Genomic DNA, 122,226 nt, shown 5'->3' with positions numbered 1-122,226 from the left:
CCCTGACAACCACAGGTTTGTTTTCTTTATCTGTGAGTCTGTTTCTGTTTTGTAAATACGTTCGTCTCATTTTTTAGTTTCCAACATAAGTGTTATCACATGGAGTTTCTCTTTCTGACTTACACTTCACTTAGTGTGATAATCCCCAGGCCCATCTATTTTGTTGCAAATGGCATTATTTTATTCTTCCTTGTGGCTGAGAGGTAGTCCATGGTTTTTATATACCACAATGTCTCTATCCACTTATATCTCAGTGGAATTTTAGGTTGCTTCCATGTTCTGACTAATGTAAATAGTAAGGGTGCCTTTTGTTGGGTTTTATTGGGTGACCACTGACCCCTGTCTCAAAGAGCCAAGCGAGACTGGCCTGTGACTGCAGAGCATTTGTACGACCACCAGAGGGGCGCTCCGAAACCACAGACGCGAACGAAGCCAGCCTTGTACCAGGAGGGAATGAAGTTGATCTGTGTTGCCCCACAATCTTTTTTTTTTTTTAATTGAAGAATAGTTGCTTTACAATATTATTAGTTTTGAATGTACAGCAAAGTGACTCGATTATACATATATATGTATATATCTGTATTCTTTAAAAATATTTTTTCCCATGATAAGTTATTACAAGTTACTGAACATCGTTCCGTGTGTTTTACGGTAGAACCTCTGTCTCAAAAGGGGGCTAGGAATGACCCGTGACTGCAGAGGATTCGTATGACCACCAGAGGGCGCGCCGACACCACAGGAGCAAAGGAACCCAGCCTTACAGCAGGAGGGAGAGAAACTAATCAGTGTTGCCCGTAATTGTTTTTTGATTGAAGTATAATTGATTTACAATATTGTGTTAGTTTTAAGTGTACAGCAATGCGATTTTATTATACATGTATATGTATGTATATATCTGTATGCTTTAGTTTTAGACTCTGTCCATTATATGTTATTACAAGTTATTGAATATATTTCCATGTGCTATGCAGTAGGACCTTGTCGTTTATCTATTTAATATATAGTAGTTAGTTCCTGCTAATCTCAGACTCCCAATTTATCCCTTTCCACTCCCTTTCCCCCCTGATAACCACAAGCTTGTTTTCTATGTCTGAGTCCGTTTCTGTTTTATAAATAAGCTCACATGTTTCATTTTTATTAGATTCCACATGTAAGTGATATCATATGATGTTTTTCTTTCTTTGTCTGACTTGCTTCAGTTACAGTGACGATTTCCAGGTCCAACCATGTTGCTGTGAACGGCATTACTTTATTCTTTTTTTAATGGCTGAGAAGTATTGCATTATATACGTAAACCATACCTTCTTTATCTATTCATCTGTCGATGGACATTTAGGTTGCTTTCATCTCTTGGCTAATGCAAGTAGTAAGGGTACCCCTTTTTGAGTTTTATCGGGTAACCACTGACCTCTGTCTCAAAGAGCGGAGCCAGGAGTGTCCCATGACTACAGAGGATTTGAACGACCACCAGAGGGCGCTCCGATACCACAGGAGCAAACAAAGTCAGTCTTGCAACAGGAAGGAGTGAACCTGATCAGGGTTGCCATATAATCTTTTTTCTAATTGACGTATAGTTGACTTACAATGTTCTGTTAGTTTCAGATGCACATCAATATTATCAGATATAGATAGATAGATAGATAGATAGATAGATAGATAGATAGATAGATAGATAGATCTGTATTCTTTATTTTTAGATTCTTTACATTATAGATTATTACAAGATAGTGAATATATTGAATATAGTTCCCTGTGGTACAGTAGGACCTTGTTTATCTATTTTATAGGTAATAACTTGTATCTGCTAATCCAAACTCCTAATTTAACTCTCCCCCCACCATCCCCTTTGGTAACCATAAGTTTTGTGTCTGTGATTCTATTTTGTTTTTATATATAGATTCATTTGTACTATTTTTTAGATTCTACATATAAGTGATATCATATAATATGTGTCTTTCTCTGACTTGCTTTTTTTACGATCATCTCTAGGTCCATCCATGTTGCTACAAATGGCTATATTTCATCATTTTTATGACTGACTAATATTCCATTGTGTATATATGTCACATTTCCTTTTATAAATTTTATTTATTTTTAATTTTCATTTTATATGGGGGAAGTAATTAGGTTTATCTATTTATTTGGTTTTTCAGTAGAGGTACTGGGGATTGAACCCAGGACTTTGTGCATGCCAAGCTTGCACTCTACCACTTGAGCTATACCCTCCTCCCTATTTTTTATTTTATCCTGAAGTATATTCAGTTTACATGTTGTGCTAATTTCTAGTGTACAGAAATGAGATCAATTTTACATATATATATATTCCTTTTCATTTTACATATATATATTTCTTTTCCATTATTACAAGCTATTGAATAAAGTTTCCTGTGCTTTACGGTAGGAACTTGCTGTTTATCTATTTTAATATAGTAATTAGTACCTGCAAATCCTGAACTCCTAGTTTATGCCTCCCATCCCCCCTTTCACTTCCTGTTTCACAAGTTTGTTTTCTATGTCTGTGAGTCTGTTTCTGTTTTGTAAATAGTTCATTTTTATCATTTTGTTAGATTCCACATATAAGTGATGTCATACAGTGTTTTTCGTTCTCTTCCTGGGTTACTTAATTTAGTATGATGATCTCCAAGTCCATTCATGTTGCTGCAAATGGCATTATTTCATTCTTTTTTATGGCTAAGTAGTATGGCTGATATGTAGTGTGTTCTTGATTCGGTCTTCAAATACAAAGTACTGTCTTTTTTTCTTCTTCTTTTTTTCTCAAAGGGGAGTTAGGCTTCCTATAGAATAGCTCTCCCATCCAGCTAGGTTTAGGAACAATTCTGCCGTCACACTGAGTATTTAAGAGTATTGGAACCAGTGACACCTGTCCTTCACAAACACACTGGGGGAATCTAGGAGTCAGCTTTTACATATTAACAACTTGGGCCTTAAGTTACATGTTAACAGTACCTGAAAATCATAAATCATTTTATCTTAATTGCCCAGCAGTCATTAGGGCAGAGAAATTTTTTTTTTTAATCTTGTAGTTTCCAAGGATGGTCGTAATCAAGTTGTGAATAATTTTCCCAGGGGACAATCAAGCGTGCCCATGTTTGAGTTTTCTAGGCTGATCCCTGACCTCTGTCTCAGAGAGCCAAGCCAGGACCGGCCCGTGGCCGCATTGTATTCATTTTACCACCAGAGGGCGCTCCGACACCGCAGGCGCGGACGAAGCCCGCCTTGCAGCCGGAGGGAGTGAAATAATCAGCGTTGCTGGTGATCTTTTAAATGACTCACCCCTGAGTAAAGCCGAGGACCTGAGTACAAACAGAAACAGTCTCAATGCACTATGGTATTAGTTACCAGTTAGCAAAGTAGTAACGTTTGGCAATCTTAGCCAAACAATAAGAAATGCAAGTTAAAGGATCCTTTTGTTCTCTTGGGTTGGGGGGTGGGGGGCACACCCTCTTGATTGCGAAAACCCAGTGATTACCAGCAGAGGGTAAAGCCATTTCAGAAGTTCAAGTGGCAGCTTTGGAAATTAAGGAAACAATCGCCCACTTGCTGAATAGGTGCTGAATCCTTGCTCAGGGTTTTAACGCGTGACTGCACGTTTGTGCAGGTGATTCTGGTAAATGATTCAAGTCTAACTACGGGAACAGAGGTTTTCAATGTTACCGGATAAAATGTGTATTTAAAGACACAGCTAGCAATTAACTTCCTAGTTTACAAGGAAGGAAGGGAGGGAGAGGAAGAAAACACCAGCTGTCCACTAGTTCGTGGCTGCATTGTTCCACCAGGAGTCTGACTACCCAGGAGTGAGTCAGGGGTGGAGAAAGGGCTAGGTTTACTGTCCCCGCATAGTTTTCCTCAGACAATCCCGTTTGGAGTCAGTTATAAAGAAAGTTGCAGCTGTCGATCCTGGTGGAAGAACACTTTAGGGAAACAACATGGACTGTCATCCTGACCGCAGGATCCTCTTCTAGTCCAGCTCACTGTAATACCATCATACCTAAGAGAGTGTCTGAGACCCGTAGACATGCAAAGGATGCTTGGCAAATAAACGTGCTGAGTCAGTTAAAGCAGAATTCCTTTCACCTGTCGGCGCTATGATCCTTGGAAACAATCTCATGAGAGGTGAGTTGGAGCTCAGTAGATTTTCTCGGACGGTGATTGTCGAATATAGACAGCCTCCCTCCATCACGCAGTGGAAAACGCGTTCTCCGTGCTAAGTAGCAGTGAAAAGAGTGGGCATTCTGGTCCTTGACTTAAATTTAGATGCTGGTGTTATTTTTATTAGATCCTCTACTGTTGAGAGATCCTGAATTTCAGGCTATCTATCAATATTTGAAAGAACTATCATTTCCTATTTAATTGTGTGTTAACATAGATACAAATCTTGTCATGTCCCTTTAGTGTCTGGGGATGATCCGTGATGTTTTCTTCTTCTTCGCTCTGTTAAGATGATAAATTTCATTAATGATTTTCTAATTTATCCATTCTTGCATCCCTAGAGTAAACCCCACTTGGCCAAGGTGTTTGTTTGTTTGTTTGTTTGTTTGTTTGTTTTTTAATGAGCTGCTGAGTGTTGTTCACTTGTTGAACCACCCTCTCCTGGACCGCAGTGCTGTGGGCAAATTATTTGATGCTAATCTGACTTTTTTTCCTTCTAAGCTAACTCGATTTATTGCTTAGATGTGTAAATAGTAATTTTCCTAGAATGTGTCTTACTGACGACTTCTCAGCTGATTTCCTAGACACATGCTTGGCCCTTCCCTTTGAAGACCCAAACCTTTTCTTTCAGGAACGTGTATTAGATCACGATTTTTATTACTCGCTTTGTTCCATTGCTTTGGTTTTCTCCTTCAGCTGTTTCTGTTCCGGTATTTTGGATCTTTGTCTCTCCTTGATTTCTTTCACTTTCCATTGAATAGTTTTTCTTTTAAATAGTTTTAATCCCCTCATTCATCTCCGATTATTTCCTTCTTTCCATCATCAATATCACTTACAATATTTTCTGTGGGTCTGTCCATTCCTTACAGCTTAGTCAATGTCTTGTAAATGATGTTTTGTAACTGTCTTTTTTTTTTTTTTAAGTATCTAGTCCTTTTCTGACCCTTGTCAGTGCCTTTTGACGCCATCTTTCCCCCCACCCATCTCTTTTCTGAGGTGTCCTAATTTTTGCACAGTTGCCCTTTCATAGCTGCCTTTGTTTCCTTACTGTGATGTAGAATAAGAGATACCTGTTTCTCGGCTGAGCCCATGTGCTCATGCTCCAGAATTCACCAGAGTTCACTGAGTTTTACTGACAATGTCGTCTGTAGGTAATTTTCTTTGCTGAGTTTGCTGTTCTTTGGGAGAGTTTTTTTTAATGAAGGAATTGGGGAGATTCAAACACAAGTCATTCTTACCTCTCCTAGATGCATCCATTATTCCTTGAAAACGTGTTCGTGATTTCCATTCACTCACTCAGCGATTTACGCGCTGCGTACCTACCTGTGCACACGTGGTTCGGCCGTGCAGGTGTGGGACGCTTGCGGGCCCGAGGCAGCAGCCAGGGGCATACAGCAGGTGCCGGCTGCGCGTCGCAGAGCAAAACCACCACTCGTGTTTTCTCATCAAATCAAAGGCTCAGGAAGAGGAATGTAAACAGTCGGCTTGCAGCACCCCCACCCCGCTCCACCCTTTCTAGAGCTCTCTCCCTGTGCATTTCGAACATCTGGGTGTTGAGTCAGCCAGTCCTGTCAGGCCGTGGCTGTCTCCCAGTCCGTCCAACGTGTGTCGCCCCCGTGGCCCACTGCAAGTTCTGGATCACAGGAGGCGTGGAGAAAAGTCTCCTGAATTAGGAGGCAATTTAATTAAGCGACTGTGGGAAAATAAGGCTTTGCCTTTTGCTCGGAACCAGGGTTTCTCAGTCTCGGGGCGCAGTTGACATTTGGGAGTGGCCCGTTCTCGGTGGGGGAGCAGCGGAGGGGCGGGGGAGCTGCTCTGGGCGTTGCCGGACCCCCGGGTCCGCGCGCCAGCAGCGCCCCACCCCCAACCGCACCAACCACGAATGTCTCCAGACATTGAGACTCTCCTGGGCAGGAGGCTGTACTAAACCTCTCCTTTTATTCTGTGGGGTTTTAAAAATGTTTTATTTTATTTATTTGCGGGGGTTTTTTTGTTTGTTTGTTTTGGGAGGACGTTATTAGGTTTATTTATTCACCTTTTAATAAATGGAGGTACTGGACATTGAACCCAGGACCTCGTGCGTGCTAAGTACACAAGTACATGTCTACCCTGAGCTACGCCCTCCCTTCCCCCACAGCAAACAACTTGCTTTTGAGCGTGTCTTTTATTTGCAAACCATCTGATCCAGAGCCTGCACCCTCACCAGCCCCCCTCGTTGGGCTGTGACACGCTGAGCCGCGCTCTCTGCCCTGCTCACCCCATGGCCGGGTACCAGACGCCCAGGAGCTGTCCCCATGCCCCAGAATCTGAAACTATTCAAACTAAACAAGCCTGAGTCTCCTTACACGGCCCCCACCTGCCCCTCCCCAGAAGGAAACCGCAGTACGGCTCTTGCCATGGTCCCCTCCCCAACCCCGGCCCTGCCCCGTGGCCTGCTGTGCCCTCTCCTCCTGGGACCTGTGAATGTAATTGTGCTGTTTTACCGCTGCCATTTCTGACACCAAGTGTGGGGTCTCCTCCTGCCCATGCTAACAACCAGTTCTCCAACTCTTCAGGCCCCAAATGCGCGTTCAGTTCAGCTCCGACACTGTGTACCCACCCAGAGTCAGCGGCAGAACCCGTGGTCTCCGGGTTCGGCCCCACAGACCACTTCCACGTCAGATGCCAGTTGCAAGTCCCAGGTCGCCCCCTGGACTTCTGACCAGCTGGCTGTAAACAAGGGCTTCTGGCGACCCTTCCTCAGGCTCAGCAGTTTGACAGAACGGCTCACAGAACTCAGGACAGGGCTTTACTGATTACTGGTTTATTATAAAGAGTACAATTCAGGTGCAGTCGCTATGGAGAGCAGTACAGAGGGTCCTTACAAAGCCAAAATTAGTTACGCTATGATCCAGCAATCCCACTCCTGGGCATGTATCTGGAGAAAATTCTAGTTTGAAAAGACACATGCACCCCAGTGCTCATAGCAGCACTGTTTACGATAGCCAAGACATGGAAACAACCTAAATGCCAGTCAACAGATGTGTGGATAAAGAGGTGGTGTATATACATATAAAATATAAAATGGAACATTATGCAGCCATAAAAAAGAATGAAATAATGCCATTTGCAGCAACATGGGTGGACCTAGAGATGATCATACTAAGTAAAGTAAGTCAGACAGAGAAAGAAAAATATCATGTGATATCACTCATATGTGGAATCTAAAAAAAAGGTGATACAAAAGTACTTATTTACAAAACAGAAATAGACTCACAGACATAGGAAACTAACTTAGAGGTCACCACAGCAGTAAAGGGGGTGCAGGGCTGAATTAGGAGTTTGGGATTAACAGATACACACTACCATATATAAAACAGAGAAACAACAAGGTCCTACCGTACAGCACAGGGAACTATATTCAATCTCTTATAATAACCTATAATGGAAAAGAATTTGAAAAACACATGTATGTCACTATGCTGTACACCAGAAACTAACACAACATTATAAATCAACTATACTTCAATTTTTAAAAATCAATTACATCGTCAGGGTTATGTATCTCTACCAGCCAGTGGTTCATTGTCACAAGTTTGTTCAGCAAACTCACCTTCGTTTCACAAACGTGCGTCACAGCTTTCAACCACCAGAATTTTTCTCAACAGACGTTCTAACACAGCTGTCTGTTACTAACAGTCATGGTTGCCAGTTTTCAAGCTTATAATCCTTGGGACTACTTTGAAAAAAATCTATAGATGTTGTAAAGTGTATTATCGTTTACGATGGCCAGTTATGGAATAAATGTGTTTGGGGCGCTAATCTAAATGTACTGGGTGTGTAATTATTTGTTAGCTTTTTTTCTTCCCTATCTACACAGAGACGAATGACTAACCCAGGGCTTATGTGTTAAAGATTGTCCAGTGGGGGAGGGTGTAGCTCAGTGGTAGAGCACATACTTAGCATGCACAAGGTTCAGTCCCCAGCACCTCCTCCAAAAATACAGAGACCTGACTACCTCCCCCTTGCTGCCACAATAAAATAATTAAATAATATAATAATAAATTGAACTTTAAAAAAAAAAAAAAAAAGATTGCCGGAAGGTTTTTTCAGCAACTGCACTCTGAAACCTTCCACCTCTGCTTTCAGACCACTGATTTTGATCAAGGCTAGGGTTCCTTATTCTCCTTTCTTACTTCCGCAGAATGAATATGCCCAGAGGTGATGGCAGGAGACATGCATCTGATAGAGACCAGCCCTGCCTGGTGTGTTTCATATTCTTCGAGCTTGAATAACCACAGCAGGTCACATTACTGAGCAACTGACCATATGACCTAAGTCCTTTAGGTGCGTTAAGTCCTTCATCGTCAGTAGATCTGTGAGTTTGTGGTATCCCCAAGAGCTGACGTGATCAGCCCCAGGTTGCTCCCTGTCCCCTGTCGCTCTGTAACAGATGTCTCAGAATCTGAAAAGCTTAATTTAAAACAATGATGAATTCTTACGTCCTGAGGGCCAGCTGGGTGGCTCTCTGGCTCTGTGCCCTGGGACAGCACTATGTCCCAGTCATGCATGTAGATACATGCATTTGTTTTCATATTCTTTTTTGTTAAAGGTTACTACAAGATATTGAATGTAGTTCCCTGTGCTGTACCGAAGAAATCTGCTTTTTCAATCTACTTTTATATATAGCGGTTAACATTTGCAAATCTCAATGTAAATCTTCTTAAAAGGTGAGGAGGTCAGTGTCACTTCCACCATATTCTATTGGCCCCAACAAGTCATTCAAGGGGAGGCAAATAAACACTTTTTTTTTTTTTAAATTGAAGTATAGTTGATTTACAGTATTGTGTTTTGTTTTGTTACAATATTGTGTTAGTTTCAGGTGTGCAGCAAAGTGATTCAGTTATATGTTTTTTAAGATCATTTTCCATTATAGGTTATTACAAGAAAATATTGAATATAGTTCCCTGTACTACACAGTAAATCCTTATTGTTTTCCTATTTTGTGTGTGGCACAAACTCCACTTCTTCTTGGAAGAAGCAGCAAGATGACAGATCTGGGAGGAACTGTCTGCAGCTGTCTTTGCAGAAAATATGCAACAGGCGTTTCACCTTTAAATGGTGGAGACGGCGTTTGAACCGAGGCCATCTCCGTAAGAGCCGTTGCTCCTAACCATGATACTGTTCAGCCTCTCCCTGCACACTTCCAAAGATAGGTCTCAAGGGGCGTCCAGGAGCAGAGGTCCCTCCTCTGAAGCTCAGATTCAAGGCTGAGTGTGATGGGTAATCCAATGTGTCTGCTTGGCTGGACCCCAAGGTGCCCAGACATTTGGTCACACATTATTCTGGCTGCGTCTGTGAGGGTGTTTCTGGAGGAGAGTAGTATTTGAATCTCTAGACTGAATAAAGCAAATTGCCCTTCATAGCAGGGGTGGGCCTCATCTAATCAGTTGATGGCCTGGCTAGAACAACACTGAATAAGAAAAAATTCCTTCTACCTGTCTGCTCTTGAGCTGGGATGTTGGTTTTGTTTTTATTACCCACTGCCTTTGGACTCAGAGTAAAATATTGGCTCTTCCTAGGTCTTGTGCCTGCAGTACTTTGAACTAGAACAACACCATCTGCTCCCCTGGGCCTCCAGCTTAGAGAAGGCAGAACTTGGGGCTCATCAGTCTCCAAGTTGCACAAGCCAATTCCTTATAATAAAATCAAGCTCTCTCTCTAGATATAGATATAAACACATATAATCATGCTCACCATCATCCTGTTAGCTGTCTCTTGGGTGAGCAACTCTTCAAGTGTGGGAGGACAAGCTCCCAAATGTATTCATCTGCTTCCCAGAATACATTAGCCCACGTCCCCTAGAAGTGTCCATTTGCCTCCCAGGATATCCCCAGATGAGCCCTTCATCCTTTCAAAGTGTGTAGCTGCATACCTCACACAACAGCAATGTAATAATTCTAAGAAGAACAGTGCCTTTCTGTTGACCTTTTTATCATGTCCCAGGCATTCTTCCAAATCTTTCAGAGACCAGGCTCTGAACTCTGAATGGGAACCATGACGCTATCACTCCCAGTCTGGAATTTAGAGTGTCTGAGCCCACATCCCCTGCTGAAACTCTCAGTGATCTTAGACTGATGAGCAATTCATTTTCAAGGGCATATCAAGGGTACGCAGTGTAAAATCCTGGAACCCTTGAGATGCCCCGTGCAGACAGGGACTTTGTTTTCTTCATGGCTTTATCTGCAGTGCCTGTAACAGGGCACGATGAACTCTATAAATATTTTCTGAAATCAAAACTACAGTTAGGTACCACCTCTCAAAGTCAGAATGGCTATCGTTGAAAAGTCTACAAATGATAAATGCTGGAGAGGCTGTGGAGAAAAGGGAACCCTCCTACACTGTTGGTAAGAATGTAGTTTGTATGGAAAACAGTATGAAAATTCCTTTAAAAACTGAAAATAGAGTTATCATATGATCCAGCGGTCCCACTCCAGGGCATATATCAAAAGGAAACTCTAATTCAAAAAGATACATGCACCCCAGTGCTCACAGCAGCACTGTTTACAATAGCCAAGACATGGAGGCAACCTCCGTGTCCATCAACAGATGACTGGGTAAAGAAGATGCGTATATATTCAATGGAATACTACTCAACCATAAAAAAGAATGAAATAATGCCATTTGCAGCAACATGGATGGACCTGGAGATTGTCATACTAAGTGAAGTAAGTCAGACTGAGAAAGGCAAATGCCATATGATATCATTTATATTTGGAATCTAAAATATGACACAAAGGAGATTATTTTACAAAGAAGAAATAGACTCACAGACATAGAAAACAAACTTATGGTTACCAAAGGGGAAAGGGGATGGGGGGTCGGGATAAATTGAGAGTTTGGGATTAGCAGATAAAACCTACTATATATAAAGTAGGTAAATAACAAGGTCCTACTTATAGCACAGGGAACTATATTCCATATCCTATAATAAACCATAATGGAAGAGAATATGAAAAAAGTATACATATATATGTATGTACAACTGAATCACTTTGCTGTACACCAGAAACACAATATTGTGCATCAACTATACTTCAATTTAAGAAATAGATAAATAAATGTTTGCTGAGTGTAAGGCTCTCCCCAGTTACCTCTCTGTCCCCTGAAACTACCCGCCGCCGACCACCGACCTCTTTCCCAAAGACCCCTGTCTGCTCTGCCCTCCTCGCCTGGCCTCCTGGTTTCATTCTCACCACCTTGCAGTCTTTTCTCCACCCAGCAAGACTCCTTGAAGCGCAGAAATCAAATGATATCATTTCCAGTTTGAAAAGCATCTCATTGCTTCCCTTCCTACTCTGAACAAAAGCCAGAGAATTTATCGTGTCCTTAAAACTCCTTCCGCGACCTGGCTCCAGCCAGCCGGGGCTGCATCACTTCCTGCCTCCGGGCCATTGTCTCTCACCGGGTCCACTCCACTAGCCTTGGGGCTGCTTTCCATACACGTGTGTTGCATCCCTTTTACGTAGGGTCCTTTTGCTAATTCCTGCCTGTGTTTGGATGTCCAGACTCCCTTAGGATCTTTAGGGATTGCTCCTCCTCATCCTTCAGTTCTCAGCTCAGATTTACCATCTCTGACGTGGCCAGTGCCTGCCAGGTCAGTCTAAAGCAGGACCCCCCTTCCTCCTAGGACCCTCATGCATCCTGACTTTATTGCACTTTTCACATTTGATAGCCTTTTACTCTGTCTGTCTCGTTAGAATGTGGCCCTTGATGGATTATGTCTGTCTTTTTTTTCCCCCACTTTTTTGGGGGGAGGGGTATTTAAGTTTGTTTGCTTGTTTGTTTAAATGGAGGTACTGGGGACTGAACCCAGGACCTCATGCATTCTAAGCACATGATCTACCACTGAGCTATACCCTCCCTACTATGTCTGTCTTTAAAATTTTTTTCTTCCATTTTTATTGAGATGTAATTAACACACAGCCATGTATAAGTTCAAGGTGTACAGTCTAATGATTTGATTTACATGCATTGTGAATTGATTATCACAATGAGTTTGGTAAACATCCATCATCTCCTATAGATACAAACTTAAGGAAATAGAAAAAAATTTTATTCCTTGTGATGAGAACTCTTAAGATTTATTCTCTTCACAACTTTCATGAGAACGGAGGCAGCGTTACTTGTATCTGTCATGGCTGACATGACACCCCTAGTGCTCACTTGTCTTATAATGGAAGTTTGTACCTTTTCACCACCTTCATCCAATTCCCGCTCCCCTCAGCTCCTGCCTCTGGAAACCACAAATCTGATCTCTTTTTCTATGAGTTTGTTTATTTGCTTGTTTTGGGTATATAACTGACCTATTATATGATGTTCGTTCCTGTTACACCACATAGGGATTTGATATTTCTCTACATTTCAAACTGATCAGCAGGACAGGGCTAGCTACAATATATGGCACCGTACAAAGATCTTACATAGTTATTGACTATATTCCCCACGCCGTACATTTCATACCTATGACTCATTTATTTTGCAACTGGAAATGTGCACCTCTTAATCTCTCCCATCCATTTCTTTCCTACCCTAGCCCCTCTCCTCGGGCAACCAACCACCTGTTGATTCTCTGTGTCTATAGCTCTGTTTCTGTTTTATGTTTGTTCATTTGGTTTTGGGGTTTTTTTTATTCCACATATAAGTGAAATCATACAGCATTTGTCTTTGTCTGACTTATTTCATTTAGCGTGAAACCTTCTAGGTCCATCCATGTTGTCACAAATGACAAGATTGCATTCTTTTTTATGGCCGAGTAGTATCCCATTGCATACAGGACCATGTCTGTCTTGTCCCCTGCCTTATCCTATGTGGTTGTGACCATGGTACACAGTTAACACATAACTACTGACGGAAAGAATTATTATCATCTTTATCCATGTCTGGGACAAACGCATTTTTCCATCACAGCCCTCTGGAGGGAGATCTCAGCATGCAAGAGAGAGCCCTCATGGGGCCCAGGTTTGCATATAAAAGTTTGCCTGGTTTCTTTCCTGACACAGCCTGCCCTAGACTCCTGCCCAGAAGTACACAGAGAGCCATCAGAAAAAGGGTGGGGGCCCCCGGGCCAATCCCATCTCTCCCTCTCCAGACCTAAGTTCATCTGAGCAATGACACAGAGTTCTGGAAACCTCTTAGGATCCTCATTCCAGAGAGGAACTGGGTGTGGTGCCAGCCCTGGAGCAGCTCCCAGTCTGCTGGGGTAGACACAGTCTGACTCATAGAAACCAAAGCCCAGGGATAGGTGCTGGGATGGAGCCCATGGCTGGAGATCAAATGTGGGTTCAAATTCTAGCCTTCCTGCCAGCTGCCTGTTTGGGGACATGTCAACCATCTCTCTTTGTGTATCACTATCTCAGTCTTTGCAATGAGGCTTGTTTTCTCCCCAGGGGCAAGTGCTTTTAAGTGTCCTTCTAGACTCTGGGTGATAAAGAAGCATCTTCCCTCGTGCAAGATCATAAGGCTACCTGCTGGCCAGATGAAATTATGTTGCCAGCTTCTGACTCAGTAATAATTTACATTGTACATTACAAAGGATACAACGGTGGTCCTATAAGACAAAAGGTTACAAACTGGTACAAACTTGCAGTTATAAAATAAGAAAGTCCTAGGGGTATGAAACAGATGGTGATGGTGGTTAACAAGTCCACATCCTGTGTTTGAAAGTTGCTAAGAGAGTACATCTTAAAAGTTCTCATGGCAAGAAAGAAAAAAAGAAAATTGTAACCGTATGGGGGATGGATGATAACTAGACTTATTGTAGTGATCATTTGCAATATGAACAAATATTGAGTCATTACACTGTACACCTGAAACTAACATAATGCAATTGGTCAATTCTACTTCAGTTTTTTAAAAAGAAAAGAAAATGAAAAGGATTGTGACAAGGATGGGCCTTGGGGGCGTTATGCAAAGTGAGTGAAGTCAGAGAAAAAAATACTGTATGACATCACTCTTATGTGGAATCTTAGCACTGCTGAGTGGTGGTTACCAGGGCAGAGGGGTGGGGGAATTGGGGGAGATGGTGTTGAAGGGTACAAACTGGGAGCTAGTAGATAAGTAAGTCCTGAGGATCTAACCCACAGCATAGTGACGATAGCCAATACTATATTATAAACTTCAGAGTTGCTAAGAGACTGAGTCTTAATTGTTCCGACCGCAAAAAAGAAATGGCAATTATGTGATGCGATAGAGGTGTTCGCTAACACTGAGGTGCAATCGTTTTGTGATACAGAAATGTATCAAATCTATACTATACCCTATGGTAGCAATTATATTGCCGTGTATCAATGTGTCAAATCAACACTGTTGTACACTTTAAACTTAAACAATGTTACACGTCAATTATATATAAAAAAATTCTTTTTTTGGTCAAATAGGTCCCCCACACATCCCAGTTTTCCAGTTTTCTCCCCACGTCCCTCTGTCTTTTTTCCAGAAATTCACTGCATATACAAGAAAGAATTTAGTGGTTAACAGGCAACAGGATGTCACATCTTTGAGGCACTGTTCTATTTATACATAAGGATATAGATAGATATAGATTCCTTTTCCTATTCTTTTTCATTATAGGCTATTGCAAGATATTGAATATAGTTCCCTGTGCTCTACAGTAGAACCTTGTTGTTCATCTATTTTATATATAGTAGTTATTATTTGCAAATCCCGAACTCCCAATTTATCCCTTCCCACCACCCCACCCCACCCCCAGTAAATATAAGTTTGTTTTCTATGTCTGTGAGTCAGTCTCCATTTTATAAATAAGTTCATTTGTGTGTGTGTGTGTGTGTGTGTGTGTGTGTGTGTTTAGATTCCAGATATGAATGACATGGTATTTTTCTTTTCTCTTTCTGACTTACTTCACTTAGAATGACATTCTCCAGGTCCATCCATGTTACTGCAAATGGCATTACTTAATTCTTTTTTATGGCTGGGTTATATTCTGTTGTATAAATATACCACAATTCTTTATCCAGTCATCTGTCAATGGACATTTGGGTTGTTTCCATGTCTTGACTATTGTGAATAGTACTGCTATGAACATTGGGGTGCATGTATCTTTTCGAATTAGAGTTCCCTCCAGATATATGCCCAGGAGTGGGATTGCTGGATTGTATGGTAAGTCTATTTTTAGTCTTTTAAGGAATCTCCATACTGTTTTACACAGTGGCTGCACCAAACTGTATTCCCACCAGCAGTGTAGGAGGGTTCCCCTTTCTCCACAGCCTCTCCAGCATTTATCATTTGTGGACTTTTTAATGATGGTCATTCTGACTGGTGTGAGGTGATACCTCATTGTAGTTTTGATTTGTGTTTCTCTGATAATTAGCAATACTGAGCATTTTTTCGTGCGTCTATAGGCCATGTGTATGTCTTCATTGGGGAATTGCTTGTTTAGATCTGCCCATTTTTGGATTGAGTTGTTTGTTTTTTGTAATTAAGTTGTATGAGCTGTTTGTATGTTCTGAAAATTAAGCCCTTGTCAGTCACATCATTTGCAAATATCTTCTCCCATTCTGTAGGTTGTTTTTTTGTTTTGCTTATGGTTTCCTTTGCTGTGCAAAAGCTTATAAGTTAAATTAGATCCCATTTGTTTATTTTTGCTTTTATTTCTATTGCCTGGGTAGACTTGGGGTCTCTCTTATAAGAGTACTCATCTTATTCATGGGACTCCCACTTTATGAGCTAATCACCTCCAAAGGCCCAGACCCAGATACCAGCACATTGGGGCTAAGGATTTCAACATATGAATTTAGGGGTGGGAGGGAAGACACAAACATTCAGTCTATAGCAACAGAAGTTCTCCATTTTAAGATTGCCCAGTTTATTGTGGAGTTTGTATTTTGCATACTCAAGGTGAGAATTTAGTTTTAAATAAACCTTTAATATTAAAAAATTGTCCAATTTACCACTTTTAATTTGGATGCGATGCTTCTGCATCCTGTTTAAGAAACTGTTGCCAATCCCAACATCACAATGATGTCTTATTTTTGAATATGTATTGTTTTCTCTTTCACAGACCCAAGAACCATCTGGAAATCTATTCGGGGATATGGTCTGGGGTAGGGGATCACTGGGAAAGAGAGGAGGGGAGGGAGGGAGGGATGAAGGAAGGAAGGAAGGAAGGAAGGAAGGAAGGAAGGAAGGGAAGAAAGAAGGAAGGAAGGAAGGGTTCTTCCTTGCCCCACTGCAATGCTGTGTGTTTGTTCATAAACCGAGTGGCTCTCTGCTTGTGTATTCGTCTCTGAAATCTGTGTTTCGTTTCATCCATCTGTGCATCTGTCTTTGTGGCAATACTGCATTATCTGCCTCATTTCACACCGCAGTCTCTCTGTCACTCTGGATGCATCTGAATTGGTCTTCCCGCTCTTCCCTGAGCACACGGGAGGAGTCCCCCTCCCTCAAGGCATGTGTCTGGAATGTTCCGCCTTCCTTGGACTCTGGTTTCTCTGCATCCTTAAGCTCTCAGGCCAAATGTCATGCCTTCAAAAGTCCCTTCCACTCAGCCTAAATCAGACCCCCCCATCTCCTCCAAATCCTTTTAGTTCTTTAGCCAGAGTGTAGGGCTAGTGTAGGTGGTTGCTTACTCACTGTCTCTCCTTGGATATGTGCTCGCAGAGCAGCGAGCGTCTTGGACTGTTCACTTGCCCTAAGACACTGCGTGGACCGGAAGACAGTCTCCTGTTCCATTTCCAGGTTGAGTGTGCACTACCCGCACTGTCCGCTAGAGGGAGACCTAACACGGACGCGACCCGACCCCACAGAGCCAGCCAGCTCCGCTTTGAGTTGTTTTTGTGCGTTTTCGACTGGCCAACGCCTTTTAACTGCAGATTTATTTTTTTTATACTTTTTGGGGGGGTTGGGGGGGGAGGTAATTCGGTTTATTTGTTTATTTTCAATGGAGGTACTGGAGATGAACCCAGGACCTCGTGCACGCTAAGCACACACTCTACCACTGAGCTATCCTCTCCCCGCGTTAACTGCGGGTTTAGAAAGTGAGACCGCAAGTGGTGAGCGCCTAGGTTCAGCCTTGGCTGGCCTGAAACGAGGTGTTTGTACGGAAGCCTCTTGTGCTCCCGGCCTGACGCGAGGCCCCAGAGGGCGTGCAGAGGTTACCTGGGCCGGGTGGGCGACCCAGAAGGTGACGCGCTCTCCTGGCCGCAGCCTGGCTCAGGATCTCTAACAGCAGGTATGCAAGACCTACCCTGGGCACACAGACGCTGGGTTAAATCAATCTGGGCCTTCAAGCCTTCATTTAAGGCGGGGGCGGGGGGAGTGGTGATAATTAGGTTTGTTTATTTTAGTGGAGGTCCTGGGGATTGAACCTAGGCCCTCGCGCGTGCTAAACAAGCACTCTACCACTGAGCTACACCCTCTCTCTGCACCCACTGCGTGTCTGTGTGTCTTTGACTCGCACCACACACACTCTTTTTATCTGTGACTGGGAGCCACCACACTTGTGATGCCTGCCTCTGGTCTCCTCCTAGAAGCTCAGTAGAGAAAGGCATCTGTATTCACTTGTCATTATCAGGCTCCTTGCCTGGCAGATTATAAATAGCTGGTTAAAACGCACTCGTCCTTATGTGGTTTGACTTGGCAATATATTTACCATGGTAGAGGATTCAGAAAATACACAAAAATGGGTGGATAGCGAAAGATAAATCTCTCACCCATACCAGGGTTCCAGCAGTCCAGTCCTCCTTTCCCTCCCGTCTGAACTAATTTCTTATATCTTTCTAGAATTTTCCATGGCATGTTTCATATAATATTGATATAGATTATATACTGTGTAATAATTAGCATGTCCTGACATGGAACCATTGTTCTAAGGACTTTCCACGCCTTGAGCCATAGAAGCCCTACACAGTTACAATTTTAAATAAGTAATATGTTAATGTGTTTACAGCTTTAGGTTTATACACATCCCTGAAGCAGTTTCCTTTCTACACTGTACCTTACATCTCTTTATTTTTGCCCTCCTTTGGAAGTCACCAGTTTTCTGAGTCTCTTGTGGGCCCTTCCAAGTGTTTAAGCAAACAAAGGAATACCTATTCTTATTTTTATGTTTCCTCACACGGAAGGTTAAATTCTCATACGTGTTTCTGCATCTTGTCTTTCTCATTTGACTATATCCTGGAAGATTTTCTAATTAGGTAACTAGAGCTTCCAGATTCTATTTTTTTCATTTTGGGGGTTAATTAGATTAATTAATTAATTTTTAATGGAGGTCCTGGGGATTGAACCCTGGACCTCATGCATGCTAGGCAGGTGCTCTACCGCTAAGCTACACCATCCCCCTCCCCAATTCTATTTTTTCAGGCATGCAAAATGTTGCATTATCTGAAGGAACCCTAGTTTATTTGTCTGGTGCCTTAAGACGGAGACTAATTTCCATCTGATAAGTACATTTCGCAGGGGAGTTTTCCAAATCAGATCGATTTCCTTCCTTCCTCATCCCCACCCCTGCCATGCAGCCTACGTCTTCAGAACAGAAGACTTCAGTCTATTTTGCTTAAGCACGACTAAAGTCACCATCTGTTAATCCAATCTGCGTCCTGAGGAGAAGCAAAATCGTCTCAGGGGCGTGAAACCTCCATTGGGCTGCCAGGATTGGGGGATTCCTGAGGGTCTGCTGCGGTGTGGAGGGGAAAGCCTCTACCTATGTGGGCCTGGCTTGCAAATGATAGGCATTGCTTCTCAATCTAAGAAGCAGAGGAGGAATTTAACGGAAGGCCCCTGCATTGAGTAAATCACAGAGTGCATGGGAAAGGCTGGAGAATAGGAATTTGGCAGGAAGCCAAGATTAGACAGCAGAGAGAATGTTCAGTCACATGCAGCCACCCCGGGCTGGGGAGAGGTACCGCCACCAGCTCCAGCGGTCACTCCCTCTTCTCAACACTAAGCCAATGACATCTTGGCCCTTGCAACTGTGCTTTTAATTTCCCTGTGTCCTTGCCTCTTTCCTGCCTCATTCAAAGTCCCAGGAGGAAGCATTCAATTGCCTGCTCCCCACTTTCTGGGACGGCGGAGTAGGAGGCAGGTCTAGCTGCCTTAGTCTTCCCAATAAATCAGACACCAGCTCCCACTAGTGTGTCTGCAATGAGGAGTTACCCACCCTCCCACCCCCCAAAAATAAGTTGAGGGTTTAAATGCTGGGAAGTCCCCCAAATACCAGACCTGCTCTGTAGTATTAATGCTGACACCAAAGACCAGAGAAACCCGTTCACGGAGCGGGAACCCTGGAGAACCACAGATGTCTGACAGCTTTAGGAACGGTAACTTCCTATTTATTCAGAGTGGGTTTTTTAAAATTAAATTTTGTCAAATATTCTGTTAGCACATATGGGATGATCACACAATTTTTCTTCCTACTTGGCCCTGTTCGTGTGATAAATCTCATTAATGGTTTCTGAATATTTAGCCATTCTTCCATTCCTAGAATAAACCCCACTTAGTGAGGAAGGGTAGAGCTCAGTGGTAGAGCGCGTGCTTCCATACCCGAGGTCCTGGGTTCGGTCCCCAGTACCTCAGTTAAAATAAATAAATAAATAGGCCTAATTACCTACCCCTCCCCCCAAAAAAGTTAAAAAAAAAATCCTGGACTTGCATCACTGCTGTAACTTTCCTGCCTTTAAAAAAATGTTACACTTTGTCACAAAGTATTATTTTTAAAAATACTGCTGGAATCTGTATGCTAGGACAGGCTTGCACAGGCTAATAAACAGAGTGTTGTTGAACTCAGGTCCGGCTGCTCACTGCGCTCGAAAGCCAACGGTTGGAGAGGCAAGTGTCGGTAGAGAGGAAAGGTGCCCACAGTCTGGGGAGATGGTGGACTCAGTGTCCAAGAAAACCAACTCAGAAGATTCTGCTCAGCCATGGAAGTTTTAAAGGGAAACGTGAAAGTGATCTTAATTCTTGAGGCAGGGGGTCAGAGCCCTCGCCGTCCCTCCACTGGGTGCAGGCTTGTCCACTTCCACTCTTCTCTTTAAATGCTGTCTTGTCCACACAGCCTGTTCACGAGATGAGTGAAGGGAAAGCTGGGGAGAGAGCTGGTCATCTATTCATTACTTACTCTTCATTCTCATACTTTTGATCTATGGAGAAAACCAACCGGTGAGGCAAGGTACTGTGTGATCAGAAGATTTGAAAAGTGCTTGGGTGGGGGGCAATGAGTAGGGTAGGGAGGCGCCTGATTTAAAAGCGAGTTACAATGTAGCTCTGCTAAACTGAAAGGCAAAAGGAGTGTCAGCTGAAGGCAGTTTCCTGCGAAGAGCTTCTTACAAGCGGTCCTTTCCTAACACATTTTAAGGCTGTGCTATCCCATGTGACGTCTCCGCTGAGTGCTTGAAATGTGCGTGGTGGGGCTGCAGAACTGAATTTTAAATTTTATTTATGCATAATTTAAATCTAAAGGTGGATACTTGGTTCAGCTAGCAGATATCTTTCAAGAATGTTTGGACAACTTGAACATGTGACTTTGCCTTTTCAACTGTCCATTTTATGAATTCTACCTGCAGGTGCCACATTTCCCTTGAAACCTTAGCCTCCAAACTGAGATGGGCTCTAAGTGCAAATAGCCACTGGATTTTAAGGAGAATACAGGCCACCACCATCACCATGGCCAACAAGAAAGTCTTACTGAGTTTTTTTTTCCAGAAAAAAAATATAAAACATATTGACCAATTAGGTTAATTATAATATGCTACTAAAGTTCACTTCATCTGTTTCTCTTTTTGCTTTTTAAAAATGTGACTATTAGAATAAAAAAGAATAAAATAATGCCATTTGCAGCAACATGGATGGACCTGGAGATCATCATTCTAAGTGACGTAAGACAGAAAGAGAAAGGAAAATGCCATATGATGTCACTTATATGTGGAATCTAAAAAAAAGGGACTCAAATGAACTTATCTACAAAACAGACAGATTCACAGACATAGAGAACAAACTTATGTTTACCAGGGGTTAAGGGGGATGGGAAGGGATAAACTGGGAATTTGAAAATTGCACCCCTTGGGGAGGGAGGGAAATGTTAGCTCTCTTGATTGTGGTGGTGATTTCATGGGTGTAGACATCTATCAAAAGCCACCAAATTGAAAACAGAAGAAACAAATCTGGCTACTAGAAATGTTTAAACTACATTGGTGGCTCATGTTGCATTTCTATTGGACAGCGCTGCTCAAAGGGAGGCAGAAATGCATTTATCCATGTGGTGCTGGGTGGTGTAAGAACCAGAGGAGCCCAGTCAGAGGGGGAGGGTTGCTTAGATACTGAAGATTCTAGGGGTGTGCTTCTGAGGGTGGGCTTGTGAGGCAAAGAGAGCACAAGGAACTGAGTCACTCTGAGGATTCCTCTAGTTCCATCCAGCAAGTGTGGATCTGGCCCAAGTCCATGTCAGTGATGCTTGGATAATTCCACTCTCCATACCCAAACATTCTTTGAAAAAAAAAAAAAAAAAAAGAAGGTTCAGGGTATTAACGAGCTTCCGTTTCCCTCTCCCTCTCCATTCTGAACTCTCCAGTACTTTCCATGGTTCAATTTGTCTGGTTTTGCGCCAGTACCACCTCACGCAGTCACTCGGCTTCCTAAAGAAGTCTTGACACCTGGTAACATACATCCTTCAGCTTTGTTTTTCTTTTTCGAGACTGGCCAGGCTATTCTTTCTTTTTATTTTTTTTAACTACCGTAGTAAAATATATATAACCTAAAATGTGCCCCTTTACCCAAGTCTGAGCGAACAGTTTAGTGGGTTAAGTGCATTCACATGGGTGTGCGATCGTCCCCGCTACCCACCTCCAGAACTTTTTCATCATGGCAAACTAAAACTCTGGATCCCTTAAATACTGACTCTCACCCCCCTTGCCCCCAGCCCTGGGTAAATGCTATTCTACTTTCTGTCTCTATGAATTTGACTGCGCTAAGTAGCTCATGTAAGTGGAATCATACAGTATTTGTCCTTTTGTGTCTGGGTTATTTCACAGCATCAAGTCTTCAAGGTTCCTCCATGCTGTAGCATGTGTCAGAATTTTATTCCTTTGGGGAAATGTACTGCCCAGCAACATGGGACTAATACAGAGATGTATTTCTGTAAGTTGATGAATCTGAGAGAGAGTATAGGAGGTGACAGGACTTGGTGTTTGATTGGATGTGGGAGGATATGGGAAATGAATATCAGTGACAAGTCTTAGGAGTCTGGCTTGAGGGGGAGGGGAGAGCTCAGTGGTAGAGCGCATGCCTAGCTTGCATGAGGTCCTGGGTTCAATCCCCAGTACCTCCTTCAGAAAAATTAATTAAACGAGTAAATCTAATTACGTCCCCCCCCCATAAAAACCCCGAACAAATAATAATAAAATAAAAAAGAATGCTAGCTTATGCAGCAAGATGACAGGTTGTGACATTTATGATGATATGGTGATCTGTGCACAGGAGGGAAGCTCTGTTAATTTTGGTTGAATCTTTTTTTTTTTTTAATGGAGGTATTGAATCCAGACCTCATGCATGCTAAGTGTGCGCTCTACCACTGAGTAGACCCACCCCCTCGGCTGTTAATTTTGGATGCATTGAGTTTGGACCTTTGTGACACCCAGTGGAGGCTCAGTGAGCACCCACTACACGTGTCTGGAGTTCAGACCGTCTGGGCTGTGTATATTCCTGTGGGTCACAGCAGAGGTCACCAGTATTTCCCCCCAGTTTCTTTCCTCTATATTAGAAGATTTATCTGGGTGTATGTTTGCCCAGCTGAAGACTATACTCTCCAGTCTTATACGTGGCCATGTCACTGAGTTCTGGGGTACCCCAGAATGAAGTGGGACATCCAAGGACTGTGTGTAACTTGAGGATCACAGACTTAAAGCGAAAGAAGCATGCTGCCCCTCCCCCTCTCCACTTCCTGCTGGCTGCAGCAACAACACCTGGTGTGATCTGGCTCACATGCGAGGTCCCAAATGGAAGCCCTTTGTTGAAGATGACAGCCCAACAAAGGAGAGTGACTCCTTGAGGCTGAAACAGGAAAATGGGGCACGAGGGGATGGCCACGTCCCAGGTCTCAGCTGAGTCCCTGGGATGCGCCCCGCCAAGAGAAGGTCCTTGGCTTCATGCAGGAAAGAATTCAAGAGCGAGCCATAGTTGAGTAAAAGTTGATTTATTCAGCGATGCACACTGCATAGACAGAGTGGAGGCTGTCTCAGAAGGCCAGAGAGGCCACGAGGCGTGCGGGATTGTTTAGTTTAAAGTAAAAACAGATACACACTCCATAGACAGAGAGCAGGCTGTCCCTAAAGGCAAGAGAGAGCAAGAGGCCGCGGGGCGCAGGGTTGTTAGCTTTTATAGGCTCAGTAACTTCATATGCTAACAAGGAGGGAGTCATGGGAACCCCGATTAATACCTAAGTTGGTAGGAAATGTGGGAGGCCTGGGACTTGGGACTGGTGTTTGAAGTGGGGGTGGTCTTGTGGAATGAAGCCCTTAATCTGCAAGGCCTGAGGACAGGTCCAAGTGGTTAGTGTACCCTGATTCAGAACTGAAGTGAATCACTGGACATGCAGGTGGTGTCCGGAGTTATGGACTGGTTGTTAACAAGGAAGGAAGGAAGGAAGGAAGGAAGGAAGGAAGGAAGGAAGGAAAAGGAAAGGAGAGGAAAGGAAGGGAGGGGAGGGAGGGAGAAAAAACCCACACATTTGGTGTCAGAAGTGAAAAACGGTTCATAATCTGTACCCGGGTGAGCTCCCCCCAAAAAGCCTCTCTTACACAGACTGCCACTAACCACTAAGGAGATCAGGTGCCCACGCTCAGTCAGCTTCTTTCCCCAGTCTCCCCAGCACAGGCTTAATGGGCTTATGAGCAAAGTGACCATGGCGGGCTATACATGGTCTTGCCTCATCAAAGCTTAGAGAGCGTTGTCACTGATGGGCTGATGGGGAGGCCACCTTACTGGGCAGCAGCAGGGCTGGGCCTTCAGTGTGGTATGGTTTCCTAGGGAGACCAGCCAGATACGCGGTCACCTGAGGACCACATTGGACCCCTTCCATCGTGGATTGGGCAACGACTTTCCTGCCTGAAATAATTAACTCCGGGTTATATTTGCTTTCCTTGCCCTCCACATTCCTGCCAACGGCGGCATCTGCACACACGCTGAATGGCCCTATTCACCGTCGTGTTAACCCACACAGTATTGCTTCTGATCAAGGAACTCGGTTTGTTAGTAAGTCAGTGGGCGGGTCCACGTACCCCAATCACCCAGAGGCAGCTAGACTCACAGAACAGAGGCACGGCCTGTTTGAGACGGGATTTCAGTGCCGGGATGGAGACCGCATCTCTGGGGTCCACGTGCTGCTCCGCAGGCGGGGTAAACACTACACGCAGCCAGATTACACAGACCCGGGAACCCTGCGGGTCACCTCTCGGGATCACACCTGATGACTCAGTCTGTAAATGTTTGTTTCCTGTTCCTGCCACCCTAAACTCTGCTGTTTTGAGGGTTTTCGTGCCTGGAGGGGAAACACTTCCACCAGCGAGCACAACTGTAGTCAACTGCGTGCGTAGAGACGGCCTCTGAACTATCTGGGGTATCTTAGGAGCTGGGCAGGAAGTGAGTAAGAGCGGCTTCTACGCTGGAGGCCACGGAGGTGTGTGAGTAGAATCTGGGGTCGTCTCTGGAGAACCTCCGGCGAAGACCAGTCCTGACTCCTTGTACGTCCTGACGCGGGGCTCGTGGAGACCCCTTCTCCTGGGCAGGGCACAGGATGACAGACGGTCTGCGTCTACCGCCTTTGCGGGGCGCAAAAGTGGGCACGCAGGCTGCACACCCTTCCCCCCCCCCGCCCCCCGCTTCTGCCGCGCACACAGCGTCCAGGTGTCCCCCGGCCCCTCCCGCTCCGTAGGGCACGCAGCCGGGGACACAGAGCTCCCGCGTCCCTTCCTACCCCTCCCTCCGCGCCGCGCGCCGGCTTCCACCCAGGGGCTCGGCCTCAAAGCCTCCTCAGTAGGCGGCCTGGAAGGCACCCAGCAGCAGCCTCGCGGACAGCGCCCCGTTAGCTCAGCGCCGCCCAGCATCCGCCGCCGCCGCCACCAGGCCCCGCCCAGCGACAGCCGCGAGCGAGGCCGCGCCTAGGAAGACTGCGGATCGCGGTGAGTGAGCCCGGCCAGCAGGCAGGGACCCGGGCGCCCCGGTCCCCTCCCGCCCCAGCCCCGGGCCATGCGTCGCGACCTTCAGCTCCCGCTGTCTTCTTGGCTCTGTCAATCCGTTTCAGGGCCCCAGAGCCGCCCCTTAGAAAAGACCCCGGGGCCCCCCTCCTGCACTGGGGCCTTCCCTCTTGCAGGAACCAGGAATCTGGAGCCCTCAGCACCCCCAGCCTCGTCCTCGTTAAGCTTCTGAGCCCCTCCCTCTTTGTAGGAGCCAAGAATGCAGGCCAAAAATATCTCTCCCTTCCAGACCCAAGAGGCTCGGCTTACAACCACATCTGGGCCCGCAGCCTTGGCGTCATGTGGAACCTGGGAGTCCATGCCCCCAATTCATATCTCCCCGATTCCAGAAATTTTGCTACCAATAAACCCCCTCCCCTGCCCTTACCGACAGTCACATAGGGGACCCAGGGGTCGGGCCCGTAAGTCCCTCACACCGCGAATCCCAGTGTAAATGAGGATTAGGGGACCCAGTTTGTTCCTCCCTTAAGAACCTTAAACACAGAAATCCAACCACAGTTCTTTTGGGGACCCAGGAGACGGGACCTCAGCCCAGAAACCCCCTAAAGCCTAGGGATCAGCACACCCCTCACTCTTTCCTACTTCAGGGACCCAAGAGGCAGAAACCCTAGCCCATAGACCCCATTAAACTGAGAGACCCGGCCCTCCAACCCGCGGCCACCCAGATGTCCAAGATTTCATCCATCCTGGACGAGCGGGGCTGGAGCAGACGAGGAAGGAGTGGGCAGAAAGGGAGAGGGAGAACTGAGTGAGGTGAGCCTGGGGTGGGGACCTGGGCTGGGGGGCTTTGTCCTAAACAAAGTCTAAACAGAGGGGTTGCCATGGCAACGGCCTTCCAAGGCCTGCCCTGGAGACTTCTCTAGAGCTGTGTCGAGGAGGGCAGCCCCCTAGAGCCTCCACTCCGCCAGCTGTTGTGTCTTCCTGTTTTGTCACCACGGAAACAGTGACCTCAGCCCTCAACCCCCACCGCTGGCGGGGCGGAGGATCCGCCGTGTATTTATCCCTGGAGGGCTGTGGTCTTTGCCTTGGCCCCGCCCTCGGGGCGGGGCTGGGATAGCCCTGGCTGGGGGAGTCCCTTACTCGCCTAGAGCCCGGATCTCTGGCCCCGCCTCCGGCCCCGCCCACACACTCTGTCCTGCCAGCCAACCCCACCCAGCCCGCAGACCCTTCTGGTCCGCAGCTGTCGCCTCTGCTTCAGCCGCAGCCGCCACAGGCCTGTAAGGTGAGGCTGCGGGAATCCTTGAGGGTGGGAGCAACGTCCAGGATTCTTGGGTGCAGAGGGATTCCAAATGTCTGAGTCCCTAGAAAGACGGGCTGGTTCAGGACTCGGGTTCCTGGGAGAGCGCTGGAGACCTGAACTCACACAGGTCATGCATCTGAAAAAGGAGGATGCCTGGAGCCTAGACTGTGGGGTCTGATGGAGGAGAGGCTGGGGGCCTATACTCCTGGGTCTGATGGAGGAGGGGCTGGGGGCCTGGCTTGGGTCTGAGGGTGCAGAGGGATGGGGACTTCTTGGTGCCCAGGTTGAAGGGGACTGGAATCTGGTACAAGGAGGTCCTGGGGGGCTGGGGAGGAGCTTGGAGTTGGAAGCCCTGGATTTGAGAGAGTGGCTGACCTTCCCATCCAGGGGACCGAGTCTGAACTTTAGACTAGAATGGCCAGTGGGAGGGGGCTGGGGGCGTGCTGAGATTCAACACCCCTCTCCCAAAGTGTGGACAGAGCTGGGCCCCGGGGTGTTGAAAGCAGAAGCTGGGGTTCAGGGCGCGATTCTGAGTTAGTGGAGTGATGGGGTGTGGTGCTTGGCGTGGAGGTGGGGAGAGGACTGGGGCGTGGCCGTGAGAGGCCCTGAGCTACGTCGGGAAGCCGCAAGGGTGTTACTTCTCCCTCCTCCGGTCTCTGGCAGTGCATTCCTGAGCTCTGACCTCAAGCGGCGGCTGGGGGCGCTGAGAGTGGAGATGGACCCCTTCCGTCCGGGTGGTCCGTGCGCTAACCAACTTTCCAGAGGATACTTACTGATTGTGACCTGCCCTCTTATCTCTGGGAGCGTCCCAACTTCCTCCTAACGGACCGGGTGGGGGCGGAGCAGGAGGCGGCGGGCTCCCGCGCAGCACCTCCCAGGTGGCCCGGGAGGCCCAGCTCTAGCCGAGAAACCTGCCTTCCGGAAGGTGGCGGGAGGTGTGGTTACTATCTAGGGACTGGATTCCAATACTGTGCAGTTTCCTGACCCATGGCGGGGGGGGGGGTGGTCCTCTGGGCGAACCCAGGGGTCCGGATTCCCAACTATTCCTCTCTTTGAGACCTTCCTGGGGGTCCAGGCTCCCAGCCCACCATATCAGGACCCAGAACTCACATTTTGAAGGACTCAGAAATTCGAACTTGCAGGATTCTCCTCCTGGAACCTGGAGTCCGGGCTTCCCGCCCCACTCCCCCCACCCCCCGCCCCGGAATCCACGAGCAGGGCGGGGGTCCCAGCACCGCCTCCGGGTCCCCGCCACATTCCGAATGACTGGGCTGACTTGAAGCCCTTATAAGGCACGGAGACGCGGCGCCGGCTGGGCCGCCCGCCCCCGCAGCCACCGCCCAGGTCCCTCCCGCCGCCGGCCCCGCGGTTTTCCCGGCCGGAGCAGGGTTAGGATGACACACGCCCACGCCGGCCCGCAGGACTTACACTTTCGCCGGGCTCCCTGCTTTCCCGCCGGCGCAGTAAGGGACGAGGGGAGGAAGGAAGGGGCGGGGCTTCCCTGGGGTCACCCACCCGGACCTCCTTGGGGATCGGGGCCAAGTCCCTGCCCTGGCCGGGAGGCGCGCCCAGGGTCTGCAGAGCCTCACCTCGTGTTCCCGGCGAAACCCGGGCGGGCGGCGGGCCAGCTGGTCGCCTGGGTCCCGGGAGGGCGGAGCCGGGTCCCAGCTGGAGGCTGACGTTCTCTTTCCCTCCTGCCCTCCGACTGGCCTTTTCCAGGTGTCTGACTTAGTCGGCCTCCAGAGCCGAATCTTCCTCTGGTGGGGTCCTCAGCGAAGGCCGCTGGTGAGTGCGCTGGGGTCTCTGGGGTCTGGACTCCTGGGTCTGAGGGAGGAGGGGCTGGGGGGCTGTATTCCTGGGCCTGAAGGAGGAGGACTTGGAGGCCTGGACTCCCGTGTCAGAGGCAGGAGCCAGCTGAGCGTCCTGAATATTGGAGTCTGAGGCCAGAGTTTTGGGTGGTGGGTGCTGCTGGGTCTGAAGGAGGGGCTGGGGACATGGACTCCCAGATCCTGAGATCTTTGGGTTCCAAAGAGAGGGGCCCAGACGCCTGTGTATCTGAGGAAGCAGCATGTTTAGGGGCTGGCCTCTTGTGTCTTCAGGGAGTTGTTGTGTAGGAACCAGCTGGGACACTGCCTGACCCCGGAAGGAGGAAGGTTTATTTCCCTGTGGCTGAGAGAGGCCTTCTGAGCTTTTTAGGGGTGGGAGCCAAGTGATTAGATATTTTAGGGCCTGAGGGAGGACCTGGACCCCTGGTCAGAAATTGAGGCTAGGCCTTTGGGACAAGGATGTTAAACAATAGATTCTGAAGGGACAGAAGACAGCGGATTTCCCAGAGGCTGGTGTGCTTGGTGCTGCGGGCCCAGAGCCTCAGGGTGGGAAGCTGTATTACTGAATGAGAGAGGCCTTGAGTTCTCAGTGGCACTGGACTGGCTGAGAATCTGGGTAGCTGCATTTTCCAGAAGTTGGGGAACTAGCTGGTTGGTTCCTGAGCGGGGCTGGACCCCATGGAGATAGGCAGGGGGAAGCCCAGCTTCCTCTGCAAAGAAGTACTCCAGACTAAAGCAGACTCCTGAGATGGAACATTAGTTCCAAGAGGGAGGGAGAGCCCTTAGTCTTCTAGGAGCTGGGACCAGATGCCTGCTCAGGGAGAGGCGACAGGCAGGGAGGTTGGGCCCTCTGATCAGACATGGGTTCTCTGAGAATGTTCCCACTTGGAAGCTGGACTCGTGACCATTTGGAGGCTGGAAATATTTAAGTCCGTTAGGTGAAAGAAGGAAGTTGGGCACAGGCGCTGGGGTGCAGAGCTCTGGGTCCTCCAAAGGGAGGAAGTGTGGAGATGGGGTTTTTAAGAGGTCACAGAAGGCAGGGCCTCTTCTTCTGACAGGGGTTATGGGAAGGGCAGGGGAGGAGTGTGCTTTAGAACAGACTCTTGGGTGGCTGGGTGGCTGGGTGGCTGAGTCCCAGGAGGAAGTAGGGCAGGTTTACGGGTCTGGAGTGGGAAGGGAGGCATGTGGTTTTACAGGAGGGGGATTTCGGGGCAAGGAAAGGAGGATCTTGGGAAGAAGAGAAAGAGGAGCCTACAGTCCTGAGCTCTGACGTGGGAGGCGGGAAACCTGAGGGCGGAGCGAAGAGGGGGCTAGCACCTGGGTGACACCTCATCCCAGTAGGCCTGGGACTAGCCTACTTTGAAAACTGGAAGGCCCGCATCCTGGGTACCCCCCCCGCTGGAGACCAGATTACTCTGTCCACACTCCCTGCCCCACCAGGGAGGCAAGGGCTGGGAGCCTGGATTCTCCAGTTTGCAACTTTCTTGGGACACTTTCTTTCCCCTCCCGCAGCCATGCCGGTGACGGTGACCCGCACCACCATCACGACCACCACATCGTCGTCCTCAGGCCTGAGCTACCCGACCATCGTGGGGTCCCCTCGGGCGCTGACCCAGCCCCTGGGCCTCCTCCGCCTGCTGCAGCTGCTCTCCACCTGTGTGGCCTTCTCTCTGGTGGCCAGTGTGGGCGCCTGGACGGGGGCCATGGGTAACTGGTCCATGTTCACCTGGTGCTTCTGCTTCGCCGTGACCCTCATCATCCTCATCGTCGAGTTAGGAGGGCTCCAGGCCCGCTTCCCCCTGTCCTGGCGCAACTTCCCCATCACCTACGCCTGCTACGCTGCCCTCTTCTGCCTCTCGGCTTCCATCATCTACCCCACCACCTACGTCCAGTTCATGTCTCACGGCCGCTCCCGGGACCATGCCATCGCCGCCACCACCTTCTCCTGCATCGCCTGTGTGGCTTACGCCACCGAAGTGGCCTGGACCCGGGCCCGGCCTGGTGAGATCACTGGCTACATGGCCACCGTGCCGGGCCTGCTCAAGGTGCTGGAGACCTTCGTGGCCTGTGTCATCTTCGCCTTCATCAGCAGCCCCTACCTGTACCAGCACCAGCCGGCCCTGGAGTGGTGCGTGGCCGTCTATTCCATCTGCTTCATCCTGGCAGCCGTGGCCATCCTGCTGAACCTGGGTGACTGCACCAACATGCTGCCCTTCCCCTTCCCCAGCTTCCTCTCTGGGCTGGCCCTGCTCTCTGTCCTCCTCTACGCCACCGCTCTGGTCCTCTGGCCCCTCTACCAGTTCGACGAGAAGTATGGCGGCCAGCCCCGGCGGTACAGGGATGTGAGCTGCGGCAGTCAGCACACCTACTACGTGTGTTCCTGGGACCGCCGCCTGGCCGTGGCCATCTTGACAGCCATCAACCTGCTGGCTTACGTGGCCGATCTGGTGTACTCGGCCCGCCTGGTTTTTGTCAGGGTCTGAGGCTCTGCCCAGTGGCTCCTGACTCCCTCTTCTCACTGGAGGTTCTCTGCCAAGTTCTGACGTCCTCTGATGTCCTCTTCCTGGTCCCCTCTTTCCTAGGCTTCCCACATCCTTCCCAACTCATCCAGCTCTCTTTCCTCTTTCCTTCACTTCTGCTCTTTTTCCCCTCCTGTTTTGCCCCTTTCTCTTCCCTCTCTCTTCTCCATTTTCTCCTGTTTCTGGCTCTTTTCTGGTCATCCTGCCTCTTTCTTCATCTTCCTATTTCCTGACCACCTCTTCCTTTTTCCCTTCTGATCCCTCGGGAGCCCTGAGATTTCTTCCTCCTCTGCCCCACCGCCCCCTCCCACCTCCAAAGGTGCTGAGCTCCACATCACACACCCCTTTTGCAGCTGTTCATACCCTGGGCCTCCGGAGGGGCCTCATTGCCAAAGCATGCCTGCCCGCCCTGCTTGTGCCTTAGTCGGTGTGTGTGTGTATGTGTGTGTGTTTGGGGGTGTGGTGGGGTGGGTAACTAGGGATTGGGCCTCCTTTCTCCCAGCAGAGCGGGGTGTCCAGTGCACCTCCGCTTTAAGTTAAAAAACAAAACTCTAGAGGTCAATAATTTCCAATGGGCAGAAGCCTTAAAGCATAGACCCTGGGTCCCTAGGCCCCACCTGGTGCTCAGCCTCACCTGAGATTGGCTCCAGAATTTTTGCCAGGCTTACTAGAACCCCACTGCCTCGACGCCATCTTAAAGGAAGCGAGGGGTGGATACCTTCCATCCCAACTACTCTGGGGTATCAGAAAAGAGCTGGCAAAGAACTGCACGGTCTTGAAGAAAACTGAAGTATTTGTGATGGGCAGCGATGTGGCCCTCCAGTCTCAGTGTTAAAGACAGCATCTCCGTCCTCTGCAGGGAGGAAGGAAAATGGCCACTGCCAGCCTTAAAGGTGATGCTAGCCTGGGTTTTTTCCTTTACTTTTTTCTGGTCACAAGGGCCAACAATTACTGGATGGCTCTGTTCTTAAAAGGGAAGTTTCTTTTCAAAAAAAATTTGGGGGGCGTGGGCTGGGGGGCTGGGAACTGCTACTGTGCCACAGTCAAAGGAACTGCATTGCTTGAGTGTGTGGTGCACACACACGTGTGTTTCTGTGTGCTAGTTGCTTTCTGCTGCTGCTTCCTGCTTCTCTGGGACTCACATGCATAACATGATCTATATAAATGTATAAATATATATTTTATTTTTTTTTAATTCCTCGGAGCTTCTGGTTCCCATCAGCCCCTGCTGTCAATCACAGAGAGAAGCTTTGTCCCTTCTCCCACATCCGTAATGTTCATTTTTAAAAAAACCTCAACATAAAGATAAAAGAAAGACTTGTGCTTGCTTTATTGTTATCCAGGAGAAAGGGCAGGGCCTCGATTCCTGGGTTTGGTAGGAGAAAGAGGCTGGGGTCAAGATGACATTGGCTTTGTAAGAAAAAAACTAGCTAAGTCTGGATCTTCCAAACTACTCCCTCACATCAGGAGAGTTAGACTAGAAATGAACAAGATTTCGCCCTCCTTGGAGTCCCACGAGCACATCAGAAATACAATGTCCCTTTCTGAGTGTGGCATCTTTCCTCCAAAATCAACTCCTCAGGTGTCCCACATCAGGAACAGCCTCTCAGGGCTGAGAACGCAGGTACTTCTTACCATTCTCTCCTCTCAGTCAGTTGGTGGCTCATCAAACACTATTCTTCCTCCTAAATCCTGTTGATATCTGTCCCCTTGTCCCAGACCCAGCTCAGGTTTCAATTGGCTTCACCTGAGCTACTGTCCCAGCCTCGTCCTTAAGCCTACCTGCAGCCTACCCTGGCCCCAGAGGGATGCTCTGCCTTCAACATCCAGATCTGATCCTGCCCTCCCCTGCTTAAATCCTTCTATCCCACTCAACATGGCCTATAGGTAATACCAAAGTCCCTCAGTCAAAGCCTTCAGGATCTGACCCTGCCTATATTCTCACCCTCAGCTCCATTTTACTGTCAGTTCTAAGCTGCCTGACACACCTGGTCCATAGAACACCTTGCTGAAGATCAAATTAATTACTCCTGCAGTGACTCTCTGACCCACAGTCCGTTTCTCCAGCTTGAGGACGATCACAAATACATCAATATGTGAATCTGGAAAAAAACTCCAGGATCATGCAACCTATCTTCTTCATCTATACCCGCAAAAGCTATTGGGCAGAGATCCTGCAAGGGAGGGAAGGGTCCCGCTGGAGGAGGGGGAGGGGCTAACTAGAACAGGCGTACGTCTTTTTGGTGAGGAAAAGGCTCCTTTTGATCTCTGCAGTGACCACCCCAGAATTCTGACTCACACCAGTCCCCACCTTCCCAAAGGGCGTCTTGCCCCCCACCCCGCTTCCCCATCCCGTGCTTGAACCCTTTCTGGAAGGCACCAGGCAGAACCCCTTAAGAACCTGGGGGTGAATGCTGGTAAGTAGAGAAAGAACCCAAGCAGAACTAGAATAGGGCGCGGTGGGATTGCTAGGTCAGTTTTAGGGGCCACCCCGCCCCCCATCCTCTGTCCTGGGGCACGGCAGAGGCCTGGAGGTGGCTGGAAAGTCAGTGGATCCTATGTTTGGGGGGCTAGGAGAAACCTCGGATACTCTTATCTCCCCTTCGGCTTCCGGGAGCTGGACCTGACTCCCAAAATTCCCAGAGAAGCTGTGATGGGCGTCCGGCGTACCCAGGAGCTGCGGCAGCGCCCCGCCCCGCTTCGCGAAGCATGCCGGGAGAGGAAGTTCTTGGCCGCGTTTGGAGAACGGCCAGTCCGCGGACCTAGACTACAAGTCCCAGAATGCACGGCACCCTGCAGCCCCGGGTGGGCCGTGGTTGCCCTTGGCAACAAAGCGGTTCTCCTCGGAGCCCGGACTAGGAAGCTCTCGGGAGCTGGGGGAGGGACGAAGCGCGACCAGAGAGGGAAGGGACGCTGGTGGAGGCACAGAGGGGGGAGACGGGAGGAGACCGACGGGGCCAACAATCAGACAGACCCTCCCAACCCCCTGACGGAGACGCAGAGTAGTACAGAGACAGCAGGAGACTGGGACTGAATCACAGAGGGACGTGGAGGGAGGGAGAGGCCCCCAGAGATGAGAGAGATTCATAGAGCCAGGGAGACAAATAAAGTGGGTGAGAAAGGGACAAGGATAGAGTTGAGGCGGGGGGAGGGGGTGGAGGAGAGGGAGAGAGACCCCCAGCGACAGAGAGAGAGAGACTGACAGAACCAGAGAGTGGGCTAGAGAGAGGGACAGGCACAGAGACATACCGAAGGAGGAAGAGGCAAGCACGAACAGAGATTCGTAGAGACAGAGACAAAAGCATCTACAAAGACATGGACACGGAGGGAAAGGGATGGGGAGAGAGAAATAGAGGGAAATAGAAGAGGACAGACAGAGAAAGAGAGATTGACTCTCAAAGAGAAAGACATGGGGTGTTGGTGGCGGAGAGACAGATCCACAGAGCCAGAGAGACAGGGAGAGGAAGAGATTCAGGGAGACAGAAGTGCAAGAATTTATGGACAGGAAGAGACAGAGGGAGACTGATTCACAGTGAGACAGATACAAAGACCCAGAGAGGGTCACAGGATGAGTGACAGACATAAATGGAGACACACAGTGAAGAAAACAGAGAAATAAAAACAGAAATTTTCAGAGACAAGGAAAGGAACCCTGATCTACCCAGAGAAACAGGGAATGAATGCGCCAGAAATACAAGGAGAGGAACAGAGACCAAGGGAAAGAGACACTTCCGGAGGGAGGCATAGACGTACAAATTCACGGAAGTCCAGAGAGAGAAACTAAGACTCGGGTGGCATCAGAAAAAGTGAGACACCAGACCTTCCCACTGGATCTCAGCTCTAATACAAAGTTTGTGTAACGAAACACAGTGACAGACACAGAGCTCCGAGTGGAGTTGCAGTGGGCTAACAGACCCACCGAGGCACCCTAGTGAGGAGGAAGATGGGCCACGCGACAGATTGGGGAGGGGGCAGGGCACGGCTCAGAGGATGCCCCCTCCCTTCAGCCAGCCCCCAGAGTGGGTGTGCGCACGTGTGTGTGTTGGAGAGGGGAGGGCATTTGTCCCGAGTCTCAAGGAGGGGGGGACGCCTTTAAGCCGAAACCCCGCCCCTCGGTCGTCATAGCAACGCCTCCCCCCACCCGGGGCTCCAACATTTCAGCAGGTGCCTGAGCTGGAGCTCCCACCGCCGCCGCCGCCCGTGCCTCCGGCTCCTCCGCGCCCTTGCCCTCGGCTCCCAGCCTCACTCGCCCGCTCCCCCTGGCGGAGCCGGCGCGACCCGGGGTGCCGCTGCCTGCCCCTCGCGCTCAGCTCCTGGAGGTGCCTCGCCCCTCTCCTTGCCACCTCGGAATCTCCCGCTGGCTCTTTTGCTCTTCCAAGTCTCCGGCTCTTTGCCCTTCCACCTGTTTCCCCAGAAAGACAGGATCCTGGTCCCTGCTACGTTCCTGGGGCCATGGCAGGCCTGGGCCCCGGCGGAGGCGATTCAGAGGGGGGACCCCGGCCCCTGTTTTGCAGAAAGGGGGCTTTGAGGCAGAAGGTGGTCCACGAAGTCAAGAGTCACAAGTTTACCGCTCGCTTCTTCAAGCAGCCAACCTTCTGCAGCCACTGCACTGACTTCATATGGTGAGGGAAGGGGGCTGGGGACGAGGGGACTAGGGCTAAAGACCCCTGGCACCATATCCCTGAATGATGAGGAAAGAGGGGGCTTTGGCCCTAGGGTCAGAGGGGGCTGGGGGCCTGAACTCTTGGGTCAGAGGGAGGAGGGGCTGCTGTCCTGGACTTCTGGGTTTGAAAGAAGGGGCTGGGGGCCTGGAGTCCTGGGTCTGAGAGAAGAGGCTCTGGGAGCTAGAATTTCTGGGTTCTGTGAAAAAGAGGCACCTGGGGCTCAGACTCCTGGGTCTTGCAGGAGGAGGATGGGAGGATGCAGGCCTCCTGTGATGGGCAAAGGTGAGGGGGCCAGGTACCCTTTTCTGCACTGACCTCAGATCCTTGACTCTTACAGGGGGATTGGAAAACAGGGCCTACAATGTCAAGGTAAGAGCTGGGGACCTGGACTCCTGGGACCCTCAGGAGGGTGGAGGCTGGAGCCCCACAGCCTAGGCTGCTGAACACACGTGTTCTCTGGTCCCCAGAGAGGCGCGGGGGAGCCCGGGGCGGGGGGTGTGGCAGAGACACAGCCTGCAGTGGGGAGGGAGCTCTGACGGCGGGGCCACAGCGGAGGTGGTGCTGGGGGCCCCTCCCTCGGCCAGCTCCAGGTGGGGACAGATATTTGGAGAATCTGTTACCATGGAAACAGGGAGATTTGGAAAAGGGGAGCTGAAGGGAGGGGGGCCGGAGATGCAAAGTCAGAGCCCCCCCCAGACTGCCGTTTCCATGACAACACCAATCGTCCTAGGCAGGGGCAGGGCGGGTGGGGTCACCAATGGGCGAGTGGGGACCGGGTGGGGCCGGCAGTTATGGGGGCCGGGAGAGGGGGACGAGTCCTAAAACACCAGCTGCTACTGCTGACAACAGTGAGTCAGGAAGCGGGGCGGGCCGGCAGCAGCGCCCCCAGACTCACTTCTGCCCAAGTTGATGCTCTCTGTTCTGCCGAAGGACATCTCTCTGTGTTTTCTCTCTTCTAGTCTGCCTGCCTGTCTCCTTGCTTTCTTATCTCTGTCTGTGGGTCTGTGTCTGTCTCTGTCTGTCTCTGTCTCTCTCCCTGTCTCCCTTTGGCTGGGTGTATGCACTGGGCTCTCTATGCTCTGTTTCTGTGATTCTCTGCATCTCTGTTTCTTTCTTTGGGTCCACCTTTTGAATTTCTGTCTCCAGTGCCTCTGCCTCTGTCTCTTTCTCTGTCTGTCTCTCTCTCTCTCTGCATGTCCAGGTCTCTCCTTTGATTTTTCCCTGTATTGAACCCTCTCTGTCTATCAGGATTTCTCTCTCTCTCTCTGGTTTTCTTTCTGTTGGGGTCTCTCCTTCTGTCTCTTTTTGATTTTCTGTCCATTGGATCCTCTCTCTGCCTCTGTGTCTCTATGACTCTCACCTTCAGTCTGCAGCTTTGTGGTTCATCGACGATGCCACGAATTTGTGACCTTCGAGTGTCCAGGCGCTGGGAAAGGCCCCCAGACAGACGTGAGTGCCCGGACACCTGGTTCTTCCTCCTCAGGCCGCACCCCCGCCCTCACCCCCTCGGCGTCCGTCCCAATTTCTCCTGCTATTTTTAAGGCTGGGAGGGGAGGGGGGCTGGAGAGATATGGAGAGCTAGTCTGGCCCAGATTCCCTGCCCTTGGCCTGGAAAGGGGGAATGAGAGGGGACTGAGACAGGCTGGGGACCCAAGTAGGGGACCAAGGAGGCAGGGGTAAGGGGACTTTGGCACTGGAGGAGGTGGGCTCTGATCCAGGAGTCAAGAGATTTTAAAAAATAGAGCTGAGGGAGAGAGAGAGAAATTGATGCAGGTACCAAGATCCTGAGATAAGACAGAGAGAGAATCTCAGGGATGCAGAAAAAGATAGACATCCAGACGGAGAGACTGAGGCAGAGTGACAGGAATGGAACAGAGACAGTGACACAGGAGGAAGGAAAAGAGGCCCCAGAGAGACTGAGAGAGTCAGAGGTGCAGATACCTGGAAAGAGAAACTGGAATAGAAAATGGAAGATACTCAGAACTGCTTAGGACGTGCTGAGGCGTTAGCGTGAGAGATCCTATAGTACATATGCACACACATGTGCCTATACAGACCCCTCCTGTGCACACACACATATACGCATATATGGACAACCCTGTGTGCACACACACATGATGTACAGATTCCCCGTGTGCACACACATGTGCATACACAATTCCCCCATGTGCATATGCATATGCAGACCACCCCGTGTGCACACACAAGTTCATGTGCAGATCACCTGCATGCACACACATATATGCATATACAAATCCCCTATGTGCACACACGTGTGTACAGATTCCTGTGTGCACATACATGTGCATATACAATTCCATGTGCACACACACATGTGCATGTACAGTTCCCCCATGTGCACACATACAGATACACACAACCTCTCTCTCCTTCCTCCCCCCACAACATCAGGGCCTACAAGAACTGTCAACTCTCCTTGCCCATCCCTGATCCCTCCTTCACTTTCTGTCTGGCCATGGGGCTCCTCTCCCTAAACTTCAGTTTCCCCATCTATAAAATGGGGCTGACCATCTAGTGTTGACCAATAGAACTTTCCACAATGATGGAAGCATTCTGTATCTTCGCTGTCCAGCTACCAGCCTCCATAGCTAGCTGCCGAGGGATGGAAATCCAAATTCGATTTAATGTGAATTGATTTCAGTTTAAATTGCCACCTATGGTCAGGGCTACCGTATGGGGTGACATCAATCTAGATGCCTCCAGGCTTGTTTTGACAGTTCAGTGAAGTCAGGCAGGTTAAGAGTCTAGCCCAGGGTGTGACACAGGGTTGAAGATGGTTTTAATGATTAGCAGATGGAGAAGGAAGCAGAATGACAAAGAGGGAGGGAGGGAGATGGCCACAGAAGTCCGTGAGGCCTTTTGCCAGCTTGTCAGATCAAGAAAACTGAAGTTTACATAGAGGATGTGACTTCAGAGAACGTATATTGAGCACCACTGTCTACCAGCACCTGTATCTGTTACGACTGGCTCTCTTGCTGCCCGCCTCCAGCACCAGCACTACATCTGACTTTTCCAATGCTCCTTGCATGCACTCATCAGGTATCTTGTATCCAGTATAGAACTGAATCCACGCAACAGCTTATGTTAGGTTTCGTTCCCGTCTTCACCTGAGAGAGGTCCTGAGCCAGGGCACCTGGGCTTGACTCCCACCTCCACCATGTGCGGGCTCTGTGACCTTTTGGAAGGTCATAGTTTACCTCTCTGCACCTCTGGAGTTCCTCATCTGTAAAATGACAATGATGGCCATCCCCTCACCTTTAGGGACTAAATGAGTCAAATACGTGGGACAGCACTTGGTACACAGCAAAAGACGAAAGATTGATGATTTCCATTGCAAAATTGTTCCTATTCCCGACGAGGAAACTGAGGGAAATAGTGAGGATGAGGACTTTCCTGATACCACTCTGGGTTTCTCTTTCTTCGTGAAGCCTTGAGCTTTCCATCTTGTTGTGGGCAGCGCAGATCAAGGGCTGAAGAGGTGCTCGGTGCGTGATGAGCATGACGTCGCTTAGTCTCCACCAGTGCCCTTTCCAGGAGGGCTCTGGCTCCGTTTAACAGGGAGGAAGCCTGAGCCTCTAAAGAGGGTGGTGTGGGGGGGCGGGCCTAGCTCAGTGGTAGAGCGCATGCCTCGCATGCACAAGCCCTGGGTTTAATCCCCAGTACTTCCATTAAAAAAACAAACAAACCTAATTACCTCCCCCACCCCACAAAAAAACTTTAAATAAAATGAAAATAAAAAGGGCAGTTTGGAGGGAGGCCACACAGCTGGGTAGTGAGCAGAGTCAAAATCTAGCCTCTGGTCTTTCCCAGTACCGTGTCCTTTTTAGTAGCTCCTTTCACCTCCTATGTCAGGTGTCCTGCTGGGAATTTTCACCCACAGTATCTCATTTTGTGCAGTAGGAACCCTTTGGACTAGGGTCAGCTGAAGATCTTTAGAGATCCAGAGCATTAAAAGTGATCACGGCCACTGCCAGCACCCTCTTTCCACCAAGTAGGATTCAAAATATCATCCCCACTAAACCGTAAAATAAATGGAAGTCCCAGAATGCCCTGAATTTCCACCCTAGGATAACTCTTGCAATGCATTCCTAGAAAAAGGCAAATATCAAATTATCTAACACTCCGACATTGCTGAGGGTGGAAGGAGGGATGTTTTACTGGTATCCTAAGTGCATGCTTAATTAGACTCGACATTTAGCAGTGCTTCAAGATATAGATTGTTTACTTCCACCTGGCAGAGGAGGATGCTGGGGCTGAAAAGTGGGCATGTACTTGCCTGAAATCACGCAGCTGGGAAGTGGCCTGCCTCTTAATTAAACCCAGGGCTACATGAGGACTGCAATAAAATCACTAATAATAACCATAGCAGTGGGAACAGCAGTAAAAGTAACAGTACCGAGCACATTTAACAGGCCAGGCCCTGCTAAGGGGTTTACACCTAATCTTTCATTTAGGATGCCTGAGGCCTTAAAACTGAGAGGTCATAGTCTCCACTCCACAAGGGGCTCAGAGAAGGCAGATTATCAGGGGGCAGACATTGAGGGAGGCTGACAGTGAATAAACTGGGGTTCATGGTGGCCCACAAGTCCTCAAAGAACAGTTTGTGGAAGGCTGAGGTGGGTAGGGACTATGGGACGTTGGAAACCTCCCCTCGCTTCAGGTTCATCCCAAGTGCCACCGTGTTTTGAAATCTTCTCTGATCAGCCTGTTTCAAAATTCAGTTCCCCCCACCCCAGCAACCCACTTGCCTGCTCCATTTTTGTCCAGAGCACCTGTTAGCATCCATCGTACTGTATATTTTATTTATCACGTTCATTTTCTGTCTCCCAGCACTAGAAAGTAAACTCCACATAGACAGGAGTTTTTATTTGCTTCGTTTTGTTTTGTTTTGTTTTGCTTTTTCATGGCTAGGTCCCAGCTCCAAGAACAGTAGGAGCTTAATAAATATTGTAGAGTGAGTGAGTGAGGTGAAGCAGCAGGAAGACTGGGAGAGCAAGGAGGAAGGAGGAAGGGTATAAAGGGATGCTCTTTTAGGACACCCTCCCGACCCCTTCTGATCGACTCCTCCCTGCCCCCAGGATCCCCGGAACAAGCACAAGTTCCGTCTGCACAGCTACAGCAGCCCCACCTTCTGCGACCACTGCGGCTCCCTCCTCTACGGGCTGGTGCACCAGGGCATGAAATGCTCCTGTGAGTCTACGCTTTCCGCGCCTGCCAGAACTTGGCGCTTCCCGGGCCCTTGCCAAAGGGCAGGGTCGGGGTTTCGGGGAATGCTGGGGAATGGAGTCTGGCGTTGGGGCTGGGGCCTGAAGTGCCCGTCCGGGTTTCGTCCCCACAGGCTGCGAGATGAACGTGCACCGGCGCTGTGTGCGCAGCGTCCCCTCTCTGTGCGGTGTGGATCACACCGAGCGCCGCGGCCGCCTGCAGCTGGAGATCCGGGCTCCGACCTCGGATGAGATTCACGTCACGGGTGAGCCCCGCCCCCTCGCCTGGCCCCACCCCTTTAGCCAAGCGTGAGGGACCCGTGGAATTCACCTGAGCTGCCTACCTCCCAACCCGGGAAGCCCACTCCCCTCTCGCAGGTCACGCCCACACTCCTGACCCCACCTGCAAAGGCTGAGCCCCACCCTGCCACGCCCCTTCTAGCTGGACACCAGGCCTCCAGCCTCGCCTCTGGCGACTTTCTGTCCCTCTTAATGACTAGGCACCCAGGTCCTCGAGAGGCAGGGATGAGAAAGGACCCAATTCAGAGGAGGCTCAGGTTACTACTGGTGATACGGCCAGGGTCCTGGCTCCTGGGTCCTAGTGGAAAAGGGGCTTTGGGTCTGATCTCTGGGTCACTACCTGGGAAAGGGCTTCGTGCCCTGCCTCCCGAGTGCTGGAGAAGCAAGAGATCAAAGCCAGCTAGCCATGAGAAACGAGGCTGGAAGACCGGAATTCTTGATTGCTGACTAGGGGAGGGCTAGGGAGCCTCTTCCTCCATCTCTAAACCCGTCTACCCTCCTCCGCCTTCTCCCCCAGTTGGCGAGGCCCGTAACCTCATCCCAATGGACCCCAATGGTCTGTCTGATCCCTATGTGAAACTGAAGCTCATCCCAGACCCTCGGAATTTGACAAAACAAAAGACCCGGACGGTGAAAGCCACGCTAAACCCTGTGTGGAACGAGACCTTTGTCTTGTGAGCCTCGGGCGCAAGGGAGGCTGTGATGGCTGATCTGAGGGTCCTGGCGGCCTACAAGACCCCAGAGAACAGCTGGTGGGAGGTGTTTGGATAGAGGGAACCTCAAAAAGGGCAGAAAAAGGTGGTGGGAGAAGAAAATGGAGTGAATGAGGGAGAGGGATGGAGATAAAGAAGGTGAGAGACAGACAGACGTCTATGTGTTTAATCTCCATCAAATCCCACTGCTTCGGAGTGACACAGATCAGAGAAAGACAGACAGACACAGACTCAGAAGAAGAGAGACAAACCCAAAGAGAATCACAGATGGAATGGGAGGGGGGAGTGATGTGTGGGTGGCCGGGGGAGAAAGAGAAGCCAACTGACAGAAAGACAGAAGGACAGATCTGGAGGGAGGAGAGGGGCCCTGAGCGTAGGAGAGATCTGGATAGAGAGGCCAGGAGACAGGGATGGGGACAGGCCAGGGAGGGAGGGAGGGAGACTGAGACCCGAGTGGTCTAGGTTTACTTAGGGGCCAGGGAGGGAGAGAGACCCTCTTCCAGAGGACCAGGTGTAGGAAGACAATTTATGGAGCAGGAGAGGCCCCAGCTCACTGAGTTCGCCTCCTCCAGCACCAAGGATGGGGAGGTGGGGGAGCCACGAGCTGGGCCCCTCACTGCACCCCTCCCTTCCCGCAGCAACCTGAAGCCGGGGGACGTGGAGCGCCGGCTCAGCGTGGAGGTGTGGGACTGGGACCGGACTTCGCGCAACGACTTTATGGGTGCCATGTCCTTTGGCGTCTCGGAGCTGCTCAAAGCGCCAGTGGACGGCTGGTGAGAGCCTGGGCGGGGCCTCCGCCCCCGCATCTCCGTCTGTTTGTGGTCTCTCCCCTTCTAGGCCACTATCTTCTCTCTACCTCTCTGTCCTTCTTTTTCCCCTTTTCCCCCGTCCCTCTCTCCTTATCTCACTCTTTCTCTCTCCATCTCTGTCTCTCTGTCTCTTTCCCCCCTTCTGATGTCTCTGCCTTTCCTGTGGGTGCCCTCCCCCACCCCTCCCCAACCGTCTCCCCTATTCCTCCTGCCCTGCTCTGGTCTCTGTCTGTATGTCAGGTACAAGTTACTGAACCAGGAGGAGGGCGAATATTACAATGTGCCGGTGGCTGATGCTGACAACTGCAGCCTCCTCCAGAAGTTTGAGGTACCCAGACCCTGGCTTCCCCACGGAAAGCCCAGCCCAGCCTCCCATGGTTCAGTTGGCCTTTCCCAAACTACCTCTGTTTGCCTGCTGATCCTTGGCCTAAAACTCCCAGAAGATCCCGGAGTTCCTTCTTCTGCTTTTCCAGGGGCCCCCTGCCCTAGGGTCTGATGAGAACTCAAACTTCTATCCATCCCCATGGCTTGGAGGTCTGGGGGCCCCCACCCCCTGCTCTAGGGCAATCTCCTACCTCTCTGGGGGCTCTGACGTGGGGCTCTTTCTTCTCCCCCAGGCCTGTAACTACCCCCTGGAACTGTATGAGGTGAGTAGAGCTGAGGCCTGGAGTGGAAACTGCTTAATTCCTGTGGTCTGGATCCCACGCCCACCTCCCACCCCTCTGATGCCTGTCCTCATGTCCATGCACACGGGCGGGGCACATAGCTGGCAGTGGGTCTTGGCTTGCTGAGCAATCCTGGCTCTCCAGAGGTGAATCTGACCCTCAGGCAGCTCCCCAAGGTAGGGACACAGTGACAGATACTTAGATTCCAGGATGATGTGCTAAATTAGAGGTAGCCCAGGGAACTGAAGAAGCATAGAGGAGGCACTAACCCAGCCTGGGTTGGGGGTTGCGGGGGGAGGTGGTCAGGGAGGGCCTCCCTAAGGAGATGACAGCTGAATTGCTCCTTGAGTTTTTCTGTCTACTTATCACTGTGGCCTCTCTCTCCTCCATTGGTTTTTTCACTTACTGAACACCTCTTTCCTGAGGTTTCACATAAACCATGCCCTATTCTGGGAGTAGAATCAGGCCATTCCCTGGGGAGTTCCTCTTTCAAAGCAGGAGAAATCTACAGATAGAGAAGGAATGTATATGATAATGAAAATGGCCTTGGGCACTGGGGAGTCCTAAGAAGCACCTGGCAGGACCAGAGAGAGTCCCAGATAGCTTCCTAGAGAGGATGTGCTGGGTTCCCCAGGCAAAGAAGAGGGAGACCAGATTTTCAGGTCAAAGGAAGGATTGCTTTCTCCCTCATTTATTCTTTCAAAACACATTTTCTTGAGCACTCTGTGTCCAAGGAATGGTTTGAGTCACTGGGGACATAGCCAGAAACAAGAAGAGAGAGAAAAAATAAATCCCTGCCCTCATGGGGGCTTACACTCAGAGAAAGACATTAAACAAAATAAAGGAGCAAATGAGAATGTGTGAGAAGGTGATGAGTGATATGGAGAAAAATAAACATTAAGGAGGCTAGGGAGTGCAGCTGGGGAAAGTTTCTGTGATTTTAATGGCAGTGAGCAGAGAAGGCTTCACTGAGACAGTGACTGTTGGGCAAACCGAGAGAGTGAGCTATGAGGACAGTGGAGAGCTTTCCAGGCAGAGGGAAGATCACATGCAAAGGCCCTGAGGTGGGAGCAATGTCTTCACAGCAAGAAGGTGAGATGCTAGAGCCGAGGGAGGGGTGAGGGTGGGAAGAAGTAGGAGATGGAGTCAGAGAGGGAAGAGGTGGGGGACAGCTTGGTCATTTATTGGAAGGATTTGGGTTTTAAACCCAGTGAGATGGGAAGGGCATTGGAGGTGACCTGAGAGGATTTAAATTTGGACAAGATTTAAATTTGGACAGCCTCAGTGTAGAGAATAGGTGTAGAAAAGTGAAAGAAGACTATTGTGAAGACCCAGAGGGGAGTTGCTGGTAGCTTGGCTCAGGAGGACAATGGTAGGAAAGGTGTTCAGATTCTGCATATGCTCTGGAGGTTGAACAATAGAACATGCATCCAGTACCCATCTCCTGAGACCTTCATCTACTCAACATCTTCTTGCTAAAACCCCAGCCACACGCTGGGTGATGGTGAAGAAACAGAAAATAGGGAGACAGGCTCTGGCTTTAATGGATTTTGATTTCTGGCTCTGCTTTTTACCTGCTGTGTGACTTTGGGCAAGTTACTTAATGTATCTGTGTCAGTCTCCTCTTCTCTAAAATGGGGAGCAGTAGGGTGATAAGGATTTTCCAGAGGATTAATGGCATATACTAAGCTATCTAAGTGCTACTTGAATAATAAATAAACCCTCCAGGCCATGGGAAATTAGAGAAAGTTCTTAAGTCAAGGAGGAGGGTGGAGACAACATTTTTTCTCCATCTTCCCATCTGTCCATTTCCCCCCATCCCTTTTGTCCTTGGATTCTGTCTCTCTTCGGGATACCTCCTTATCCCCTTCTGGGGTCTGACTACCTCCGGATCTCTCCCCTTTCTCACAGAGGGTGCGGATGGGTCCCTCTTCCTCTCCCATCCCCTCCCCATCCCCCAGCCCCACCGACTCCAAGCGCTGTTTCTTCGGGGCGAGCCCTGGACGTCTGCACATCTCCGACTTCAGCTTCCTCATGGTTCTGGGAAAAGGCAGCTTTGGGAAGGTTGGATTTCTGGGGCTCTGGGGGAAGGGGAGGATGTCTGAGGAGGGGTCAGGGTTCTGGTTCTTAGAGATGAAGCGGTGGTGGAGGGACTGTAGGCTGTTGAGTCTCCAAAGAGGGTTTGATGGGGCCTCTTGTGTTGCTGGAGAGGAGATGTGTAAACATGTGGATAATTTTCCCTGAGAGAGTGGTTAGCAAAGTTGGGGCACCGGGTCTCCTGAGAGGGAGAGGGCGGACCTGGGATTCCTTTGCATTGTGTCCCTGAAATGGAGGGGCAGAGACCTGCCCCATTGGGTTCCCAAAACTGACTGGGCCTTTCTGGCCTCTGTCCCTAGGTGATGCTGGCAGAGCGCAGGGGCTCCGATGAGCTCTATGCCATCAAGATCCTGAAGAAAGACGTGATTGTCCAGGATGATGACGTGGACTGCACCCTGGTGGAGAAACGCGTGCTGGCCCTGGGGGGCCGAGGCCCCGGAGGCCGGCCTCACTTTCTCACCCAGCTTCACTCCACCTTCCAGACCCCGGTAAGAAAAGAGAGGGGAGAGGCTGTCTCAGGACCACCCCCCACTGGATGGATCAGGCATTTGCTTTGAGATTCTGAGTTTATGGCAGGGCCAAAGACCTCTATGAACTCTGATTGGACGTGGCCGGCTCTTCAGTGGGTGTGGCCAGAATTCAGGTGCCCTGAAGGGGCGTGGCCAGGAGACTAGGATTCCCCAAGTGGGCGTGCCCTGACCCAGCTAAGTCTTGAGTGGGTGTTTTTTGAGTAACAGCTTCTGGAGTAAAGGAGTTCGTGGAGAACACCTTCCGAGTGAGCTTGCCTACAGCTGGGCTCTGGGTAATGAGGTTGTCACTCTTGGATTCTGAGTTTAGGACTGGTCAAACACAGTATTTCCCCAAGACTGTGTCATGGGACAAGAAGTCCAGAACCATCAGAGGTTTGAGAGGGTGTGACTCTACTTCCAAGAGCTCTGAAGGGATGAGCCAGCTTCCTGGATTTTTTTTAATTAATATTAATTGCAAGTGAGGCCTGAACAACTTTGATTCCTAACAGGTGGTCAGGATTGCATATGCATGTGGGTGAATATGGAAAAAGGTTTCAGTATTCCTCGGGTTTCAAGCGAATGGTGGGCCTCAGTCTTCAATTCTGAGAAGCAGGGACCAGAACGCCTGTTCGGAGTAACAGGGGATGGGGTGGGTGAAGATTCTGAGGTGGCCGGTTCAGAATCTTCGGGGCCACCAGGTGGGCATAGACAATTGCTCTCTGGATATCTGACTGGGTGGATGCAGAGCCTTCCACGTTTGTCTTGAACGGGCAGGAATGGATGTTTCCTAACCCTGGTGGGCGTGTCCTTGCCTCTGAGTCCCTTTCGCTCCTCCCCAGGACCGCCTGTATTTTGTGATGGAGTATGTCACCGGGGGCGACTTGATGTACCACATTCAGCAGTTGGGCAAGTTTAAGGAGCCCCATGCAGCGTAAGTCTTGGCCAACGCGGGGGGTAGGGGGCGGGGGGCGGGTAGGTGGAAGGCAGTGGGGTCCAGCCTCTGACCTTCTGACTCCCCACCCCCTCCTCCAGGTTCTACGCAGCAGAAATCGCCATCGGCCTCTTCTTCCTTCACAATCAGGGCATCATCTACCGGTGAGCAGTCCCCGGCCTTTCAGTGGAGAGAATCCGATCCTTACAGGGGAAGGGAATTAAACTAAAGGTTCTAGCCTGTTGAACTCTGCCCTTCCTGCAATTCCTACCCACTCCACCCTACTCACCCCCAGGGACCTGAAACTGGACAACGTGATGCTGGATGCTGAAGGACACATCAAAATCACTGACTTTGGCATGTGTAAGGAGAACGTCTTCCCCGGGACCACAACTCGCACATTCTGTGGGACCCCAGACTACATAGCCCCCGAGGTAACCCTACCTCCCCTGCTCTTGGCTTTCTTCAAGTTCACTGAGTGGGTGTGGCAGACTGTCTAGTGTTCATAACAGGGGGGCCTGACCCTGGGATCTTTACGAGAGTCATGGGTGTTGCAACAGTGAGCAGCACAGAGGCTTACACATGGAGCATTGTAAGTGGGCGGAGCTGGGTCTCTAAATAGGCAAAGTGGGTGGGACCTGTGGGTGAATGTTCTAAAGAGCAGGACCAGCTCTTAAAGATTCTAAAAGAACAGGAAGACTCTCAGTTACTGGACTGTTCTAAGAGGGTGGAGATGATTTCCAGTGTACTCTGAGTGGGTGGGGCCCAGCCTCCATGAGCACTAGGCATGTGGAGGCTGTCTCCTGAATATTTCAAGTGGGCAGAGAATGCTCTGACTTTCGGGGGTGGGGGTGGTTAATGATCTGACTGTATATGAGTAGATTGAGCACATGTCCTGACTTTTCTCACTTGAAGGAGGAGGTGAGGTTGGTGGTGTGGTCCTTGATCCTTCTTGGCAATGTCTTCTTGACCTTTCTTCTATGCCAGTGCCCTAGTACTCAATGCCAATGGTTTCAAACCATAGCTGATGATCAGAATCACTTGGGAAGATTTAGAGACACACACACATCTTCCTGCTTCTAACTCTGGTTTATTGTGGTTAGAATTCTGCCGGGTTGGAAACATCTATTTTAAAGAGCCCCCTAGATGAATCTGGTATGTATCCAGATTTAAGACACCCTGGTATCTGAAATTCTGCCCTAAGTACCTGATATTGTAAGGAGAGAGTCCAGTTACCTAAACATCTAGATGGGTAGGACTTGTGACTGGCCCTTAGGTAGCTGGTTTTTTGTTTGTTTGTTTGTTTTTTTGGAGGTACTGGGGACTGAACCTAGGACCTCATGCATGCTAAGCACACACTCTACCACTGAGCTGTTACCTTTCCCCCAGATAGTCTTTTTATTTTGGACCAAAGGAATGTCCTAAGTAGGTAGAGTTTGTTTCCCAAATTCTCCAAAGGATGGAGATCTGGCCAAAGTGTTCTGAGTGGGAAGGGTTTGTACTGAAAACACTTAAAGTGGGTAGGGTTCTCAGGTGGTGAAGCCAGAGGGACTTTATGTTTTTTAAAGCACAAATCATAATTCCTTGCCTTCCTTGCTTCCCTGCCAGATCATTGCCTACCAGCCCTATGGGAAGTCTGTTGACTGGTGGTCCTTTGGGGTTCTGCTGTATGAGATGTTGGCAGGACAGGTAAAGGAAGCTGGGGAGAGGCTGGCTTTGCTAAAGGCAGCACAAAGTGGGTGCCGCCTGTTACATGGACACTATTTCAGGAAAAGCAGGTCAGGAAGAGATGCCTATAGGCTAACGTGGTGTGCTAAGCTGTGGGGAGGCCGTGCCACATGCGAGAGCGCTCTCCATGGTCCTGAAGCATTATCATCCCACAGGCTAGGGGTTCTTCAACTTTTTATGTGCCACAGACCCCCTACCAAGAATAATGTTTTTAAAAGCATGAAATAAAATAATAGCATTATAAAATAAGCCAATCATATTGAAATATGGTTATCAAAATGTTAAAAGTTTAATTGAGTCTCATTTAACCAACTAAGTAAATTTGACTTAAATGTGTGTGGTTGTCTAAATATATTAGAATATGGACATACACGTGGCTTCCTACTAATAAATTAAATGGTAATACTTCACAGAAATAAGAGGTAAATAGGAAGGTCTACCAGTAAGTCTGAGTAGAGATGACTGATATTTTGAGATATCTGCAACTCTTGTATGATAAGAAAATACCTGATATCCATTGGTGATGAAGTCACAACTACTACTGCTGTGGTTTGTCGCCTACATTCATACTTGAAGGGGCTGCTGAATTTCAGTTAGAGATTTTAAAAAATAAAGATGCATTTTTCTCCTGTCCAAGTTTACGAACCCCCTCATTTGTATAAACAGACCCCCTAGAACCCACATTACAAAGCCTCGCCTGGGCACTGCTTTTCCTAACCCCAGAAGACTGGAGGACACTCAACTAACTAGGAGATGGATTTTTACAGCTTTTCCTGCAGTTTTTCTCTCTTCTATTTAACTGACATATTGCCTAATTAGCACCCTGCTGATTTACATAGCAGATAAAGAGAGGGAGCAGCAAAGAGGTGCAGAGAGCTGAAGCATCTGAGATAGAAAATAAGAGAGTCTGAGACTGAGAAAGATACAATTTTGGTGGTTTGGTCAAATTTCCCCCTAGGAATTTAGCAGGGGTGGTGTGTGTTCATGGTGGGTGATGGCGGGAAGGTAGTTTGTCAAGTCTCTCACTCTTTGTCCTCTCTACTTCCTTAGCCCCCCTTTGATGGGGAGGACGAGGAGGAGTTGTTCCAGGCCATCATGGAACAAACTGTCACCTACCCCAAGTCACTTTCCCGGGAAGCTGTGGCCATCTGCAAGGGGGTGAGAGCCCCCTGACTCCCAGATTCTCTGGACCCACAGCTTATACACCCCACTGCTGCCAACTGGGGCTGCCACACAGGGCCTCTATTCACATTAGAAATCTCCCACTCCTCAAGTCCCTTTACTTCCATCTGCTGAAAAAGTTTATACAGAGATTTTGTTAGAACGATAGATAATGTCCTGCCCTGCTGCCACCTCCCATCCAAGGATGGCCTCTACCCCAACCTCCTCTGCTGTCCCCACTTCCCAGCTCACTCCAGAAAGTGCTAGATGGCCAGGGCCTTCCTCTCCAGCCCTGGGTGGGTCGGATGAACCTGACTTCTGCCATTTTTCTTCCTGCAAGCAAATCAGCCGAACTCTGGGAGCCCCAGTCTCCTCCTCTGGGGTTGGGGAGTTAAGGGAGGAGGAAAAGGCTAGCCAATGGCAGCCTTTTGACAGGTGTCAGTTAGCACACTTCTGCTTCTAGCTCCTGTCTCCATGTCCCTCTGACTGTCTCTCTCTGGGTTTCTGTCCCATCCCTCTGCCTCCATCGGCACTTGATGGGGCTTTCTGTGTCTCTATCTTTTCTGTGTCCTTTGGGATCTCTGTCCACCTTTTGCACCTTTGTCCTCCTCTCTCTGGGTCTCTCTCCTACCCTTTCTCTGAGTCCTTACCCTCAAATCGGGTCTTTATCCCTCTCCCTGGATGTTTGTCTCCTGGGTCTCCGTCCCCCTCTCTTTTTCCCCCACCTCTGCCCCTGCACCATCTCTACCTTCTCTGGGTCTCTGTCCTCCCCACTGAGTAACCCCTCTCTCTGGATCTCTATTCCCCATTTTCTCTGGGTCTTCAATCTCTCTCTCTCTCTCTCTCCCCTTCTCTCTCTCTCCCTCTCTCTCTCTCTCTCTCCCTCCCCCTCCCTCCCTCCCTCCCTCTCCTTCCCTCTTTCCCTCTTTCCCTCCATTCCCCCACCTTGGATTCTTCCACCCCTCTTTCCCCTCTTCTCTTTCTGGGTTTCTCTGCCCCACACACTCTCACACCTTGATTCTGCTTCTTTCTTTGTCTGTCCCTGGGTCTCTGGGTTTGGATTTCACCCACCCCATCTCATTCATCCCCCCTCCCTCTTTCTCCCTCTCTTCTTTCCCCTCCCTCCCCCTCCCTCCGCTTCCCTTGCTGTTCATTCTGGATCTCTGTGCTTGTGTCTCTCTGTTCCTCCTTCCTTGTCTTCCTCTCTCTCTGTCGGTCTCTGGGCCTCCCTGTCTGGGACTCTGTCTGTCCGTCTGTCTCTTTCTGTGTTTCCCACAGTTCCTAACCAAGCACCCAGCAAAGCGCCTGGGCTCAGGGCCAGACGGAGAACCCACCATCCGAGCTCATGGCTTTTTCCGCTGGATCGACTGGGACCGGCTGGAACGACTGGAGATCGCGCCTCCGTTCAGACCCCGCCCGGTCAGTCACCTTCTGGAAACAAAACCTTGGCCTCTGGGGATGGGATACCCCTGAGTTCCAATACCTATATGTGGAGATGGGGTGGGGTTCCCTGTGGAGACACCCTAAAGAGAGATGCAGAGGCCATGAAGGTTGTGCAGAGGAGACAGGAGATGGATATGGGGACATAGACACTCCAGGAGCGGGCAGAACTTCATGTTTCCCTCGCGTTGTTTCCCACAGTGTGGCCGCAGCGGCGAGAACTTCGACAAGTTCTTCACGCGAGCAGCGCCAGCGTTGACACCGCCAGACCGCCTAGTTCTGGCCAGCATCGACCAAGCCGATTTCCAAGGCTTCACCTATGTCAACCCGGATTTCGTGCACCCAGATGCCCGCAGCCCCATCAGCCCAGCGCCTGTGCCAGTCATGTAATCTCACCTGCTGCCACTAGGTGTCCCCATGGCTCCCTCTGCCACGCCTGCCTTACTTCCCCACCCCCTTTCCAATTCTAGATCTTGTTCCCCAGCATTCTGGCCTCTGCCTCCTGGGTTCTAGATGCCCCTCCCCAGCGTTCCTGGCATTCTAAACTCCATACAGTCTCTAGAGCCGGACCGTGTTCTAGATTCTGCCGCGTTGAGCCCTAGATTCTGACCTGCCTCAGTGTTCAGGACTCCGCTCCATCAAGTTCCAGAACCACCAACACCATCCCAACTCTACTGAGTTCTAGACTCCATCTTGCTAGAATCTATGCCTCGCCTTTCTCCTCCTCCCCTGGGAAATAGTCTCATGTGGTGGAACTATTCCAGACTCTGATTCCAGAATAATCCCCTCCTCCAAGGCCCCACCTACCTGCACTGCATTCTGGAGTAAGTGGGAGGCTGTGCCCCCATGCTCCAGCACCCCACTTCTATGCTCTGGAGACTCCTGGGATGTATGGAGGATTCTTTCCCCAACTGTTCCCAGTCAGCTTTTGTCCTAGACTCCCCCATTCTAAACCCATCACTGCATGGCTCCAGTCTTGCTCGGAACCCTACCCCCACCCCAATGCCTGCCACTCTTGGGGATTCTCCCCCTCTCTTCTTCTTTGCCTCTCCCACCTGGCCACAGCTGCTGGAGAATAAATTTGGGATGCTGATGCTGAAGTGTTTGGATGTTTTCTTCTAAGCTTGGAGAATGAAGGGGGTGTGGAGCTGGGACAATGACTGTATATAGAAATAAACAGAGAGAGAAAGAGACAGAGAGATAGAGACTGGGGAGGGGACAGCAGAGAGAGAGGGGGAAAGCAGAGACCCATAAAGTGAGAGAAAATACCCATGGCATAAGAACAAAGAATAGAGACTTGGAGAAAGCAGAGACTCAGAGAGAGAGAGGGAGAGAAAGAGCATCGCAGAAAGGACCAAAGTGGACGAGTGCAGAAAGAGGCAGAGATGAACACACAGACCACTGAACGTGTTAGGTAGAGACCCCAGGCACAGAGACTCAAGCACGCACATACTCACCCAGAACAATACACAAGCACGCGCGCACGCGCGCGCGCACACACACACACACACAAACCCAGAGGCTGGGAGGTCCTGAAAGGGAGGATGAGAGACCCCGAGATTGATCAGAGGGAGCGGCTCCGCGACAAGAACCCAAAACAACCAGAACTTGTGAGCCTAAGGACTAGCAACCGAGGCACACGGCAGGCGAACGCGCCCTCTGCGCCTCTTTCCCTTGACCCACTTGCGAGTGGGGGAGTGGCTAGGACAGCCCGAATAGACTACACTTTCCAGCAGACACCGCGGGAGGACCCTTCCCCCAGGTGCAGCCTCCGCCGCCAGGGCTGATGGGATGTGTAGTCCCTGGACTCGGACAGGCCAGAGGAATGGTGTGCCTCTCTCTGTGTGTTTGGAGGGGACTGAGCCCCAGAGCTTTGCAGGCTCCCTCGGGGAGACGCTGTGTCTCTTTGCTCCTGCAGGCTCTTGGGTTTCTGGGACCCAGACCAGTTGGATGCTGGCGCTCCCCCTGTCTCCCGCAGCACCGCCACGGTCGCCCCCATCCGGTGCCCGCAGCCCCCAACCCGTACTCCGACCCTCGGCGGGCGGCCTGCCCCTTTAAGAGTGGCCCCGCTGACATCACGGCGGGGTGGGGGGTGGGGGGTGCTGGCCCGGCTCCCGGCTCCGCGGCGGCTGCAGGACCCGGCTCCGCTCTGCGCCCGCCTGCTGCTCAGGGGACCCCGGCCCGGGACGCCTCCTCCCGCCTCCTAGACCCCAGACTTCGCCCCCGCAAAAGCCCCAGTCTTTTTCAGGGGACCCCCAGGATTGTCCCTGCTGTCTCTCCTTCTCAGGGTCTCTCTCTCTCTTTCTCTCTCGCTCTCGTACTCGCTCTCTCTCTACCTCAAGGTCTCTGGATCTCAGAGTCTCTTCGCGCAAGGCCTCTGACCGTCTACCTGTCTCTCTCTGTCTCTGTGACCTCGCCACTTCGAGGACCCCAGAGTCTCTGAGCCTGGGCGAAGAGAGGGGGTCCTAGACTCGATCTCTGCCTCTCTTTTTCTCTGTCTCTTTTAGGCCATCTCTGTATCTCCTCCAGTCTCCAGCCCTGCAAGACTTAGAATTTCTCAGCCTCGAGGTCTCGGTGTGACTCGGGACTCTCGGCTCTGTCTCTCTGTCTGTGTGCCCCTGCCCATCTCGGGCTCTCTGCCTCCGTTTCTATTCTCTCTCGCTCCCTGCCTCCCCCATTCTCAAGACCCATCTCCCTCCCTCCCTGCATCCTTTCCCCTCTCCTTCCCTGCCCCTCCCCTCCTCCGCAGTAGCCAATGAGCGGCCGCGGGTCCCAGCTCCCGGCGTCGTCCGCCGAGTGAGGCCGCGGGCGCGGGGGGTGGGGGGTGGGAGGCGGGAGGCCGGGAGGGGGCCGGGACGCCGGGCTCCGGGGCGGGGGCGGGGGGCGCGGGCACCAGCGACCCCGGCGGCGGCGGCGGCGGCGGCCGGGGGAAGCCGCGGGGCCGGTCATGCGGCTGCGGGGCCCGCGGCCCGGAGCGTCCGCCCAGCCCTGAGCGAGGTGAGCGCGAGGGAAGGGTCCTGGAAGGAGGTAAGGGGGCCCCTCTTGAGGTGGCTGGGAGCCGGGGTTTGGGGCTGAAAGAGACCCGAGTGGCTCTGGAGGGGCTGGGATTCTGGCAATCGGACACCCGAGTACAAGAGGCAATGGAGGATGGAGGGATATTTGGGCCTAAGAAATCCGGGAGGACGAGGTCCGAGGGTCCTAGAGTGGGACAACTATACTCTCCGTGTCCGAGTCTTAGAGTCCGTGGGCACGAGGGAGGGCGCAGGCCAGGTCCTCAAGGGAGGCGGTCCTGGATGAGGGGGTGGGCCTGAGCCTGGTAAAGGAGGATGTGAGTCTAAGAAGGGGTCCCCAGAAAGGGGGAGTACGTCTCCAGAGATTGAAGGGAGGTGGAGTTTGGACTTGGGGCTTGCAGCATGGGACCCCGGGGGTCCGGAAGCCTATATCCAGGAGAGCCTGGGATAAAGAAGGATAAGGAGGTTCCGGGCTGGGGTGGGGGTGGGGGGGTCCCAAAGGAGGAAGGGCTGGAGGCTGGAGGGGAATGAGGAGATCTGGGCGGGCCATTTAGAGTGAGGAGGAATCGGAGCGAGGAAGGAGGGGAGTTCCAGGGGGAAAGTGAGAAGGTGACAGTGGGCAAGGTCCCAGCTGTGAGTCCACGCAGCCAATGAGGGGAGCTGAGGTCAGCTACCTGGGACTAAGGCAGTCAGGGTGACAGGGTTTTTGATGCTTGTTTCTGAGATGAGCGGACTGGAAGAAGAGCAGGCAGCCGGCAGTGAAGCCATGGAGCCATGGGGCGGGGGATGGGAGGAAAAGCCGGTCGGAGCCAGCCAGTCTCCAATCCCTGAATCCACCAGGAGGCTGGGGGCAGGGCGGGGTGAAGTGAGGGTACTGGATGCTGGGATGGAGTGCGGGGGGGCATCAGAATGAAGACTATCTTAAACTCCAGGGTTCTTATTGGGGTTGTGTCGAGTTTCAAGGCTACAAGAATTCTGGTTAAGGAGGGTGAGGTCTCAAGTCATGGCTGCATTGCTGGTGGGGAGGGCATTAGTGGTCTTAACAGTCATAGTTAAAAAGGTGATGGAGATGGTGGCATTCAGTATGTTGAAGGCTCTGGCTGAGATAGAACGGGGATCCCAAACTGAATCCCCCAAATCATGGGTTTAGGGAAAAGTTCTTGGTGAGGGGTGACTAAGTGGGTAAGAATTTAGGAGCTCTCTAGTTGGAATCTCCAGATTCCTGATTGGAATTTGGGAGTCCACAGCTATGAACTGGGGATCTCTTGTTTTGAGAGTCCAGTGTTATGGGGATCTGGGTGCCAGGTTGGATGTTGAAGAGGGTCTGTAATTGGAGGTTCCTAGAATGAGAAGTTGGAGTCAAAAAATCCCTGCTAGGGAATTTGGGGATCTTGTTATGGGGATGGAGGAAATGGGGATCCTGAGCTTCTTGATTTGGGTTTTAGAATTCAGAGGACTGATTCCTAGTCTGAAGGAGGGTCACTTGTTTGACTGGAATGCTCTGGTTAGGGTGCTGAGTTGGGGGATTCCCAGATCATGGCTTTGACATCCCGGAGTCTCTAGCCAAAATCCTGAATCTAGGTCTCTGGGCCCCCATATTCTGGGATCCAGTAGCCTCGGATGGAGTTCCAGCGTCCCAGGTTCAGGGGCCTACAGGGACTTGGGATGGGGGAGAATTAAGGTTCTGGAATCTTGGATCTGGGACATGGTCCATGATCTCAGCTTGGGATACCAAATTGAGGTCAAGGCATCAGATCAGAGTTAAAAGATCACGAGTCAAGGTCTTGGAGTTAGAATTGAATGTTAAAGATCAAGATAAGAGTCCAAGTGTTTAAACTTAGATGGGAGGCCTGAGACCAAGGTATGGGTCCTTCCTTGGTTAGTGACCCACTTTGGGGATTTCTGGCTGCTATTCAGAGATAGAGTCCAAAGGAAAGAGGTCAGGGTGCTAGGTCTGGGCATGGAGTCAGGATTTGTGGCCTGGGTTAGGGTTTCTAGACAACTTACAATGCTCAGCATCCAGTGTTCTAGGTCCAATATTCAGGGTCCAGAGACCTAGACCCTGGCTCAGAGTTGAGGTGATATGCTCTTGTTGGAGTCTGGTATTCGAGATCAGGGGCTTGGATCAGGGCACAGAGTCAGGACTGGGGGTGTGCACTGGTCCTAGTGTTCAAGTGCCTGATCAATGTGATAGTTTCTGAGTCACGGGCCCAGGCTCAAGTTTAGGGATTCTGATGGGCTCTGGTGTCTAGATTTAAGGTCTCAGATCAGGGCATGTAGTTAGGGTTGGAAGGACTGGTTCTGAGGTTAAGCTGAGAATCTGGAAATTGAGTTTCTAGTCAGAGTCATGATATTTGGGACCCAGGTCCAGACACATGGTTGGAATCAAGGGTCAGTCTCTGGATCTGGGGTGAAGGTTATGGTTGGAAATATTGTCCAGAGGTTGGGGGTTCTAATACGACATCTCTGTTCAGGATCCGGAGGCAGAGCACGAGTATCCAGTTTGGGAAGGCCAGTCCTGGTGTTGAGGTTCAAGAGTTGGTATCACCGGTTCAAATCCAGGGATGGGGTCATGGGTCAGGACCCAGAGGTCAGATTTGAGAGGTTTCAGTTTGGAAACTGGTGAACCTGGCCCGGGGCCAGTGTCCCGCATGGCTGCCTGGGGTCTGGGGACTCTAGTGGTCGCATCAGGGCTTCAGCTTTCTGTCCCTCAGGCCCCGCAGGGCGCCCCCCGCCGCTGAGGATGAGTCACTGCAGCAGCCGCGCCCTGACCCTGCTGAGCAGCGTGTTTGGCGCGTGTGGCCTGCTGCTCGTGGGCATCGCGGTCAGCACGGACTACTGGCTGTACATGGAGGAGGGAACGGTGCTGCCGCAAAACCAAACCACGGAGGTCAAGATGGCGCTGCATGCCGGCCTATGGCGAGTCTGCTTCTTCGCAGGTACAGATCTCACCAGCCCTCCGGTCAACTCTCCCTGCCTTGCTTGAGACCCGAGGCTCCTCATCTGTAATCTCATCCCTTGGGTGCCAGAAAGCCCGAAATTGATCCAGTTTCTCTCCTGGAGAGTCCAATTTCTACCTGGAGATTCAATTTCTAGCCCTTTATTCCCTGGATCTATGAGCCCTAGTGCTCACACAATCCCCAGTTTCCTAATCCCCAGGAACCCCACCAGAGTCTCCTGACCCCTTAGAAGCAATAGTCTAGGTTTAGAACGTGTCTCCTGGACAGTTTCCGTGTAGAATGGGCAGGATTTAAAAAAAAAAAAAAATCCATTCTCCTTCTAGGAATCCAGTTGCACCTCACCCGCTAGACCTTGTCCTCGTCAGGGATTCAGGAGGCCTGGCCCACATCTCCTTCTCACTTGGGACTCGGGCTTCCAGCCTTGTCCTATTCCATCCAAGGGTCTCTAGGGCACCTTGGAGAAGGAGCACTGAGATTCCTGCCGATCCCCTTCTGCGACCCCCTAAGCGTAGTACAGACCATGAGCTTTGGATTGAGCCTCACATCTCCATCCCAGAGTCTGTGCTGTGCGTCCTGCTCCTGACTGCCTCTCCGGAACTTTAGGAGCCGCCCCTTCAGCCCTGCTTTCTTATCTTCCCCTCCAGGCAGGGAAAAGGGTCGCTGCGTGGCCTCAGAATATTTCCTTGAACCGGAGATCAACTTGGTGACGGAAAACACGGAGAATATTCTGAGTGAGGGGAAGCGAGGGTGGGCGGGGTTAAGCAACAAGGGGGCAGGGTCTCAGGGCGGGTCCTGGAAGAAAGGGCAGGACCAGGGAAGGGGTGGGGTGGAAGGGAAGGAGCGGAAGCTGGAAAGCGGACAAAGTGGTTGGGTAAGAAGGAGGGACCGGGCTGAAGGGGGCGGAGCCTGGGAAGTGGGTGGTCAATAGTAAAGGGGTGGGGTCAAGCCAAAGGCGGTGGGGTCTGGGTGAAGCGGTGGAGCAAGCAGGGAGGAGCCATGTAAAGGCGCAAAAGTAGTGGAGCCAGGAAGATGGGAGGATGGGGAGGTGTCCCCTCGGAGAGTCCCCCCTCACCCTTGTCTCTCTCCTTACCCTTCCCCCAGAGACAGTGCGCACAGCCACCCCCTTCCCCATGGTCAGTCTCTTCCTCGTGTTCACCGCGTTCGTCATCAGCAATATCGGCCACATCCGCCCACAGAGGACCATTCTGGCCTTCGTTTCCGGAATCTTCTTCATCCTGTCGGGTAAGTCCAAGGAAATGATTTACAGACTGGGGGAATATTTTGGGTTCCAGAAACCTGTGGTTCCTCTTCCAATGAGAAAGCCACTTCCTTGCTGTGCAATCCTGGAGGAGTTGCAGAACCTCTCTGAGCCCCACTTTCCCTCTCTGTGAAATGGAGAAAGCAGCTAAATCACAGCGAATGCTTTTTGGGTGCTAATTATGTGCCAAGCTCGGTTCTGATACTCACAACAACCCTGTGAGGTCAATGCTATTAATAGCCCCATTTTACAGATATGGAAATGAACACTCAGGGAGATGAAGTCATTTGCCTAGGGCCATACAACCAGTGAGAGGCAGAGATGGGACACAAACGCACGCATTTCGCCTCCAGAGACTGTATTTTTAACCACTCCTGATATTTTAGCAATTAGCAGATTACAAGGCTCTTTATGTTCTGTGCAACATTTTACTTGAAAATTTTTCAACCAGGAAAGTTGGAAGAACCCTGTATCCACACCTTAGAGTCCACATTTACCACGTTGCAAGATTTGCTTTATCCTGTATCTGTTCATCTGTCTATATTTCTACCCATACTTCAGTCTATCTTATTACCATTTTTAAATGCATTCAAAGTGATTGCAGGCATCAGTGCACTTCACCATAAATTCTTCACCATGCATGTCATTAGCTAGAGTTCAAGGTTTGTTTATAGTTCTTTTTCCTTTTGAGATACAAGGCTTTTTGCATGAGTGATCTCATAACTTTCTTTTAACATCTCTGTCTGGAAGTTATTATTAGCACTCATAATAAAATGGGGATACCGAGGCCCAGAAATTGCTCAAGATACCAGCATAAGCTAGTGCCTGGGGACTTGAGTGTCCTGAGCTCCAGAGTACTTTCTGAAGTATTATCCTCCTTCAGATTTCAGTTCAGTTCAGTTCAGTCCAATTCGGTCCAATTTAGCTCAGGTCAGCTCAGATCGCTTCAGCTCTCACGTACTTAATTCTATCCATCTGGCCTGACTAACCCCAGTCTCTTCTGACTCAGTTCTTCACTTCAATTCGAATTAATTCAACGTAATTTAACTAAATTCCATTTAGGTCCTTTTAATTCAGTTGGTATTTTATGAGCAAACCCCACTGTACGTCTCATTTCCATTCTGTCCCCTGGGGCCCGCAGTAGGCAACCTCTTTGGAGTCTCTGCAAATAGTTGAAGATGGATCTTCGAATGTCCCTTCCCCCCAGGCTCCTCCCCACTCCCCACCCAAATTTCTCTAGGCTAAACCTCCCCTGTGCCTCTAACCTAACCTGATGAGACCTTTTCCCAGGGAAACCGGGGTGCAACCTCCATGCAAACTTGAATCACAGCCTGTGGAGCCAGACACTGAGCTAAAATAAGACAGGCACAATATCACCATTCCAGAGTGTCAGGGCAGAAAAATAGTGGCCTAGAGAGACAGAAAGTGGGGCAAAGGTAGGGAGCATGGGGACTTTTATTCAACCCACCTGAAACATGAGAAGGAAAATCCCATTGTCTGTGGTTCACAGAAGTGGATACAGAGGAGGCAGCATAGCTGGTACATGGATGAGCTGGGATTAGAATCAAGGTTACTCTCATCCCCAAAGCCATGCTCATACCAGTGCATCAGGGCCAGGCTTCCCAAGGTCAAACTGAGGAACAATGTTGCCTTCAGGGCTGGGAGTCAGGCCTCTGATGTAATAATAGAGTAATCTGGGGAAGATTGAACCCTGCTTTCAGAACTTCATTTCATAGACTATGACCTACGGACCCCACCCCAAGCTATCCAGTTGTGTGCTTTGAAGTTTGTAGGGTGTAGTGCCTGAAGGCACACACTGCTGTGAACCTATAAAGAACTGGGTTAAAATTCTACCAATTACTCACTGTGTAAGCTTCAGCCTTCCTTTGCAGAGCTGTTGAGAGGACAAATCTTGATCAGGGGTCAGCAGACTTTATTTGCTTATGGCCAGAGAGTAAATATTTCAGGCTTTGTGAGCCATGTGGGCTGGAGTGCCAAAGCAACCAGAGGTTAAACAGTAGGCCTGGCTGTGTTCCAATAATACTATTCATGGACCCTGAAGTTTGAATTCGATGTAATTTTTATGGGTCATGAACTATTATAATTTAGTTTTATCCCCCATCATTAAAAAATGTAAAAACCTCACATAGCTTGCAAACCATACAAAAACAGGCAATGGGACAAATAGTAGTTTTCTGACCCTTGGTTAGATCATGGATGCGAAAGGCCAGCCCACTATATAAGTGCTCATCATGTAATAGTTTTAAATACACACACACACACACACACACACACACACACACACACACACAGATTTACAGTAGTAATAACTACAACAACCATAATAATGAACACTTTACTGAGTGCCATGGTTGGGGGAAGTTCTATGTGCTTTATACAAATTAAGTTATTTCTTTTTCATCACCTCATAAGGCAGATACCATTATTATTCTTGCCATTTTCCAGTTGAGGAAATAGATGTACTCAGAAGTTAAGTTGCTTCAAAGTGGAAGCAGGATTCCAACCCAGGCTTTCAGCCTGGCACTCTACTGCCCCACCCCCATTAAAAATCATAAAACAAAGGAGACTTAAAAGGGGAGGAAAGGATGGAAATAGTACTAGTATCTTAGATATTGAAATGGAATTATCTCATCCAATCACCTCATGTTCTCAATGAAGAAATCAAGACTTGGTGAGGACGGTATAGCTCAGTGGTAGAGTACATGTTTCACATGCATGAGGTCCTGGGTTCAATCTCCAGTACCTCCATTAAAAAAAAAAAAACTAATATTAAATAAGTAAATAGACCTAATGACCTCCTCTGCCCCCAAATAATAAATAAATAAGTTTACAAAAAAAGACAGAGAGAGACAGGAGTTGCCTGAGGTCTGGTAAATTGTGGAGTTGCCATTCAATTTTGAAGAATGTGGTGGCAGGGTTGGGGCAGAGGAGGGACAGGGTCACAGTTGGATATTTTACATCCCTCAGGGACCTGTGTTGGGGTGGACTCAAGGGAGAGATTGGAAATGGGGAAAGTAAGGAGGAGGCTTATGCAGTGGTCCAGTCAACAGAGGATAAGGTTTGAGCTGGGGTGGGGGATGGGAGGATAAAGGTGACTGGATGGCTTTGAGAGAAAGGGATATTGACAGAAGAATCAATAGAACCAGATGACTGACTTTATTTGGTTGGTGAGAGAAGAGGGAGGAGGCTGGAGTGCCATTGATTTTCTTTTTCCAGGTCATAAGAGGCAGGTTTCCCATGCATGGCTCATATTAACCCCTGATCCTCAAACATGTTCGATGCATCTGCTCATTCATTCATTCACTCATCAGACATTTACAGAGACATCTTACATGCCCCATGCTGTGCTGGGTACTGAAGATGTGCTGAATCAAAAATGGCATTCTACATGCCGTTAGCCACAGAACAGCTCCCAGCCACGTGTCCAGCAAAAGTTGTCACACAGCACTTAAATCTTTTCAATGCTTCAGTGGATTTCCTTTGCACTTAGTATACATTCCAACTCCTCATGTTGGCTGACCAGGTCTTCCATGATTTGGTTACTGCTCAGATCTTTGACCTCTTTTCCTGACTCACTAACACTCTCTCCATTGCTTATAACTTCAGATGCACTGACCTCAGTCTATTCCTTGAAAATGATCACCTCAGCCTCACTTTGATACTCATTAACTCTCCATGCTTAGAAGTCTCTTCCCCCTAATTCTCAAAGGGCTCCAACTTTCCCTCTTCAGTTTCTTCCTCTGACAGTGGTACCCAGTGTTGTTTTGCCCCCACTATACTATCCATCACATTCCCTATTTTATATTTGTTTCGTAGCACTTATTGCTACTGTCATCTTGTTCATTTTCTGTCTCCTACCAGAATGTAAATTCCAAAAGGCAGGGACATGCTCTTGCTTGTATCTTCAGAACCTAGATGAGTTGCTGATGCAAAGTACACGATGAAGTATTTGTAGAAGGGATACAAATAAGAGTAAGAGCAGCTCAGGACATTCTGAGAAAAGGAAAGATGCATTCAGCGGACACAGTGGAGTGGTGGAGAGGGTGGGAATGACCAGGATTCCAAAAGCAGGTGACATCTAAATTGATGCTGAAAAGGTGAGGGGGGGAGTTTTCAAGTGAAAAAAGTAAGTGCCTTGTACAGAGATGGAATTCACAGCATGTATTAAGACCCTAGAAAACGTCTAAGATAGAGGTGGACGCCTGTGTCGCTCTCCATGGTTCTGAAACCCATTGTTCCTAAGGCAGGTTTCTCCTATTCATTTTGGAATGTAGGTGATTCTTGCCTACTGTGCTCTAAGAATTCTGAAGCAGATGTAGTGGGGAGAGTGAGAGAGAGACAGAGAGTTGGATTACAGAGAAAGGAAGGGGGAAGGGAGAGAGAAAAAGAGGGAAGGGGAAAAAAAAGGAAAAGAAGGTTATTTTTAGAGAACCAGAGCCACTGTAAAATGAACAAGAAGGAGAAAGAATGACAAGAGTAACTTATCTTTTGCCTTTTTTTTTTGAGACTTACTTTATTTTTATTTTTATCTTTTTAATAGAGTTACAGTTGATTTACAATGCTGTGTTAGTTTCTGGTGTACAGCATAGTGATTCAGTTAAACATATATAAATATATTCTTTTTCATTACAGGTTATTACAAGCTATTGGATATAGTTCCCTGTGCTATATAGTGGGATCTTGTTGTTTATCTATTTTGTGTATAGTGGATTCTATCTGCTAATCCCAAACTCCTAATTTATCCCTCTCCACCTTCCCCTCATGACATTGTTTTTAAATAACTCTTAGCTACAAAAAAAAAAAAAAAAAAAAAAGGAAAAAAGGAAAAAACAACAACAAAAAACTCCTTCTCTTTGGAAATATCTATTTCCTTCTCATCAACCCTGCTTCTGCTTCTCTGTATGGAGAATATTTGTTATTTAGAACTACAATGTGAAATATGGGACTTGAGATGAGGAACGAGTGGTTAGCAGGAATCAGATCATCAAGAGCCTGGAATGTCAGGCTGAGGAGTGAAAACTTTCTCCTGTGGATACTAGGGAGCCAAGGAAACATTTTGACAAGAGAAGGTTAGAGTCGCGTGGAGAAAGGAGGGGAGGGTATAGCTCAGTGGTAGAGTGCATGCTTAGCATGAACAAGGTCCTAGGTTCAATCCCCAGAACCTCTGTTAAAAATAAATAAATAAAAATAAACAAATCTAATTATGTCTCCCCTTAAAATTTTTTAATTAAAAAAATAAATAAAACAGATACAGATTTGAGGGCAATGTTCCAGGCATAGAGAATGATCTTTAGCTGAGTCAGAGGGCTTGGGGATGCAAAAGGGAGTTTAGATTTATGAGCGATTCAGGACATAAAATGGACATCACTTGATAATAGACCATCTTTGCTGGGTAATAGACAGAAAGCGGAATCAAGAGGACTTCCCTGCATTTGACTAGGGTACTCTAGTGAGCATGGTTTCTGGGCTTCCTTGGGTAAACCTTTTCTATAAACCTACTCATCTTTCAAGACTTCTCTCTGATGCCTTTCTTCTTGAATGTCAAAATTAGGGAATACTAGAATTTGAAAGTGCTATGTAGTCCAGAGCAAGGAAAGGTTAATGCTTGAAGGAGCTGAAGGAATGGGGATTTATAGTGGATTCAAAAGGGAGACGCAACTAATGAGCTGGTCTAGAAGTTCTATTTGCATGGCAAGTATAATCCATTCAACTAGTATTTATTGTCTGCTGAATCTTGTGCTGGACGCTAGGAATGCAATAGGAAACAAGGTAGACGAGTTTCAAGCATCATAGAGGAAATGGAGGAGACTTGTGACTAAAAATTTACAAATAGAAAATATAATGTTAGGTGGTGATAAGGGCTATGGAGATAAATAAAGCAGGTTAAGGGGAAGGAGAGTGATTGGGGTCATTATTTTATCTTACCTCAATCACTCCAAATTTTTAATGAAAACTTTGAAATCTATAGAATAGTGCAATGAACACTGGAATACCTTCTTCCACCTAGATCCACATAGATATTTGCATTTTGCCAATGTTTTCACCATATTCTCTCTTTCTCTATTCACACACATAAACACAACACACTTTTTTGGCTTTACCATTTGGAAGTAAGTTTTGGGCATCATCATAGTTCATGTCTAAACATTTTAGAATGCATCTCTTAAGAGTAAGGACATTTTCTGCATAACTACAACACCATTATCAAACCTAGAAATTTTACAATGATTCCATAATACAACTCATTCCATTTTCAAATTGTTCCAGTTGTTTCAAGTATGCCTTTTATAGCTTTTCTCCCAGAACCAGGATTCAATCTAGGTTCATGCATAGCATTTAGTTAATGCCTCTTTTAGTCTAAACTAGTTCCTGCACAATTTTTTTTTCACAACACTGACTTTAAAAATATATTTCATTATAAAAATATAAAAAGGCTAGTATAATTTACCATGTACCCTTCACTCAGTTTCAACAATTATCAACATATGGTGACTCCTTTTTTAGTCTTACTGCTATATCTCCCTTCTGCATTTCACTACATGATTTTAAATCCAGTCTCAAACATTAAATTGTTTTATCCACAAATATTTCAGTATATCTCTGAGAAATTAATACTTTGTTACTTAACATAGCCACAGTGCCACTCTCATGCCCAAATCAATTAAGGATTGCTGCTTAATATATATTAATATCTAGTCAGTGTTCACCTTCCCCACTTGTCTCATAAATGCCTTTTTTTTTTACAATTAATTTGTTGCAAATCAGGATCCAAATTCCACTTGTGCATTTAGTGGATAGATCTCCAAAGACTCTTTTACTCTGTAACAGTCCCCCTCTTTCTCTTTTCTCCTTGCCATTTATTTGTTGATGAAATCTAGTCATTTGTCTTATAGAATTCCCATACTCTGGATCTTTCCAATTGCGTTCCTGTGTTGTGCTTTAATATGTTCATCCATCCTGTGTTTTCCTGTAAAACTGTAGATCAGATCCAGATTTGACTTTTTTTTTTTTTTGGCAAAAATGCTGCATAGATAAGTGGTGCTGGTACACCCTACTGCATTACATCATGAGACATAACAATGTCTGGTTGTCTCTTTTTTTGAGGTGTTAAGATTGATCACTTGTTCAAGTGTTACACCTTGGCCCATGTCTTAGTCCTTTTGAAAACTGCAGAATGGGGTGACTTGTAGAATACCTCACCTCCTGCATTTGTTTGCTTGTTTCCTCATTGCATTATTTGATTTGATCCTCTTTCTTTGTATTTTCTGTGACCTGGAAGTTTATATCCAGGGTAGAGACTTAATTAGATTTTTGTTTAAATATGTTTGGCGAGATTTAGAGGTGGTGCCAAGTTCTTTATACTCCATTATGTCAGATAGCAAATAATGTCAAGTTGTCCCACCAGGAGTGGAACAAACCTCAAACCCTTGGTAAAGGGGGTGGCATTAGAGCTCTCCATTGAAAAGGTATATTTTATCTTTACAATGAATAAGTAATTTGCAGGGTAACACTTTGGCACCTTGCGGGGGGTGGAATTCTGTACGGGGATGCCTATTTCATTTAAAATTTGTTGTTTTGGAAAAATATTTAAATGTACAGAAAAGTTGCAAAAATAGTACAGGGAACTCTCATATATTCTTCACCTGGACTGATTTTTAACATTTTGCCACAGTTGTCTTTCTCTCCTTCTATCTTATGTGTATACATCGATACATGTATGTACATATTATATTATATTATATTATATTATATTATATTATATTATATTATATTATTTTATATTATATCACTTGAACATAAATTACAAACACTTCACCCCTAAACATTAGATATTCAGCAAATATCTCCTAAGAACAAGTGCATTTTCTTCCCTAACCACCATACAGTAATCAAATTCAGGATGTTTAACACTGATACAGTATTATAGTTAATACACAGCCTATGTTCAGACCTCACCAGTTGTCTTCAAACTGCCTTCTATAGTCAGTTTTTCTCCTGATTTGGGATCCAGGCTAGGATCCCACTGTATCTCTTTGCTGTGTCTCTTTCGTCTCCTGCCATCTTTTATATAGTTCCTGTGCCTTTTTTTTTTTTTAATCTTTCATGTTGAAGTTGTTTGAAGAGTGTAGCTAGTGTTTTGTGGAACGCCCCGCGGTTTCTGCGCTAGTGGAGTGGATCCAGGTTACGCTTTTCCAGCAGGGGCACCATGTAAGTGGAGAAGTGGCACGATCTCATTAGGAGGAGGTCAGGATGTCCGTCTGCCCCGTCATTGTGATGTTAGTTTCCATCAATGTTTCAGACGGTATCTGTCATGTTCCCTTACGATAAAGGAAGGGTTTTTAAATCTCTTTGTAATTAATAGATGTTGCATGGGGAGATTCTGTCATCCAGTGATTTAATGTCTGCTGATTATGCTTGCCTGAATCCTAGTATCACTACAAGGGTTGCAGAATGGTGTCTTCTGACTCTGTTGTTCTGTCTATATGGATGTCACTCTTTTCTTTTATTATTTATTTCTTTAAAGAATATGTCTGTATGGATTCATACTTTTAAAAAATTCAGTGTGTTACTTGCCACTACTTTATTATTCATTTTGATGTTCAAATTGTCCCCAGTTGGACTATCAGGAACCCCCTTCAAACAAGTTCCTGTGTCCTTTTTCTTTTTTTTAATGGCTTTTAAAAATTGAAGTATAGTCAGTTTATAATGTTGTATCAATTTCTGGTGTACAGCATACTGTTTTAGTCATACATATATGTACATATATTCCTTTTCGTATTTTTTCATTATAGGTTACTATGAGATATTTCATATAGTTCCCTGTGCTATACAGTAGAAAACTGTTTACCTATTTTATATATAGTAGTCAGTATCTGCAAATTTCGAATTCCCAACTTACCCCTTCCCACCCCCTTTCCCCCTTGGTAACCATAAACTTGTTTTCTATGTCTATGAGTCTGTTTCAGTTTTGTAAATAAGTTCATTTGTGTCTTTTTTTTTTTTTTTTTAAGATTCCACATATAAGTGATATCATATGGTATTTTTCTTTCTCTTTCCTTTTTTAACTTGTCTCCAACATTTTTTTCAGTACTTCCTTATTTTGTGGCATGAGTACACTTTTACTGTCCCTGCCTCAGGCTTCAAATGAGCTATTTCTTCCTTACTCCTGATTTAGGGGGAATGATAATAGACACCAAAATCTGGGTGTGAGGTCTGCTCATTGCTGCTAGGGTGTCACTGCTTCTAGGATATTTCAGTACACAATCTAGGAAATTATATATATATTTGTGAAACAGGAGTTTACACTGATGCCCCAGGAGTTTTTCTTGAATTACCCCATTCTGATTTGTATCTTTCTTCTTTCAGGCTGAGACCTCTAGCTCCCCAAATTTGCACATTTGCTCAACCTCACTATGCACACAGAATAACTTAAGTACTGCTGTCCCTACAGTGCTCCCAACAAAAACCTACTAAATAAGGTTCAAGATTTCTTTGCAGGCCATTTTGTCTTCAAACTGAGATGTATATTCAAAGTACTTTGTCCAAAAGTTACTTGGATTACTGCTTTTCCCCCATCCTTTGGTTGTATTATTCATCTAATACAAAGTTAGCTTCGTTTATTTTTGTCTATATTCAATTTTAGTTTTCCCCTCATCCTTGTTGTTCTTATCTTTTGAATATATAAAATATTAGCATAGTTCCAAAGGTGAAAGTTATGCAAAAATATATACTCAGAGGAGTGCCACTTCCTTCCCATCTCTTCCTTCTTGTCCTTCCCTACCTCCTGTAGGTAATCGACTTCATGTTTGCCTTCCCTCCTATGTCTCTTTTTGCAAAAACAAGCAGATGCAAGTACTCCGCTGTGTGATGTTTTATAGTTTATTCCACTAATCCTCCATGTAAGGACAGTTAGGTCATTTCCAATATTTTGCAATTATGAAAAATGATGCAGTGACTTTACTTGTATGCGTGCGCTTCCATGTTGTTGGGTGGATACCTTCAGGGTAAATTCCTAGAAGTAGGATTGCTGGGTTAAAGGATAAATATATGTGTGGTTTTGTTACATACGGCCAAATTCCTCTCCATAGGGGTTGGACTATTTCGCGTCCCCACAAGCTACATATAAGAGCTTCCTTTTACCCAGACTTTTTTTTAACTTCTGACGATCTGATGGATGAGAAATGGTATCTCCTCATCTTTTTCACCTGCATTTCTCTAAGTTTGAGTGAAAGGGAAATTTTTTAAAACAAGGAGATCATAGAAATCCTTTCTGAAGAGGTGACAAGGGAGGAGCGATCTAAATGAAGTGGCAGAGTGACCATGGAGAAATCTGGGGAAAAGAGCATTCCAGTTCGAGGGAACAGCTAGAGCAAAGACCCTGAGATAGAAATGAACTTGACATGTTCAAGGAAGGGTGGGAAAAGTCATGTGATCAAAGTGGACGGTGCAAGGAGAAACTGACTAGAGATGAATTTAACAGGTACCAGACTATGTAGGCATTGCAGTTGAGGGGTCAGGAAAGGTTTCTGTAAAAGATCAGATAATAGATATTTTTAGCTTTCCTGGCCACACAGCCTGTCACAACTACTCAACTTTGCCAGTGCAACCATAGGCTAAATGTAAATTAATGGGTGTGGCTGTGTTCCAACAAAATTTTGTTAATGGACCCTGAAATTCTAAGTTCATATACTCTTTGAATTGAGATACTATAATTCACATAACATAAAGTTCACATATTTGACAGTTTTAGTATATTCACAAGGTTGTGTAAGTATCTCCACTACCTAATTTTGCAACATTTTCATCGCCAGAAAGAAACCTCACTCCTTTTAACAGCCAGTCATAATCCCCCCTCCACCTCACTCCCTGGCAGCCACAAATCTACTTTCTATCCCTAAGGATTTGCCTGTTTTGGACATTTCGTATAAATGGAACCATACAGTATGTGGTCTTTTCCATCTAGCTTCTTTCGCTTAGCATATTTTCTAGGTTCATCCATGTGGTAGTTTAAATCAGTACTTCATTCCTTTTTTTGGCTGAATAATATTCTTTTATATGGCTATACCACATTTTGTTTATCCATTCAGTTGATAGACATTTGGGTTGTTTCCACTTTCTGGCTATTATGAATAATGCTGCTGCAAACATTCATGCACAAGTTTTTGTGTGAGCATATGTTCCCTATTCTCTTGGGTAAATACCTAGGAGTGGAATCGCTGGGTTACATGGTAATTCTATCTTTAAACACTTTGAGGAACTGCCAAATGAGATTCGTATACTTTTTACGTGCCACAAAATACTCTTCTTTTGATTTTTCTCAACCATTTAATTTTAGAAAAGCCATTCTTAGCTAGTAGACCATACAAACACAGGAGGTGGGCTGGATTTAGCCCTGGGGTCATAGTTTGCTAACCCCTTTTGGAGGCAATGGAAGGAATTTAGATTTATTCTGGGTGTGACAGGCACACAGGTGTTTATTTGTAGGATTCTAGGGGAAGTTGCTGATAAAGCTTACTTGGATTAACTTGGGGCAGGGGACTTTATGGCCTCCTTTAAACCACCCTTGCATGGCTACTGTTTAAAAGAAAGCTCATCTCGAGGAAGTGATATTTGCTTCTTAAAAATTCTCAAACCAGACGTCTCCTTTCTACCTTCTCCATGAGACTCTATTTCCTCAACTAGAAGCGGGGATACAAAGGGTACCTACTTGAAAGTACTGTTGTGAAGTTTGAATAGGAGTTAATACATATATAACAATGAGAATGGTGCCTGGCACAGCAGACCTATATAAGCAGTTGCTATTGTTATTGCATTGTTATTATTACTGATGTTGTTGTTGTTGCTTATTATCTATACAGCCTCAGCTCAGCTTCATCCTCTTCCCCCTGGAATATCACAACTCCAGTTTCTCCCCTCCAATCTCTTCCCAGAACCAACCAGCCCCAAAGGATCTTCTAACACCCTGATCTGGCCCTGTCCTTCCTCTGCTCCAGACCTTCCATGGCTCCCTAGTGCCCTTGGCATCTATGCCAAGCTCTTCAGCCTGGCATTCAAGGCTCATCATGTCAATGTCCCAAATTTCTTCTCTGGCCTTATTTCTTGTGGCTCTGGCCCAGGTTTCAGCTACATAGATGGATCCATTCAACAATCCCCCTCCAACCCTTAGCCCGTGCTGTTCCCTCTGCCCTGCCCAGAGTGGTATAATGGCATACCCTAATTCTTCCCTGAGCCTCATCCTTTAGGACTTGGACAAAGCTATGCCTCCAGGAATCTTTCCTTGACTCCCTCCACCCCTGCCCCAGGTGGGTTTGGTGCCTCTTCTGGACCCACAGAGCTCTGTCCTACCACTACCCTTATAGCACATACCACTGTGGGTGTGACTGTTGATCAGTGTCCATATTTGCCTTCCCCAATTGCACTGTGAGCTCCTGGGTGGCAGATTTGGGGTAGGGGGAGGAGGAGGAGGTTGCTGATTTACCTCTGGGCTCCCTGCACCCAGCCAAGCCCCAGCCCACAAGGGGATTCAAAAGGTGGAAGTTAGTCTAGGATAGAGCAGGGAGGACAGGGGAGGGGATCTGGGGCTGGGGAAAGGGTCCACTGCTGACTGCCCAAGGGCGTCCCTCTGCCCCCAGGCCTCTCCTTGGTGGTGGGCCTGGTTCTTTACATTTCCAGCATCAACGACGAGGTCATGAACAGGCCCAGCAGCTCCGAGCAGTATTTCCACTATCGCTACGGGTGGTCTTTTGCCTTCGCCGCTTCCTCCTTCCTACTCAAAGAGGTGCGGTCTGTGGGGCCCGGACTCTCGTTTTTTATGGGGATGGGGTCTGGGGTGGGCGGCATGAATCTGGGTCCAGGAGGAAGAGGAGGCTGGGGGTGTGGACTCTGAATTAAAAGGAGGGGGTGGCTGAGGTCCTAAACCCTGGTTCCTGGAGGAAGAAGGTCTGGAAGCCTGCGGTACTGGGGGAGGAGGCGGCGGGGACCCTAATTCCTGGGTTCTGGGAAAGGGGGAAGCTAGAGGCCTGGAATCTTGGGTCCCTGGAGAGGAGGGGCTGGGGGTCTTGAGTCTTGAGGTCAGAGGGAGCCCGGGCCCAGCCTCGGGGACTCTGATCCTTCCTTGCCACAGGGAGCTGGCGTGATGTCCGTGTACTTGTTCACCAAGCGCTACGCGGAGGAGGAGATGTACCGTCCGCACCCGGCCTTCTACCGCCCGCGTCTCAGCGACTGCTCCGACTACTCGGGCCAGTTTCTGCAGCCCGAGGCGTGGCGCCGCGGCCGCAGTCCCTCCGATATCTCTAGCGATGTGTCCATCCAGATGACGCAGAACTATCCTCCGGCCATCAAGTACCCTGACCACCTGCACATCTCCACCTCGCCCTGCTGAGGCCCCGCCCCTCGGAGAATTCCTCTTCCTCCTCTTCCTCCTCCTTTTCTTCTTCTTCCTCCTCCTCCTCTAGAGCCTCCTGGGAACGCAGCTCCAGGCAACTCCCCGGGACTCCTGGCTCCCACGGGGAGGATGCTGCGCACGCATTAGCCCCGCCCTCTTCCTGGTGGCCCCGCCTCTTCACCCTAATCCCGCCCTCTTTCCAATGGCTCCTCCCACTTTCTTGACCCCTCCACTTCATTGGTCCCTTCCACTTCCAGGTGACTCCCACCCCTAGATGGCCTGCCCCCCCCAGCCAATTTCCTCCTCCCAGGTTCCTCTGCTCCGCGCGGCGTCCACGTACCCTGAGCCCCCAGCCTTCCGCCTCGCCGCAGGGGCTCTGGGCTGGAGAGTGGGTTCCTGCGGCCGCCAGGAATGCCAGCCGTCCTCTTCTCCCTTCTGCCCCAGCTTTTCTCTCTCCTGGCCCAGTCTCACCTCCGGACCTTCGGCGTCCTCAGGTGCCTGGAGGGAGGCCCACAGGTGCGGGGGGGTCTCCGCCTGCAGCTCCTGGGTTGGGCAGGGGGCTGGAGGCCATGGGTGTGGTTAACGTGGCCTCCTCCGACACACACACACACACACACACACACACACACACACACCTCCCCCCCCCCACCTCTCCCCTACACACACACTTGAGAGGCCCCATTGTTTCTCGCTTGCTGGACTCTTCTCCGCCTTATGAAGGCTACCTGCCTTTTCAAGGGCGCTCTCTAATGGATCTTCTTGCTTTCTCAGCCGTCCGTGGCTTCTTTCCTCTTCTCCTTTCTCTTCCTCTGTCTCCTTGCCTCCTCTCCGCCGCCCACTCAAGCCCCTAGGTGCGTCCAGCCCCACACACCACACGACAAAGATGGAGACCCTAGGGTGGAGGGATTCCTCCATGCCATTTCCACGCCTGTGCCCGCCTCTTCCCCCTCGAGGCCCCGTCGGGGGAGGGAGAGGCAGTAGCGGGGGCCGACACCCCCCAAACCTCGAAGTCTTCCATTTTCTGGCACTCCCCCTCATTGAAGTCCCCCTTCCCAGCTCAGACCCCCAAATCTGGCCTCTTTCAAGGGTCCGTCCGCCCCCTTGGACAGATTGGGGGGGCCACAAGAAACTCACTACCCCCACCCCCTTATTAGGGGAGGAGGGGCGAGGTAGCACAGTGTTGTACACGGAACTAGAAAGGCCCCCTGGGTGGGGGGAGGGGGGCAGGGGAGGGACGGGGGCTTTTAGTTTGCATCTTAGGGGGGAGGGGGGAGGGGGGAACCGCAGCAGTTAACCCGTCTTTACGCAGCGATTTTTAACGAGGCTGGGGGGAGGGGGGCTCGGGGTGGGGAAAGGGTTGGGTGGGGGGCCTGGCTCTGTTATTTACCGTGTATCATATGTAAATACCGACAGAAACTTCAATAAACTTTATTTCAAACACGTCTCCGCCTGACCAGCGGGAGGGCACAGGGTACAGGTGGCGGGTCCAGGTCTCCAAGGCCTCTACCCCTAGGGTGGAGGTGGGGGATAGAGTGCAACAGAGTAAGGTTAGATGGGTGTTTGTTAGATTGCTTAATCATCATAGTTCTTAACAGCCGCACTTTATAATTCAGTCCATGTAAAGCTTGTAGGACAGCAAATGACACAGGTCAGAATCAATAAAAATTAACTCTTGGTATCACTCTGACTACCAAGAGTACCGTTACTATTACTCGCCTTCCTTCTATATTCGTTGTTTCATTAAATTTTCTCCCCAAGCCTGCACGTTGAGTTTATTAGGCTCCTTTCTCAGCTAGGTCCACACAGGTGAAATGACCCACCTGGGGTCACACAGGTAGAAATTGGCAGAGCCTTGAGCTGGAACTAGAGCTATCTGATCCCAAAACTTAAGCTTCCTTCCTTTTTGCACCAAGGAGCAGTGGCTCCTCTTAATGCTTGGTCACTCTGTTGAGAAATACCTGCTGCCATTTATTGCACCTACTATGAGCCACATGCTTTCCTCCCACCCATGATCTCAAGAGACATTCCCAGCAGCCCTGTTTGTAGAAATTATCACACACGCGCTTACACACATGCATGCGTGCGTACAGGTTTTGCAGGTAAGGGATAGCGGCTTGAAGTGTGGTCTAAGACCTGCGATTTCCTGTACTACACTGAGGGATTGAAGACAGCCCGAATGTTTGATAAGCTTATTCTTGAAGTATATTGAAAAGCAAACAGTGCAGCCCTTCTGTTCTTCACCTCGTCTAGATTTAGTTTCTTGCGGGCAATCAGAACAACTTCTGCAATCACGACCACACCCCCAAATGACCACGAGCACAATTATTAAGCTGTCTTTAGATGTCAGATACTCTGCACCCTTTTCTTCTATTAATTAGTTCATTGGAGTCTCCCAAACATCCTATGAACTAGGCATTCCAAAGAGCTGCATTTTGGAGATGAGGAAACTGAGACTCTGGGAGGTAATGTCACCCAGCTGGAAAGATGCAGAGGGGAATTCAGACCCAGGCCTGTCTAATCCCAGACTCTACTCTCTCAGCTGCTGTATTTTACTTCTACGAATTTGATGCAAAGTCATACTGTGACCTTGAGCAAGTCTTTTAATCTCTGGGGCTTCATTTTTTTTTCTGTTAAAAAAAAAAAAAAAAAAAAGAAGGAAGGGGATGGGCCAGAAGGACTCCAAATCCCTCTGGAACAGGGAGAGGGGTGGGGGTAGGTTAGCAGGAGAGAATTAAGAGTCAGCAGGATCAGACTCCCTGAGGGAAATACTCTGAGTCATTTTCAATGATTTCAGGAATTTCTGGAGGTCATGCTTGAGAACTGGGAAGGCAAGTATGTTTCAGCTCCTTTGTCAAGACTAATTGACTCCCAGTGGCTGCTTGAAGCACACTGTTGAGAAGGACTTGAACATCTGCTCAGTGGGAAAGGATGTCCCCATCGATTGATGCTGCCTGCCATCCTGATCATTTGGTGTTGTCTGTCTTGCCTGCAGGATGGGCGGTGGTGGTGCAAGTGCTGGGATATTTGCTGATTTTGGTCCAGAATTTAACAACCTAAAATCCTCAAGTGTATGTTCTTTAAACAAAACAAACAAACAAACTAAGCTAGTGTTTTTGGTTGTTGTTTTGTGTTTTTTTACATTTTGAGAATAGAATGGGATTCCATAGTTAAAGATTTGTTTGCCTTTTTTTTTAAGGAATGCTATGAAAAGTCAGCCCTACTTCTGACCTCCTGACATCCAGAAATATCCTCTGTGCAAAGATATTATCATCTTTTAAGGTATAATTTCAAGAATATTGTGTGCATATTTAAGCATATATGTGTGTGTTTAAATCCACACACAGGTTTGTCTGTAGCCTATGCATGTTTATTGGACACAACATTTATCATAGTTTGAACATAGTTCTTTCTGTACCTTCCAATTTCACATGGCAATGTATTATGGAGATAATTTAGTATCAGTTATATAACTACCTTATTGTTATTAAAGATGCTTAATAACAATAGTTTGCATAAATTAATTGCATAATTTATTGGTTCCTCTGTGCTGGCTGTTTTGCATTCAAGTCCTCAGCATTTTGCTTTGAATAACCCAAGGAGGATGGTGCTTTTCTTATCATCCTCATTTTACAAATGAGATCCTGAGGCACAGAGAGGTTAATTAACTTTCTCTTGGTCACACAGATAGTAGGTGGTCAAGCTAAGATCTGAATCCTGGGAATCCTGAGACTACTCATGCTGAACCACTGAGCTGTATGCCTCCATGTATATTGAAACTACACAGTTGTCTATGGCCAGACCACCCTGAACGCACCCAATCTCCTCTGATCTCAGAAACTACACAGTCACAACTGCTTATCTATTATGGTTTTTACACAGCATTTTGAACTTATTTCATTTACAGATCAGTACTATGCATCAGTGATTCTCCAAGTGTGGCCATCATGAGGTCAAAGCCACTTTAATAAGAATACTAGGATGTTTTTTGCCTTTTTCACTTAGTCTTTCATAAGAATATAGAGTCCAGAGTCTTTTGGAGGCTTCACCATGGGTGATAACACGATAGATTGAATGCAAAAGCAGATATGAGAATCAAACTTTCTTCTAAGGCCAAACATTGAATAGGTTTTCAAAAGTATAGAACAATACCACTATTTTGTTTAACTATAGTCATTTTGTACTGAAATAAGTTTGTTTATGCAGACATGCAATGAATTTATTATTTTATTTAAATGAATACATATCTTAAAATATTCTCAGTTTGAGTTTTATAATTTGTTAAATATTGATAAACACAACACAGGTAAACAAACGCTCCTTGGGGTCTGCTACAATTTTTAAGCATATAAAGGGGTCTTGAGGCCAAAAATTTTAAGCATTGCTGCTGTATGCCATGAAGGCAATAGATCAGATGCAGAGATATGCCTCATTTTTCAACAGCTGTGTACTGGTCCCGTGAATGGAAGTAATATAACAACAAACTTGTTTTTATTATAAATGTAATACCTTGTCATGATTTTCACATTTAAACAGCAGAGAAGGGTAGAAAAGAAAAAATAACTTTCTTCTCCTCACTTTTCCCAATCCCAGCTTTGTTTCCCAGAGAGGGAAGGGTTGTTGTCAGTTTCTTCTTCTAGACCAGTGATTCCCATCTTAGGGTGATTTTGCCCCGAAGGGCCATTGGGCAATGTCTGGGGATATTTTTTGACTTAATTTTTACCTTTATTTTTATTAATACAAATGAGATTTTGCTAAATCGAGTGACTTTTTTAGGGGATTAGGGATCCCTTTGAGAATCAGTTAAAAGCTATGAACCCCCAGAAAATGACACCCATATTCACAAAATTTTGAACGTAATTTTAGGGGTTTCATTGGCACCAAAAGAGCCCTGCCAGAATTCCTTGGATGTATGTGATTTTGAAAAGCAGTCCCAGAGCATCCCACCCAGAGGGAGATTGCTAACTGCACCTTCAATCCCTTTTTTAGACAAGAAGTTGAAGGTGCAGAAAGAATAATGATTTGGTTCTGCGTCCTTTAGGGAGACAAGGAAAAGCAAAGATTGGAACTCAAGCCATCTGACTCCCCAGTGCTGGAATATTTCCACTTCACCCTGAATGAGGACATTTTAGAAACGCTGATCTTCTCTTCCTGATACAGCGGGAAAACACGCCACCACCACTCTGTTCCTCTTGAGGAAACACAAAGGCCCCAGCTGTTGTTGATGAAAAACACTCAAGCACCTGGGAAAAAGCACATTCAGGATTTGAGGCAGGGAGGGGGTTGGGCAGGGACTGCTGGAGGGTAGGGACCCTAGAATATGTAATCCACTACTCATTCCCTGAGTCATTCATTCATTCCTTCATCCATCCATTCATTCAGCACCTGTGGACTGAAGCTTCCTGTTTACTAGGGCTGGGCTCTAGGGGACACCAAAGTGAACCAAACCTGTGCCTGTCCTGAGCAGCCCCTGCTCTGCTGGGGGAGACCAGCTGATGGATGGATCACAATGCAGGGTGACTGTGCTCTAGTGGGGGCACTGTATGGCATGATGGAAGAACAGCTACAACCCCTGATACATCAGGGAAGGCTTCCTGGAGGAAGGAGCATGTAAATTGAATCTTCAGAAGCTGGTAGAGGGTTTGTCATATAACTGAGAGATGGAAAGGGAGTCCAGGAAAAGGAGCCACACTCAGAAATCTCAAAAGCACAAAGGAGCTGGGCATAGTAGGGAAAACAACTCCAGTTGGCAGGAGGCACCCGTGGGGATGGCGTAAGATGAGACTGGTGCCCCAGGCAGACGGACATAGGTGAGGAGCTTAGATTTTTTTTTCTGACGGCAATAGGGAACTATAGGAGAATTTTGAGCAGAAGAATGACAAGGTCAGTTCTGAAGGTTAGAAAGAGACTTTAGGGACCAAGTGAAAATCGGACTAGAGGGAGATCAGTGGTGTAGGCTTGGCACAGTCCAGACAAGAGCAGGACAGAGAGAAAAAAATGGCTATGAAAGGGATCCAGGAGGGACAGGGGTCTGCACACAGGGACTAACTGGTTGTCAGGAGAGACAGAGGGAGGAATTGAGGAGGCATTAATGTGACTACCTGAGTGGCCCCTGTACGAACTTCACAGCACAGTGCGATCTACAGGGTGTATTAGTCATCTACTGCTGCATAACAAATTACCATAAACACAGGGGCTTAAAACAACACATATTCATTATCCCACAGTTTCCGTTGATCAAGAGTCCAAAACAGTGCAAAGGGTCTTACAAGGCAAAACCAAGATGTTGTCTGGCTAGGTCTTCATCTGGAGGTTCATTTAGGGAGAGATCCATTTCCCAGCTCCCTCAGGTTGAGCAGAATTCATCTCCTGTTGTTGTATGACTGAAGTCCCTCTGTTTTGCTAGCATTTCCCACCCTCAGGTCTTTGCCATGTGACTCTCTCTACAATGGGGCAGTTTGTTCCCTCAGGACAGCAGGAGACTCTCTTGCTTTGAATTTCTCTGGCTTCTTGTCTCTTATTTATTTTTTTATTGAAGTATAGTTGACTTACAATGTTGTGTTTATTTCTGGTGTACAGAAAAGTGATTCACTTATCTTTTTATGGCTGAGTAGTATTCCATTGTATATATGTACCACATCTTTATCCATTCATCTGTTGATGAAAATTTAGGTTGCTTCCACATCTTGGCTATTTATAGTACTGCTGTGAATATTGGGGTGCATGTACCTTTATTTTTTTGGCAGGGGGAGGTAATTAAGTTTACTTATTTATTTTTGGAGGAGATGCCAGGGATTGAACCCAGAACCTCATGCATGCTAAGCATGTTCTCTACCACTTGAGCTACACCCTCCCCCCACCCCATGTATGTACCTCTTTTAATTAGAGTTTTCTCTGGATATTTGCCCAGGAATGGGATTGGTGGGTCATATGGTAAGTCTATCCTTAGTTTTTTAAGGAAACTCCATAGTGTTCTCCCTAGTGGCTGCACTAATTTACATTCCCACCAACAGTGTAGGAGGGTTGTCTTTTCTCCACACCCTCTCCAGCACTTATTATTTGTAGACTTTTGTATGATGGCCATTCTGACTGGTGTGATGTGATTCTTGACCCTTCTAAAAGAATCACCTGATTAGGTCAGGCCCACCCAGGATAATCTTCCTTTTGACTAAATTCAAGTCAACTGATCAGGAACATTACACATGCAAAATCACTTTATCTTGTATATAATGTAATCACGGGAGTGACACTCCATCCTATTCACAAATTTTGCCCACATTTAAGGGGAGGGAGTTGTACAGGGTGTGTGCACCAGGGTGTGGTAATTTGGGGGGTCATTTTGGAGCTCTGCCTACCACATGGGGTCAAGGGAAGTGAGGGTGGATGACCTTCTCAAGGTGAGGGGCTTAGCATACTTATCTCTGAGCCTATAGCCTCTTGGTCTCCAGGTTAATCTAATGGGAGACCTCAGCTAATGCAAGATGAGGTCATGAGCAAATTTAGGAATGAGATCTGAAAAGGCCCATAACCTGTATATTCTGTGGCACCCCTTCTGAAGAGTCCTTTCAAGAGCGGAAGTGTTGTTCAGTAGTTCTCTTATTTCTAACTTGCAGAATGAAGTCCAGAGATGCTAGCTCATTTCTCAAAAGGATAAACATAAGACCCAGCAATTCTCTTCCAAAAGAGTGAAAACAGACGTAACCACAAAAAGGTGTATGCAAATGTTCATGGCAGCGTTACTCATAATAGACAAAATGTGGAAATAACCCAAATATCCAATAGATAAATAAAATGTGATATATCCATACAATGGAATATTATTCTGCAATAAAAAGGAAATGAAGTACTAACACAGAAGTGGAAACACCATGCTAAGGGAAAGAAGCCCATCACAAAGGAACGTGTACGATTCCATTTATATGAAATGTCTAGAATCAGCAAATCTATACAGACAGAAAGTAGATTAGTGATTGCCTAGGGATGGGTGGGGGTGTGTGGGGAGATTGAGGGTGATGCCTGGCTGAGGGGTGTATGATATCTCCTTGAGCTAATGAGAATGTTCTAAAATGGATCTAATGTTGATGCTTGCATGATTCTATGACTATAGTTAAAAGCCATTGAATTGTACACTTTAAGTGGGTGAATTGCATGGTATGTGGATTCTGTCTCAAAACTCAGTTAAAAAAAAAAAAGAAAAGAAGAGATATGCCCTCTAAAAGAAGGAAACATGATTTAAGTCTATTACTTAATATCACAAGATTAACCAGTAGAAGAACTAAATATACCTATATGGGGAAGAAGGCAGGGAAAATGAGATCTACATGAGTTAAATACTTATCAGAGAAAAAAAATCTACAGTGTATAATGTTGACACATCTAGAAGATAATTATTATTTAGGGATGTAAAAACAAGTAAGAGGAGAAACAGCTGAAAATATTAAAAGACTTCCAATAAGGAACAGTATTTGAGGTGGAACAGATTGAATTATTTTTTCTGTAATCCCTTGCTACTGGCATCTAGTGAGTAGAGTCCAGGGGTGTCACTGGACATCCTACAATGCACAGGACAGCCCTCCCACCACCAGAGACTTACAGAGCCCAAATGCCAATAGTCCTGACGTTTAGAAACCCTGGTTAATTTTATCATCTTCATGTTGTTTTCACCCCTTGGAAGTATCCGTTTTTGTTATTATTTATTTATAGTTCCCCCATTTCGGATATAAACACTCCCCTCACCCCACCAAAGAACAGAGAAGCAGTGAAAATAGCACTGGTTCTGGAATTTCAAAGCTTTGACTCTAATTCCCACTGTTTTTACTTCCTACCTACATGCTCACCTCTCTCAGCCTCAGTTTTCACATCTTTAAAATGGGGGCTGATAAGATGGGAGAGTATAGCTCAGGTGGTAGAGTACATGCTTAGCACGCATGAGGGCTTGGGCTCAATCCCCAGTACTTCCTCTAAACATAAATAAATAAAGCTAATTACCTCCCCCCCAAAATAGGGGCTGATAATAACAGAACCCAGAAGACCTAGTCCATGTCTGCAAATCACTTACAGTCTCTAACATTCGGCACTCATTTTACATCAATTAGCATTATTGTCCGCGGCTATATCCTTCTGCCCGGCAAAAGAACAGAAGCTCTCAAAAAATATGTTTCTTAAATGAATGAATTCTAAGCCCCTTCCCTTGAGGCTAGTGTTTCTTTGCTTCTAAATCAAAGGTGTCAGAATGCTTCTCTAAACTCCTTTCCCCCGTGGGACATGGTGAGAATGAAGTCAACTGACCTAAGGAAATTCCAGTGGAAATCTGAGATGCTCCTCTGGGGGAGGTAATTGGATGTGTGGGGAACACAGGTCTTCTCTATCTTCTGCCAGCCCCCAAGAGGGAGAGACTGACACAGGATTGGTGTGTTGAGTGGCTTTGAAGTTCATCTATTGCTGATCATTCCTGGCAACTCCCCACAAAGGGTCTGTTTCATTGCCAGTGATGGAGATCATGTGCAAATCACTGTACATCTCCAAGCCTCAGTGTGTTCATCTATAATATGGGAACATCAATGCCCACATTGCAAGGATTCTGTAAAAACTGCACGCAAAAGCGAAAGCATGCAAAATCCCTACCCTAAGTCTGTGTTGATGGCTAGCTTTTTAGTTTTCTATAGCATTTCCCTGAAGACAGTCTTGAAATAACTTTGTCGAGAGCAGTGTGCAAAGACCTTTCCTCAGCAATGTTCTCATTTAGTCAGAGACAGTTTTGTCCCCCTTGTAACTGAGTCCAGAAGAGAGGGAATGCTTTGGCCAGGGCCACACAGGGGCTTCAGGCATCTCTCAGGTCTGAACCCAAGACCAAACTTTCTCTCATCTCAGATTTTCCACCTCAAGGTTGCCCGTCTTTTACCCACTGGCTAGCTCTAGACCTCGCAAATCTATTTTTCTCTAACCCTCTAGATATAGCCCTCCGACCCAACCCCCAACAGACTTCTTTAAAACTTATTCCACTCAAGTTTTTCACATTCTACTATTCTCCTCACTCTCATCCCCATCTTCTGGGAATCTAACTCTTTGAGCTAAGGGGTGGATAGAGGGTAAGAAGAAAAAAAAAATTACTCGTGAAATTCAAAAGGCTTGCTATCCTTCTAAGTTTAATGTAATATAATTTTATTTTCAGGGGATCTTTGTCCTTGTCACTTCAGTAGGGATGAGGGGGATGGTGGGATGGCCCGGGGAGGTGGAGCTTCCGTTTGGATTTGGGGAAAGGGGAAAGCTCCTAGGGTCCTTTTAAAAAGGCCCTCCCCTCATTTCCGGCCGCTGTTGCCAGCCTTGGCTGGGCGCCTGGATCCTGTTGCTATGACGACAGGAAGAGGCGGTGGCGGCGGCAAGCGATGCTGTGGAGAGATGGAGGCTAGTGGGGGTGGGGGTGGTGGCTTTGAAATGGGGATGGGGGTAGGGATCAGGGGCTGGGGTTGTGGGTTGGGGAGAAGGCAGGGGTATCCTTTATCTCTGACCTCCTTCATTCAGCTGAGCCTGGCCCCCCTTTTATTTTTCTCCAGTTTCTTTTTAATGCCTCCTCGGTCTCTACCTCCGTCTCTCTTTCCCTGGGTCTCTCTCCCCTCCAGTCTCAGTCTCTCCCCATCTGTCTCTCTCTTTGGACCTCTCTCTTTCCTTTTGCACCTGCCTTTCTGTCTCCAGGAACCCAATGCCACTCAGACCCCTCTCCCCTAATTTTCTTTCATTCTCCCCCCTCTCTCTTTCTCTCTCTCTCTCTCTCTCTCTCTCTCTCTCTCATTCTTCTCTAAGACCTTTGCCCCATCCCCAATTTCTCTCCCCCTTTTATTTCTTTCCTTCTCTCCCCCATCTTCTCAGTCTCTGTCTGTCTCTCCCCATCTGTCTTTCCTCCCCCTCTTTGGATGACTCTCTGTCTCTTCTTTCCTTCTGTTACCCAGATCCCGACCCCCCCATCCTCTCCCTCGCCCCAATCTTTCCCCATCCCCCATCTCTCCCCCAGCCTCTGGGTTTCTGTCTCTGTCTCTGTCCCCTTTTCTCTCTGGATATTTCTCTCTGTGTGTGTCTCTCTCTCCAACTTCCTTCTGCTACCAGCCGCTGCCTCCCCCAAATTTCTCCCTCCCCCATTTCTGTTTCTCCGACTCTGGATCTCGGTCTTTCCGCCTCTCCTGGCTCTGTCTCTCTCCCTCCCTCTCTGGGTCTCTCTCTTTTTCCCCAGCTTCCTTCTGCCACCCAGACCCTTCCCCCCCATCACTACCCTTCCCCCCATCCATCTCCTCTCCGTGGCTCCCCCATTCTCAGCGGCTCCCCTCCCCCTCCCTCCTCCCTCCCTCTCTCGTCCTCCAGCTCCGCACTTTACCCAGCGACACGAGAACCAAATTGTCTCCTCACCTTTTTTTTTCCCCATCCCGACCCCCTCTACCTCGGGGCCCAAGCTCAGAGCTGCCCCTCAGCCTCCTCTCCCACCTCGACAGCCCCATTCCCTGTAAGCCTCCTCATCTCCACCCCCCAACCAGGTCGGACGCCTGGGTCCCTCGCTGCTGGGGGAGGGGGAGCAGTGAGAATTGGGAGCCACGAGGGTTTTTCTGGGGGGGTGCCGACAGGGGGCTCAGCGTCCCCTCCCCAGTGCATCGGAGAGTTGACCTATCGTTAAGAGGTGAGACAGACCTTTTTTATTAATCGGAGGTGGGTGGATGAGGAATGAAGGTTCCATGACCCCCCTAATTCTAGAGGAAGGAGCTGGTCCCTTTCAGAGGGAGAGGGGATGGTGACCCCTCTCATATCCCTAAGCTTTAGGATTGGGGGCCCCCTGCTCCCTCCTTTTTTGCTGCCACTGACAGACGGACGGACTAAAGGAAGAATCCCTAAAACAGGGTTGCCCCCAAACCGACAACGTGAAAAGATCTTCGAATCTTTATTTGATAGAGAATTTCCCTCATTTCCTTCTCTCCCCATCCCCTCCTTATCCCGGGTTGTAGGGGGCCCAGGAGGGGGAGGGGTACAGCCAGGGGTCACAGGATCACCCCGGGTGGAGGCAGAAATTTGCTAGAACAGTGGAGGCGGTGGTGCTGGTGGTGAGGGGGCACAGATGCGGGGAGGAGAGGCCGAGAGATGGAGGGGAGAGGAAATTCAGCATCTTTCTGGAGGGGAACGAGAGGAAGGGGTCAGAACTGAGGAGAGGGAGGCTGGGGATGTCAGGGTCCGGTGAACTGGTGAATGGGGCCAGGGCAGGGGCTGTGCGTGGGCAGGCGGGAGTGGAGGTGAGGAGGGAACACACGTGTAGGGCACTAGGCTCAGTTGCCATGGAGACACCCCCCTAGACAACCTTTCCAACACCCCTCCTTGGACAGACCTAGTAGGGGCCAGCTCATGGGAGAGGAAGTGGCCAAGGTCACCCCGGTGCTGGGACCCAGTACTGTTTTTTTCACCCCGACCTCTAAGGCTTCCAGGCTCTAAACTATAACAGGTTTGGGGAAGAAGTCTAGGAAAGAGTGAGTGGTGAAAGCGGGTAAGGGACACGTGCCTGGAAAGAGGGTTGGGGTAAGGTGGAGAAGTCAGAGCAGGGGGTGCGGTGGTGGGATGCTGTGGGAAAGGGAAATGAGTGGACACTTGGTGGGGTGCAGAGTGGGCCATTATTCCTAGTTGAGAGTTATAGTCTTGTGGATCAAGTTTTTCTAAGGGGCACTCTCTATAGAGGGGATTTTTTTTAATTTGGAAGAAAAATGAGTGTCCAGTGTATGTTCCAGCACAGGTGAAATAAAAGGGCAGTTCTGGGGGTGTTACCAAGAAGGGAAGTTTGGGGGAGCTATGAAGGGGGGTTCTTCTGAGCAGAGGAGGTGCTGGGAGCCAGAGCGGGTAGGGGGAAGGGTGAGCACGCAGGGGGCCCTTCATGACGTGAGAGAAGTCGGGGTGGGGGTAAGGGGAGGATCTTGTAAGTTGAAGAGAGAGTGGCAGGCCGAAGTGAGCTGGGGAGATCTGGAATTGGGGGGTTCATCCCCATGACAAGGGCTACCGTGAAGGGATTTGGAGGTAGTGGGAGATGGTGGAAGGGCAGAGGAGTGGGGTGGGGGATCCTGGGCAGACTGGGAGGATTTCTTTGGACAGCAGTGGGTGTACAGGTCACAGCTTGGGAGACTTCTGAATGGAGAGAAACTTGGGGTCTGGAGGAAGGGATTCCTGTGAGTAGAAAATGCCGTGCAACTCACGGAGGGAATTTTTCTTAATGGAGGAGAAAGTGATGGCTATGATGAGTTTGTCTAAGTTGTAGAGATAGTAGGGGCCAGATTCGGAAGACTCCTAGAAGCAAACGAACCAGAGGGGGATTTTCCTTGAGTCAAAGACATAGTAGAGGGGGGAGGTCATCCAAGGAAGATAAGAGGGGCTGTTAGAGGAAGTGGGGAGGGGGTTGTTCTTCTACACCAGGGGGTCCAACAGTGTTGGTCATTCATTAGAATCCCCCAAGGAGCTTTTAAAAACCTAAATGCTCAGGGCCAAAACTCAGACCAAAGAAATCAGAATTTCTCAAGTATCGGTGTCTGTAAAGGTCCTCCGGTTGTTCCAAGGTGCCTTGGAGGTTGAGAACCTGGGTCTGGAGACAAAGGGGTCTGGGTGGGGAAGGGGGTTCTCATGCAGAGGAGACTGGGGTGGGGTGGTTGTGGTGGTTACTGTGTGGTTTTCTGTGCTGTGCAGTCAAGATTACTTTGGAAGATTTGGGAGAGTTTATTTGTTTGTTTTCTTTCTTCCTTTCTTTCTTCCTTTCTTTCTTCCTTTCTTCCTTCCTTTCCATCTTTCTTCCTTTCCATCTTTCTTTCCATCTTTCTTTCTTTCTTTCTTTCTTTCTTTCTTTCTTTCTTTCTTTCTTTCTTTCTTTCTTTCTTTCTTTTCTTTTCTTTCTTTTCTTTCTTTCTTTCTCTTTCTTTTTTAGCTAAAGAGAGATTGAGAGATTTATTTTTCCCAAGTAGAGGACAAAACAGGTGAAGAGGTGAGACTTGCAGGGGAAGATAGGGAGTGGGAGAAATATATGAGAGAAGGGTGATGGATGGGAGGGGGGTGTCTTGTAAGAGCTGAGGAACTGGACTGGGCTTTGTTGGGAAGGAAGCCCTGGGGGCTAGAGTGAGGGATGGCTTTCCCTGTGGTGGGGGTGGGGGTGGGGCTTGGAGGCGTGCCCTACCACTGTCAGGATTGGTGGGGCTATTTCTCAGAGTGGGGTTAGTGGGAAGACTTTCTTGGCACAAGATATTTTCAGAGAAAAGGAGGCAGTGGGACCCGGAGTGGAAGGAGTCCCTTCGACCAAGGAAAAAGTGGGGGGTAGGGGGGCAGGGGGGCAGGGAAGGGGGTATCCAGGGAGGTAAGCCTGCTCATCTCATCCTTTATCTCGCTCCCTGCCCTCACCAGCTGGCGCCCATGGCCGCCCTCTGACCCCCTCCCCGGCCGCAGCCTCCTCCTCGCCGCCCCCTCCCCAGCCCCGGCCCCGGGCCCCCCACTTCTGCCTGCGCTGTGACCCCCCCCCCAGCCGCCGGCACGGCCCCGCCCCCGCTGCCCCGGTGGTGGCCCACGGCCCCCCGGCTGCCCGTGGTCAAACTGGAGTCGCTGAAGCGCTGGAACGAAGAGAGGGGCCTTTGGTGCGAGAAGGGGGTGCAGGTGCTGCTGACGACGGTGGGCGCCTTCGCCGCCTTCGGCCTCATGACCATCGCCATCAGCACCGACTACTGGCTCTACACGCGCGCCTTCATCTGCAACACCACCAACCTCACGGCGGGCGACGACGGCCCCCCCCACCGCGGGGGCAGCGGCTCCTCCGAGAAGAAGGACCCCGGCGGCCTCACCCACTCGGGCCTCTGGAGGATCTGCTGCCTGGAAGGTAGGGTGGGGCGGGCCCTGCCTCCCCTCCCCCCACGTCGGACGTCCCCCCTCTGAACCTCCAGGTTTCCTGCGGTCTCCACCCGGCCGCCTCCCTTCTCCAGCTCCTTCCCGCTCCTGCCCACTCCCCGCCACCCTCCTCTCGAACTTTCCACTCTTCTCTGCACCCCGGCCCTCTTCTGAACACCCCCTCCCACCTCGAGGTTCCCTTCCATGTCTCTGCACACTCGCCGCGCCTCCTCCACTGGGAAACCCCTCATGTTCCCTTCCCTTCGTCCGCGGGGAAAGGCCCCTCTCCTCCCCTCCTCTCACCCTTCCGGGTGCCTGGCCTCCCTACACATGGGGAGCCCTCTACCCCTCCTTGCCTCTCCCCATTTATCTTGACACTGCTCATGCAGGCACATGGCGTCTTCCCTCCCCACATCCCATCAGGCCCCTGAGTGCCCCGACCTCAGATCTCATTTTGGCTATTCCTCCCCTAAAACGGCATGCCCCATCTGGCCATAACCCATGGCCCTCTCCTCTTTTCTCTTTGTGGCTTGTCATCCCGCAGATCTCCTTGTCTTGCTTGCCTCTACCCATCAGGCCCCCCATCAGGATCTCTCCCAACCTCCCGTCCTGGTCCTTGTCCTCCTTCGTCCTTTAGATGGCTCTGTTTCTTCTTCCCTCCTCCCATGCCTGCCTCGGACCTCTTCCTTCTTCCATACCTCGTTCCTTGACACTGAGGCCACCTCCTCTTCTAATTTCCATCTTCATTCTTTCCCTTGGTCCTGCTCTGCCTCTCGCTGCCTCCCTCCCAGCTAGCTCCCTCTGCCTCCCATCTCCCCCACTTCTCCCCACTCCAGCCCTCTTCCTCTCAGCAGCTCCTTGGTCCCACTCTCAGCTTTGCCATTTCTTGACGCATATCATGGGGGTGTTGGGCTGGGAAGCAGGACACCTGGGTTCCAGTCCTCCTGTGCATCTCTCCCTCGTGTGACCTTCCTGAGCCTTACAGTCCCGGTCTGCAACATGAAGAAGGGGGACCAGCCAATCCCAAAGCTCCCCTTCCAGGCCCAATAAGATGGAAATCCCTTCACTTCTCTTTTTCAGCCATCTTTTTTCCCTATTCCCGCCCCCCCCCCCGCTCTGTTTTGCTGAGTGCTCTCAATGAGCAAAGAATGTTATTATCTCATTTAACCCTATGGGTGGGATGCCACCCTCCAGTTGAGGATGAAGAAACCAAGGCTCAGAGAGGTTAAGCCACTTGCCCAAGGTCGCCCAGCTGTGACTGGGGCAGGGCCAAGAGAACTCAGGTCTGATGGAGGCGATTTGTGGATATGCTTTGTCTGGAGTGTGGAGTGTTTAAAACTGAAACCAAAATTGAATCGGTTGCCAACATTTAAAAATAGGGAGATTGCACATTGAAAAATCTGATTTCCAGCTTCTTTTGAACTAATGGAAGATCTGACAACCTGGAACTTGTAGCCTGCTGTGGCCACAATTGGCTGGATCCAAGCAGCAATTTTGTCTTCAGATGAGGCATGGGGGTCTCCACTTCCCCACAGTCGCCTCTGGTCCCTATCGCCTCACCCCCATCCACTTTTCTCATTATGTTACTCTCTTCCTTCTGTGCCCGTTTGACTTCATCTTTATTCCCTGGCCTGACGGAGCACCAGGCACAGAGCCAAGTGTGAGGCCTTGCGCATCCTGGAGCCCCTAGGACAGCGCGCAGCACAGAGTGATCATTCCATTTGTTCATCCCTTCCTTCCACGGCCGCTAGTTATTGAATCTATGTCAGTGCCAGGCACGTTCTTGATTCTGGAGTTACAGTGGTGGAATGAACAACTACAACAAAGATGTCTATATTCTAGAAGGAGAGGCAGATAACAAGGGAGATAAGTAAATAGAACATTTAGGGTGTTAGAGCTGAGTGCTAAGGAGGAAAAAGAGCAAGGCTGGAGACGGGAAGTGTTAGGGCTGAGCATGTGAAACTGGAGGTAAAAGAGATTGAGCAGGTGACACCCGAGGGGAGGTCTGAAGGAACGGAGAGGTTCAGCCGTGCGGCTTCCGGAGGGAAGAGCTTCAGGTCGCAGGAACCTAGCCAAGGTCCAGCAGCAGGAATGCGCTCGCGTGTCTGACCACCAGGGGAGGCCGGGGGCGCTGGGGCAGAGCCAGCCGGGGAGCGGGAACGTGGTGGGAGGCGGAGTCACAGCGATAACACATGCTTCCAGGTCTTGGGACGTCATTTGCTCTCCACGTCGGAGGAATGACAGGAACTGGCTTACACGTTAAGGGGCTCGCTCTTGCTGCTGTGTTGAGAGGAAGGCAAGCAGGAAAAGGGAAAACGGGAGGTGGCTTCTTTGGGGTGGGAGCAGTAGAGTCTGGGTTCGCATCCAGAATGTATTCTGCAGGTGCAGCGGGCAGGAACTGCCGATGGGGCGATTGTGAGATATGGGACATGAGAGCGAAAAGAATCAGGGTGTCTCAAAAACAAGGTTTCCCAACTCCGCGCTCTGGGCATTTGGGGTTGGATAATTCCATGTTGTGGTGGGGGATGGCAGAGGGAGAGGGGTCCTGTGCACGGTAGGGTGTTTATCAGTATCCCTGGCCTCTAGGTGCCAGCAGCATCCACCAGTGTGACCACCCAGGAATAAAGTCGCGCCTCAGTGAGAGTCACTGCTCTAAGGCTGCGTGCGGACTGAGCATTGGAGAATATGGGGGATGGGGGTGGGGTCCGTCAGATGAAACAGCTGATATTTTCTTGTATTTCTTTTATTTTCTCTTATCTGATCTATTATGAGGAGGGCTAGCTAGCACCAGCTCAGTTTTGGACATGTTAGGTTTAAGGTGCCTGTTCGGGGCATCCTCTAGGACAAGGCTCAGTCCAGCGAAAGCCCTGCAAAGTGCTGCACAGGCAAGACTTTGGGCTTCGGGGGGCGTGCAGTCTCTGTCACAGCTACTCCTGAAAACAACCAGAGACAATGCGTGAGTGGGTGAGCGTGGCTGGGTTCCAATTAAACTTCATTTCCAGGCACTGATACTTGAATTTTATGTCATTTTCACATACCACAAAATACTCTTCCCTGACAGTTTTTCAATCATTAAAAAAAAAAAAAAAAAACATGAAACTCACTCTTCACTGGATTTGGCAGGCTGGGTCTGGCCCGTGGGTCGTAGCTGGCTGACCCCTGAACTAGGATGTTAGCGACATGCTCTAGGAGGCCAGAGTTCAGGGGACAGTCTGGGCTGGAGATATAAATTGGGGAGATCATCACATGTGGATGGATGAGGTCAACTAGAGAATGGGCAGAGACAGAAGCAAACTGAAAAATTAGTTGAAGGGCTAAAGCCTGAGTTAGTCCAGTATTAAAAGACAGAGAGATGGGGCTGGGGTGGTTATTGCTCAGAGGTAGAACGCATGCTCAGTATGCACAAGGTCCTGGGTTCAATCCCCAGTACCTCCATTTAAAAAAGCAAAAAACAAAAGAAAAAACAGAAAAACCAAAAAAGGGAGCTGAGAAATGAGTGACCACAGAGGTTTTGGGAAAATAATGAGGTAAGTGGGTGTTCTGGGGGTCAAAGGAAGTGTGTTAAGGAGGGGCCAGCTTTATTGTTACTGTAATTGTCATTCATGTGTCACTGAATGCTCACAATATCCCTGTGCACTCTGTAGTATTAATACCCCCATCTCCTAACAGTGGAAGATAAGGCTCAGAGAAGTGAAGCGACTTTCCCAAGTTCACACAGCTAATGCGCAGTGGAGTCTGGATTTGAATCTGAGTCTATTTTGTTTCCTAGGAGTCAGAGCAACACATCCACCAGCCTCCATTCCATCAGGGATCCAAGAGGGTAGAAACTGGTCCCCCTGAGCCATTGTCTCCTGAAGGTGCTGTGTCCCCAGGACACAGCCTTCCTCATGTCCCTCCAAGTGTCTCTGAGAGACACAGTAGAGAGCAGTGTTTGGGATACAGACTCTGGAATAAAACTGACTGGGTACCTCCTGTCTACTGTGCCTGGAAAGGTGACCTTGGGCCATACATTAAGCCTCCCTGCACTTTGTTTCCATCATTGGTAAAATGGGGATTCTAACAGCCCGTAACCCACAGGGTGATGGAGGCTGTCAATGAGTTCCTATGTTTAAAGCATTCAAAAGGCCAGCAGGCACCGAGACAGGGAGAGCTTGTGCCATTTATGTTCTGTTGCTGTTCTTTTTATTAGGAAGTCACGTGACCAAGCCCTGCGCCTCCCTTCCTTGATAGCCTAGAAGTCCCCGCACTGCCCAGTAGAAATATCACACAAGCTGCATGTATGATTTATTTGGTTTTAAGTTTTTTTGGTGGGGGGAGGTTATTAGGTTTATTTATTTATTTAATGGAGGTACTAGAGATTGAATCCAGGACCTCGTGCATGCTAGGTGTGTGCTCTGTGACTAAGCTATACCTCCCCCGCTGCATATATGATTTAAATGTTTCTAGTAATGACATTAAAACAAGTAAAAAGGGAAAGGTTCAATGAATCTAATTCAATGAATATAAATTATACAATATAATGCATTCCTATGAAGACTAGTAATATAGTTTATTTAACTGAGCAGAGCCAAAATATTATCATTTTAATATGTTATCAGTATAACAACTATTCATGAAATAGTATACATTTTCCTTCATACTGAGCTTGAAATCTGTGTGCATATTTTACGCCCGCACCTCATCTCAATTGCCACATTTCAAGTACCCGAGACCCGGGGCTAGGGGCATCCGTTTGGGTCTAGCCCCATCCTCAGGAAATTGTTTCAGGCTTCTAGAACCTGGACGCACGGCCTGTTGATTCCTGCCAGCTATATAAAGTCTCTGTGCACAGCACTTTGCATGTCTCACTATCTCATTGAATCCCTCCCATTGCTCCAGGGGGAAGGTATTATTATCACTCGAGTCTGCCAGAGCAGGAAGCTAAGGGCCTGAAAGGGAAATGAGTCAGCCACATGGCCACCCATGTGCGGGGTACAGTCCGCATCCCTTCTCCCCCGAGCCGGGTCTGGGCTAGGCAGGCCCTGGGGGAGACTCGGGGACACATCCCCACCATCCCTGCCCACAAAGAGATTGTGGCCGGACCCTGAACCAGTCGGAAAGCACACAGAGGCGTGCCTCATAACCTCCATGTTTTCTTCGCTTGATGCTATGTTTCACAGAACTCTTATCAAACCATATGGGGTCATATCACCATCCGCATTTTCCAAATGAGGAAGTCGAGGCTCAAGGGTGTTCAAGTTCCCAAAGCCACGCAGCTGGGAAGTGGCAACCCTGCGTGTGAGTCCAGACACGGGATTCCAGAGCCAGCACTCATGGCCACCATAGCCTTAAAATATGCTCAGCTGCCTAAAATATGCTCACCTCTGGAGCCAGCCACACTCGAGTCTCCTCCCCATGCCTTCATCTATGTGGGATTGAGCAATTTCTCCAGCTGCATGCCTCAGTCTCCTCATCTGTAAAGTGGGGATATTGTTACTGCCTAGCACCCCTCGAGTTTGTCTTGCATACTGAGTGTGTTAGTATCTGTCAAGTGCTTGGTGTGTGGTTAGCCCTCAGTAAGTCCTAGTTAACATTACTGCTGTCACGTCTAGTCTGTTGAGTCTGCATGCTGTGTACTTTCTATGCTCAATCTCAGTGAATTATCATTGATGATTGGAGAGAAGCACTATGACCCCATTCAAGAAAGGAGAGAAATTGAACCTACCCTCCACACCATAATCGATGTGCTGATGGATAAGCATTGGCTCTCAAAAGGTGTATCTTCATTCATTCATTCATTCAGTTGCTCTTTTTTTTTAAGTGTAGTAAAATGTATCATCTCAACCATTTTTAAGAGGACAGACAGTTCAGTAGTGTGAAATATATTCATATACTGTCTAATCTCCAGAACTCCTTTCATCTTGCAAAACTGAAACTCTGTACCCATTTTTCCCCTCTCCTAGCCTCTAGAAACCATCATTCTACTTTCTGTCTCCACGAATTTGACTGCTCTAGATAGCTCACAAAAGTGGAAACATACAGCATTTGTGTTTTGTGACTGATTTATTTCACTTTGCATAATGTCCTCAAGGTTCATCAAGGTTGTAGCATTGTGTCAGAATTTCCTTACTTTTAAAGGCAGAATAATATTCCATTGTATGTATGTACCACATTTCATTTATCCATTCATGCATTGATAGATCCTTGGGTTGCTTTTGGCTGTTGTGAATAATGCTGCTATGAAAATGGATGTAGAAATATTTCTTAGAGACCCTGCTTTCAATTCTTTTGAGTATTTAACAGAAGTGGAATAGCTGGATCATATAGTAATTCTGTTTTTAATTTTTTGAGGAACATCTGTACTATTTTCCGTAGCATCCCACCACTTCACATTCCCACCAACAGTGCACTCAAGTTCCACTTTATCCATATTCTCATCAACACTTGTTATTTTCTGTTTTGTCTGGTTGGTTTTTTATAGTAACCATCCTAATGGGATGGCATCTCATATATATGAGATGGTATTTCATTGTTGTTTTGATTTGCTTTTCCCTGGTGATTAGTGATATTGAGCATCTTTCCATGTGCTTGTTGACTATTCAATCTTTCTTTCATAAAAATATTTATTAAGCACTTACTACATGCTATGCATTGTTGTAGATGTTGGGAAGACAGTGGTGAACACCCGTAAGCTTACATCCCAGTGGGACAAACTGCTGTGTGTTTGAATCCTGTTTCCCCTACCCATCAGCTGTGAATTGATGAACTCTTTTTATGTCTCTCTTTCCTCATCTGGACAATGGGTTTATGGAGTGGTATCAACTGAACACTTAATTGTGTTCCAGGCAAAGTGCTAGGTCTTTATGTCTGGATTCAATGCTCACAACAAACCCCATGAAGTAGGTCCTATTATCCTTTTGTTGTAGGAAAGGGGACTGAAGAAGATTGGCCCAAGTAAGGCCAATGAGATCACAGAATAAGGACATGATAGATTTGGGCTTCATTATCAAACAGTGTGACTCCAGTTCCCCACGTCTGACCACTACATGACACCAATAACATTATCCGTTTCATGGGGCTCCTGGGAAGCCCTTAACAAATGTTAGCTCTTAGTGGGATTATTCACCGCCTTTTATTCCTTCTTTCTAGTTCTTTCTTTACCCTCATTTCTTTCCCTGTCATCTTGTCTCACATCTTCCCTTCTGCTATCCTTATATTCATTTATAACTTCATTCATTTAACACACATTTCTTGAGGCCTCCTTGATGCCAGGCAGTGCTAGGGGCACACAGGAATCAGACCCCGTGCCCTTCCCCTGCAGGAACTCCCAGCTTGCAGAGGAAGAAGATCATAAACCAACCCGATGCATGCTAAAAAGGGGAAGGGGCAGCACAGGTCGCTGCTGCACCACGGAGGGGAACTAACCCACCCTGGGCAGGAAGTGTGTGTGTTTGTGTTGGGGGTGGGCGTGGAAGCTTCTTCAAGCAGGGGCCTGTGAGCTGCCCGCTTGCAAGGGTAAGTATTTCCATCTGTGAAGAATGTGAGTGGAATGTTCCACAGCTGTTGGGTTGAGGCCTGGAGGTTGGAAGGAGCCTGGAGAAATGTATTTATATTTATACTTTTTATATATCCGTCTCCAGCTATGTAAGGATGAGGGTTCTGGGCGGGAGGGAGAGGGTGAGACTACAGGACTCCCCGAAGGCACACTGCACCCTCTCGCGTGTCTCTGCTTCCTCCCACCACTCCATCTCCTCCTGGAAGATTCCAGGTGCAGCGCAGAGAGAGACGGGGAATCCCTCTCCACACACGCCGCGCTGAAGAAACTACAACCCCAGTGATCCACTGGGGCTGCTCTCTCCTCACAATTGGACTCAAGACGCCATAGCGCCTGATGGGAAATGTAGTCCTCGCCCCCCGTGGCCTCTTCGTTTTCCCACTCACTCAGACTCAACAGGTTTCGCGTTGAAGGGTGCCTTGGCATTGCCGAAACAAACGCTTTATTTCTTATAGAGGGAGAAACAGGCCAGAGAGACCGTGTCCCAGCTCAGGTTACAGGGCAAAGGTCCTTGTGTCCTTTTAGTGAGTATTGGATGGTTTTCTTTCTTTCTTTTCCTTTTCTCTTTTTTAGGGAAACTGAGTCCAGGGAGGTTGAAAGTTTGCCCCAGCTGCCCAGTCTCTGGAGCCAGGACTTCCCGTCTCCCAGTCAGCCCAGCGAGAGAAGGGGTTGAGGAGGGGGAAGGGTCTTTTCTCACCGGGGCTTCCCCCCAACTCTTAAGCGCCCTCCCCTACCATCACCCCATCCTCCTCCAGGGTTGAAAAGAGGCGTCTGCGTGAAGATCAACCATTTCCCGGAGGACACGGACTACGACCATGACAGCGCGGAGTATCTGCTCCGTACGTGGGGGTCCCGGACAGAGTGGGGGTGGACTGGCCAAGCGGGAGGGGGAGAGGGGGCTGTGTCTCAGCACTTGGATCGACACACAGAGATGAGCTTGGCAGCCAGTCCAAGCCCAGATACTGAGATCCTCTGTTCTCCGATTGGCTCAGTGGTCTCTCTCCCGCCCCCTCCTCTCACCTTGGGGCGGGCCAAGGGGGGATCCCGAGAGCTGATTGGCCACAGTGTGGGCGAGAGTACGCTCGGCAACTCAGTGCGGTGATTGGCTGTCGCGCTCTGGGCTGTGATTGGCCACTGCGCCCGGGGCCGTGAGGCAATCTGCGGCGCGGACTGGCCACTCTCGGGAGCGGGCGGGGAAGCCTGTGTTACGATTGGTAGCTACCCCGAGAACGCGGCAAATCCCGAATTATGATTGGCTGCGGCCTCAGCCAGGCTCAGAAATCGCAAAATCTGGTTTCCTGGGGTTTGGGGTGGGGGCGGAAGGTGGAAAGGACTGCAGAGAGGGGGAGAAACAGGGAGAGAGAAAGAGAGAGCGAGAGAGAAGAGAGGGAGAAAGAAAAAGGAGAAACTCAGGGCTACAGATGAAGCCAGGCAGAAAAGGCGGGGGACAGAGAGGGAGAAGGGAGAGAGGAGGAAAGGACGAAGAGACGAAGGCAGAGAGCAGGGGCGGGGTGAAGAGCAGAGAAATCTGGAGAGATGGATGAAGCCTGGCAGGAAGAGGGGTAGCGGGGAGAGAGATGTTTAGAGTTGACAGAAAGAGGATCTGGAGAAAGGAAAGAAATGCGCAGAAGAGACGAAGGAAAAGAGCGTGAGAGAAGGAAAAAGAGAGAGGGGAGGAGGGTCCACAGAGAAATAGAAAAGTTCAGAGAAAAAGAAGAGAAGGAGAGTGACTAGAGAAATAAAAAGGAAGGCAAATATGCCAGGAGAGAGAAAAAATAAAGGAAGGAAGAAAAAGGACAAAGAAAGAGAGAGGCAATCAGACCAAGAAATAGATTTTAAAGAAAAGAGAGAATGAAAAGAAAGAAAAGGACCAGAACACAGGCACAGGCAAAGAGGGAGAATTGGAGAACTAGCGAGAGAGAAGCGGAGACCAAGGCAGGCAGGAAGCGCCAAGCGCCGAGGGTGCAGGCGGCCGCGTCTGACGCCCTGGCTCCCACCCCTCTCTCTCCCCCTCCTCCTTTCTCCCCCTAGGGGTCGTCCGGGCCTCCAGCATCTTCCCCATCCTCAGCGCCATCCTGCTGCTGCTTGGGGGTGTGTGCGTGGCGGCCTCCCGGGTCTACAAGTCCAAGAGGAACATCATTCTGGGCGCAGGGATCCTGTTCGTGGCAGCAGGTGAGAGGCAGAGGGAGGGGACGGCCCACCTGCGCGCGCACACGTGTGCGAGTGTGCGCGCGCGCGCCTGCAAAGCCACCCAGCCCGGGGCGCTCCCTGGGGCCTGAAGCCTTCCTAGGCTCTTCCCAAGCTCTGTTGCCACCCGCTGGGCGAGGTAGGTGTCGCCTTGGCGCGATCTTCTTGGGGAGTGAAGCCAGCACAAACTGGCGTCTGGCGCGTAATCGGGGATACCTGGAGTTAAGACTCCAAAGCCCGAGGTCCAGGAGACGGAAGGGGAGGAGCTTTGGACAGAGGGTGGGGCCTTGAGGCAGAATTGCGATCTTATAGATAGAGAGGCGGAGCCGGCACTGGAGGGAGAAAGTGATTTGGATGCAGGTGGGGAGTGGTCTGCTCTAGGGGGCGGGGCCTCGTGGACCCGGGTGTATGCGAGAAGTGGCTGGTTCTGCGAAACCACCCAGACCAACTCCAAGTGAGGCATGGCATTAAGGGGCAAGACCCCCTTTCTACTCGAAGTGAGTAGTACTGGGAAATTCCAGGGGTCAGAGCCTTTTTGAAGGGGTGGAATCCAGAGGAGAAGGAGGATTTAGCATAAAGAGCAGGGGATTCTTTGGAGGTGGATCAAGATCTGCAGGGGATGGGGCTTGGAGAACTCGAAAGGAGGGACTAGCTACACCTGGGACAGGGGAGGAGCCTGGCCTCGGCGCTCAGAGGGTGGGGTTTGGCAAACTGGAGAGGGGGCTTTGAGTAGAAAGGAGACCACCATGGGGAAGGTCTAGAATAGACGATAGTCATGAAAGAGCTCAGATCAAGAGTTACGGCCTAGAGAGTCAGAGCAGGATTACCGCATTAACAGTTTAAAAGAGCAACGGGCGAGGCCTAGGGGAAACCAAGATGTATAACCCTAAGAGTGGAGTTAGACCAATCAGGGTAGGGCCTGGAAACCCTGATAAGATCATCTTATCAAGAGCAGAGTTTAGGCTAGCCAGGGAAGGGCCTGGACCATCTGGGGAGGAAATTAGACCATCCAGGGTGGGATCCAGACCATCTGGGATGTGGCATAGGTTACCTGGGGGTGGAGCCTAGGTCATCTTGGGGCAGAACCTGGATCATCTGGGGAGGAGTTTAGAACATCTAGGGCAGGGCTTTGGAGATCCTGGAGGGGTCTGGACCATTAAGGGAGAGCCTGAATCATCTGGGGTGGACCCCGGGCCAGCTGGGGCAGAGTTTAGACCAGTCAGGGTGGGCTTTAGACCAACAGAGTAGGACCTGAATTAGCTTGGGGATGGGGCTTGGACCATCCAAAGCAAGCTCTGGTGCCCTTTGGGGAGGGGCCTGGGCCAGCTGGGGAGGAATTTAGACCATCTGGGGCGGGGCCTACCACCGGGTGGTGGAGCTTAGACCAATATGGGGCAGGGCCTAGGCCGGCCAGGTCGGGGTCTGGACCATCTGGGGCGAGGCCTAGACCTTAACGGGGAGAGCTTAGACCACCATGGAGCAGGGCCTGGGCCAGTCGAGGCGGGTTATGGACCACCGAGGGGTGGACATTGGATAATCCGGGGTTGGGCCTAGCCCATCGGGCCGGCGGGGACAGGGACCGAGCCAGGGTGGCCTCGAGGCTCCCGTTTGACCGTCCCTGCCCAGGCCTGAGCAACATCATCGGCGTGATCGTGTACATCTCGGCCAACGCGGGCGAGCCGGGCCCGAAGCGGGACGAGGAGAAGAAGAACCACTACTCTTACGGCTGGTCCTTCTACTTCGGCGGGCTGTCGTTCATCCTGGCAGAGGTGATCGGCGTGCTGGCCGTCAACATCTACATCGAGCGCAGCCGCGAGGCGCACTGCCAGTCTCGCTCGGACCTGCTCAAGGCCGGCGGGGGCGCGGGCGGCAGTGGCGGGAGCGGCCCCTCGGCCATCCTCCGTCTGCCCAGTTACCGCTTCCGCTACCGCCGCCGCTCCCGCTCTAGCTCCCGCTCCAGCGAGCCGTCGCCGTCGCGGGACGCGTCTCCCGGCGGCGCCGGGGGCCCGGGCTTCGCCTCCACGGACATCTCCATGTACACGCTCAGCCGCGACCCGTCCAAGGGCAGCGTGGCCGCGGGGCTGGCGAGCGCCGGTGCCGGCGGCGGGGCGTACGGCGGCGCGGCGGGGGGCGCGGGGAGCGGCGGCGGCGGTGGCGGCGGCGGCGGCGGCGGCGGGGCGGGCGCCGAGCGGGACCGCGGGGGGGCGTCCGGCTTCCTCACGCTGCACAACGCTTTCCCCAAGGAGGCGGGCGGCGGCGTCACGGTCACGGTCACCGGGCCGCCCGCCGCGCCCGCGCCCGCACCGTCCGCGCCCGCCGCGCCCGCCCCTGGGACCCTGGCCAAGGAGGCCGCGGCCTCCAACACCAACACGCTCAACAGGAAAACCACGCCCGTGTAGGGGCGCGACAGGGGGCGCCGAGGGGGGCGTGTCCGGGGCGCGTGCGCGGGCGCGCGTGCAACGAGGCTGCCAGGGGTCGGGGGCGCCCCCCTCCTTCCCCGTGAGCGCGCTGGAGACTGCTTGGCCTTCCCCCGCGCCCCCTCCCCACCTCCCGGGCGTGGGGGAGCATCCCCCACCCTCCGAATCAGGGACCCCAAGGGAGGGGAAGGGAAAGGAAGGGAGGGGGCCGTTGGGAGGGAGCGTCGTGTTTTATTTTTTTGTGGGTTGGGGGAGGGGGGAGGGCTGTGGTGTTTTTTGCAGTTTTGAGATGTTTTCTTTTTAATGTTTTGCTGTGTGCATGTGGGGGCGGGGCAGGAGGAAGGGACAACCAGCCCAGCCCAACTCCTGGAGAGGGGCCCAGAACACATGAATATAGAGTTATACCTACAAACTATATATATGCTCTATATAAATAAGTAGAAAGGTAAAGAGATGGGGTGCAGAAAGGCAAAGTGACTACCGGTGGACGTGGGCGTTCATTCACTTCTTTATCATTCCACAAGGGTTTATTAAGCACCTGCTATGTACCAGGATGGCACTACGGAGGGAGCATAAAAAAGCACACAGAGGGACTCGTTCATTCACTACCAGCAATTTAATTGTGTACTTGCGAACAATTTATTTGGGTACTTACGTACAATTTATTTGTGTGCTAAGCATTGTGGGGAATGCTGAGCCCACAGAAGGGAGGAAGACAAACAGGGTCCCCAACATCCTCAGAGAATTTACATCTTGTGCACAAGGCAGACGTTCATCAAAGAACTGTGTTCATAAACAAGTTACAGTTAAGACAAAAGAGGAATTCAAAATGCTACAAAATGCTCCATCAGGGAGGCTTCACCCAGTTTAAAAGGAAGGGATATTTTAGCTGACACTGAAAGGATGGCAGGAAGCCAGCCAAGTGAAGCTAGAGGCAAGGGTCTCAGCCAGAGAACAGGATATGCAAAGGCCCTGGGGCAAGAAGAGCTTCCAGAGAAGACGCCTGTATGTTGTGTGAGCTAGGTGCAGATGGAAGAAGATAGGCTGGAGATGTAGACAGGGCCAGACTGCCCAGGGACTTGTAGGTCAGAACAAGAGTTTCGGTTTTATTCTGAGGGCCATGGGGAGCCATGGAATGGCTTTAAACAGGATCATAACATGAATGATATACAAAGGGAGGCAAGAACTCAAGAGACGAAGGTGAGAGGCAGAGGTGCACTGAAATACAGCATCAAACACAAGTACTGGCCCTTAAAACTCACACTCTGTGAAGGGAAGCAGATAATTACACAAATACTGAAGTGTAGGCATAGTGTCTGGTGTGCAGGAGAAGCACTGGGACTTTGAAATTCATGTTTTACTCATTCATTAATTCAGCCATTCCCTCCTTGACATTTTTGAGCATCTCCTAACATGCCACGCAGTGTGTTAGAATCAGGATCCCCAGTGATGCTTCCAAGGAGGAGTCAAAAACTGAAATCAGGCGGAGCAATCGGTGCTGGGCACCCTGGACAGAGAACAAGAGAACAGAGTGACCCAATGCAGGACTTGGCAGTACTCAGGGAAACTTCCTGGAGACCATCAGGGCCAGCCTAGGTTTCAAAAGAATGATTAGGAGCCTACCAGGCAATGAAGGGGGTGAGGAAGGCCTTCGTAGCAAAAGACCAAGCTGGGCCCAGGCGGGGGCGAAAGAGTGCGATGCACCGGGGCCGGGGTGCAGCCTTCCTGGGTGCAGAAGGTCAGAGTCGGCGTGGGAGGTAAGACCAGAGAGGCAGCGAGGGGCCAGAGTCTAAAGGTGCTGGGCTTTCAGCCTGAGGGGTTTGGACTTTGTTCTAAGGGTGGCGGGAGACACAGAAGAGTTTTCAGTAGATGAAGAGCAGGATCAGACATGGGTGTTAGAGGGAGCCACCTGGGATGTGGGAAAGGGGTGGACGGGAGGCTGATGCTGTGGGATAGATGAGAAAGGATGGCAGCTGAGCTGGGAAGGGGCTGTAGGGGTAGATGGATGGGGGGTGGATTTGAAGGTCACAGAAGGGACAGCGCTTAGTGGGTTTCCCTTCATTTGCTCAGCAAATATTTCCCAAGTTCCCTTGTGTGCTAGGCCCTGTGCTCGGTGACGCTGGGGGTGCAGAGAGGGTTCAGAGCCTGTCTTGCCCTCCAGGGGCTCCCAGTCTGGTGCAAAGTCAGACATCGACACAAGATGGGGGACCGGAGGAGCAGTTAGCCATGATGCCCTGCTTCCAGGGGCTCCACCAGCCTCTACCTTGATAACATTGGGCAGCAGAAAGGGGTGGAAGAGAGGAGGGACATGGGCCCAGACCTGGGTATTGGGAACTTCCCGCTGGGGCCCCGTGGGTGGACCTGAAGGCCTGGAGGGCAGGGGTCCAGGGAAGAATTCCACAGGGGCAGTGTTGGAAAGAGATGCTGGGAAGTGTAGGGATTGGAATACGACTAGTGGAACAGAGGGGAACTTTGTGTAGGAATGACAGATGGAGAGAAGAGGGACCGGGGAAGTGGAGTTAAAAGAGACAAATGGGCGGGGGGTGCATAACTGGTTCTAGAGATGAAAGGCCAAACATAAATCAAGAAAGAGGTGGAGGGTGAGCAGAAGGGAGAGAGATGGGGAGATGGGGAGGAGGGAATTTGGGGGAGGATGAGGGCAACAGAGACCAAAACGAGGTGAGTCACAGGGATATAGGAAAAAGTCAAAGACACAGTAAGGTGATCCGGAGAGGGAGAAAAAAGGACATGAGAGATTGACCCAAAGATGCACAAATCAGAACAGAGAAGTCTTGGAGATGCAAAAACAGGGGGAAAAAAACACACAGAGGTGGAGTGGTGGAACTGCAGAGGAAGATGTAGGGATATGCCAAGAAAGAAATATAGAGACTTAGAAGCAAGCACAGTGTATAGGAAAGGTCCATTTCTTTTCTTTTGTTTCAGTCTTTGAGAAATATTCATTGAGCACAAATCTGTTCCAGGCCAGTCTAGGTGCAAGGAATGGTGAACACATAGCTGAGGTCTTGCCCTCCTGGAACTCACAGGAGAGAAAAGCAATCAACAGTAAGAATTTCCGCTACAGAGAAGTGCTTTAAAAAGGGAGCAAGATATGGTGACTGTAGATGAGGTGCCTCGGGAAGGACTCTGCAGAGGTAACAAGGGTTTTGAGAAGGGAAGGGCTTGACAAGCACTCTGGCCACCAGAGGCAACACTAAAGCCCTGAGGAGCCACAGATTTTCCAGGAAGCCCCCTGCTGGGCAGATGAACAAGGGTGAGGTCAGAAGCATGGGCTGGGGGCTAGTCACATAGGAACTTGTTACCCTGGGAAGAAATCTGAATTTTATTCTAGACTTGATGGGATGAGCAGAAGCATGACGTGCTTCTATTTTTATTTAAAATCAAAGTAACAGAATCACTCTGCTGTGTTGAGAACAGAATTAGGAATAAACCTGGAGGCAAGGAGTTAAGCAGCTGTCGTCCTTGTCCAGCTGAGGCTGATAGTGGCCTGGACCAGTGTGAAATCGGTGAGGATGGAGAGAAATGGGAGAACAGGGCATGGGATTTTGGAGGGAGAGCTTATGGTGGTGGTGAACTGGACGTAGCAAAGGAGGGAAAGAAAAGCTACAGAGAAAGAGGAAATCTTTTAACTGGGCACGTGAAGCTAGGTGCTGCTGCTGTGTGTGGCCTGGAAGGGGGTCACCAAGGGAAGGGATGAAGATTTTTGTAGGAGGAATCAAGCAAACTCCTTGGGACATGACAGGTTGGAGATGCCTGTCAGAAATCCAAGCTGGGGTATCAGGTAGCCAGCTGGATATCTGAGACCAGAGTTTGGGAGAGAGGTCATGATTGTGAATATAAATTTTGGAAGTGTCAGCATTTAGGAGATAGCATATTTAGAGCCTCAGGACTGGATGAGGTGATGTGGGAGGTAAATGCAGAGAAGTGACTCTGGCCAGAACCTTGGGGGTGTCTGCATGGGGCAGAAGGAGAGGAGGATGTAGTTAAAGGAGCCAGAAGGAGTGACCATGAAGGAGGCGGAGACCAGGAGGAAATGACCAGCGGTGCTGATGAGGCTGAGAATCCGAGGGATCCATGGAGCAAAGTGGACGTCAGTTAGATAACATGACCCTGATAAGAGGTCACTGCCGTGCAGTGGTGGGGACTGGAGTCCTGCCTGAGTGACTGGAAGCAAGAGACTGTGGGAGGGGAAGGGAGGTCAGGCCATCTTTGGTTATGAAAGTGACAAGAACTTTCCCACCAAAGAAAGTTCATACCCTTTCTGTGAAAGGAGAGAAAAGAAGACAGGCAGACAGGGAAGACAGAGGAAAGAAACATACCCCTTGAAAGGAGAGAGCTGTTATAGCAGGCAAGGAGAAAGATGGGGGAGACCCCAGGGCCGGAAGGGGAAGGTGGATTCAGGAGGCAGGGTAGGGAGCTGCAGGAAGGTGTCTGATTTCTCAGAATGAAGGTGCCCGTGGGTGGACCTCACCCAGCACTGCTCAGCCTACCTCCCAGCTCAGGTTGCTGTCAGCCCCAGGCACATTCTCGGATTCCCCTCTGGGTCCTGCCAAGGCCTGGGAAGACCCTGGGAGGTCAAGGAAAGAACAGGTTTCACTCATTCATTATAGAAGCAGTCCCTGGGGCCTTCCAGGTGCCAGGCCCTGCAATCTCAGAGCTGGGAGCTCAGATCTGAGAGCTCAGATCTGAAGACAATCAGCCAATCAAAACATGAAGGGAGGTGTGGGGCCCTTGGGCACTGAGGAAATGCGGCAGACACCTTCCCTAGCTTGGGAGGGGATGTCTGTGCATCACCACCTCACTTTTCATTCAAATCAGGTATGCACATTTCCAAAGGCCTCCTGGGTATATGGGGTGTGGGCTGGGCAGTGCTGAGGACAATGAGATGAGTTTCTCTTGCACCTGGGCCCTGCCCCAGGCTGGTGAGAGAGCAGAACTCAGGGCAATGCGTGCTCCAGTGTAAGCAGCACTGGGCCCTTGGGCGTCCAGAGCAGGTGGACAGAGAAGGCCAGGGTCCACCAGGTCTGGCCGGAGCAGCCAACCATGGGCCAAGGAGTTGATGAAAGGTGGGTCCTATTTGGGCCGTCGCAGAGGGGCTGAGGGAGGGGGTGAGGGGTGAAGATCAGGCCCTGCTGCCATTCCACACGGCTGTCCCCGTCCCTGCCCCTGGGGGAGCTGAAACTGCATGGAAGGTCCCCCAGGGGTGCCCTGTCTAATAAACTCGATAAAGAGGACTACGGCTCTGGTTCCCACACCCCGACACCAGCTTCTCTCTCCCCGAGGCCAGCGTGAATCTGCCCTTCCATCCTTCAAGATGCAAGGGATCTGGGCCCTAGTCTCCTTCCTCAGGCCTGGGGTCCAGGCCCCCAGCCATCTTCCCTCAGACCCAAGGGTCCAGGCCCCCAGCCCCTCCTCCCTCAGACCTAGGGGTCCTGCATCTCTCCGCCTCTTCCCTCGGACCCCGCAGTCCAGGCGCCCAGCCCATCCGGGCCTGCTCCGGACCAAAACTGATTTCCCTGCCCTGTCCCCTCTCCTGCCACCTAGGAGATAGGACCCTCGGCTCCCGCCTTTGCCCCTTAAGGAAGTAGAAGTCAGGACCCGGCCCCCAGCCCCTCCTCCCCGGGCAGCCTTCCTCCTCCCCGCCCCTCGTCCCCTTAAAATACCCGGGATCCCTATGGCGACAGGCGCCGGCGACAGGTGCGGGTGTTATTTACGGGTCAAGCCCGAAATAGCCGGCGAGGGCGAAGGGGGTGGGCGGATGGGGCCGAGGCGGGGCGCGGGCCGAGCGGCGGGCCGAGCGGGCGGCGGCGTGCAGACCCGACGGTCCGGAGGCATCGCGGAGCTGGGGTCGCCGCGGCGCCGAGGCAGGAGAGGGAGAGGGGTCCCGGCCCAGGAGGCGGGAGTGGGAGGCCTGAGGGAGGCGCCTGGCCTGGAGCTGAGCCTGGAGCCATCCCGGCCCAGCAGGCCCTGGGAGCCGGGGGGAGGGGGAGCCGAGCGGTCCCAAAGGGACACAGAGTCCTTCCGGGTCCCACTTGTCCTTTGAACCGCGGGGGGACTTTGTCCCCATTTCCTGAGCCGCAGTCTGGACCGCAGCCCCTTCACCTGAGCCCCAGTGGGGACCCCAGGTCCCCCTCCTGAGCCCTGGCGGTGTCCCGCAGCCGCCTTCTCTGGACGCCACTGTGTCTCTCAGCCACTGGTCCCCTCTCTCAGCCGCAGGGCAGCGCTTCTCTGAGCTCTCCTCTTTGAATGGCCGGGGAGAAATCCCATCCCCTCTTCCTGAATTCCACAGGCCCCCAGCCCCCTTCTCTGAACCCCAGCTAGAGCTCTGCTGATCTCCCCCTGTGAGAGCTGGGGGGAGACCAACTGCCTCTCTGAGACCCAGAAGTAATTCTGATCTCCCCTTCAGAACCACCCCACCCCAGTCTTTTCTCTTCTGAACCCCAGAGGGGACCCAGCTCCTCCTTCCCTAGACTCTGAGCGCAGAGAAGCCAGGAAGCACCTTCTCTCAAGCACACAGAGACCTCAGATCCCTTTCCTGGTACCCCAAACTCTGAGCCCTAGAGGGGAGCTCAGATCCTTCCCCAGGAAACGGTTTCCCTTGGGTGATTCCTCCCAGTGGGCACCCCAGAGCAGCCCCCAGAGCTTCAGCTGACACTCAGTTCTCCTTCCTCTGGAGCTCTCGGGAACCCCTCCTGGGCACCCAGTTTCCAGCTCTGAGTCTGGGAGGACTTTGCTTTTTCTCTGGTTCCATCTTTGCTGAGCTGCTTGTGGTACCCCCAGGCCCTCCTCTGAACCTCTGAGAGTTTCCAGCTTGAGGGTCTAGTTTTCCCTCTGCTAAGCCCTAGAGGTGACTTCCTCTTCCCCATCTGAGGTTCCAGAGAGGGCTCAGATCTTTCCTTTCACAAAGCAGCGAAAACTGAGCCCCTCACACCCTTCAAGACCCCAGGAGCTTCCCTCTCCCTCCCCAACCCCGAAAGCCGGCCTCAGCTCTGCCTCCTTTGCACCCGAGCCCCGCTGCCCGCAACCAGGATGATGATGTGGTCCAACTTCTTCATGCAAGAGGAGGACCGGCGGCGGGCGGCGGCGGCGGGCCGGCGGCGGGCTCGCGGCCTGCAGAGGTCCCAGATGACCCCGGAGCGCGAGGGCAAGATCAAGCTGGTGCTGCTGCTGACCTCCGTGGGCGCCACGCTGGCCGTGCTGGCCGTGGGCACCGAGTTCTGGGTGGAGCTCAACACCTACAGGGACAACGGCAGCGCCGTCTGTGACGCCGCCCACCTGGGGCTGTGGAAGCTGTGCACCAAGCGACTGTGGCAGGCGGACGTGCCCCCTGGCAGAGACACCTGCGGCCCCGCAGGGCTGCCCGGAGGTGAGAGGCTGCACCCCCGCCCAGGGCTGGTACCCCGCAGACAGCAGGGGGGCCCGTGTCTGGCAACACCGTGCCCCGGAGAGAGCCTGAACCCCAAGGAGAGAGAGACTGCACCCTCAGAGTGAGCCGTACCCACATCACCCTGTGCTCCCGGGACGACCTTTGCCCCGGACACAAATGGGGCAGAGAGTCTGTACCCCCAGACTAGCCTGTGCCCCGAGACCAGGCTGCACACTTAGACCAGCAGGTACCCCCAGACCAGCGTGTGCCCCCAGACCATCCTATGATGTCCAGAGCTCCTATACTTCCAGCACAGGCTGTGATCCCAGACATTTCTATGTCCCCAGACCAGCCTGTGTGTCCCTGGAGAAACCTTGTGCCCAGAGACCCAGCCTGCGACATCAGACGCAGCTGGTGCCCTCAGACAGCCCGCACCCCCTGCACCCTTAGAGGAAGAGTCTGGGTTCCTGGTGTCAGCTTGCTCCTCTCACACTGGAGACAGCCTGCACGTCCAGCCCGGGGGCCCTGGGGAGACAGCCCGCCTTGACCCCCACCCCAAAGTAGAATCTCTGCCACTCCCCTCCTCCTGATCCCACCAAGCAGAGCTCTCACCGAACACCTCCCAACATCCCCGGGCAGACCTTGTGCTTACAGGAAATGGCCATTTCCTATTCGCTTCACCTCAAATTCCCAGACTAGACATGCCAGCCCTTCTCATCTTCTCATACAGGCACCCCCACACCCCTCACTTTCCCACAGGGTGGCTCTCACCCCTACGCATGCCGGAGGGCTATCCCGTGTCTCTCGCTCTCCCTGGCAGGGCATGCCATGCCCCAGACTGACACCAGTGGGACATCCTATACCCCTTGGGAGTGGGAACAGGATCTCACTCCACCTCTACTGACCCAAGGAAACTCTCTAACACCCCCGCAGGGCTCGTTCAGGATGCCATGTGCTCAGACTCCCCTACAGCATCTCCAAACTTCACTCTCCAAGTGATGTCCTATAATCTCAGTATCCCTCAGGGAAGGTCTCTCACCCCTCTGGTGTCCAGATGGGATTTCCCGCCTCCTTCCCTTGTCCAGATGTGGTCCCAAAAGAGGATGGTCTGGGCCCTCGATAGCAAGGCAGGGTGCCAGGCACCCTTGTTATGTGAGGCAGCCACCCACTCAGTCTGCAGATGGGTTAGTTCACACACCTCAGAGCCTCAGGCAGGAAGCTCCCGAGGTTTAGAGAAATGGGGTGCTCTGGTAATAAAGAATATTAGATGTTTACATAGTGGGCGACTCTGTTCTAAGTACTTCACCTGCATCAACGCATCAATCCTCATAGCAACCCTGTGAGTAGTTACTATCGTCCCCAAAACGAGGAGCAAGAGATGTTGAGCGGCTCAGTCTCTGCGCCCCGGCTAGTCATACGGGGTTTGAACCCTGGTCTTCTCTCTTCTTAACAACTATGCTATATTGCATCTCACTCCATAAATATGTTCCAGGGGTCCTCGCTGCACTGGAATGGCCCCACCCCTCCTAACTGCACAATGTGGGGTCCCTCATATCCCTTGTTGTCTCTCTATTGGTCAGAAAAGGATGCAGTCTCCTTATAGGACCATCACCATCATCCCACAACGCCGACCCTTCACAGGACATCTCACAAATTTCAGTATCTCAGAAATAACCTGCACATCCCACTGCACATCAAAAAACATCCCAAAGGACTACAAGAGGGGTGACCCATATCCTACTCTTTTCAACCTCTGCAATCAGAGACAAGGTGTCCTAAATCATTAGTAGCCAAAATGGGATGCCAGACACCCCCAACTCCCTCAGAAAGATGTACCACACCTTCTTACTCTCTCTCTGGGACTTCCCATTTCCCTCGAGGATGAAGACCGTGTCTCCCCCAGCTGGCTGCTACAGAGAGCATCCTCGCCCTTTGCTCTGCTGCATGAAGCATCCTTTACTTCTTGCTGCTGCAGGATCAGGACTCAGACTTCCCACTGCTCGTGCCGGGGCATCTCACCCCCTTCTCCTTCCCTCAGAGTACCAGGTGGAGTGTCCCACACCACCGCACCTGACTCGAGTTTATCTCTTGTCCCTCTGCATCCCCTTTCAATTTGGAAAGTTCCTTTGCACTTCCCCAGACCACCTGACCTTTCTCCTATTTCTTTTACCCCTCTTAATCTCAACCTGTTTCCTCTCTTTTCATGCCTCAGTTTTCCCACCTGAAAAGTGTGAAAGTTGGACTAGATGAATTCTGTGGGAACTGCTGGCTTCAAAATGCAATTTAGAAAGCGCGTTTTTTTTTTTTTCTTTTAGCTTAGGGTTTCTTGAGCCTCAAGTACACAAAGTTGGATGAATCATACTCTTCAGTGTGTGTCACAAAATCATTACCAGCCTTTGCAAGATCCTTCTTGTGCTTTATTTTACAATCTTATTCTTTTTTTTCATTCCTCCCTAACTCATCTCTATAATGTGTTTGATATGCATCCATGGATATATTTTTTAACTTGGAAATATGTAGTGTTATTTTATATATATGTATTTTAATTTACATAAATGACATCATGCTATAGTTTTTTTTTTTTATTTTTAAATTTTTGCTCCACGCTGTATGTTTCTCAGCTTTCTCCATGCTTCTTTCCAGTATCCTAGTTTGTGGCTGCTCTATGCTGCAGGGACTTGCATGGGATGCGCCTAACTCATTCACTTGCCGGTTCCCAGAGAAACGGACAGCCAGGTTGATTCCAACTCCTTGTTAATTATAGTCAGTACTGCAATGAACAAGCACATATGTATCCCCGCATATGGATGGGGAGACGTATACCCAGAAGTGAAATGATTGGGTTATCACCTATATACATACTTCATTTCATAAAGTATGTCAGAGTGCTTTCCAGAAAGACTAGTACCAGTTCGCACTCCCAGCTGTTTCCTCTTATCCTTCCCATGTTTGGTCGTATCCTTTTAGTATTTGCCAATCTAATTGCCTTGAAGTGGCATCTCCCTGCTGATTTAAGTTGCATTTCTGTGATCCCTGGTGAGACTGAGCATCTCTTCATGTACTTGTGAGTAATCCAGGCTTCCTCTTCTATGAATTGACTATTCATATCCTTTGCCCATTTTTTTTTTCCAATTGGGTTATCTCTCTTTTCTTGCTGATCTGCAGGAGTTTTTTGTGTATCCTGGACAGAAATCCTTTCTGAGATAAGTAAGACTCTCTCCTCAGTCTGCTAGCCTTCTGCTGCCTGGATCTTGGCATACTTTGGTGAAGAAAGCGATTATCCATTTCTAACTCCACCTGACCCTCAACATACCCTTATGACAGAGCCAGAAACGAGACTATTATCTTATTTTATAGAGGAAGAATCAGAAGCTCAGAGAGGTCAGTAGCCCACTCAAGGCCACAGATCTGGACCTCCCAGCTCTGGACTGGAATCCCAGCTCCTGGACAGCTGTGTGATACAGGTGGTTTTACTTCTCTGAGCATCATTTCTCTTCTCTGTATATCAGGGCTGCTAATGTCATATTTCTAGGTTATCGTGAGCTATGTTAGATGTCCAGCCCTGGGCTTACACTAGGGACCTCCACGTCATTACCTCTCTTTTTCTCTCTCCTGCTCCTACAGAAGCAAACTGCACTTATTTTAAATTCTTCACCACGGGAGAGAATGCACACGTCTTCCAGAGAACCACAAAGAAAGGTAAGAACTTTTCTCTCGGTGGAGGGGATATGCTGACTACACCAGAGAGGTTCTTTTTCCTTCCTTCCTTCCTTCCTTCCTTCCTTCCTTCCTTCCTTTCTTCCTTCCTTCCTTCCTTCCTTCCTTCCCTCCCTCCTTTCCTTCCTTCCTTTCTTTCTTTCTTTTTTCTTTCTTTCTTTTTCTTTCTTTCTTTCTCTCTTTCTTTCTTTCTTTCCTTCTTTCTTCCTTTCTTTCTTTCTTTCCAATTGAAGGATAGTCGATTTACAATATTGTGTTAGTTTTGGGTGTACAGCAAAGTTCTCCAGTTATTTTTTTCAGATTATTTCCATTATAGGTTATTATAAGGTATTGAATATAATTCCCTGTGCTGTACAGTAGGTCCTCGTCGCTTATCTATTTTATGTACAGCAGTTTGTATCTGTTGGTCCCAGAGGAGTTCTTAATAGCCTTGTCTCCTTTTTCGCTTTGCCCCAGGATGGGCTTAGCTCCTAAATCCTGAGAGATCTCATCTTTGGGGAGAGGTAGTTCTCCAGAGCCCTGTGTCCAATGTTCCTGCCTCAGCTCTGCCTTTGCCATGTTGTGTGTTAGTCTGGGCAAGTCACAGCCCCTCTCTGTGGAGAGTATGTTAACATCTCACAAATGTACATGACCACGGGCTGCGCACAGTGCTGGGTGTTTCATTTATGAAAGCTCCAGTCCTTGCCATGACCCTGCAGGGCAGGGACTTTATCTTAAGCTTTCAGATGAAAAAACAGAAGTCCATAAGTGGTTTAATTTATTTTCCCAGGAAGTGGCAGAGGCAGGGGCAGGATTCAAACCTGAATAATTCTGACTCTTAAAGAAGTGAAATCCTATAGAATCTTCCATAAAGGTGGAAATGTTCTATATTTGCACTGACCAGGATGGTAGCCATTGGCTGGATGTGGCAGTTTCTCACTGAGAACCTGAGTTTTTAATTTTGTGCAATTTAAGTCCATTTAAAATTAAAAGACCATCTGTGGCTAGTGGCTACCATACCGGACAATGAAACTTTTAAGACTGCACCCTTTCTACTCTAACCACAGTCTCACCGTCACCCCAGTACCTCAGTGTCCCCACCAGTAAAGAAATGATGGTCAGTATGTCAATATCCCCAGGAATTGTGGTCTTTGTAAGGATTTAATGAGATGATGCAGCTAAAGCATTTAATGAGTTGTGGAGCCTGGCACATAGCAGGTCCTCAATAAACAATGGTTCCTTGCCCTCTCCACCCCCTTCATCTCTTGTCTTGGTGCCGAGTGAGCATGGGCAAGTCCCTGTGCTCCTCTGGGACAGTGAAGTAATCACAGGGCACACCTGTGGGGCAATTGCCTGTTGCCACATGCTGTGCTGGGCACCTGACGTGTGACTTCTAATCCTCACAATGGCCCAATCAAATAGGGATTTCTATCCTGACTTTCTAGAGGAAGAAACTGAGGCTCACAGAGGTTCAGTGCCTTTACCAGAACATTTCATTTAGGAAGTATCTGAGGAAAATTCCAACTTGCATCATTCCACTGTAACATATCACCTTCTTTGCTGTCTCCCCCACACCCACTGCCTCAGTTTCCTCATGTGTAAACAAGTGGTGACCAGATCATAAGTAACAACTGGTAGTTCCCATCTCTTTCTAAGTCTGCTTCTGTCCATTTGCCCTGTGACCTTAGGACAGTAACTGACCCTCTCTGAGTCTTAGTTTTTTTCCAACAGTGTAAGTAAAATATTGGACTAGATGATCTTCCACTTGAAAATTCTTCTCCAGTCCTGAATCTTCCATCTCCCTGGCTCTGGTTCCCCATACAGGAGTCCTCCCCACTCCCTACGTCGTGTGCTCACTACTTCCCCTCCTCCCCCTCCTCTTCACAGAGGTGAACGTGGCAGCTGCGGTGATAGCAGTGCTAGGCCTGGCAGTCATGGCCCTGGGGTGCCTCTGTGTCATCATGGTGCTCAGCAAAGGTGCAGAGTTCCTGCTCCGGGTCGGAGCTGTCTGCTTTGGCCTCTCAGGTGAGGGTTGAGATCCTGGAGACTGAGGGCAGTGCATGCTGGGAGGTCGGGGCTCCAAGCACTGTTGCATGCTGGGAGGTTGAGGGAGGTCTCCAAGCACAGTTGCATGCTGGGAGGTTGAGTCTCCAAGCACCGTTGTGTTCTGGGAACTGGAGGACATTTGAGGGTTATTGAAGTCTCAAAGATGAGAGTGTTCTAATTCATGTTGTTGACTGGGAACTAGGGGAGGGAAATCTCCAAACACTTTTTTAGATTTGAGCCTGAGGTTCCCCAAGCACTGTTGCATGCTGGGAGGTTGAGGGAGATCTCCAAGCACTGTTGCATGCTGGAAAGACAAGGACTATAGAAGGCGGAAATATGACACAGTTCCAAGCCCCGTTGTTGGCTGGGAATTAAAGAGTCTCCAAACACTCATTTAGATTTGGACCTGGGGTCTGCAAGAACTGTTGCATTTTTGGAGTTGAGGGTCCAAAAAAATTCTGCATCTTGTGACATGTAGCCCTCATTGGATCAAATGTTTTCTAAGATGGATAGAAAGGTCATTATTTATATAATCCTCATTTATTTATTCTTTGTGTACCTACTGGGCACCTACTATGTTCCAGGCACTGAGCTAAGGATTGGAGATATAAGGTTAATAAGATAGACAATGTGTCTGCCTTCATAAAGCCTAGGTTCTAGCAGAGATAGACAGTAACCAACAATTATACATATAATAATTCAGCTATAATTGTGAGGAGAGTTATGATAAAGCATATAAAGGTGGTGGGCATGTTAGAGAAACTTCCTGAGAAAGTGGTATTTAAGCTGATAATTGAAGGAGGAACAGGAATTACCCAAATTATGATGTTAAGAGTAGCAGTGGCAATGTTTGTGACATTTGTTGTGGCAGCAGTGATGGGGGTGGTGATGGTGGTGGTTGTGATGGCGGTTGTGATGCTGGTGATATGGAAATAGTGGTGGTAGAATAAAGTGTATGAAGCCTATAAAAGACTTGGCAAGTTCAAGGAACAAAATGAAGATCAGAGAGTAAAGCAGGGCAAAGCTTGCACAAATGTACACGGTAGCCTTAATTAACAAATGAAGCAGAGGTTTGGTGCAAGATGAGGCCAAGAAGACATGATGAGTGTTTAAGAGCACACACGGCTAGAAATCAGAAATAATCACCTTCTTATTATTGTTCTGTTGCCTTAGAGATGTCCCCACATAAAAGGGGAAGTGCAGTCATTCTTTTTCCTTTCCTTCATTTATTCATTAGTTCATTTAACTCATTGGTACACAGACATATTACACTATACATATGTGTGTGTATAATATTGTAAGCACGTACAAGACAGAAAGACTGCTGCCCTTAAGGAGACTATCGGCTAGTTAAGGACAAAGAAATGACACAAATCATCACACAATTACAAACTGCAGCAAGTGCTGTGAAGGAAATGTAGAGTTCTGCTGGAGTGCCTAAAGAAGGCGCTTGATTTCAAGCAGTTAAGAGGGTCTCTCTGTGGAGGTGACACTTAAAATGTCAAGTATGGGCAATCAAACTAGAGTTTGGTGAATATGAGGTCCTGAAAGAAAGCGAGTGTGACTGGAGCATGGAGAGTGAGGAGGATAGACAGACCAGGACATCAACAGGGAACCCAAGGATCTGGGGTGGAGTCCCAAATTCTTAAGAGATGTGTAATTGTGGGGAAATCATTTTCCATCTCTGAGCTTAAATCTCCTCATACCTATGAACTCACTCATCCAAGTATTTATCAAGTATCCATCCTGTCCATCCATCTATCTTTCCACTGATCTGTCAGTTCCCTCCCTCCCCACTGCCTTCTCTTCCTTCCTTCTGCTTCCATTCTCCTCTTCCTCCCTTCCCCCCTCCATCCATCTATTTATCCATCTGCTCATCCATCCATCCATTCAACAAGTATTTGTTTAATACCTAGTACGTGCTGGATGCTGTGCTAGGTACCACTGAGGATAGAATGATGAGCAAGATTAAGATGGTCCCTGTTCTCATGGGATTTATAGCTTAATAGGAATTCGGTGCTGGTAATATTATTGACCTCAAGCCTGCAATATTCCTGGGGGTGCCATGAAGGTGTGGATATAAAAGTGTTTTATGAAAGTCTCAGGCACAACAGTGTTCCTCAAACTGTACCAATAAAGTGAAGGATAGATTTGATGCTGTAATTACTGTCCTAATTATTGGCTATCAGGGACTGGGGCAGATTTGGTTTTTGAAATCTCCATGCATAAAGGGACATGTTGAGGTTATATTGTTTCTCTCCATAAAATGTCTATGTTTTTATCCATCCCCACTTTCGAGATGGAGCCCCAGGAGGACAGGGCCTTCATAAGTCTCACTTTTTGTGTATTATATATGTATTTTATAATGAGAGCTCTGTTAAGATCCAGTGAATGAATGAGATGATGCATGGATTAGCAATGGAATGAAGGGGGACTGGGTGATGCCGCTTCCTTGTCTAGATGCTCTTCCAACCCCAGTGCCCTAATGCTGAGCTGCGTGGGGTCAAAGAGGGCTCACCGAGAGACCACTGAGATGCAGTACAGAGACTCCAGGCTATATTCTCCAGGCCTCTGATTTTTTTCTTTTTTATTTATTAATTTTTTCGGGGGAGGGAGGCAATTAGGTTTATTTACTTATTTATTTTAATGGAGGTACTGGGGATTGAACCCAGGACGTTGTGCATGCTAAGCATGTGCTCTACCACTGACATATACCCTCCCTCCTCCAAGCCTGTGATTTAAAATCATGGGGGTGTCTTTTTGAATTAAGACTCCCTCTGGATAAAATAAAATAAAATAAAATAAAACCATGGGGGAACTGAGAGTGCAGGGAGGAAGTAAGGTCAGAGATTGAGCCTGGGGCCAGACCCTAGGGTCTGAGAGGGGAGGCAGGCAGGACCCACAACACCTGCGTGACCACCAGATTGTCCTGCATGATCTGACCCCTGCCCTCTGCGCTTTCCCTGCCCACTACTCTCCCCTCCCCCACCTTCTTTGCTGATCTCTTTCCCCTCAGACACACTGTCCTCCATCCTACCACAAAGCCTTCGCACCGGCTGTCCCTTCTGCCCGAAACAGCCCTCGCTGAGTTTTGTGCACAGCTGTCTTCTTCTCATCCTTTGGGTCTCAGCTCAGATGGCTTTTTCTGATGACACCATCGAAAGTCCCAGCTCTGCCCCTGGATGCCACACCCCTTCCCATCACCCTGTGTTTATCTCCTTCCTAGCACGCATCACGGTCCGAAGTTATCCTGTCTGCTCATGTGTTTACTTTGGAAGTTACACCCTGGCCACCCCCAGGCCCTAGATGACCCGTAAATGTACTTGGTTTGGCAGACAGTGTGTAAAGACGTGTCTGAGCCAACATTTATAGGCTGGAGCAAATTCCCATAAAAATCATCATCGTTTTTAAACATTCTAGCTATTCTTGACGAATCAGAAGATCTGGTCAATTAAGTTTCTGACGGGCTGCAGCTGGCTGAAGCTGAATTTGGGCAACTCTTTGGCACTGTCCCCGCCACACCTGCTGCTCATTTTATTTGTACTTTCTCCTTGTCTCCTGGAAGCATTTGAGTATTGCAAGCCTTGGTTTATTTGTTTACCATCTGTCTCCTCCAAGTAGGACATAGGCTCCAGGAGGTTAGGGTCTTGGTCTGTCTTGTTCCTTCCTTTTTTTTTTTTTTTCTCTTTAATCAAATTGCATTACAACTACTTGAGTGCTTTTCTTTTCGTTGTGTGATCCACCGTCTCTCTTTTCTTCTTTTCAACTTTATCGGGGCATGAATGACAAGTAGAAATTGTGTGTGTGTGTGTGGGTATGTATGCACACACACACAATTTATATAAAGTATACAACTTGATGCTTCGCTATACGTCGTGAAATGATCACCACAATCAAAATTAGCATATTCATCACCTCACAGATTTATCTTTCTCTTTTGTAGTGAGAACATTTAAGATCTACTCTTAAAGCTAAAACACACACACACACACACACACACACACACATACACACAAACAAACAGTATTATTAACTATAGTCACCATGTTCTATGTTCTAGCTCCAGAATTTATTATCTTATAACTGGAAGTTTGTGCCCTTTGACCAGTATCCCCCCTTTTTCCCCTCCCCTCAGTCCCTGACAACCACCATTCTATTCTCTGTTTCTATGGTTTCAACTATTATAGATTCCATCATTGCTCTGTACAAAAGTCTTGATGGAGTCTTAATTTGACTTTGTGGTTCTTGATTCCTAGGTTTGCTTTTTTCTTTTTTCTTTTCTTTTCTAAATTGAAGTACAGTCAGTTTGCAATGTTATGTCAATTTCTGGTGGAGAGCATCATGTTTCAGTCACACATGCACATGCATATTTTCCTTTTCATATTCTTTTCCATTGTAGTTTACTGCAAGATGTTGAATAGAGTTGCCTGTACTATACAGTAGAAACTTGTTGTTTATCTATTTTATATATAGTCATTAGTAGTTACAAATCTCGAACTCCTGTTTTACCCCTTCCTGCCTGGTTTTTCCTTTTTTAAAGCAGCAAAATACATATAACATGAAACTTACCATTTGAACCAGTCCAAAGTGTCCAGTTCTGTGGCATTAAGGACATTCACACTTGTGCAGCCATCCCCACCGTCTGTCTCCAGAACATCTACATCTTCCCCAATTGAAATTCCGTCCCCATTAAACACCAATGCTCCCATTTCCCCTCCCCCTCCCCTACCCCCTCCCCCAGCCCCCACCCTTCTACTTGCTGTCTCTGTGAATTTGTGTCTTGTTTCTTCTTTCTCTCCAGCTTCCAAAACTGTGCCTGTTCTATGGTAGGTGCTTGGTAAGGAATCATTCAGAGAGTTCTGGGGCCCCCCTAGGTTTCTTGTTTGAGTAAGAATGTGATGGGGTCTATTAGGGGAGAGGCTCAGATGTAAGTGGGGGACCCCAGGGGCCTGAGTGTCACATCTGTCCTCCTCTTCCCACAGGTCTGCTGCTTCTGGTCAGCCTGGAGGTGTTTCGGCATTCCGTACAAGCCTTGTTGCAGAGAGTGAGCCCTGAGCCTCCCCCGGCCCCGGCCCTGAGCTATGAATACTCCTGGTCTCTGGGCTGTGGGGTGGGGGCCGGCCTGGTCCTGATCCTGGGGGGTGGCTGCTTTCTCCTGCTCACCTTGCCTCCCTGGCCCTGGGGCTCCCTCTGTCCCAAGTCAGGACACAGGGCCACCTAGCGCCATGGTCACACTTTCTCTAGGCTCCTTCCAAAACCTTCCCCTTTCTCCATTGTACCCCTCGAAATCTTTTGCCCCACATCCTAGAGAAACTGTTCTCCTAGCTCTGGGACCCATGCTGTTTGCACACACCTGCCCCTCATGCCCGCATCTTTTCCCTTTGTAAATATGTTTTCCTTGGTGCCTGAATCTGGGTTGCTTGGGGATGGGTTGGGGAGAGGACTTTTGCAAACGAGGGTCCCCAGGGAAGGCTGGCAGGGACCTGATGGGATAACTAGGGAGGGGGAGGGTGAAGTCAGGGGGTCTTGGGAGGGAGTTGGACCTATTCATTTCCCAGATTTGGATATATTCCCTTGTGGGAGAGACTTCTTCTGGGGAAATAGGGGAGGAGGGGGTTGGAGAATCTCTGGGTCTGACCTTGCTCTGGTCTGATTTGGGATTAAAGATTTGGAATTTAACAACTTTGATTTGGGGTCTGTTGTGATGTGATTTGTGCATTCTGGGGTAGAGAAAAGTGACTCCTGGTGCTCTCCAGAAACCTGCTACATGCTGCTTGTCAGTCCCAGGGTCACATGTCCATGAACCAATAGAGAGTGACTGAAAACTCAACAGTGGGGAGCACAAACACTGTTCTGGGTTGAACGGGGTCCCTCCTGAAAGTGTATGATGGAGTCCTAACTCCCAGTTCCTCAGAATGTGACCTTGTTTGGAGATGGGGTCTTTGCAGAGCTAATCAAGTGAAAATGAGGTCATTTCATTGCATTAGTGTGTGCCCTAATCCAAAATGACTAAGGAGAGGAGATTAGGACACTGACGTGGACAGAGGGAGACGAGGTGAAGAGGCCCAGGAAGAAGGCGACCATCTATGAGCCAAGGAGAGAGGCCTGGAGCAGACGCTTCCTCACAGCCCTCAAAAGGAACCAGCCCTGCAGACACCTTGATCTCAGACTTCCAGCCTCCAGAGCCGTGAGACTGTCCCTGGCCATTGCTTAAGCCCGGGGTCTACAGTACTTTATTACGCAGACCTAGCAGACTGATACACATGTCCATACCTGGAAGTGGGATGCTGCTGTGACAAACACCTAAAAATGTGGAGTGGCTTTGGATTTGGGGACTAGGAAGAGGCTGGAGGTGTTCTGAGGATGGTCTTGATGAGACTGTTGGTAGAAATACAGGTGTGAAAGGAAATTCCAAGAAGGAAGGACTCCAGAAATAACAAGGAGCATTGGAGAGAGAGCTTCCATCATCTTAGAGAATACATGTATCACTATGAACAGAAGCTGGTCAGCAACAACTAACAGTGACCAGGGCATGAAATCCTGATGTCAAGTGTCCAAGTCCTTTAGCCAAGGTCCAGCCTCCTCTCTTATGAAGACCCAGGTACGTACTTCAAGTCCAAAATCACAGCTCAAGTGAATTCTCCACTTACATAGGAATTGCTGAAGCTGATGCCTTCCCTCTCAAAAAGCCAAAGTCTCTTATTAGGCATTTAAAAGCATTTAAAATATGAAATGTGTACTGGCTTATGAATACAAATGCATTAATATTGTGAGCATGGTTCTCTTAAATGCTTCTGTATTTAATTATGAATTATACATGCAATTATTTAGAATATTATATATAATGTAAAACATATAAACATGTGTTGTTTTACATTATATATAATATTTTAATATTTGCTATAAATTTAATTCATGTATTATAATATAAAATAATATATATTTAATATAAAAACATTATATTATAAAAATTCTAACATAATACTTAATATAAAAATTCTGTATAATTTTAAATCAGTATTATATACAATATATGATTATAAATGTTCTATATAATATCAGTATTATATATAATATATGATTATATTATATATTATATGATTATATTAATATATGATTATATTATAATATAATCATATATTACATTATTATATTATATGATTATATTGTATTATAGTATTATATAATATATGATTATATTATATTATATTAATATTATGGATATTGTATTACAATATAGTTGCATAAATATTTCTACATTTAATTATAAATTATAAATACAACTATATGTAGTTATATATATTCTAGTAACCTATATATAAAAGGTATTAATATTCTGTTATATAAATATTATAGCATTCATAGGATTACAAACATGTAACATAATATATATACAGTATAACATTATATAAATAGAATACTTATAGATGTAACATGATATTTATACAACATATTACGCTACAAATCAATCTTGTAACACTTGTAATTATGACTGCCCCAGGGTTGGAAGCGCCTTCCTCGCGGAGGAGGTCATTTGTCACCTGGGAGGTGTGGGGTAACCCTTTCTGGAGCAGCTGAGGCCGCACGTGGTCTCAGATTCAGTGGGGCCCTCGGGCAGGATATTCTCTTTACTCCTTTAGACGCTGAACTCAGCATCGTGCTGAGGGTACTGAGCAGAGACCCGGAGATGTGCATTCACTTCTTACTCAAGGCGCAGAGGACGAGTCGCACTGTGGTTGAGGGTGTGGGCTCTGGACCCGGACTGTCCGGTGTGAGACCCTGGCTCCCCTTCGCGTAGCTTGGACGCTCTGCTTACCCTCCCTCTGGGTCTGTTTCCTCGTGCTCATCAGTGCTTACCTCTGAGAGTCCTTGTGAGGAGCGAATGCCACAGTAATCCCTGCAAAGCCCGGGAAGACTGCCTGGCACACAGACGTGATTCCATCAATCTTGCTGTTACTCTTATTCATGGAGCGGCTCTTTGGGCCCGGCATTCAGTAGAGAGTGAAAAGGGACCCCCGCTGACCCGACGCTCTTGTGATGGAAACAGATATTAATCACATAATCACACTAATGAATGTATAATTATAAACTGAGGTTAAGTGCTAGGAAGAAGGATCGTGAGCAATTTTTTTCCTCCTTGACTTTGTGCCCAGCCGGCTCTAGGGAGCCCTGGAATTTGCCTTGGAGAAGCATCCTCCGGTCTTGAGAAAATGACTCTTCATCTGGTGGGGTCTTCAGGCTGCACCCTCTTTCCTGCCTGGGATTTTTGTGACCTTTCCAAAAGTGGGAGAAGGAAATAGAGACCCCTCTGATACAAAGCACTGGAATCATATTATACAATGAGGTAATTTTTCAAAGCATTAACTTGCATCTCTTCATCTCATATATATATATTTTATTGAAGTACAGTCATTTGCACTGTGTCAGTTTCTGGCCTACAGCACAATGTCCCAGTCATGCGTATATATACATATGTTCATTTTTGTATTCCTTTGCATTTAAAGGTTATTACGAGATATTGAATATAGTATCCTGGGACATCACCTCATATTTTTTGAAGTGAAGGAAATTAGAAGCTTCTTGAAATCTACACCCTTTCTGGCCTTTTTGGTTTACATTTTAAACCTTTTTTTGAACATAATTTCAAACTTCCAGGGAAGTTGCAAGAACCAAAATAGTGCAGAGAAGACCCACATACTCTTCATTCAGATTCACCTACTGCTAATGTTTTACCCTACATCCCAGGTGTGTGTTTTCTTAGATTCAGCAAACATTTATTTTTAAATGTGAAGTGCACCGTATAGGTGCTGACCTAGGAATACAGATGTATGAATAGGCTGAGTTTGATTCTCTTAAAATGTGGACTCAACATCCGTGGAAAGAATTAAAATTAAGAACACTCCCTAATCTCAGAACTCAGCTAAGAAAAAAAATCTTGGAAGCTGCTGTCTCCTCAGGGATATCTCCACCTCAATGTGCAGCTTGTACAGATAAATAACTACAGCCTGAATTCTGAGTAAATCATTCTCTAGCTTTTCTTTATAGTTTTACAAACTATAATTCTATTCTTTTGGAAAAAAAAAGTGTTGTTTCAATTTGCTCATGTTTGAGCTTCATGTAAATGGTATCGTATTGTATGTATTTTTCTGTGTAATTGTCTTTTTTCCCCCTAAGGCCAAAGAAGAGGGTTCAAACTCATGGCCAGAGGGCTGCATAAGACGCACCACACATTTTGTTTAGCCTTCAGAATGTTTACTAAGTTATTTATTTACAACCAACTGTGAATCAAAAATATTCAGGGGAAAAAAAATCTCAGAAAGTTTCAAAAAGCAAAACTTGGATTTGTCAAGGCAGGCAGCTACTTACATAACATTTATATTGTATTTACAGCTATTTACATAACATTTACATTGTATTAGGTATTATAAGTAATCTAGGTACTGCTTAGAGTATAGGAAAGGATGTGTGCAGGTTATGTGCAAATACTACGCCATTTAAATAAGGGACTTGTGCATCTGTGGATTTTGGTATCCGTGGTGGGTCCTGGAATCAATCTCCCTGAGATACTGACGGACAACTGTATTCAACTGAGGTAAAATTCACATAACGTAAAATTAACCACGAACCACTTTTAAGTGAACAATCCAGTGACATCTGGTACATTCCCAAATTTGTGCAACTATCACCTCTATCTAGTTCCAAGATATTTTCATTACCCCCCAAAGAAATCCCACACCCATCCAATAGTTATGCCCCATTGCCCCCTCCTTCTAGCCCCTGACAACCACTCATCTACCTTCTCTTTTTTTATTGGAGGTACTGGGGATTGAACCCAGGACCTTGTGCATGCTAAGCATGAGCTCTACCGCTGATCTATACCCTCCCCCCATCTGCTTTCTGTCTCTATGGATTTATCTATTCTGGGTGTTTCATGTAATTGAAAACGGGTGTTCAGACAAACACTTGTACGTGAGTATTCCTAGCCGCTCCTATTCATAATTGCCCGAAGATGAACCAACCTTCATGTCCATCAACAGATGAACAGATAAACCAAATGTGTATGTCCCTACAATGGAATATTATTCGCCCATAGAAAGGAATGAGGTACATGCTATAATGAGGATGAACCTCAAAAACAAATGTTTTAGTTTCCCATTTTCCACTTGAGCTATACCCTCCCCACAAGACTCTCAGTATGTCTTTGTGTACTTGTTTCTCTCT

At 48.8% G+C, this 122,226-nt stretch overlaps 5 protein-coding genes and 1 non-coding gene across 10 annotated transcripts; all 6 read left to right on the top strand.

The window, feature by feature from the left end:
- Window positions 1-25,075: 25,075 nt before the first annotated feature.
- MYADM (myeloid associated differentiation marker) lies at window positions 25,076-32,311 on the top strand. Of its 5 annotated transcripts, none has more exons than XM_074369139.1 (4): window positions 25,076-25,334; window positions 25,997-26,162; window positions 28,369-28,434; window positions 29,988-32,311. In XM_074369139.1, exon 4 carries the CDS (start codon window positions 29,990-29,992, stop codon window positions 30,956-30,958), a length of 969 nt encoding a protein of 322 aa, XP_074225240.1. In that variant the 5' UTR covers window positions 25,076-25,334; window positions 25,997-26,162; window positions 28,369-28,434; window positions 29,988-29,989; the 3' UTR covers window positions 30,959-32,311. The 5 variants fall into 5 exon arrangements, with proteins under 5 accessions (XP_074225240.1, XP_074225243.1, XP_074225241.1 ...); XM_074369142.1 differs by lacking the exon at window positions 28,369-28,434 and adding an exon at window positions 26,498-26,631; XM_074369140.1 differs by lacking the exon at window positions 25,997-26,162.
- Window positions 32,312-35,154: 2,843 nt separating this feature from the next.
- On the top strand, window positions 35,155-52,316 carry PRKCG (protein kinase C gamma). Its single transcript, XM_010961835.3, has 18 exons — window positions 35,155-35,616; window positions 35,996-36,027; window positions 37,025-37,107; window positions 40,758-40,869; window positions 41,018-41,149; window positions 41,701-41,857; window positions 42,535-42,669; window positions 42,946-43,033; window positions 43,323-43,352; window positions 45,282-45,434; window positions 45,767-45,955; window positions 46,816-46,907; window positions 47,009-47,071; window positions 47,203-47,341; window positions 48,516-48,596; window positions 49,686-49,793; window positions 51,075-51,215; window positions 51,438-52,316. The coding sequence occupies exons 1-18, from the start codon at window positions 35,447-35,449 to the stop codon at window positions 51,624-51,626; spliced, it is 2,094 nt and encodes a 697-aa protein (XP_010960137.1). The 5' UTR covers window positions 35,155-35,446; the 3' UTR covers window positions 51,627-52,316.
- A 1,788-nt stretch (window positions 52,317-54,104) lies between these two features.
- CACNG7 (calcium voltage-gated channel auxiliary subunit gamma 7) lies at window positions 54,105-73,078 on the top strand. The gene is made up of 6 exons (XM_045521859.2): window positions 54,105-54,233; window positions 56,962-57,186; window positions 57,852-57,938; window positions 58,309-58,449; window positions 71,119-71,264; window positions 71,610-73,078. Exons 2-6 carry the CDS (start codon window positions 56,991-56,993, stop codon window positions 71,865-71,867), a joined length of 828 nt encoding a protein of 275 aa, XP_045377815.1. The 5' UTR covers window positions 54,105-54,233; window positions 56,962-56,990; the 3' UTR covers window positions 71,868-73,078.
- Window positions 61,162-61,234, top strand: TRNAV-CAC (transfer RNA valine (anticodon CAC)). The gene has a single exon. It is a non-coding gene; the product is annotated as a tRNA-Val (tRNA).
- A 13,381-nt stretch (window positions 73,079-86,459) lies between the features above and the next one.
- Window positions 86,460-99,357, top strand: CACNG8 (calcium voltage-gated channel auxiliary subunit gamma 8). Its single transcript, XM_010961837.2, has 4 exons — window positions 86,460-86,733; window positions 95,031-95,114; window positions 96,307-96,447; window positions 98,089-99,357. The coding sequence occupies exons 1-4, from the start codon at window positions 86,556-86,558 to the stop codon at window positions 98,859-98,861; spliced, it is 1,176 nt and encodes a 391-aa protein (XP_010960139.3). The 5' UTR covers window positions 86,460-86,555; the 3' UTR covers window positions 98,862-99,357.
- Window positions 99,358-104,657: 5,300 nt separating this feature from the next.
- On the top strand, window positions 104,658-118,755 carry CACNG6 (calcium voltage-gated channel auxiliary subunit gamma 6). Its single transcript, XM_010962054.3, has 4 exons — window positions 104,658-106,263; window positions 109,888-109,962; window positions 111,847-111,984; window positions 116,988-118,755. The coding sequence occupies exons 1-4, from the start codon at window positions 105,927-105,929 to the stop codon at window positions 117,224-117,226; spliced, it is 789 nt and encodes a 262-aa protein (XP_010960356.2). The 5' UTR covers window positions 104,658-105,926; the 3' UTR covers window positions 117,227-118,755.
- Window positions 118,756-122,226: the final 3,471 nt, after the last annotated feature.

The sequence above is a fragment of the Camelus bactrianus genome, chromosome 9 (assembly GCF_048773025.1).
Source record: "Camelus bactrianus isolate YW-2024 breed Bactrian camel chromosome 9, ASM4877302v1, whole genome shotgun sequence".
Taxonomy (NCBI): Eukaryota; Metazoa; Chordata; class Mammalia; order Artiodactyla; family Camelidae; genus Camelus; species Camelus bactrianus.
The sequence above is the reverse complement of the archived record's forward strand: the minus strand, read 5'-3'. Positions and strand labels throughout refer to the sequence as shown.

What these genes read in the sequence shown, in the direction of transcription:
- CACNG6 (XM_010962054.3), top strand. Translation starts at nt 105,927, where the DNA reads ATGATGATGTGGTCCAACTTCTTCATGCAAGAGGAGGACCGGCGGCGG. An exon ending in CCCCGCAGGGCTGCCCGGAG is followed by an intron (nt 106,264 to 109,887) that starts GTGAGAGGCTGC and finishes CTGCTCCTACAG; the next exon opens with AAGCAAACTGCACTTATTTT. An exon ending in TGTCTGCTTTGGCCTCTCAG is followed by an intron (nt 111,985 to 116,987) that starts GTGAGGGTTGAG and finishes CTCTTCCCACAG; the next exon opens with GTCTGCTGCTTCTGGTCAGC.
- CACNG8 (XM_010961837.2), top strand. Translation starts at nt 86,556, where the DNA reads ATGACCATCGCCATCAGCACCGACTACTGGCTCTACACGCGCGCCTTC. An exon ending in GAGGATCTGCTGCCTGGAAG is followed by an intron (nt 86,734 to 95,030) that starts GTAGGGTGGGGC and finishes ATCCTCCTCCAG; the next exon opens with GGTTGAAAAGAGGCGTCTGC. An exon ending in GATCCTGTTCGTGGCAGCAG is followed by an intron (nt 96,448 to 98,088) that starts GTGAGAGGCAGA and finishes GTCCCTGCCCAG; the next exon opens with GCCTGAGCAACATCATCGGC.
- MYADM (XM_074369140.1), top strand. Translation starts at nt 29,990, where the DNA reads ATGCCGGTGACGGTGACCCGCACCACCATCACGACCACCACATCGTCG.
- CACNG7 (XM_045521859.2), top strand. Translation starts at nt 56,991, where the DNA reads ATGAGTCACTGCAGCAGCCGCGCCCTGACCCTGCTGAGCAGCGTGTTT. An exon ending in AATCTTCTTCATCCTGTCGG is followed by an intron (nt 58,450 to 71,118) that starts GTAAGTCCAAGG and finishes CTCTGCCCCCAG; the next exon opens with GCCTCTCCTTGGTGGTGGGC. An exon ending in CCTCCTTCCTACTCAAAGAG is followed by an intron (nt 71,265 to 71,609) that starts GTGCGGTCTGTG and finishes TCCTTGCCACAG; the next exon opens with GGAGCTGGCGTGATGTCCGT.
- PRKCG (XM_010961835.3), top strand. Translation starts at nt 35,447, where the DNA reads ATGGCAGGCCTGGGCCCCGGCGGAGGCGATTCAGAGGGGGGACCCCGG. An exon ending in GGATGAGATTCACGTCACGG is followed by an intron (nt 41,150 to 41,700) that starts GTGAGCCCCGCC and finishes CTTCTCCCCCAG; the next exon opens with TTGGCGAGGCCCGTAACCTC. An exon ending in GAAAAGGCAGCTTTGGGAAG is followed by an intron (nt 45,435 to 45,766) that starts GTTGGATTTCTG and finishes CTCTGTCCCTAG; the next exon opens with GTGATGCTGGCAGAGCGCAG.